The 106,021-nt window shown below is 45.0% G+C and overlaps 1 protein-coding gene across 3 annotated transcripts; it reads right to left on the bottom strand.

Moving 5' to 3' along the window:
- Positions 1-46,973: 46,973 nt before the first annotated feature.
- On the bottom strand, positions 46,974-101,441 carry MUSK (muscle associated receptor tyrosine kinase). 3 transcript variants are annotated; one of them, XM_074166349.1, is made up of 17 exons: positions 101,345-101,441; positions 96,328-96,454; positions 92,867-93,018; positions 91,333-91,460; positions 90,669-90,810; positions 74,713-74,837; positions 70,633-70,792; positions 69,117-69,123; positions 66,025-66,291; positions 61,365-61,540; positions 60,925-60,948; positions 57,729-57,817; positions 57,230-57,389; positions 55,879-56,068; positions 55,344-55,535; positions 49,720-49,868; positions 46,974-47,650 (listed from the first exon to the last, which is right to left on the bottom strand). In XM_074166349.1, exons 1-17 carry the CDS (start codon positions 101,439-101,441, stop codon positions 46,974-46,976), a joined length of 2,862 nt encoding a protein of 953 aa, XP_074022450.1. The 3 variants fall into 3 exon arrangements, with proteins under 3 accessions (XP_074022450.1, XP_074022451.1, XP_074022452.1); XM_074166350.1 differs by lacking the exons at positions 57,230-57,389; positions 57,729-57,817; positions 60,925-60,948; positions 66,025-66,291 and adding an exon at positions 89,225-89,254 and having other exon boundaries at positions 101,345-101,423; XM_074166351.1 differs by lacking the exons at positions 57,230-57,389; positions 57,729-57,817; positions 60,925-60,948; positions 66,025-66,291.
- Between the last annotated feature and the right edge of the window lie 4,580 nt (positions 101,442-106,021).

The following is a 106,021-nucleotide window of genomic DNA, read 5'->3' on the forward strand; positions in this document are numbered from 1 at the left end:
TTTTAATGTGAAAAAAAGTATGGTTTTATGAAAACTTCCCTGCAATTAAAAACAAAACACCCTCTGCATTTTTGCACTAAGAAATATTTGTAGGGTATCCTTTACATGAGGTACCCTTCATTTCAAAAGCCGTGGGCTACTAAAAGCCAAGGTACAATTTTACTTTGTAAAGTCAAGACAACAGATGTAGTAGTCTATTGCAAATTACTGGATTGTGCCACACATGTACATTGTTATGAATAGCTAAGCTAACGGATGGATTTTTTCATATATGGCTGTTCAGAAGAGAAATGCCACTCATGTGAATCTCGGTCACCAAGAATCAGTGACATTAATCAAAACTCCGTGACAGGAGTAAATGGGAGCAAAGATGGGATCTTGCTGATAAAAAACTTGGGACCTTTCTTTGAGAAACTGTGTGTTCTCCTAGTAATGTAAAGTGTATCAACAGTAAATTACTAGGGCCATTTTCCTCATTGTAATTTCCCTCTATAATGAAAAAAAAAAAAAAAAATCAGAGGTGTATCCGTCTATGTAACATACTGGAATATAACATAAGGGACAATATTCTCCCATTTGGGAAGGGAAAAATTGGAGGGGAGAGGGTTATCCCAGCAAAAAGCAGAGTTTTTAGCATCTCTTGCTTGGAAGAGATGCTTGGATTATATGCTTCCAAGCATAAAATTGCTTGGAAAAGGCAGTTCCTTGCTGAGGGAGGGAAGAGCAGCAAGTGAGCAAAAAGTGTCTCCTCTGAAGGAAGTGAGAGTTTTGCCGGTGCTTTCAATAAAACTGAATTTGCCTCTACCGTCAAGCAAAATTTGTGTGGACACTGTGGAAGATGGAGTGGGCAGAGGGATTAAATGCAGCATTATGTGCCAGTTGACTAAGGTACTGAATGTTACACTTGCTTTGGAGAAAACAGCTCTTTTTTCTGTGTTCGAGAGCAAGTGAATATAAAGGTTGATTGGGGTTTTATCCACATATCTGCACTGAGAAGGAGAAGAACAAGCTATATGAACTTTTTCATTTAAAAGCATCTCCTTGCTAAGAAACTTCCTAAGTTTGCTTAGCGCCTGCATGATGTTTGAGCTAGTGCAGGTAAGCAGAAGAATGGAGAGGGTAAGAGTGCCTCCAAAAACAGGGGACATCTGACTGAGAAACAATTTCCTTTTCTCAAGAGTGCTCAGAGTTGCTTTCTTCCCTGGATCCAGGGAGGACACTTTTTCCCTTCCCTGACTTGCCCACAAAAGAAGGACATCATAGACACTTTATTTCTGGGGGGAGTTGCCTTTTCCAAGTGTCCTTTTTACTGCTGTTTGCGTGCTCTTTATTGAATCTCCCCTGTGTCGGGTGGGAGGATGATGGTAAGAAATGGCAGCAAATCATTCACCCCAGTTTACCGTGCTAAAAGTGGAGAAGCTCCAGGTGAATAATCTTAAACCAGGGGTGCAATCACTCATGGCATGCGGGGGGGTCCAGAGGCCCCTTGCGAAGGCGGATGCCCGAGGAGGCTTTTCTTTTCTCATTGCAATTGCGACAGGAGGCAGTTGCTGCCCAGGTACGTTGACCAGCCCTTCTCCAAGGAAGCACTCGACAATTCAAGAAGCTGGACCTTTAGAACTTGTAACAGCAGTTAAATTTCAGTCCTGGGGTAGGTCAATCTGGGAGCACTTCTGGCAGCACGTGGCTTTTTCTTCTAAAAGTTAAAATGCAGGGCTTTAGATCAAAGACAACAGGATGCAAGCACTGCTTGTACGATTCCACTAGAGGAACTCACTGAGCATGTGGCTGCTGTTTAAAACCTTAATTAGTGTTTTGTTGTGTTGACATGATCTCCCTATATCCTTGAGAAATCTGATCTGTGGATTGAGTGTTTCTTTGCAAGCTAATGAAATTAAAGCTGCTGTGAGCAAAGAGAATAAAAACAAGAGCTTGGAATAGAAGGAATCATTTTCTCTCTTCTTTAGAGTGGTTCCCTTGCCACTTGGTTTCGTCTCAGACTTCTTTTAACTTTTGCTTCTCTGTTCAGATTTTCCAGCTTCATTGTGCAGTTGTAGAACTCACGTCTGCTATGTGAAAACATGGTGCAAAGTACTTAGGGGAAAAAAATTGCTCCACTTATTTTTACTTATCTCAAATCCTTCAAAAGGTTTTAGAAGACTTCTTAAAATACCAGCAGTCCTCCCACAGTCATTAAAATTCTTCTGTTGCTGTCTGCCTCTGGTCCAAGGAAATCCTCTTGAAGTTAAAATGTGATGGTGTTTGTTTCAGCAACCGTAGCGGTGAGGAGTTGTGTATTAAAAGTAATATGGCTGATGAAATCATTTGCAGGTCAAAACATGTTTTTCCTACTTAGTATTTTCAGTGGCAGCAAAAGTCTGAAAACTAATTGAAAATATTGCTTTTGAGTGAAGAATTATTATGTAAAGTTTTACTCCCTGTTGCTGTCATATTTAGAGAAGCTGGGTGACCCATTGGTCTACAGAGCTGTTAATCACAGCATTTACATGAAGATACATTCTGGGTTTGACACACGCTGCGTTTCTTGTCAACCTCTTTTGCTCCATGTTCTCTGAGACTCTTGGTAGCTTCAGGCTGGCTGTTAACTGGAATGCTCTAAGCTGGGCAGATAGCTGGCACAAGGAGAAAGGGCAGACCAATTAAGAGCTTTTTCGGTGATTCCTAAAACCATGGACATCTGTTTGTCCATAGTGCACCAGTAAATGTGTTTTTTAAAGAGTTGCCCCAAGATGACCGTTGGTTTTTTAACTCTGTCTTTCCCACTAGTCACAGTTCTGACTTAAACAAGCTGGCAGCAAAGACTTGGTGTAGGTTACTGGGTGAAGAAGAAAGGACATGCCATGTTCATGGTACAAACTAAGCCTGGGTAACTTGGGTGTCAAAGGGGAGAGGACATATTTTCATTTTAAGTATCTTGGTTCTGCTTCCCTTCCAAAGTAACTTCAATTCCAGCATAAATTTCTCTCAGTATGGCATTGCACTGAGATGAAACTTTCCAGGTCACTCTGAGGAGTAAGTCTTTTAGTCTCTACCTCTGTGGTGGTCAGGGGTGTTGGCCATGGTCTGTCTGGGTCCCAGGAGCAATCTGTCATGGGAAACTCAAGTGGGCTCTGCTTCTGAAACAAGTTTTGTATCTTCTTCTGACTTCTGCGTTGCCCCGAAAGTATGCTACCACATACCAGGTTTATCTACTGTAAGGCCAGCTGGGGTTCCTCTCTGTGACACTGCCATCACCAGCTCTGTTCTCACTGCAGTAGGTGTCCACAGACCAAAACCATGCAGCACTTTCTGTACAAGAAATAAAAGCCCACCCAGCAGGTTGTTCTCCGCAGGTGGGATTAAAGAGGACACCGCCAGCTGGAGAGGCTTTGATGCAAACATCCATGGTCTGTCTTTCAATCACTGTGAATCAGGGTGATGCAAAGCAGAGCTGGCAAAGCCATTTCTTCAGGGCATCATCCCCACAACATACCAAAGTGTGACACCATCCTGGTTGTACCTGTCGTTCTTTTGAGTCCCTCCTGACCGTGAGACAGGATGGAGCTGGCAGAGGTCAGCCTTAGCGGACTCACTCTTTTCCACCTGCTGCAGAAGTAATGTAACCAAAATACAGGCTTTTCCTTTCTGGGCCTCTTAAGGGCTTTCCTCTTGAGCAATTTGCAATTGTGAGTCTACCTGTCATGTCCTTTCTGATCAGTTCTCACCATTAGCAATCAGTCTGTGCTACATGCTGGTGTCTGCATGGAGGGGCTTTGTAACTGCAGTCTCATTTGTTCAGCCAAATTGCCCAGGCTTTACTGTTTGATTGGAAAGGCCGTTTCCAATAGGTAGATAGGTTAAAGAGTATTAACTCTCACACCTGTACCTCTCAAGAAAAGATGCCCTTGTCTTTCCTCCCATTTTTTTCTTGTAGAAGATTTTCCAGTAAGTTAGTCACCCAACTCCAGTTTTCTAGGTCTATCAACGAGAAAAACAGAGGTTGATATGAAAAAAAAAAACAAAACAAAACAAAACAAACAAACAAAAAAAAAGATATTAAACTATGCCACTGTCTTCTGTGGTATATAGAAATCCAACCCACTGATAAGCTGCCAGCACCTTAACAAGAGCTTCTATGAAATGTTCCCATTTGCCTGTGATAAACTTGTGTTAACCAGAAGCGTATGTTGGAGACTCAGGAATCTGTCCATTTGTTTTCCTGTTTAAACAAAGCCATGTTTATAACTCACAAGAATGGAGAGAGCCAATGAAGTTTGGAAAACAATTTTGCTATTAAGTGCACTTACTGTAAATGTTTAGAGGTTGTATCTAGTACAATAAAGTATTTAGCATGTGTGATATGGAGTGTGCAAGAAATAGCCTTTGTCGGGAGAGCTGGTATTTTGGGTGTGGAGAGGAATTACTTAAAAAGTGTGTCTGGAGGTACAGGCTGGTCTGTTCCAGGATGTAGTGTAGGGCTGAAACACAGGGACAAGAAAGGGGCAGGTTATCTCAAGAAATCTCTTAATAATTAGTCCTGTTCCTGACTCCTACCTGCCCACCTTCTTTCCTTTCAAGTCCACATTTGCACCGTTTAACCCTAGGCCTTTTCTTGTTGCTACATAGAAAAATTTTCCTGCACAGAGAAAACAAACCTGCTGCTTCTTTTCCCTCTCCCTCTTTTTTCTCTCTCTTCCCTCTCACTTTTCCTTTCTCCCTCCCTTTCCACTTCCTTTCCTTTTTTGCTGTAGATGGACGTGTTTGTCCTAAAATGTGTTCCTGGTTTTCATACAACTGTAGAAGGTCATACATTGACTAAAGCAAAGCTGGTTGGCTTATATATAGAAATGAATGTGTCCACACACAAATTTGCAAAGCCATGGGGAGGAGGAAGAACTGGGGGGGAAAAAAAAGAAAAGTATTATTTCAATGCTGTTTGAGCATAGCTGCTTTAAGACGCTGATTTTATGCTAATTCCTATTTCGCATTTTGAAGAAAAGAGATCTTAGGTAAAGGGTTGATTAACCCCCTGCCTTTTGTTAGAGAAGCTAATTGCTTACTTACAGAAGAAACCAAGTGTCTGCTTCAGCAAAATAACAGAAAATAAAGTTGGCATTCCTAAGGTAAAATTGCACTTCTAATCACTCAGGGCATTATTAAGTACAGAAATATAAAAAGGGAAGGGTTCAATTTTTTACTTTTCTGAAACCCTGGTGATTCATGACTAATGCCCTGGTGCTGGGCTTTCCATGACATGGCATGTGTAATGTAAAGCAGCCCCGTGGAGCTTGATTGCTGGACATAATGAGCAGAAAGCCAAAATACACAGTTGCTAAATAAATCACACCTCGTGAAAACACACTGCAATGCCTCTGGGATTTTTTGTTTTAAGCCCTGGATCGCCATTTGCTGGCAAAGTCAGCAGTGTTTATATGGCAATCTGTTAATATTAAATATACAACACGTGCAGGGATGCAGGACGCAGCCTCAGCGCGCAGCAGGCAGGACACAGAGCAGGAGCTCGGTGAGCCAGCACGTTTGGCATGATGATGCCCAAAGCCCCCGGCACACTCCCCCGGCATGGCATGGGCCAACCCCACCGTCGTGCTTTGTGCCTTTTGAGATCTGCCCCGCCAGGCCAGGTGTGGCTGGAAGGACAGGACTGCTGCAGATCAGCTGGTCCCAGGAGGAGCGGATGTGCATCAGCCTCTTCCACTTTTGTCTAAAGCCTTTCTCTTCTTAACCATCTAGCCTTCACATGATTATGGATCTGCTGCTCCCTCCTGCCATCTCTCCCTCCTGCACACTCAACCTCTTGCCGGAATTTCTTGTCACCCCTCCAAAGAGCCCTTACAGCTCCTCACTTGTGCTGCTTTTCTGTGCATCTCCTTCAGGTAGCCTAAATGGTCTCTGAATCAAGCTGCAAGGTGAACATCCGGGGCTTTCCACCACGTATATGGTTTCCTTGTAATTCCCTGGGGCATGAGGTGGGAGATAAATACAATACGTAGAGAACAGAGAAGGGAAAAGTTGTGGGGAGGGAGAGAGAGACAACATAGGAAAGAACCCCCTATCTTCTGTGCGGGATTTGGTTTATGATCCTTTGAAAGGCTTTCTGGCAAGTTCAGGAAAGGATTTTGGGTTGTGGGGTACTTTTTCTCTTGGAAATAATAATGCCCTTTACATGGCTTTTTTATTTTTTTGTCTGATGGAAGACTTTGTTGTTTTAGGTGTATTTCATTTATTAAGAGCTCAAAAGGCCAACTGAACAAGGAGAAGCCTTACCATTTCCCACCCACACTCAACACAATATTAAACTGTTTTTATATAAATGGTGTTTTACCACTAAAAGGTTGAAGGATGCTTCAAGGACTGACATAGGTTATTTTTTTTCACTTCTCTGTTTTTCCAAGGCTCATGATATCTGGATATTTTAATGCTTGTTCTACCACAGATTTTGAAGTTTGTACATTCTTCTTGTCCTCAAGTGTCTCTTTGCAATCCCACTTTTTCAAAATATGTAAACACTCCTTAGTTCAAGGGAGTTACTCAAAAATGTGCCTGGTTTGAGCTAGTCCAGCTGCTCTTGTCTTCCAGACCCCTCTCCTGTTTGCTCACAGTGAGGTCTGATTTTAAGCCACAACTAGATGCTAGCAAGTGACAATTATTTTGTTTAGAAATTCTTGTGTCAAGGGAGATGCCAGTATCATGTATATGTCCTTACAGCTAATGCAACATGCTGCAGGCAAGCTGGCTGCCCCTATGGTGTTTCTTAAAGAGGCACATCAGGAAAACAGACTTTCCTGAGCTGGACTGGGTTAAGGGTTTGAAAAAGATGACTGACCTTCCTTTTATTTTTGAAACATCATTCCTACATCTTTGCATGAACACACTTAGGAGTGAGCTGTTGTTTAGTCTTCAGATCATCTGTCCTTCTCTTGCAGTTCAGAGATATGCACACTGTCTGTGGCCTTGGTCCCCCCAGCAGTGTCAGTGGAAACAGTGGTGGGACAAGGAGTGCTCAACCTGGGACAGGCACAGGGGCAGAATGAGGAGAGGGTTCATCAAAGGGCTCAGGAAAAGTCCAGCTCTGGCCAGCACTGGCTTGCACTGACCAATTGGTACCAACAGTGCCCTGTGGGCTCCTGGACCCCAGCTTGGCAGTGCTGACCACTCATTTTGGAGGTCACCAGCACACGGGAGGAGGAGGAGCAAGAAGAAGAGGAGAAGCAGGGTTCTGAGCCCATGTCTGAGGAAGAGAAGGGTGAAATCATGCTCCTGTAGACATCTTCAGAAGTCTGGTTCTTTGCATTACTTGTCACTTAGTTTATATATCTCGGATGTACAGGTGGGGACTTCCCTCTGGGAGCATAAAGTATCCAGCACATGGGGGCCCTAGAGCAAACTTAGACTTTTTGGGTTGCTGGCCAAAGGGTCATGCACTCACAAGCAAGGACAGTGATGGCGCCAGTGCCCTCATCCCTCCTCAGCCAGTAGAGAGACAACTTCCATGCTTTGGGGGACGAATGGCAGGTCCTGCTTGACTAACCTAATCTCCTTCTGTGACAAGGTGGCCAGCTTAGTGGATGAGGGAAAGGCTGGCAATGTTGTCTACCTGGACTTTAGTAAAGCTTTTGACACCATTTCGCACAGCATTCTCCTGGAGAAACTGGCTGCTTATGGCTTGGATGGGTGTATTCTTCACTGGGTGAAAAACTGGATGGAACCCAAAAAGTGGTAGTGAATGGAGTTAAATCCAGTTGGTGGCTGGTCATAAGTGGTGTTCCCCAAGGCTCAGTGCTGGGGCCGGTTCTGTTCAATATCTTCATCAATGATCTGGACGAGGGCATCAAGTGCACCCTCAGTAAGTTTGCAGATGACACCAAGCTGAGTGGGAGTGTTGATCTGCTGGAGGGTAGGAAGGCTCTACAGTGGGATCTGGACGGGCTGGATCAATGGGCCGAGGCCAATGGTATATGAGGCTCAACAAGGCCAAGTGCTGGGTCCTGCACTTGGGTCACAACATCCCCATGCAGTGATACAAGCTTGGGCAAAAGTGGCTGGAGAGCTGCCCAGCAGAAAAGGACCTGGGGGTGTTGCTTGACAGCTGGCTGAACATGAGCCAGCAGTGTGCCCAGGTGGCCAAGAGAGCCAGTAGCATCCTGTATCAGAGACAGTGTGGCCAACAGGACTAGGGAAGTGATCGTCCCTCTGCCTCACCTGTACTGGGCACTGATGAGGCTGCGCCTCAGACACTGGGTTCAGTTTTGGGCCCTTCACTGCAAGAAGACTTTAAGGTGCTGGAGCGTGCCCAGAGAAGTGCAGCAAAGCTGGTGAAGGGCACAAGTCTTATGAGGAACGGCTGAGGGAGCTGGGGTTGTTCAGCCTGGAGGAAAGGCAGCTGAGGGGAGACCTTATCGCTCTCTACACCTACCTGAAAGGAGGTTGTAGCGAAGTGGGGGTCAGTCTCTTCTCCCAAGTAACAGGCAATAGGACAAGATTGTGCCAGGGGAGGTTTAGGATGGGTATTTGGAAAAATTTCTTCACTGAAAGGTTTATCAAGCATTGGAACAGGTTGCCCAGGGAAGTGGTGGAGTCACCAACCCTGGAAATATTTAAAAGACATGTAGATGTGGTACTGAGGGACATGGTTTAGTGGTGGTTTTGGCAGTGTTAGGTTAATGGTTGGACTTGATGATCTTTTCCAACCTAAATAGTTCTATGATTCTACAAAAGGTCATTCTGGGACCCCAGGTGCAGGAGCTTTTGGGGGCCAATGCAGGTGGGCTGGTGGCGATTAAGCACACGCCTGTGAGGGAGGGAAGCCTTGCACCAGGAAAGGAGCGGTCAAGGCTGGGGCATCTGGGCACAAGCACATCAAGCTTGTGCAGACCCACAGCAGCAGGGAAGCACGCTGGAAATGGCAGGTGCCAGCAGTTCAGAAGCACTGGTCGTCCTTGCGGATTATCATTCCTCAAAAACATAGCTCAGGGGTAAAAAAAAAAAAAAAAAGAAAAAAGAAAAAATCAGCAGCTTTTCTATAAAGTGGAAATGCTGCTGTTCAGTCCACATGGCTAAAAGCACAAGCCATGCACACCTGATCTACAAGAGGGAGCACACAAGAAAGTAAAGTGGGAACTGGGGCCCTAGACTGTCAGACCTTTTTCTCATCAGCTGGACACATGCTTTGTGTCTGTGCTGTGATGTCTATTTTGGTCCAGGAACACCAGGCATGTTTAATGACTTATTCTAAGTGCACAAATAAAACACAATTGTGACACAGGCAATGGTTTTGCTTAGACGATCTCCATGAAAACTAGCAGGATTAGAAGACTTTCTCTTAAAAGGGTGTATTTTTTTATTGTTCTTTTATATTTCTGTGCAGAAAACTGACAGATACTGGGCAGCATTACTTTATTTTTTTCTATGCAGAACACACCCTGAGTCTGAGGAAGTGCTCCAAAATCCTGGAAAGCCCAAAGAGCAAATGTAAAGGGAGAAATGATGATTTTTTTTTTTTTTTTTTTATCACCATCCACAGATGACAGCTTCCTTTTTAAATAAACCATGTAAAACTAGCTGCTATAGAAGGATTGCAGTCCTGGAAAACTGAAAGCTTCGGCATCTGCCCTGTGCCCAGTGAGCTGAGGGAAGGGGATGTTCTACCCCAGGTTCTACCTGGTCATGGCTGCAGTGGTGCAGAGGGAGGCAGGGACCGAAGGGGCTGTGGAGGGGAGGGGGGGCCCCCATATCTCTCTGGGAGGAGAAGTCAGCCCAGGCAGGCAGCTGTGCCAGGGAAGCCGTGCCAGGAAGAGCAGCCACAGGTGAGCCAGGTGGCCATGCTGGAAAGGGAACGTGGTGAAAAGTGTTTGCAAGCAGTGATATGAAATGGAGCCAGGCTGGACTACCCTCTTCCCTGCCTTCAGCATTTTGTAAAGAGGCGATATCCTTGTTGGGCTACATCAGAACCTCACTAGATTGGGATGGAAGGAATGATGCAGTTATAATGGACCCATAAAGTGGATTATAATGATTGCAGACCTGGCCCAGAGAGCAAGGATATAAATTTTTGTCTGGGTTGAGGATTTAAGGGTTGTTGTCAGGAGATCTCAATTGCAGTGCTCCAGAATGAATTTGGGATGGGCTCCTTTGCACTGGCTTTAACTCATGCTCCATGGTTATAACTCAGTCAAGAAAGACGTGTCAAAGAACATATGTGGTCTTGTTGATATGAGGGAGTCCTGCCAGGAGTGTGGAAAAAATGACAGGCTGATGGCCCCTCTGCCTCTCCAGTGGCTCCTGGCCAGTGGGCATTTCTGGCTTGCATTGCCTGGCCGGGAGGTTGAGCTGTGGCAGCAGAATGCATCCTGCAGCAGATACTACCAGCAGGATGTGTTCATCCCGCCTGTTACAGCAGGGCTTGGGGTTTTCTTTCTCTCCAGCATTTGAATAGCATTTTGGAAGTTTCCTGCAGCACAGCTCTAGCCAAGCTAGCTGTTTTATGAGTGAGCAGACACCAGGCAGCGGTGTAAGAAAAAACATCCAAGTCATCTATGCAAAATTCAAGTTCCTGCTTTTTCTACCCATTTTCCAGTGCACAGTGGCATAAAAGAAAGCCTTTGTAGCACAGATTTTATTTTTTTTTTTATGTTAGTGCTCTGTCTCTTCACTTGCAAGACTAGCATTTCCCCAAACCATTTGCATAGCTGAAGAAGCTAATGTTTTGGTAGAATATTCTGGCTGAATGACAAAAGGACTTTTCTTCCCAAGTGGCCTAAGTCACTCACAAATGTGGCTGCATTCATTTTGCTGGGTACAGTGGAAGAGACACAACTCCACTTGAGTTAACGAATCTGTATTAGTCTACCATTGCTTGTGCCAGTCCAGGTTATTCTGGTTCAGGAATCAAAAGAAACTGCACTAGTAAAAGGCACCTTTGTTCCCATGCCTTGTATTACTGTCTGAAGGTGCAACCATTGAAGGAAAAACATCACATCCAGTCCAGCATGCACCAGTGAAATTTTTCTGGTGTAGGCCGTGGGCTCCTAAGCAGCTCAGACACTTTTGAAAATATTGCTCTTCATCCAAACAAAGTAAAAGAGCAGCCAATATTCAGAGTAAGTGGCTTTGCTACTAATGTTGGTTAAAGCAACCTCCCACATGCTTCCACCTTCAATGAGTAACTCCATAACTAAAAAGTCTGGAGGTGATCCAAACAAAACAGTGTGTTTTTCATTAAGAGTGGAAAAAAATTACACAGTGTATAAATTTACTATGAAGCCATGTTGTTTGCTATGAACTAACAGTGACATACGTGTGATTTTAATAAAGAAAACCATGATTTCATTAGTTGACACTGTGTACAAGTCAAGCATGCAATGAAAAACAAAGCAGACCCAGTCATTCATCAAATAATTGCTCATCAATAAAGCCACATGAGCCTTTGCAATCACACCACCAGGCTGGGTGGGCTTCAGCCTCCTCCCTCTTCCCCAACCATCCCCAGCCCATCTGCAGCTGGATGTGCCCCCGCAGCTGGCAGTGGAACGCTGTGGCTGTGGTCCTGGTGCGTGCCCATGTCCCCAGGCTCAGTGCCCATGCATGAGGCCACCGCACCATACCATGCAGTAGTCCGGTCACTGTAACATCCCATGCCTTCCCTTATGGTCCTGCCTCTAGCCAAGAGACCCAGGACACTCTCAACAAATGCAAGGAATAATCAAAAGAGAGAGGAAATACAGCCAGCTGAGTAAAATACTGTGCCAAGACTCCAGAGACAGAAGCGATGCCTGGCTGTGCCACAGGCTGTATATGACTAGGCAATTTCCCCTCAGTATCTAAGTTTTCAGTTCAGTAAGGGGTAATAGGTTTATTCCCTCTGCTCCCTTTCCACCCTGAACTCCACAGTATGGGGAATGCCTCTTTGTAATGTGTTTTTGCAGAACCCAGAGCAATAAATGAACATCATTATGGGAGAGCATTTCCACTAGGAAATGAGGCCATTTCTGGTGCAGGACTCAAGAGTCCCTCAGTTGAGTAACTCAGTCACCCAGCTGACTCACTCACTGTCAACTCAGGCGTGAGCTCGTTAGTAATGTACTTACCTCATTTTTTGGAGAAGAGTTTGGACAGGAAAGCAGAAAGAGGGAATTACATCAGAATGCAGTTGGACACCAGAAAGTAGTAATGAAGGAAGAAGGCAAAATATATGTTCAGTGATGATAAACTAAGAGGACAACTGTAGAAAAAGTTAAATTTGAAAGATTAAATGTAAAGTTGAAAAACTCCTTGTGGTTAAGCTTTGCTGGACCACAGCCAAAAAACTAATGGGACTGCAAGGCTTGATTTTCTGCAGGACTGGAGATGAGGAAGCCATCAAAGGATCTGCTGAAAAGTAGGATGCTGAAGTAGTGTCCAGCAGGAAATGGCTGTATTTCCTGAAAACCTGGAAGGTTTGAGTTAGTCAGCAGGTTTATCATTTAAGCAAACCCAGACCCTTACAGCTGCTGAGGAGGGTTATGGAAAATCCATGGGACCATGTGGACCTGTGGAGTGCTGTTAAAGCTGAGGCTGTGGTGCTTGCAAGGAGAGAGGAGGGAATCGGCTTTGCCTGAAAAACAAGCTCTAAAATATGACTACAGCACAGAGCAACATTTGTTAGAGCAGACTGACTTGACAACAAGAGATCCATTATGGAGGATCTTGGCTGGAACCAACGGCACCAAACTCACTAGCAGGTGAGACGGCTGTTTTATGGGGGCATGAATCCACAACACCCTATAGAAAAAACATGACCTGGCTTTTCCCTGGCCATTTTCCCTGGCTTTCCCTCCTGGGTCTATGATCCTTTCATGCGTGGTAATTCCCCAGGGGCAACTAAGAGATTTCATTCATAAATATTGAGATGAAATGTCTAATCCAGGGAGGAGAAGGGCTCTGGTGACCGTGTAGAACTGACCCTTTGTGGGCCAGCTGCCAGCTTCCTGGGGCTGGTTTCCATCGGACTTTGTGCAGGATGGAGACCAAGCCATCAGCTTCCAGTCCCTCTGTTTCCTGTTGTGTTGAGTTTAGCTGGGCTTATTTCTTTCCTCCCCTCTATGACAGCTGGAAATGTGCTCCTGGTTTCCCTCACTGGAGCCAAGGCCACGGCCATAGCCGTGTTTTGCTGAAACAACCAGGCTGACACTCTCTTGCTGAATTTGGTTGTAACATTCAAGTTCAGCCAAGCTGAAGGAAGATAGTACAGTGGATTGAAATCGCCTTACAGCAGAGTGCTCATGTCTCTGGGTAGAGACAGCAAGAAAGGCAGCATGGATTTTCCCCTGCAAGTGCAAGCATAACTGAGTGGGAATACGGCATCTGAGAGTGACAAGGTTGGTGCTGTTGGAGGGGATTTGCTTTTAGAATATTTGAAGTTACAGTGTGCTAACAGTCTCAGGGCACGTGCAAGCATTCTCAATTAAGTTATTTTAAAAATTGTTGAGTTCAGGGGTCTGCTGCCTTCTCTCATGCCTCTAATGATGATGGAAAGGATGTCCTGCTGACTTTAAGGGGTTTGGGTGGGAATGGAGGGAAGCGTGAGTCTCACCGATGGTCCCAGGGACAGAAGCCAGCACAGAGCTCCCCACACTGCCCAGCAGCATGGCTCAAGATGGGATGTTCAGGATGCCCAAGATGCCAATACCTGCTCAGTCCTTGGACACTTCCTTGGAAGCAGAAAAGAAGGTGCCACACCAGTGGTTTAATGCACAATGCCAACAATGTGTGTCCATTTCATAAGAGCATTTGTCCATTAGAGCAAACAAATGCTCTTCAGACAGGCAACAGCATTCCTCTTTCATGAAGTCTCCATCAGGTTTTCTGCAGTGTTCAATACACTGGTGGGAACTCCTTCTGCAATAAGACTGTTAGCTTTTTTGCAGATTTGCAGGTGGCATACTCTGGAAAAAACAGTTGTTCCATGTTAATGGCTTTAAATTTTTACTAAAGTAGATCATTTAAGCTGTTTTCTGAATCACATGAGATGCAATACCAAAAGTGGTGCTACTGTTATCTACACAATCAACGACCTCTGTATCTATACAATAATTTCTCTGTAAATGCCAGGTGATCCTATTGCAATCAGAAAAGTAACTCCAGATGCAAGTCTAGAAAACCAGGATCAAAACATGGACACTGCTTCTACTCCCTTTGAAGTGGGAGCTAAGCCTGCTTTTGACAATATGTAATCCCTTAAAACTCATGAAAATAAAAACAAGAGCTACAGTCCATATTGATAGCCTGGTCAGAGGCAAAGCTTCCATATGACAAGGACTGGTATTAATTCCCTGGGCTGTTTCTGTGACAGCAAGTGACCAAGGCATGGAAGGCTGCGAGTGTGACTGTGGGACACTGATAATGCTTGGGTGAGCATTGGCTTTGAACCTGGGTTTCCTGCTGTCCTTATTGTTATCCTTGTAACACTTCTGCTTTCGCTTTCTTTGACATAAAGTGCTACCAGCGGGGTAAATGCCTATTCCCAGGCACATTATCCTACCTGTAGAAGCAAGTGTCAGTGCTTGGAGACCCAGCAATATGATGGCAACCTTGGCAAGAGACAGGGGGCTTGTTCATAACATCAAAGATAGGTTTGAGAGTAAGCAGAGCAACCTGGTTTTCCTGCAGCTCTTTTTAAACCCTGTGGACATTTAAAAACTCATGTTCCTGGAAGTTAACTAGTGAAAAGTATTTACCTTTCAATTTTTCAAAGGTGTTTCACCATCCATTGTTCTTCTCAGAATCAAAAAAAATAGCTGAGGATAAAACTATGTACCTGCTGGTTTTACCTGCTACCTAGCTGGGTATCCAGCTACTATAAATTTTACACTGGCAGAAAAAGTGATTTCCTTTAGGATATTTCTTTTTCAGCTAATAAGTTGACATCCGAAAGAAAAGTGAAAATGAGGACAACCAGAAATATAGGGGCAGTGTTTGGCCTATAAGTCCGTTCTTCACCTGTTAAAATAAAATAAGCCTCAAATTTGGCTCTGTGGTAGGTTGTTCTCAGGAGGTGTTCGCAAAGTTTGTATATCTGCCGAGGGGTAACTCACTCCCTCATGCAAAAATCCTCACTGTGTTGTGATGTTTATAATAAACAGAGGTCATGGGGTGGTGTGGAGAGTGGAAATATTAGGGAATGTATAGGACAGCAGCTGAAGGATGCTTTTGGCATATGCTTTATTGGCCAAAAGGGATGATCTTAAACAGCTGGGGAATGCTCACAGCTCCAGGCACGAAGACAGGACCGCCTTTAGAAAATACCTAGCATTTTTGACCTCCGAGGATTGTTCCTAGGAGTTGCAAGGCAGGACCCAGTATATCACCAGCCCTTATGAATCCCAGAAAGTGCCTCTCCCATCTCCAGCTGCAGCAGTAGGGCTGAGGAGCCAGAGCTGCTCCTGACTACTTGCCATCAGCAAACTCTGAAGCAACAAACAGCAAACTCTGGGAGTGACGAGAAATAGCGTAGTTGAATGAGGATGGGCTGCTGGAGGTCTTTCCAGAAATGATCCATCATACATTAGTACACACACATTAGGAGCGCTGACTGCATTTCTTATTATTTTGTGAATGAGCACTAGTAGCTGATGTGGGAAGACTAGAAATGAGCTGAATGATGACTCTAGGAAAGGGACGGCATGACGACATTCACAGTATGGATAGGTGTTAACAGCAAGAAGGGAGAAATTGTTAGAAAAAGGAAATGTGGAGGCCGTGAAGAGGACATGGAAAATGAAAGCAGAGCCCACACAGACAGAGAGCTTTCTGCGTGCCTGATCCGGGGAGTGGTGTCACTACAAAGTGTTTTGAGAACTGTTGCATTGGATACTTTCACTCAGTGCAACACACTGTTTGCACCCAGGTAAATATCTTTCTCATGCAGTTGTTTAAAACATCTTCCTCGTGGTTCCAGAGGTGTATTTTTCCACAGCACTGTCTCTTAAATTGGTGCTAAAATTCACGATAGCTTCAGAAAGAGAAGAATTAGCCCAACTCTGGACAGTAATCAAACTCCCGTGCTCCATGCTCTGATTAGCTATAGCCAGTGATATGCTATGACTCTGTAGGCTGTAGGTAGTCGCAAGAGCCAGGATTTCACTAATGTAAACCCAAACAGCAGCAAAAATACTGTCACTATTCCACTGCCTCTTGGTTTGCCAAAAAGGAGCTGACATCCCCTCAAAATCCTACTCAGAGCCAGTCTTTCAGTGGAATGTAAGCAGATAGGTACAAGCAGCTTCAGCATGAGGGGACCAATCAGTGTCAAAGATTATTAGCTCCACAGTTTGCTGAAAACCATCATTCATCTTCCTGCTTCATGCACACCTCTCTCGGGCTACTCTACTTTGTATGCATCACTCCTAAATCTTGGTGATCTTCGAGGAAATCCTGTCCTGCTGGTTGTGTGCCAGCGCTGATCCTCTGGCAATGTGCAAATATTTGACAAGAGCTCCTTGACCTCAAACAATATGTGAGATAAAAACCCTGTTGGTAACCTCAGATAATATGATAACTCACTTTAAAGTGATGTTATGTATTAGCATATAATACCATTAATAAACCTCTATACCTAGCCAATTTGAAAAATATTATGTGGTCATTGCCTAGAGAAGATCATCCAATCAGCGCATTGTTTTGCAAAGGCTAAAGAGGAGAAAAAAGCTGACAAATGGAAGAAAAACGCAGCAGCCAATACTGATTGTGCCATCAGTTAGTCTTTTCATGAATAATTGGGTGGATATGTCCCATTCATTGTATTTTCTAATGATTTATGATACAGCAGTACTTTTCACAATGCCACTTCTCAAGGTTTGGCTGGAAGAAGAGCTTTTGGTGGCTAAAAGGTAGTTAAAGCCAGTAGCACTTGGAGAGCTGGAAGATTCCTATGTTGGTGTGGGTGACCCAGAGGCAGCATTTCTAGGAGCTGTTTGAGCTACTGGTCACAGGTGTCCTGATGCCCCCGTGGGTGGAAGTGCTGGAGATGTGGTACAGTTGGTTGGACATCGTGTCCCCAGAGGCTGATCTCCCTGCTCGAGGAGGAGGCCCCAGGAACACACCGGCCGGATCCCCCTTGCTCCAGCTCTGCCGTGCCAGGGTCTGTGGCAAGGCTATGCCAGAAGGCTGTGGCCACACTGGTCTGTGCTGTGCAGGAGAAACAAGAGGGTTCAAGGGCATAAGGCCAAAGATCCAACCCTTTCTGCAAGCCATAAACACAAAGATTAACATACAAAAGCATGGAAACAGCATGTCAGCTGTGTTTCCCTAGAAGCAATGCCAATTTCCACTACAGGAGAGGAAAAGAGCAAAACCAGTACAAAGACTTTTTTTTTTAAAAAGTATCATTCATTGGCTACTATGGGATGGAAATAGCTTTTAACTGCTATGCTGACACAACCCAAACACCAGTCGTCGGGAAATGCTTGTAATCCCAACTGAAACCTGAGCTACCGGCAGAATGAAGAGGGGGGGAAAGGCAGGCAGGCATCTGTCCTGAGGCACCTGAGAGGAAAAAAGAAACATCAATGCAGCAAGGAGCAAAGATCACCCTCTTCCACTGAGAAGTCCTTGCACCCTAGAGGGACCCGAGGTACTTTACAGACCGTGTGCCTGGATGCCAGCCCCCCCCAGGATGGTAATGCCTGTGGACCTTGGGAGGAACAGCCCAAACCTTGTGTGTTTGTGCAGGAGGATCTCTTCATCCACAGCTGTCACGTCTCTGTGGTGAAATGGGAATCTGGAAATCCATTAACATTGCATATCTTAGCTCTGTGTCCAGAACAGGCAGATTAATCATTTAGTCTATCTTCTAAATTATCTTGAAGTGAATCAAAACATGTGCTTCTGAGGAAACCGTGCAAAGCACCATAGGCATGTGAGCTGTGCTGTAAAAAGCTGTCCCGGGATTTGGGGCTGCTCGCCTTAACAAGTCTCTTCCCGCAGCTGGAAAATCCATATTTCAGCAATGTGATGGCCAAGGGATTATTGGAAATTCTTGTGGGATGGATTCTTGCAAGAAAGGGTGTTATTAAGTGACCTTTTCTCTCATAAAAGTCTAGAGGTGATCTGGAAAAATCTAACTGCCTGGAAAAAACCTCAAGACAGCTAAAAGGTAGCTTGACCATTGCAGATGCAAAGCGTCCTCCATAAAAACATAGGAGAATTCCTCATTTTCCACCAGCTGGAGATGATGATTGCTTCAGGTCTGTTGCCATGTAACAGGGCCTTTCCCTCTCCACCTGACCTTCTCTTCATCTCTCTTTGACCATGCTTCTCATGTCCCTGGCACTTTCTGACTCAGTGATGCTCTGCCAGTCAGTACTGCTCCCTGTTCCATTGCCTGCTTTGACCAACGGTCTTCCAGTTTTCTTCCATTTCTGGGTCACATCACCTGCGAGAAAAGGACCTGAAGATGAAGCAATACCCAATATTCCTGTCTTTGGGAACTTCTGCTTAAGGTACACCTCTCTCCATTTTGAGCTCACCTCTCAGGCTTGTGAGAGAAGCTCTCAACTGTCACTCTGGATGTCCCAAGCATAATTCCTTGGGAACATCTAGCCTCAGCATCTTTTTATGTCCAGGTGCTGGGAGGAGAGCAGAAGCAGTTTGAACAATCTAGGAAGAAACACATCGGCAGAAAGTTGACTTCTGATGGCAGATCTCCACAAGTTAGCTGCACTTGTCTACATGCAAACATGCTTATATCGCTCTCTTGCTCTGTCCTCTCTCTCTCTGCCCTCTTTGTTTCCCCCACCTGTCACATATTGTCACAGATATGGGGCAAAAATTTCCTCTTTCCTGCATGCTTCTGCAGCACCTAGCACCATAAAGTCCTAACTTTACAGAAAGCCCCTGTGCATCACTAAGAATTTCACAGCAAAATTAGATCTGTATGATTAAGGTCAGGAGGTATGTTTTGAAAATTTCCTTCAGCAGGAAGAAATAAAAGTTTGGAGTTTTGCACGTGTGTAATGATCATAGCAAAATTACAATTTTTTTTTTTTCTAAATTAGCCCACCCTACAGAAAGAAATATCTGTAAGGCTCCCGGTCTGCCTATCCTTGCGTGTTAAAGTGAGGGAAGAAGTTTGCTGTCAGAGAAATGGCATGCTAAACTCATGAGCTGCATACTTGGTGGCGTGGAGTGTCGCGTATGAAGTTCTGTCTCAATCTGTTGCTAAGCCCTTTAAACTGCTTTTGGACAAATATACAGTTACTCCTCCAAGGACACTGATTCAATTATAAAACTGTCTATTGGATCAGTGAATACATGAATCAGGCAAGATGTTTTCTGGTGTTCTCTGGATTCCACAACTTGAAATAATCTTGCTGGAAAAAACAAAGTCAGGACTGTGGGGAGCAGTTAACATCAGTTTGAGAAGATACATGATAGATGTGTATTTCCTGGCCATTTGTTTTTCCCTTTTTTTTCATACTGCTCTGTTCATTTTGTTCATGCACATCAGAATTTCTCCCTTTTCTATTTCATAAACTTTCCTTTTCTATTGTTGTATGCTATTAACATAGAAGAAGGAGCAACAGCAGAAGAAATGTCTGTGTAAATGCTAACATACATATCTTCCTGTTTATCAGACTCATTTGGCCTGGTTGTCTGTGGCAGCTGGTTATACTGGTTTTAGTGGGACTGAATGAGCAGGTAAATGTGACATGGGTGAGGAGTCCTGTCTTGTCCTGGTTGCATTTATGGAGTCACTCCTGCAGTCCTGGGCAGAAGAGGTGTGGCTGTGTGCACACAGGGACTGCTCAGACAATATGGAAATTTTGGGGGTTACTTCATACAATTCATTCAAGACTATTCCCAGCCCACTTCCTATCAACAGTCTGGTTAATGAATCAAAGCTCTTTGAGCTGGCAACTGTTTTCCACAAAACTGTTCTGGGAGGAACTTTTGGCTAGTCACAGAGGCCCTTTAGTCAGAAATAAATTTTCTGAGCTAAGAACTGGTATGGGAATTTTATCACGTTGCAGTGGTACAACCATATGCAAAGATGAAAAATTGTTCCCACAGTGACTCTAAAGAAGGGAAAAAACCAGAATAACCCCATACCAAGTTGCTCCTTACAGCCACATGCCTTGAAATTAAAACTTTAGGAAATCATTAGCAGGTTTAATAATAACCCTCATTACTTTTAATGAAAAACTTCTACAGGGCTACAACCACAATTCCTGTAAATCAGCACAGCCCCATCAAAGTCACTTTTCAGTCCCCCAAACCTGAGGTAGGTTTGGTAGAAGATTACAGGAAAGACAGGTCACCGTGTGGCAGGTCACTATGTCATCCTAGTGGCCTAGGTTCATTCTGCTGGACACTTCAAATATCTGTCCAGACAGGAAGGGCACCACGCACTGCAGAACAGCTTCAGCCATAACTTGCATGAAAGTTCTGCTGGAAAAGGTTTATTATAGGTTAATGCAATATTTCAAATGTTTCATGCCTAATGCACGTGATGGTGGATTTCAGGTAACTGTGAAACAACAAGAGGCAACTCATACCCCTTTGGACTCCTTAAAAATTGGTTGCCAGTCACTAAGGCAATCTATTAAGCACACATTAATAACCTTTTGTAAGTTATTTGTATATGATCCTTAATGAAAACTATGACCTACCTTTAATTTCTAAACCTTTTTCATCTGCAGTACTCCCTATTTTGCAGCAAGTGGTTGCTGCCTCTACTTACTTGGAACTCACAGCACGATTCACTGATTTCAAAGGAGCTTTCTCCAAGGAAAGTACAACTTACAATGGTAAAGGAAGGCAAAATCTATCTCATAAGCCCTGTTATTCTAAAAGAGGATTTTTTTTTTTCCATAAAGAGAAAATTGGTGACATATTCATGAGAAGATAACAAGTAGGAGATGTTTTCAGCCAGTTGCAATGCAGAAGGCAGAGCCAGGATGGGTGAGGCACTGCGCCAGCCAGGCACTGAGGCAGGAGCTGATACACGCTCCTCCAGATGACAAAACCACCTGCCCTGCCCCTGGAAAATGCATCTGCACTCTGACTAACTCATTAAACCTACCCTGCCTTGCCGCTACTCCTCTGCAGTAAAGTAAAAGCAGACTGACCATCTTCACAGAAGGAAAGAGCATAAAAGAAGGCAACAAGGTTGTTTCAATAGCTTGGCTCATGAAGCTAGGAAAAACCCCAGCACGCGATTGGGAAATCAGATTTTCTGCATATCAGATTATTAGAAAACTCTCTGTGGAAAGCTCATAAAGAGGTGTTTGGGGGTAAACTATTTTCCATCTTTTTCTATGCATGGATGGGCGCACTACAACTTTTTAAGGACTAGCCATCTTGAATTAGCACAGCAGAGCATCAAGGATGCAGCTGGCCAGGGAGGGCCTTCAGAGACCCATTGTGGCAAGGGAAGAGTTAATAGCAAATTTTGGGAGGAGAGGTGTGCTTGGGGCTCTTTGGGGAGCAGGAAAGAGATGATTTTTTTCTCCAACTGGTCTTTTCAACTGCAGGCTGGAGAGAGGAGCTCCTGTTTTGTTATGTTGCTTTTTCTCAGCTAAAATTCCTCTTGAGAAAGAGATTGGGTTTTTTTCCCCCTCTGTTTCCTACTCCTTTGTTTGTTCACAGTCCTTTGCCTGAAAGGCCAGGAGCAGTGAGTGGGGGCATTGCTGAGGACTGGTCCCGCAGTTGCAACGAGTGGTTTTTCTCAAGTGCAGCATGTGGCATGGTGCATTTATTTTTCAGCTGCACCGTGCCTTTCATCCCCTCTCTGCTCACGGACCCCTCCACTGCGTGTCACTCGTTGTCCACAGCTGGGCATTCTGTGTATCCAGACCTTGAAAAATGAGCCTGTGGCACGCAGCCTGCACACTGTCCCTGCCAGGTCCCCCCAGCCCAAAGCGGGCACACGTCACCCGTCTGTCTTCACAGGTTTCTGATGCACTTGCATCTGGAAATCACAGGGATACAGGAGACCATCAACTTCCATGTTGCGTTTTGATGGCCTGTTTTGTTTGTGGTTGGATTTTCCTCAGCAAAGCTTTTCAGGGCTTGAAGAACTTGGAAATGGTAGTGCCTTGTCTCCTCTCACCTCTTTCTCCATATACACAGCCTCATCCAAATGCACCCAAATCAGCAGGCAAGTGAAGCACCCTGACATGTCATTTATCTTGTGAAATCTGGGATTTGGCCAACAAGCCACTTTCTAAATCTTTTGGGTGGAGATCTAGCTGGCACCATGCTTAAGTGCCATGCTCTAGCGTGGTTCCTCTTACTGTCAGAAGTTGAACTACACCAGCAATAGCAACAGGAAACCTGAAGAGGAGAAAAAAAAAAAAAAAGCTTTGTATACACGAGGCCAAGGAGTATGAAGCACTGGGCTGCCCAGGATGGACGATCCAGCCTTTGCATGTGCTCTGCTTGTAATAAAATAATAGCGATCCTGAACCATTTGCCATGTTACAGAGCCTGGTGGAACAGCACAGCCCTGCCGTTTGGCCTCTCAATGTCTTTCTGCTCCATTAATTTCCCAAATCTTGCCTCTCCTTGCTTTTATCTCCAGATTTCGCTTCCCCCCTGTTTCACTTTCGTACTGCACATGAGAAAGCACTGTGCAAAGTGAAGCAAGAAGCAGAACGATGGCTGTGGCTCATTCCCATGCAAGCTTGGTGCAACGCAGCCAGGCAGCAATAAAGCTGCTGGCTTTCGTGGGGGGAGATATGTGTATTTTTTTTTAATTTTTTTTTTCTTGGAAAACATGTGGTCAGTTCCCGTGTGGAATCTGCCAATTGTGAAGTTTCCCAAGCTGCTTAATACATTCATCTTATTATTTTGTAACACAGTCTTCAAAAACTGTCCCTGGCTGGCTTTGCTGACTGCCCTATCGTTTAAGTCAGACCTTCTGGATAGTGGATGTCTCTGTTTTTTGCCATTGAAAGACAGAGCAGGGATCCATTTGCTAGTTGGATCTTTGTGTTATTTTGGCCTTAGGCAAGAGACGGAGAAGGGAAAAAGGAAGATATTAGTTTGCATGTGTGCACAGACTTTCAATTATTTTCCATATCCACCAGGAACATATCCTGCTATTTTTCACCCATCTCGGTGCTTCTGCCATGGGTTTGCCTGTTCGCACTTGGCGAAGACAAGACACTTTCTTTTTAGGTGGCAACAGGATTGGGCCCAGTGCCCTTAAAGTCAGGTCTGGACCAGTTCCTTTTGCTGCAATAAGGACCCTTCTGGCACTGCACCAATATTTTCAGCTTCTCCAGACCTGCACTATGTTTAGAATCAGAAGTATTCAATTTCTTCTTCTTTTTTTTTTTTTTCTCCTAAATGTTCAAGGCTTGCTTATGGCTAAGACTAGAAATTGATGGAATGAAATAATCTGAGAGTAGCTTTCTGTGATATTCCTAGCTTGCCTGAAGTCAGAAAGAACACACACACCAGGCATCAAGCACAGTCATTTCTGTACATTTCTGGAAGGAACAAAGTTTCAACTCTTCAAGGTTTTCTGCAGCAGCCCTGACAATTTCTTTCGTACCTGCGGCTTTTTACATTTTGCTTCATTTTAACACAATTGTCAATATAAACCCAGCAATTTAAGTTGGCTTTGAGCATGTGAACTTGTTACATCTTTTTAAACCATTCAGCGTATTAAAGCTTGACGTGAATTTAATTTTATTTCTGATTCACTTAATCCTCTGACAAAGAAATAAATGTGCACTCCTTTGCTTTTCCTGTTCTGTCCCAAAGTAATTATGTCAGATCTTGGAAGGATCTTTGCAACCTCTTTCTCCAGCATTTTGTGATTTCATATTGATGGCTCCTCTGACATGGCTTTTTGTGTGTAATGGGTCATCGTGTAACAGTACCATGAGATATTCAAGAACTGAGTGAGGGAATACATTGAGACATTAAAAACCTGTGGTGTGAAACTCAGCATTAAAACCCTGCAGTGTGCAGCTGTATCTGTGGTTAAATGTCCGAGATTTGACGTGAGAGCACATCCTCTGAGCCATAAAGAACATGCTTTGTTGCACACCATATTTTTGGAAGACCTGGGATCAAATGCATTGCTTTGCTATCAAAGCTTAGCAGTAATTCTAGACTCAAATATGCACAAGTCATGACATTGCATTAAAAGCCATGACTAGTTAAAAACAAAACCTTTAGGGCAACTTTGCCTGCTGGTTGACCCTTCTCCAGGTATGCTAGTATTTTTCCAGCATTTTTCTATCGGTTATGGGAAGGTTCAGAGCTCATGTCTCGACTCAGACGAATGCTGGGATCTATCCCAGGGATATCTGGGATGCAGACTTTAAGACTTAAACACCAGCATTTGATGAATTTTTAACCTGAAATTGAATGATCCAGGACCCTTGTGCTTGAAACCAGGTGGGGAGGTTACTCAAGGGTTACATTTTCACCTGCTGTGTGCTCTAGCCCAAGTAATCCCTGCTCACTCGGATCTCCTGTCGTCTGCAGAGAGCTAGGTGGTAAAATTTTGCAAGCTGCCTTGAAAACTCCAATCTGCACTTTTAAACCGAGCTCATTGCACTATCCTGCACCAATGGCATCTCTGTGGTAGCCTGCAGAGTCAGACAGAAGAATCTCCCTGACCCGTAGCTTCATAGACTTGTTTATGGACAGGCTATCTTTGCCCTTGCATTGCTGGGGTTTGTTATGCTGTAGCAAGGAGGGTTCTCCTACAGCACTGGCTTGGGGCAACCTCACTCTGCAGCTTGTAGATCGGGCATTCATTACTGTTTTCTTAAGGTAATAGCTGTAAAGCTTTTAAATTTGCAGTTCACAGCATCACCGGAGCTTTTCTCTCTTCTCTTTGGAGCTGTTCCAATAGTTTGCAGTAGTGTGTGGTCCTGAAGACTGTGAGAGGTGAAGAGGTGTCTATTACTTTTGAAGAATATTTTTGAACTATGGTCTCTGAGAAAATGCTTCCTTCAGGATCTGGACACCAAAGGAGTAACACCACAGAGGTGGATAAACTGAAGGGAACTCTTGTTTAGCGTGGAGGTTGTTGAATTATTGTCGCTCCTTGGGATTTATTTTGGCTCAACCCAGGCTCTGTCCTCCAACATCCTGAGCATCTCCTGCCAGGGATCGGGCCTTGTTTTGTTTTCAGCTGACCACAATGTTTTACAGAACTCCTGGAAAATTTCCCCCCGACAATATTGTTTAATTGTTTATTCACAAGCCTCCCTTGGCCAGCGGCTAGGGAGCTGAGGAACGGAGGGCGTCCAGGGCTGCAAACACGAGCAACTCAGCAGCCAAAGCTTTGTAACAGCTTCCATCTTCTGTGGCATGAACACAATAAGTGTTGCCCTCCGGGAGATGTACTTCCTCTGCACAAAAGACTTTGTCCCCATTGTTTGAGGCATGTCATGTCTCAAAGGCTGTGACCCTCCTCTTACATCACAGCCACCACTTGGCCACATGTGGGACCTGCTGAGCAAGGACAGCAGCAAGGCCTTGTGCTTCTCGGAGTGGTGCCTGCAGGAACTCCAGTGTTTCGTGTGTTGGGCAGGGAGAGACATTTCTTTTTTGCACTGAATAATGCAGGAGGATTTTGTCTGTGGTTTTAGGTGAGAGTTTCTGTCCCACCTGTAGCAGGAGCTGAGCTGGAAATTTCTATGGCATTTTCAATGAAAAAAAAGGATTTGGGAAGAACTTGGCCATGTGCACGTGAGTGAAAAGGTAGGCTAGGGGCATATATCTTCTCTGCTGAAAAAAAGTAGGACGCTGTATAATTTACACACACACAGATGACCTGTAATGGAAACGTGTTTCAGAAACACAGAACAGACCTTAGGAGATCATATTTCTTAAACAAATCCTACAGTGCCTCTTTACTCTGCAGATATGATTTAATTACAGGAAAAGCACTGGCTGAAGACCAGTTGTTTTCTGGTTTTTATTCTGTTTTGGGAAGTCAGTGCAAGTTACTGATGCAGAAAGAAGGCGTAAGGCTTGTGTGACACCAGGTTGTCCTCTAGGGACTCTTACCTCTACCCTGTCTTTCTTAAGTCCTTTAAACTAACCTGGTACAAATACAGCCTTAAACAGAATATATATTGCAGTTCCTGACACTGTGTCCTGTGAAAGTCTTAGGTTCACCCTACAGTAGGCATTCCACCTCTAAAGAGCAGGCAGGGAAGCTTTGGCAAAGTCTAAGGACATAATGTCACCAACAGTTTCATGATCGTACTGTTTCGCTGCAGGGAAAGTGGAGGAGATCTGGCCAAAGGCTGCACAAATGCGTCCTGGGAGTGTTCAAGAACCAAATGGGCAGAGCACCATATTTCAGCTCCTGTTTTCTATCAAAAAGAAGAGCTTGGTCCCTCACATGCTGAGCCATTCCTATGGGCACTGGAGAGAATTCCCAGCTCTGCAAAAGCCTGTGGAGAAAGCCCTGCCGGTTCCCCAGCGCCGGGGTGTCGCAGCGGTCCCTGCGCAGGTCAGCTTCACCCAAGGCTCTGTACTGCTCCAGCAAACCATCTCAACACGTGTTTGAAATTAAACGTGCGTTTCTGTGTTTTGCTGAGTCGGGAAGGGCAGTAGAATTGAGGCCAGTGGTAAGGAAATGGTGATATTTTGAAGTATAATGTAAAGGTCAGGTTAAATCATTGAGTTCTACAGCTTTGTCTTCATTTCAGAAAAGCACTTTTATTTTCATGTGATTGAGACAAACATGAGCCTGCATTTGAAAAGCCTCTAGTCCCAGAGCCATTTGATAAATTCAGTTTTTCCCTGCTTATTTTGGTGTAGGTCCTGGCACGGTAATGAAATTAGGCTGTGTCTCTTCAAGAAAGTGCATATCTTGCTTACAAATATTTCTTATTTTTGCAAAATATCTGTTGCATTCACCATGGCTTTTCAGAACTTTTCTCAGAGCTCTAGTTTTACCCTTCATACATATAGTTTTATCTTTCTCTGCATCTGCAAGAACACTGCAAATGCAGATGACACTGGAAAAAGACCTGCTGTTCTACACTTCAAAAGACTGAGTCCCTACCAAAAATGGTAGCCTTTTTTTCTCTGTCCCTCAGCAAAGAAAAAGTAACTCTCTAGTGAGTCCTTGCATAGTGAATCCTTGCATACTGTGGCATTGGTTTTTGTAAAACATTTTCAGCTTTTTTATCATAACTTAAGTATTTTCCATTCTTTTCCATTTTTAAATTTATCTCCAAAACTAGTTATTAAATTTGTAGTTTATTAGTCCCCCACCATTCATATTTTATGGTGTGAAGCAAATCAAGAGCTGTGAAAAGCATGTGCCAGAGTCTGCCTCATCATTCAGCATCCTCCGTTTTCCTCCTGGAGACTCCTGACCTCCAACGGAACAGTCCTTAGCAGTCCCTGTAATTGACTACCAGATCACAGCAAGCAGCGTGTGCACACAGCTTTTGAAAGGAAGAATTCAGTGGAGAAGCGAGGGGCTGACATGCCCTCAGGACTCATGTCCAGGTTGGAGGGACTGATGCCATGGGAGGTAGAGAAATGCATGCCGTCACTCCAGCTGTGCTAGGGCTCAGCCCTGCAGATGTTCACCTCTGCAGCACCTGGTAGGACAGCGGAGCTGCTGGTGGCAGGCTTTATGTGAGTTGCCACAAGGGTGGTCAGCATGGGCCGGATTAGGCACATTATTGACATCTTTGGCAGAAATCTCACGTACTGGCTGCCTCCATTCTTATTGCATCTCTCATCTCACAGGACATCAGAGTCTCTCATGTGCAACGAGTGTACATGTCACTCTTCACTCACAGCAGGCTGGGGTGAGGAAGCCTGGTAAAGCTTCACAAGTTCCCCAGGGCAGTTGCGGCAGAATAAATTAAGCAGGACTCGGGATTTTCAGCCTCCTCTGCAAGGGTCCCTTTGTTCCCAGCATACCTTAAAAGGTCTCCAACACTGAGTTTCTGTGCCTTGCAAGAGCCACAAGGAAACTTAACAAACCTGCTTCTATTCCCACTTTTTAATATAGCTGACAGCTGAGAGCCAAAAGAGCAGGACTTGAGATTCTTTCTACATAGACCCAAAAATCTGCAGAAGTACAGACCAAAACACTTCTTGAACATGAGCCATGGCTTAAGAGACGTAGTTACTCTACAAAGTGAGTGCCCAGTGGGTATTACACACCCAGAGGCTGCTGCTCTCATGCCACTGTTGCATGATTCCCATGCCCAGACTTGACCAGGATCACAGCCCTACTAAGCTGAGTGCTGGAAAAACACAGAGTAAGAGGCAGGCTCTCTCCAAGAAATCTTGCCTTCATGACCTGATCCCACAATTAAAGCTATGTGGATAGAGCCTTGTGTGCTCCGGGGTTATAACTGGAGCATTGCAAAAGAGAAGGTGCTCCAAAACAGATCAGTCAGAAGAAGGCCCAAGCCAATGCCACACGCTTGGCCAAAAGGCATGTGAAGGAGGAAGCAGGAGAAAAGAAACAACTGGAAATGGAGTAATAGACCTTAGCACCATTCATTAGCCACAGGCCTCAGCCTTTTCCACATCTGGCAAAGCTGTGAACTTCTGACCAAAACACATCCCTCTCAACTAATGCCGCTGAGCTTCCTGCAGACCAGTCCAGCCCATAATCCCAGACCTTTGGATTCTGCTGGTGTCTCATGTGGATTGGATCAGTGAAAATGAGATGATCCATATCAACCCCCTAATTTCCTCATACATTGGAGTCTCTGTCTTAACCACAGTGGCTCATACTTTCTTTTCCTTTCTATCCCTTGGATTACTGATGTGGAGTACTCTTGTCCAAAACACTTATGCCAAACCTTGAGGTCTTTTACCATATTGTCATTAAAAAAAAAAAAAAAACCACCAAAAAAACCCACCTTTCCTAATTTTTAAAACTAAGCTTCTACTAAAAAATCCGTGACCTCTTTAAAAAAAAAAAAAAAACATTTACATTTTGAGGCAGGCATTACTTTTTCCAAGGGCCTGTCCTCCAAGTGTGCAAGTTGGCTCTATCAGACAAGGACAGCATCCAGCTTGCAGCAGCAAATTTCTGGTTCTGTGAAGGCCAGTGTAGCCTTCAGAGGCTTGATTTAGTGTCTGCAGATGTGACCCAGCCACGGAGAGCTCCAAGAGAGATTAGGAACAAGCCCTCACCCACAGACATAAGTGCCTTGCAGTTGAGTCCCTGGACTGTCCTACTAAGAGGAGGGCGAGAGCAGCTTTTGCCCCTACAGGAGATGCTCAGCACGGCCACATCTCCTTGTTAGGAAGCAGGGTAGCAAGTCAGGACACTGGGGTGACCTTCAGGTCTCTCCTGTTGGCACTGGCCTGAGTGGGGCCAGGTCTGTGTAACCTGGGACTCTGGGTGATGATTAAGCTGATGTGGTCAGGTTTGATTTCCTGCAACACATGAGGGTGTGGGGTGAAGTTATTTAGCCCCTCTAAAAACGAGGCGTGCATAAATATGGATTGAAAAATGCAGTCTCAAGGGTCACGTTTTGAGCAGAGCTGGATTTTTCAGCCCTCCCCCAATGTAAGCTGTTGCTTTATTTGTGAAGCAGAGGGAGGGAAACTGCTTTCCTTGTGCTCATAAATGATTTTGCCGAGCAATTACGAGACTAGATTAGTCAGGCATGTTGGACCCCCATCTCCCACATTTTGATCAGAACCGTCTCGCTAACAGCTCTGCGTCCCAGTAACTGACAGTCTTGTAAATATTTATGAGCTAATTCCCTGTCCCAAAAAGCAATGGCTGTGATTTCTGAGAGCCCACAGAATGTGGCCTGAGTCTTCTCGAGTTGGCAGGCACTGCTTCAAGCTTGCGAGCACACACACACAGACACACAAAATGTGCTGGCAAAGAAAACTGTGGTCCATAAACAAAGCATGGAATGAAAGCTGTAAACCTTTATGGTTCCCGTCCTGGAAGCGGTATCGGCTAGTCGACAGTCAGCTTTGTCTCCCCCGCAGGGTGTGCAAGGAGAACTGGGCTGAAGGAACTGGTAAATGACCTTCAGCCAGCTCCTACTTCATGGCTTTTGCTTTTCTGGCTCTTCTGATTCCATTCTCCTCCCAGAAAAATATGCTGTGCTGTCTTCTCCCTTGTGGCAGCATAGTCTGCGGCTGTGATCTGAGCATGCATCATACTTTGGAACACCAGCATCCCCTAAAGAGTAGATACATGCCCCTGCCAAAACATCCGACCTCCACAAACCTGTTGTCACTTTCCCATCACTTTACTCTTTACACCTGTATAGCTCTCTCTCATCTGATCCCCTGCTCACTCCACTGCATAAGCCATGGAGCTCAGCAGTTATAGCCCCTCTTGTTTGTATTTTTGTCTTTTTTTTTTTTTTTTCTGTGGGGAGAAACTAATTTCTTCCTGGCATTTCTTAATTCCATGTGGAGGGCCACAGGTGATTTCTGGTTGGATTTCTTTTTCCCTCCATGAGTTTCTAAGTTTCTGTGCTTCCAGCTGATAAAGATGCAACCTGTAGCTTTACCTGCAGCCAAGAGCTAGTGACTGCTTGAGTCTCAGCCTCCACAAAGCTTAGTGCTAGTGCCTGCAATGCTTATCCTTCTCTTGTCCTCAATTTGCCATTGCAATGAGAAGAGGGAGGAGAGCGAAGCAGCCTGACTCGAAGAAGCATTGAGTCATGAGAGTTATTGCCTTGTTTTTTCAGGATCTGAAGGGAGGAGAGGGGAGAAGGTCTCCGTTAGTCAGGACTGTGAAAATTCTGGGCAATCAGTGTGAGGGTTGATGAGTTGATCCCCCCCACACACACCTCTCCTCTTCCTTCAGACAAATAACGCTGAATCGGAGATAGCACAGAGGTGCCCAGCCAGGAGCTCGCTCTCTTGGTGATGTTGCAACCTGTGTGGCCCAAACTGCTTCCAAGTCTGCAGCGGTATTAATTTTGTCCACTATTCATCAAACAGCGATGCTTTGTGCCCCAGGACACCTGCAGAAATTTGTCAATGCTTTGTCAGAAAAAAACAGGGAACAGCCAGTGCTAAGAGCCAGTAAAGTGATATATGTAGGAATGAAAGAAGGCAACAGAGATCCTCACCCTCTGCCTCCAAGACAGTTTCACAAATACTGTTTTAGCACACATTCAGTCTAACTGATTTAGTACAATAACTCTGTGGAACAAGTCGGTTCATTCCTGGAAGAAAGAGCCCTTGAAAGGGCCTGGTTTTCTTGTGAAATAACTTCTCCCAGAAAGGTTCAGGCACATTTATTGTCTTGCATCCCCACAGATGCCAACACCAGGGAAAAATAGCCACTGTGGCACCCCTCATTGTTTTATGAATGGTTGGTTTTGTGTTTAACTTAACTGCAGTTTGCTGTGGATTGTAGCTCTCCCAAGTGAGGTCAATGGGAATTGTTCAACTGACTTGAATGGAAGCTGGATCAGATCCCATTATGCTACATATAATAGATAATTTTAATGACACGTACCCTATTTTTGTTTGTATTTTACCCAAGATTGGGGGGTGAAAGGGGAGAAGCAGGATCAGAGTGGGGAACATGGCAGAGCTTGTTTCAGAGAGCTATCCTGTTTGTTTGGTAATGGGTTTTTGGTTCCCAGTCAGATGTTTATGGGCAAGTCTCTGTGTCAAGCACTGAACTTTTGTGCTCAGAAAGGGATAAACTGCACACACCCCTATGGCAAGCTCTGTTAAGTATTCTCACCTTTTGGCTCCACAGGAGTAGCTCTCATCAGCTCATACAAAACACACAACAGGGATTAATTACTAGCTGATCCCGACCCATTCACAATAGCAGTAGAGAGTTTCTCTTTGCTCACCAGCAGACAGACTATCCCATTTTGTATAAGCCTCAAATAATGAGCTGGCTGCGGTGGGTCTTGCAAAATTTCCATTATGCTACTGTGGGTGTACGTTTGATGCCTGTGCTTGGACAGAATTAGGAAAATGTTTTTTAGACAAATCCATGCTTCACTGAACATTGCTGGGCAACTCACCATGGCCCTAAGGCCACCCATTTGCTTGTACATTCAGGCTAGAATTGTGCTAGGTAAAAATAAGGGAAAAGTGTCTCAATGGCCCCAGCACCCTTTGTCTGCCAGGTCTCCAATGGGGCCGGCACTATACCGCTAGTTGTCCTAGAGATGGCCATCAATTAAGTCCTGGGGCTGATGGTTTGCCTGATTAGAGCCACGGGTTACAGATTCCCTTTCCCGCCACTGCAGGTTTAGGTGACAACTACCTGACCTCGCAAGGTGCTTTATGTCTCCTTGGTTTTCCCACTTGTTCTCCTTCTGCCTCAGAGATGAACACTGTGTAACAAGCATTAGGGAGGCAGGGGATATCCAACCCCTCCTGACATTTTGACTTGGGAGCCTCACAGCGTGAACTTGCTGTGGTGTAGGTGGCAGATGGCAGTGTTTTGACCACATCAAAACATACATTTGATTCTATAGAAGACAAACTTCATAGCAAGGGCTCTTCCCCAGAGCTCACTGTAACCTGTTAATTCAGCCAGGCAGTGGATGCCAGGAGGCTATTCCTTATGACAGGACCTCTGAGGAAAGGGGAAAGGGGAAAGAGGGAGAGGGGAAATTTCCCTTGCCTGTCAGCCACCAAAAGTGTGTGTCCTCCAGGATGACATTCCAGGGGCAGCATCAGGCTATTTGGATTCCCAGCTTGCCAGAAATTACTGTATCTGGAAATTGCCAAATTGTTTGGATCTGAGCATAAATTTGTCACCAGGAGATCTCTAATTACAGTTGGGAAACTACCAGGGGAGGTCAGGTACAGGTCACTCTTGTATAACTCCAGCACGAATATGGAGCAACTCAAAAAGCTGGGTTACATGACCAAAACTGTGCGGATTCACATCAGCATAGATGTTATAAATCTTTGCCTTGCATAACGACTGACATTACGAAAACCTCGCTGTCAACAGTGAGGGTGGCATTTTCAAGCATGCTCTCTGAGAGAGCCAAATTCTCCTGCTGGCACCAAAATCAAGGGAAGTTTGGCCTCAAGGGCCAGCAAGCAGCACTGGCTGTGCAGGGGAAGGGTGAAGGACGAGTCTCACACTTCTGCCCCACTTTTTCTTCCCCAGGAAATGGAGCAGATCAGGAAGTGATCCCTGCTGTATCCCACCATGCCTGTTACTCGCTAGCAGCATCAACACACGTGCTGCTGCTCAGCCAGGACAAATTGCATTCCCTCGGGAGGAGAGAAAAGCCAACCCAAGAGTAGTCACACCCGCCCTGGGGTGCCTCGCAGATGTTTTCCTGCATCAGTATCACGGTGTCTCTGTAAGGCGCATTTGCAGCAGAGTGGCTTCACCACAAAAATGGTGTGCCCACAAGCCATTCTCCTTCTTATAGCTCAGCCAAGCGTTGAGCCCAAAACGAATGGGACGAAGCTTCTGGAAATGTGGGGACATCGGTGCTGGCGCTGGGGTTCACATCCTCACTGGGGCAGTGAGCGCTGGGATCGCCCGGTGTTCTTGGCTGTGGGTGGAGCTGCCTGCCGATCCAGGGAGACATCTGCATATGAATCATGGATTTCCTTGGAAAAAGACCTGCCCAGGGGATGCGAGGCAGCCAGCTGCTTAGGTCGACGGTTTCGGGGTTTGGAACCAAAAGAATCGCAGTTGGCCACAATCAGGGAGTGATAGCTGGTTGTGAGTGAATGGAAAGAGCACTTGCTGGGAAATGCCACAGCTGATGCCGTGTTGGTGTTTTACAAGCAGTGGCATTGCCAAATCTGTGGGAAGAAAATTACTTGATCCTGAAATGTCAGTGCACCAAATCAGTTCATCACAAGGGTAACCTTGGGCACAGGACCAGACTCCAGAAGCCGGTGGGGTGTGCATTCAGCTTTCAGCACACATTTCCCTAAGGCTGGCTCAGAGGCGACGGCTCCAAATGTGTGTTTTAACTTGGAAAATGCTTGTGTGCAAGCCCAGCCAGCACAGTGGGATCGCAGGGCCGGAGTCCCCCGTTGCAGTACAGGAACCGCATGGGCAGCTGTAGGGCTTCAGCCCTGGCCTCTAGCAGTTGCCTCTGCAGATGAGCTTGGTTCCTTGCTCTGTATCTTCTAGTCCATTTTTCATTATACCTCCCAGTTATTTCCCTTCAGTTTTTAGTACTGTTGCACCTTTGTCAGCTGGAAACATGGTGAAGGCTTCAGTAGTCACTGACACAAGTCGGTGGCCGTGAACACTTCAAGTTACACCAGAAAGAATTTTTCTTATCCTCTTGGCCCTGCAGATCCACACAAAGCATTCGCCTACTGAAGGGTGTTCAGATATTGATTTGGTAGTGTTATCCAAGAGACACTAAAACACTGCACAGGAAAACAGAAAATTAACTTCTTTTTTTTTCCAGTTATATGCCTTATGTCAATTATGAACCAATAAAATATCCTTTAGGTAGGAGAAATCTGTGATTTGAGCCCAAATTTTACAACCCAGCACCTTTTGCAAATGAATCTCACAATAGAAGTTGTAAATCAGGCATTGGAAGGCCAGACATTTGATATCCTGACTCCAGCTGTTACCAGCAGATATTTTAAGAAAAGCACAAGGCCAGGTCACACCTACATCCATAAAGTAAGTTTTTTGATCTGTGTTCCTCTAAAAGCTCCTAGAAAACAGCACTGTAAGGCTTGAAACCATCAAATTTAATGAAAATTGGTGGGCCATCTCTGTGTGAATTTGTGAATTCTCTTTTTTTTTTTCTTTAAATTTTTTCATATTTTTGGCATCTGCAGCCTCCTGTGTGTGTAATTGTGCCCTGTGTAAGATTTTTTCTTCCTTGCTGTTAAGTTCATTGGATGCCCCTTCATTCCTGTGGTGGGAGGAGCAGTGAATAATTATTAGCCCCACTAAATTCTGAGTAAAGTTAGAAGGATTGCCAGTGAAGCCAGAGAGGACCTCGGAGTCCCAAAAGGATGAACTCTGCATTTTTTTTTATTGTAGACAGAGATACTTTTATCTCATGTGTAAGATTTTAATCTAACATTTTATCTCAAGTTGTTTTGAAAATCTTCTTCCTAACAGATAATCCTTTGTCTGGAGTGGCATAAAAGGGCAAATGTGTAGTAGCAGCTACTTGACTGCATGGTGACTGTCCAAGAAAAATATTTGTGCAAGTCTTGCTGAGTCAGGGTATGCTTCCAAATGGGCAGTGTGTCCCTTTCATTGACAGGATTTATCTCAGGCAAAGCAAAATGCAATACTCCGTTGCCCTGCATGCTCAAGGGAAAGAGTGAACCTCCTCTGCGAAAGAGACAGCAACCCTCCTCAGCACAGTGTGCGAGTATCACAGTGTCATCTCCGCATGTGGTGTGTCACACAGGAAAAAGGGTTGGCCAAAAACTTTATTGTTTTGTCTAGACAGGTGCCACCTGGTGCCAGACAGCATTTCTCAATTTTTCACATCCTAGATTAAGGAGAGGACAGATCATTAGCATGCTTTGCTAGTGACTTGAAGATCTCACATGCAAGACATACCGATACCAAGTCGTCTTGTCCGTTCCCCTGCCAGTCAACGACGGCTGGACTGCGATGTGCTAATAACGCCAAGCTATAAATCAGGCCAGTTTCTCTTGAAATGGAGCCGAGCAGCAGCCTAGCGGCTCGCGGATCCTCTTAACAAACCTCATCACAGCGAGTCACAACACCCAAACGCAAGTGGCTCTGCGTTGCTGGAAGTTTTGTTCTGAACATTTTGTACAGTCCTCACCAGGAGCTCTTTCTAAGCCCCAAGGAGACTTGCAGCCATACCACATGTCAGGTACCCGCCTGGGGCAGGGGGAGCACCCATCTGAGCAGGGGCCATGCAGCCAACTTCCCTTCATCGCCACAGGCATCATGGAAACATGCACCTTGTTTGCTGGTGCTGCACCAGACCCTGCGGTCAGATGAAAGCATTGGGAGGAGGAGAGGGGAGCGGGGAGCAGTGGTCTCCTCCTGTTTTCCTTGAGGAGAGCTCTAACTGTGGGGAGTTCAGCGTCTTGGATCACCGGGGCAGCTTACTGTGCTCCAGAGCAGGAGGAATGGTAGCAAAGGTGCTGGGAGTAAATTCCAGCCAAGACCGAGTAAAGGCAGCCCAGGAGCGAGCACGCCTGGTATTGCACCCCTTGGGAAAACGGCACACTCCTCCGGTGAAGAACGCCCCGTTCCCTGCTGCCCTTTCCAGGCAGAGATCCTGTGTCATCCCGCCTGCTCCCAGCCAGCCACGGGAAGCTCCTTGCCTTCACCGTAACCAAAGCCCGCCTGTTCTCCAGTGTCACTACTATGAAGTTAGCACTGCTTTAAATAAGAAGTTAAATTTAGCGCAGCATGAGCTCACCGTCCGGGCGAGTGAATAACCCCCATTCATTCATCCGGCTCTCCTCGTTTCTGCACAGATCCCCTCTTCCATTAAGTTGTTTGTTTACATTAAAGTTTGCTAGCCTATATAAACTCCTGAGCTGTAACTTCTCTTTTACATAAGAGCCGTAGGGGAGGGCAGATGATAAACATGCAAATACCTCAACGTGTTCACTCATGCCCAGTAGAAATGTATAGTGTGGTTATCTCACAGTCAAAGTAAACACATCAGCCTATAAATGGCATGAAATTTAAAGCATCCCAGCTGACAGAATGAAATACTTATTTAATAAAGATAATCAATTAATTAATTGATTGCATGTTAGTCCAAATCCGTCATAAAACATCCTATCAGTTGGTGATGAACCTCTTATTTACTTACTTGTGGCAACCCCAGGCACAAATACAAGTTGGGTGGAGAATGGCTGGAGAGCAGCCCCGAGGAGAAGGACTTGGGAGTGCTTATGGATGAGAAGCTCAACATGAGCAGGCAGTGTGCACTGGCAGCCCAGAGAGCCAACCGTGTCCTGGGCTGCATCAGGAGAAGTGCGGCCAGCAGGTCTCGCGAGGTGATTCTGCCCCTCTACTCTGCGCTTGTGAGACCCCTCCTGGAGTACTGTGTCCAGCTTTGGAGTCCTCAACACAGAAAGGACATGGACCTGTTGGAACGAGTCCAGCGGAGGGCCACGAAAATGATCAGAGGGATGGAGCACCTCTCCTATGAGGACAGACTGAGAGAGCTGGGGTTGTTCAGCCTGGAGAAGAGAAGGCTCCGGGGAGACCTTATAACAGCCTATCAACACCTGAAGGGAGCCTACAGAAGAGCTGAAGAGGGACTCTTTGTCAGGAAGAGTGGTGACAGGACAAGGGGCAATGGTTTTAAATTGGAAGAGAAGAGATATAGATTAGATATAAGGAAGAAATTCTTTACAGTGAGGGTGGTGAGGCACTGGAACAGGTTGCCCAGGGAAGTTGTGGATGCCCCATCCCTGGAAGTGTTCAAGGCCAGGCTGGATGGGGCTTTGAGCAACCTGCTCTAGTGAGAGGTGTCCCTGCCCATGGCAGGGGGGTTGGAACTAGATGATCTTTAAGGTCCTTTCCAACTCTAGCCATTCTACGATTCTATGATTCTATGATTCTATGATTAATCCTAAATTTGCAGGACGCTACAAGATGCTGTGTAAGCGCAGAAATATGTCAGTGGCATAAAGTTCAACCTTCACCTCAGACAACTACCTCCTGGGTTGAGGAAAGTTGTAGGTACTGGCGTTAAGGGCAGCTTTGAGCTCCTCAGATATTATCCTTTATACAGTTAGAGCTGGCTGCTGCACTGGCAGCACAGACAGCTGCCTCTAGGGAATGCTTTTGGCTACATACAGTAAGACTGTATTTAAAAAAAAGTGAGTTGCTAAAGATTTTCTAGTGAATGAGTCCATACTTTCTCTCCCAAGGTTGAGATCCATTACGGCAGGTTTCAATGTCTTTGGTGGAGTCGGTAAATTGGCAAGATTTTTCTTTTTTTTCTTATGCTGATAAGAAAAATATCCTAGTCCTGCATTTGAGAACCACTGGCAGCCTCTGATTTCTTTATGAAATATGAAAAGCAGTTTCACATTTACTTCAGAGCTCCACGCCGGCAGCAGAGAGCGGCAGCAACTCCCACGTCACCACGATGTCAGAGACTTTTAGCCCAGGCTAAAAAAACCACATCTCCAATGATTCAAAAACCACTTGGTTTTGTGATGGGAAATAAGGGTTCCACTCCTTGCGCCTTGAGAAAACTTGGCATGTAAGAGCCACCCCTTTTAATATGATTCACCTTGATTGAAAGAACAAAAAAGTAACTCTTTTCCTAGTTCATTATTAACTTTCCCAGCAAAGATAATATTTACAAAACACTTATTTTTTCTAAGATTTCAAGCAAGACTGCTTGCAGAAAACATTTTGCATTGTATTTGGACAAAAGGGGAAAAAAAGAAAGAATGTACTTCTGGCTACTGCCTGGTTAATTGTAGTCAGGAAGTTTGGTTTTGCTCCCCAGTTCTGATTTTCAAATATTTGCCATGAATTTTAAAATAGCTAAAATTCCCATAGACTTATTGAATGGGTTCACGTTCAAGAATCACGTGCAGAAAAAGGAGTTATGACTTTTCAGATAAACCCACCAGTGACAAACTGTTCTCCACTGTGTTGTACAGACAGCAAACTCAATTCTCTTTGGGTTTTGTACCGCACTTTTATTACTAGCACATCAAGGTGTGAGATCAGAATCCAGGCACAAATCCCAGCAGATATCAGAAGGGAGATGGACATCATTCCTGTCTACAAGAGACAACTTTCACATTGGAAAAGTGGTCGCGGGACTCCAACCCACGCTGCTGTAAAAACAACCTTCTTTCTCTCCTCCTCACATCATTAGTGTCAGGACAGGGACCCGTCACGCTGAGAGCCCAGCGCTCTCCTGCTCTGACCTGGAGGCTGTCCTGAAAAACAGCCTCCTCCAGAGTAATCCAACTGGTTTCCTCACTTGAAGCTTCTCTGTCAGTCTATAGTCTCTTAATGTATCCCTACAGCACCCAGTATGACCCATCGGAACAACATGCCTTTAAGCACACATAATAGGCTAAGATATAACTGCAATTGCTTGCCGTATTACCATCGTGATATTAAAGCTGCAATAAAGCTTGTTTCAGAAACAAATCTACTGCTGGAGGAGGAAGAGAACAGAGAGATCAGAATTAGTAATAATAATAGAAATAATAGTATAATAATAGTAATAATAATAATAGTAATAAGAAATAATAGTAATAATAATAGAAAGGGGGGAATGGAAGCTGGTCCTTCCTTGGAGGGGCCGGCGGAACCCCCAACAGCCTCCCTCACCTTCCCAGCAGCATTTGTATAATAGGTTCGGAGTTCTGGATTTTGGGGACGAGGTAAATGAGAACAGAGAGGACGATCTACCCAGTGAGGCACCCAGGAATAGTCACCCACCCCCTTGCCTCAGGACTTCACCAACCAAGAAAAAAAGAAAGGTGATTGTAATAGGTGACTCCCTTCTGAGTGGAACAGAGGGCCCAATCTGTAGACCAGACCCGTCCCACAGGGAAGTCACCTGCCTCCCTGGGGCCAGGATTAAGGATATACAGAGGAAAATTCACTCCCTGGTTCAGCCCTCAGATTATTACCCACTACTGATATTTCAAGTAGGCAACGATGAGGTAGCTACCAGAAGCCAAAAGGCAATGAAAAAGGACTTCAGAGCGCTGGGACAATTGGTCAAAGGATCAGGAACACAAGTGGTGTTCTCTTCTATCCCACCAGTCACAGGGATGGATGAAGGGATAAAAAGCAAGATTCAACAGATCAATTCGTGGCTAAAAGACAGGTGTAAATGGCAGAACTTTGGATTCTTTCATCACAGGCTGATCTACAGGTCACCAGGCATGCTGGCAGCAGGTGGGGGAAGCCTAACCCAAAGGGGAAAAAGGATACTGGGACAAGAATTAGCAGGGCTCATTGAGAGAGCTTTAAACTAGATTTGAAGGGGGATGGGGTTGGAACCAGGGTTACTAAAGTGGTGCCAGGAGTAGAGTGCTAGTGGGTAAAGGTGCCAGCGCGGCCTTGCAGCCTGTTGCAGCAGTCGATGTGGGAGAGAAAGATACATGCAGCTGTGAAGACATAAGGAGTAGTGATAAGATGGTAACTGCAGAAATGTCTGCACATGGACAGGTGGGAATTAGTGCCTGCCCTCCCAGAAAAATAGTGGGACAATTAGCCCAGCTGAAGTGCATCTACATGAATGCACGCAGCATGGGCAACAAACAGGAGGAGCTGGAGGCCATCGTACAGCAAGAAAACTATGATCTAGTCGCCATCACAGAAACGTGGTGGGAGGACTTGCATAACTGGAGTGCTGTGATTGACGGCTATCAACTCTTCAGAAGGGACAGGAAAGGAAAGAGAGGTGGTGGGGTGGCCCTTTATGTTAAGAGTAGTATTGTATGCCTAGAACTTGGCAATACACATGATGACAGTGTTGAGTGCCTATGGATAAGAATCAAGGGGAAGACCAATAAGGCAGACCTTGTGGTGGGAGTTTGTTATAGACCCCCAAACCAGGATATAAAGACTGATGAAATATTCTATAAGCAGCTGGCAGAGACCTCACGATCACTCTCCCTTGTACTCATGGGGGACTTCAACTTCCCAGATATCTGCTGGAAATACAACACAGCAGAGAGGCAACAGTCCTGGAGATTCTTGGAGTGCATGGAAGACAACTTCCTAACACAGCTGGTGAGGGAACCGACTAGGGAAAGTGCCATACTGGACCTGCTGATAGTTAATTCAGAAGGTCTTGTGGGGGATGTAAACGTTGGAGGTCGTCTTGGACAGAGTGATCATGAAATGATAAAATTTTCAATTCTTGCTGAAGCAAGGCGAGGGGCCAGCAAAACTGCCACATTGGACTTCCGAAGGGCAGACTCTGGCCTCTTCAGGAGCATGGTTGAAAGTGTCCCTTGGGAGACAGTCCTGAAGGGCAAAGGTGCCCAGGAAGGCTGGTCGCACTTCAAGGAGGCACTCTTAAAAGCGCAGGAAAGAGCCATACCCAAGTCCCAAAAATCAAGCAGGAAGGGAAGAAGACCAGCCTGGCTAAATAGAGAGCTTTGGCTGGAGCTCAGGAACAAAAAGAAGGTTTATGATCTTCGGGAAAAGGGCCTGGTAGGCAAGGAGAAATACCAGGAAGCAGTGAAGATATGCAGGGGGAAAATTAGAAGGGCCAAGGCTCAAGCTGAACTCATCTTGGCCACTACAGTTAAGAACAACAAAAAGGGTTTTTTCCAGTATGTAAACAGAAAAAGGAAGATTAGGGATAATGTGGGCCCACTGAGGAATGAGATGGGCACCCTAGTGGTGGAAGACACGGAGAAGGCAGAGTTGCTGAATGCCTTCTTTTCTTCAGTCTTCACTGCTAAGGCTGCCCCTCATGAACCTCTGGCCTTGGAGGCCAGGGGGAGGGTATAGAGAGAGGAAGTTTTTTCTTCAGTAGAAGAGGACCAGGTTTGGGACCACTTGGCCAAACTGGACATTCATAAGTCCATGGGCCTAGATGGGATACACCCGTGAGTGCTGAGAGAGCTAGCAGAAGTTATCGCTGGGCCACTCTCTATCATATTTGAAAAGTCAGGGAGAACAGGAGAGGTGCCAGAAGACTGGAGGAAGGCCAACATCACACCAGTCTTCAAAAAGGGCAAGAAGGAGGACCCTGGGAACTACAGACCAGTTAGTCTCACCTCCGTCCCTGGGAAGGTAATGGAGAGACTCATTCTAGATGTCATCTCCAAACAAGTTGAAGAGCAGAGGGTTATTGGAAGTGGGCAACATGGGTTTACCAAGGGTAAATCATGCTTGACCAATCTGATAGCTTTCTATGATGCCCTAACTGGTTGGTTGGATGAGGGGAGGGCAGCAGATGTCATCTACCTTGACTTCAGCAAGGCTTTTGACACAGTCTCCCATAGCATCCTGATTGGGAAACTAAGGAAGTGTGGGCTGGATGAAGGGACAGTGAGGTGGATTGAGAACTCGCTGTGTGACAGGACCCAAAGGGTAATGGTTAATAGAACAGGTTCAAGCTGGAGGCCTGTAACCAGTGGTGTCCCCCAGGGGTCAATACTTGGTCCAGTCCTGTTCAACATATTCATCAGTGACCTGGACGAGGGGACAGAGTGTATCCTCAGCAAGTTTGTTGATGATACCAAGTTGGGTGGGGTGGCTGACACCCCGGAGGGCCGTGCTGCCATCCAGAGAGACCTGGACAGGCTGGAGAGCTGGGCAAGGAAGAACCTCATGAGGTTCAACAGGGAAAAGTGTAAGGTGCTACACCTGGGCAAGAAGAATGTCAGGCACCAATACAGGTTAGGCGCGGACCTGCTGGAGCCAAGCTCCGAAGAGAAAGATCTGGGAGTCCTGGTAGACAGCAAAATGACAATGAGCAAGCAGTGTGCTCTTGTGGCCAGGAAGGCCAACGGAATCCTGGGCTGCATAGGGAAGAGTGTGGCTTGTAGGTCGAGGGAAGTCATTCTCCCCCTCTACTCTGCACTGGTGAGGCCACAACTGGAGTATTGCATCCAGTTCTGGACTCCCCAATTCAAGAGGGATAGGGAACTACTGGAAAGAGTCCAGCGAAGGGCAACAAAGATGATTAAGGGATTGGAGCATCTCCCTTATGAAGAAAGGCTAAGAGAGCTGGGACTCTTTAGCCTGGAGAAGAGAAGGCTGAGGGGAGACCTTATCAATGCCTATAAGTATCTCAAGGGTGGGTTGAAGGAGGAGGGAGCCAGACTCTTTTCAGTGGTTCCCAGTGACAGGACGAGGGGCAACGGGCACAAGTTGGAACATAGGAGGTTCCACTCGAATGTGAGAAAGAATTTCTTCACGGTGAGGGTGACAGAGCCCTGGAACAGGCTGCCCAGGGAGGTTGTGGAGTCCCCTTCTCTGGGGATTTTCAAGACCCGCCTGGATGCAGTCCTGAGTACATTCTCTAAGCAATCCTGCTTCAGCAGGGGAGTTGGACCAGATGATCTATATGGTCCCTTCCAACTCTAAAAAATTCAGTGAAATTCTGTGAAATTCAGTACTATCCTTTTCTGATACCTCTTTATTTTATAAAATATTGCACACATGAGTTACACAGGTTGGGATAATGAGAAATATACATCTCTGCTTGGGATGTCTTTAAAACCATCATTTCTGAAATGTATAACAAACAATCACAGAATAATTATTATTATATACCCTTGCAGAAATGAGACCAGACAGCTGAGTTTAGTCCACAAAGTGTTTGAGAAGTAATTCCTCTAAACCAAATTTAACCATGTTGCAGGCAGTGTCTAAGCAAGTATGGAATTTATGCTTTTAACATGCATTTTAAATGCAAGTGTTAAATAGAGTCACAGGAACATGAGAGGATTTCTGTGGTGTTTGGTTGATCAGACTGTCGCAGTATGTCATTGAGGATAAAGCTGGATACGTGCTGCAAATGCTCTAGGCAAGGCACTTGCAGCAGGAATGGGTACATCAAACGTGCTGCAAATCCCCTTCTTCTCCTCAGGGTTCTCATCCAGTGCCACTGACTGCCATCAGTGGGAATGGGAACCGAAGCATCAAAAATGTTCATTTTTGGTTCATCCTCTTTCTCTGCATGAATTACAAATCCAAACTTGAGACTGAAAAATATTTTTGTTTCCAAAGGAATTTTTGAGTAAAAATACCTTCCTTTCTCTTCTACTCTCTCACAATCCCTCTGTATACTCCTATTCAAAATAATTTGAGTTATGTGATAGTTTTACAGAAAAGTCTAGAAGTCTCTGGAGTAGCACACCATATAACATACACTGAAGAAAGCAGAAGTCTCAAACAAAAGGAGGAGAAAAGAAAGCTGTGAAAGAAGGCAAATCGTGAAAGAAATTCAAGCTCCACCTTTCAGCAAGCTGAAAAGTGTGCAACAGGAGGAAATTCTCAGGGTACAATCCAGCTACACACCAAGGCAGCAGGCCTGTCTACCATCTAATCCTCAAAGGACATCACCATTTAGGTGCTAAGCCTTCCTGCTGGATTGCGACGCAGAAGCGATTATCGTCCTTGGAGAGCACGCTGCAGAGCCTCTCTGTGAGTCGATCTTGAAATGATCTTTCCTCTTACAATGCAGGAGGTGTTTTCCATCCTGACCTGCAGTCACTCACTACCACATATTTCAATGCATGGTTGTAATGCAAAGGCTGGAATGCTGGACAAAAGAAAACCAAATTTTCCACTCTCTTATAACTGCAGGCCCACATTGACCTGGACATGGGGTCACTGAGAGAAGGATTTGGGCTACAAAAGTGCAATGAAAAGGGCTACTCTTCTGAGTCTGTGGGAGTCTCTCTTTCACAAAGAAAGGGAGAGAACCTCCTTCATAGCACGCGACATTACAGGCATCTAACTTCATCCCACATGAAAACAAGAAGAAAATCACGATCATGGTTTCAAAGCAGCCTGGCTGGGGGAAATGGAAAGCGAGCGACTGAAGCCAGCACTGGGATCCTAGAAGGCAGAAAGGCAGACTGTCCTTTGGACTGTAAATGGATGTGTTCATCACATTAGCATGTGAGGCAAATTTTACAACCCGTCCTTGCATCCTTTGCCTGTTGTAAGACAGTTTCCAGATTAGGAGGAGGTGCTGGGTGCCCGGACCCACACTGCTACCCACATACAAGGTCTGACCCTGCCCTCTCTAAAGAGAGTGACAAGTCTCCTGCTGCCACGAGCACTGCAAGGCTTTTAACTCGTACCCTCCATTACGGAGATGGAGCCACTGCTGGGCTGTGTGCTGGAGCTCAGCTCGGCAGAGGCCTCGGGCACCTCCAAGAAGCTGGGGGTGCAGCTCACCCCCCATCCCTCCAGACTCTCCTCCTCACCCCTCCCACCGCAGAGCAGGGCAGACAGCCAGGTAGCTGACAAAACCTAACAGAATGTAGTGCTGAGAACTGTAAGGTGGACATAATGTGGTAACAAGAGCTATGTAAGTCTGTCCAGCAATTATTTTATTTAAAGTGAGGGGCTTGGGGTTCTCGGAGGGTAGGAGAGGTTAGCATCCAGACCTCAGTAAACTATTGTGTCATAGTAGCATGATGGCAGGACTGCTAAATGAGCGAGACAGCACGGGTCATTGTGTGCTCACTGTGCTCACCCAAAGCATTTTTAACATTTCCGTGTTTTGCAGCCCAAGCAGAGCTTCCTTTTTCTTCCCACTGTTTTGAGTAGTTGCAAGCTCTTTGCTTCAAGTGAAATTGACACCAGTGGTCTGAAAACACTAAGCTACGCTCTTGTGGCCACAACTAGAATGAGCTATGGTTATTTTAAAAAAAAAAAGATAAAAAAGAAAAAACAGTTACAAAGTAGCAGAGATTAGATCACATTACAGGAAAATAGCAGAGGAAGGCACATGCTTTCCAGTTTTGATCTTCATAACAGTTGGCACAGCTTTTCAAGCTTACCTTTCAGAAACCAAAGCTGGTTTCTGAACCAACCTACAGATGGCTGCTCTCCACTGCTGCTTCTTGGATAGACTCAACCATTGTGTCCCAGTTACAGAAGCCACACCAACCACTCGCTCACTGCCACTCCTGCTCTGCAAGGATAATGCACCTCCCTACCTACAGCTATTTTTCATATCAGCCCTGAAGCTCTGGGACAACTGCTCTTCACTGCCCAAGGAACTAAAAGCTAAAACCTGTCCTCAGAGGAAAACAATTTTCTCTGGCACTGAAGTATCCATGACAATTTCGACAACTTTTAATAGAGAAATGGCATTTGGCGTTTGGAGGGAGGCTGTGGATCACATGTAATTGAGGCAGTCTCATCTTTACCCTGCAGATGGAAAGCCTGCAGCAGTTCATGTGGAGTGCCCACTCTCCCTTTTGACACCTCTCCGAACTCACAGGTTATCTCTGAAGGCCACTCTGAAGGCCAGGCATCCACCTTCCTTACATCTGTGCCTGTAAACTGCAGCACAAGGGCAGGTGGCCAGCAGAAGTTGCTCTGCGGCTTACAGGGGTTAAGAGCTCCTGTAAGGAAAGGAAAACCAGAAATAGGAGGCAAAGACAGGAAGGGAAATGAAGAGAAGTAACTTACATAACCTGCCACATTTCTGCAAGAGGGGCTGCGTTTCTCCCTGCTGTCGGCGCAGTGAGGACCGTACTGCAAGCAGAGTCAAACAAATGTGCCTTGGAGACCTATCAGGTGAATGACAAGGCTTTTGGGCTGAATTTCTCCCTTAGCACCAGATGGTTTTGTTGCAGGGAAAGGCAAGCAAGATAGGATGCAATGCTTGAGGCAAGCTTTTGGGTGAGATCTTAACGAACGTCAAATGAACTTCACTGTGGACTGCCTACTTTTGAAAACGTAAGGCTCTCTACTCAACAGGATTTTGCTCATCCATGTACCATGAGATACGGGTGACTGCCAGCAGTCCTGCAGGCTCCTGTTTTGACTCCGTCAGTGTTATGTTCATGAGTGTCAAAGAGGAGGTGGAAGTTAAAAGGAAAAAGAAAGTGGCTTATGGTATGCAAAAATAAAAGAGTAAAAATATCCCCAAAAAGACTGAATTCTGCAATCTTTTTTGTTTTGTTTTGTTTTAAATAATACTTGAAAATATATAAGGAAGGGAAGAAAAAGGTGAAAAAGGTAAAAGCCAAGAGCCTAAATACAGAAGGACATGGAGGGACCTGTTAGGAAGGGAAATGCCACCAGAGAGACATTGGTTTTCTTTCCCTGGGGAACTCCGTGCTCCTGGAAATGCCTAATGTAGGTACTGAGTTAGCATGGCCAGTACCCTCACCAACCCAAGGAGTCCAGGCTTGGTGGCCAGAGGTCAGCCCTGTGATTTGGGAGGTATAGTCCCTTCACGGAGGTATAGCCCACCATAGGGGGTTGCAGTCCACACTTCTTGCTTGGCAGAGGAACACGCTATTTCTCCTCTCTCTAAAGCAGGGCTTTATTTGAGCCACTGCTTGTGCCACTCCAAGTCAGTCTGGACAGGTGGACACAGGGGACCCCCCGGGTATACCCCTTAGACCGATGGGGTGGCCACAGCCCTCTCATACATGCGTTCCAAGATGCGGTGGATGCTGGCAAAGCCTGGCCGGTCAGCAGGCAGCTTGCTCCAGCAGAGACGCATCAGGTTGTAGAGCTCCAGGGGACAATTGTCCGGGCAGGAGAGGACGTTCCCATCCCTCACGTAGTAGATGACCTCCTCATGAGCCATCCCATAGTAGGGCTGCATGCCATAGGAGAAGATCTCCCACAGCACCACCCCGTAGGCCCACACGTCAGACTCTGTGGTGTAGCGGTTGTAGAAAATGGACTCAGGGGGCATCCAGCGGATGGGGATGGCATCATTCTCATTTGCTTTGTAATAGTCTGCCGAATACATGTTCCTCGAGAGACCAAAATCGGCAATCTTGACCACCATGTTCTCCCCCACCAGGCAGTTCCTGGTAGCCAAATCCCGGTGGACAAACTTGCGCTCAGAGAGGTATGCCATGCCGGCAGCCACCTGCTTGGCAATGCAGAGCTGGCTCGTGCAGCATAGCGCCAAGGGGTTGGGGAGGCGGGTCCGTGCATCCAGGCTGCCATGCACCAGGCTGCAGAGGTTGCGGGGCGAGCGGTCACGCAGGTACTCATTGAGATCCCCGTAGGCCATGTACTCGAACAGCAGGCACATTGGTTTCCCAACAGCACACACACCTGGAAGAAGATAGATGCACCAGGCAGGTCATTCAGGGAGCAAAGCGGGTTCTGTTGTGCAAAACAAAAAAAACCCAAAAATACTTACACAAAGGGGAGGCTTTCAAGAATGCATGAAGGGACAGAGAGAAAGGTGAAGCATGCAAATACCATCAAGTTTACACGCATTCCTTTCTCTCTTTGAAGCTCCTCCACCAGAGATCTCATGCTGAGCTCTGTGGGATTTGCTAACAAGTCATGCAGTTGTCTGATTTGTCTGGACGTCCCAGGAAAAAGTTATACTTTCGGAGCTATGTTTAATTAAGAGCCCAGTCCTGGCAGTTGAGTTGGCATTAACAGAAGTATTGCCTCTTCTCAAGTGCAACTGGAAGGACATACTTCCAGGAAGTAACGTTTATAGTTCCAATTGCAGTATTTTTTAATTCTTTTGTTTGTTGTAATTATTGTACTTACACTGATATGTGTCTAGGGGCTACACATATACAGGAAGACTTCAGGAGTAATCACAAGGGGTATGTTCAAAGGTTCAGTGGGATATTTGAAATGCAAAGACTCTCCCACTACAACTTCTGGGTTTTTCACAGCTCATTTTAAACAGCTCATGCAAAAAATGTACTCTGCAGAAATTACTTTTGGCATGACTGATACTCAAAAATGAAAAAAAGACAAAGAAAAAACAGACATCAGAAAGGAGAGATTTTCCACATCTGGCAGATGCAGAAGCTAGTCCCACTGAAGGGCACATGCTTGGCCCTGCATCAGCTTTACTGGGGGCCAGCACCAGTACAGGACCCCACTCCCACGAGTTTCACTGAGCATACTGTGATATGGCAAAAATATTTGCATGCCTGTTATTAAATTGCCAGCCAGCAAAGTTCAGCATTTAAAATGTATGTGTTTTGCTTCCTTAGGGCCATTATTTAGCAATTGGTGATCCAACTTATTGTGAAATCTGAAATTCTTGATGATGACCTAACACTCGTATCTTTGAGGAAAAACAGATAGCTGTTCCCAGAGTGATAAAATCAGGATCTGACAAGGATGAGGAGTGTATGTGAGAGCTTTATCGTCTAAGCTGTCTTCAACAACATGGCTGTTTTCCCCACACCCCCACAATGTGAAACTAGTTTGTTCTTGTACCTTTGCCCTTTCCTGACCTAAAATGTGTTGACAATAAACACAATGTTTATTTGAGTTTGGGGTATTTCCTGCTTTTCTTTTCTGTGGCCAAAGTATCAACTCAGCTTTCCCAAAACTGGGATTTATCTATTTCCAAATTTTGTGGAGCTTCCTATTGGAATAAATTAAGAACTCAGCTGCATGTTAACAGGGATCAGATCTGCATACAACAGCTCAGAGCAGGATTGCCAGGTGATGGCTAACAACATCTACTTCAGTCAAAATCTAAAAATTTACTGAAATAAAATCTGGTTGGCAGCTTTCACAGAAGAATGCCCTATTGGCCAAGATGTGCCACCGAGACTTTCAAAAAAACCCAATAAACTAGGATTTCCTTTCAGCTAGGAAGGGAAGGAAGAGACCATTTTTGTGGTTGGCTTTTTTTGTTTACTTGTTTCATTTTGTTTTTTTAATGCTGGTGAGTGTTCAGACATCACAATAGTGAGTGGGACCCATAAAACTAACAAGACTTGTGCCTGGTTTTTTTAAGTACCCACAAAATAAATCACAGCTCCAGGAAGCTCATTCCTTCTCTGTAAAGACATCTGTGCCAATGTCATTACACTGGAAGCAGATCTAGGCAGCAAGATGGTCAACGGTATACTTAGTGCAGGATGAGGAGGGTTTATTACGATGCAGCATCCTGTTAAGACAACAGCATCAGACTTATATTTTGAGACTTGTTCTGGTGGACAATTTAGCCGAGCATGCAATGGCAGTTAGAAAATCTCACCTCTTTTGCAAGAGGCATTTTCTCTTGCAAAAGAGACCAGCATTTCCATTTGCATTAAGCTCTGATCATGCATGTATGTTTGCCCCTGTGCCTCCAACAACCCCACAGCAGATTTGCAGAAGGTTGTGCCCTGTATATGGGCACCACATTCAGATACCTAAAAGCTTGACGATATTCGGATTGTCAAACTCTGCCATGAGGGCTGCCTCTCTCTGAAAGTCGGCCTGCATGTCGGCGGACGCTTCCTCCTTCAGCATTTTCACTGCCACCATTGTGAAAGGCTCATACGGCAGCAGCCCTGGAGCCCTGCAGGGAGAGGGAAGAAAGCATGAGGCGTGGATGCACGCACACCAAATGTAGGCTCTGTTTATGGTGCAAAAGAAGAGGCTGACAGACAAAAAGAAAAGAAAAAAAAAGAAAAAAAAGGTGGAACTGAAAGACCATCCTCACCTCTCATGCTTGTCTGCATAGCAGAGACACATAATTTAGTTCAGGGGGGCACTAAATCCAGTATAGCTTTTTTTGACCCCTGCTCTTTCTTCTTACAGACTCTTTACCATGACTGGTAAAGAGAAAGAGAAATAACAGGTTAGTATGCAATAACCTCTCCCTGAGTTGGAGGTCGCATCAGAAACTTCGTGGAGAGCAGAATGGACTCTTCAGTCCAACCAATTCACTTTTGGGGTGTAATGACTGAGCTTACCAGAGTTAAAAATAAACCTATTTTATATGAAAATGTTGAAAGAGCCTCTTTTCACTGTGCCTTGTCCCATACCTTGCTCAATGGTGGCATTGGTACGTCTGGCTACTAATAGAGTGAAAATAGCAATTACACTAAGTATGTTCACCTGGTTTTGTAAGGAAAATAGCTTTTTGCCACTGTTGTCTGTGTGGGTGTGGCATGTATGTGTGCCTGTAATTCAACAAGTTATAAACCCATTAGCTAATTTCAGCTGAATATAATGTGGTGGATCTGAGGTCTAGGAAATTGTGATGCTCCTGCAAGTTTTGCGAAAACAGGTGACAGGACAGAAAGGAAAGGGCGTACATGTGCCCTGTCTGAAGAACGAGGTAATTCATGAATACACGTGCGAATACACTGGTGAATCTTTAGCTAGATCTTAGAGATACAAATCCATAGGAAATTGAGCTTCCTGACTTGGAGCAATCACAGACTCATTTTGTTTTCTTATCCACAGGTCACTGCACCCTCAAAATGATTAATTAGATCAGCTTGCCAGGTATTTAGCGGTAGCTGTTGCCAAAGAAGAGTAAGTTTCCACTCTTCAAACACACACCAAACCTTAAATATGCAATTTTTTTGCCCACACCAACTCTTCCCAGGGGTCCTGCAGTTAAAACATGCTCCTAACAGGTAGCCAGTCAGAGCCCATGGAGAGCAGCGCCCATTTACGTGTCGTGTTACTACACCAGCCCAACTGCCCTCCTGTTGCTCAAATGCCAGGTTATTTTACTGCTCAGTAGCCCCAAGAGGAGCTTCTGATTTCCAAAGCAAACTTCCAGTTTCCTTGTCATCTACTCCAGACACATGACAGTTGTAACAGATGCACTTGGATGCTGTAAATGTCAAATGTCAGAAGATGGCAGGGTGCCCACTGAGAAAGGAATCTCACAGGTGGCCAGATCACAGCTGAGACACTTGGGTGAGGAGGTCTGGCACGCCGGAGCAGAGGAGCAGACTCCACACTTGTCTGTTACTGCCTCCATTACAGCAAAATATCTTCCTTTTTTTCTGTGCTGGCAGGGAGTTTTCAGTCTAGTAGGAGGGGAGAAGTACCAGCACCTACCAGCTGCTGTCTAATCTCAGCACTCAAGAAAGTCAGCAGCAACAACCTGAAGAAACCAGTAGAGCATTTAGAAGTAAAAAGAGGAGGGCCTTTATCTCTTCCAAACAGCCTCATTGTAGATTACCACTCATCACTAGCTAGCAGACCTACTGCAGTGCCAAAGCAGGGGCAGGCACAGCTCTGTCTTGCATGCTTCAGAAAGAGAAGCTCACCCCAGGCTAAAGCCTGAAGTACACCGATCCATCTATTCTTTAGTGAAGTCCTGTAATGTAAACTAAACTAAATGTAACTTAAATGAGATTAAGCTGCATGAAGCCTTTTAACGGGCCTTCAGGCAACAGCTAATAATTTCACTCTTGGTAACTTATTTGCTACTTCAGCCCAGATCTTAGCAGACCTGGGAAAATCACACTGATTTGGAACAGTCATACTGTTTTCAGTCTTGCCAGAGAGCTGTTGAAGTTGACCACTTTGGTGCCCAGAAGACAGTCTTTGCACAAAGGGATAATGGCACATCTGCAGGGGAACAATGGGAAGCTTCTGAAATTAACCAGGAGAATTCAGGCAGTGGGCCAGAAAGTGGAATATTTTCTAGAAAATACTTCCCAGTCTTCTAGAACTGGGAAGCATCAACAGAAATTACATTGCATTTCCTCTCTTGTGATTATTTAAATGCTTATAAGAAATGTCCACTGTTTGTACACAGGATGGACAACAGCTGTCCTCATCACCTTCACCACTGATGGCTTTGTGCAACACTAGCAGCAGTGGCTTTTAGGTGCCTGCCATTCAAAGAACTAACTAGCAGTGCAATTGGGGATTTTGCCCTGAGCCTACCTACAGAGAGTGCCTGGCTTTTAAGTTTCCCATCAGGTTTGTTTTCCAGAGCAGTAACTGTGAGAAAACTGAGGAGCAGCTTGAACCTGTATTTGAGATTGTTTCCTGTTCCCATCTTCCTCAGCATCACAGCTGGGTAGCTTCTGTTAGATCATTAAATGATGCAACTAACTTCTACTAAGGCTGATGGAGAGAAACCTTTACCCTACCCTTTACGGAAATATTTATGTGGGCAGAAGAGTGCTCTGAACTGGCAGGGGCTTGTTTTGTTGTGGTTTTTTTTAATTAACATCCACACTGCTTTTCAGCTACATTTGAGACAGCAGGTCAAAGAAACAACCTTTGCACTTGGAAAGAACATGAGGAGGCTTCTGTCAGAGAGACTCCCACCTTAGGAACAGCCTTGTATCTTACAGAGACAATGACACTGCCTTTGCAGTGGGGGTCTACTGGCCTACAAAGATCCCACATCCAGGCTTTTAGGCAACCCTGGGCTTCAGGCTTAGCCTGGACCATGCAGTTCCAGCTCTGGGAGAAAACTTGTATGCTGGTCTGCACTGAACCACACAGGGTGGCATGTGGGGCCAGCGTGGTCCTCCCAGGGGCAGAGGATCCTGAGTCAGTCATCACGACCCCGTTGGGAGAGACCTGAGCCAGGTCCTGAATCTTGTGTTAAGGACATGTATTAGGGTAACTGCTTACTTCCTCATCCTTTCCAGTGTGAAGCTGCCCCCAGTGAATACAGCAGCCTTTCAGGAGAAGCTGGTAAATGATAGCCAGACGTTTCCTGTCCTAACATGTTGCTTGACCCAGGAGTTAGTAAACACTGAATCAGGACTCACAGCAAGCCAACTGGCAAAGACATCATTGGCACTGGGAGCAGAGCTGTGTTTACAGGAGAGGGAGAAACATGAGACCCAAAGAAGTAAGATGGTTGCTAAACTTAGCTCAAGATGTCCATTTAAGACACGCAGACAAGTACATTTTATCCATCTGAGACAGGAAGGCAATAATTTGAGTTTTGATAGCTTTAGTAACCTGGAGGGATGCACAGCTGGCGCTACTGGATCAGCAGTCTGTGCTGATCTGCCAGTGGTGCACAGAAACGCCAGTGGCTTAAATGTTCCCTGGAAATATAAGGCCTTGGAGGAACTTTTGATAGATATTAATAAAAATAAGGAAGCCCCTCAGAAGCAATATTTCTGTGGCTCCTTCCCTGAGCCAATGAGAGCAGGAGTTTCTCAGTGTATAGTACTCTCCACTTTGCAAAAGCTGGCTGAGAGGATGTATTGCTTTTTTTCGTGTGTGTGCATGTGTGTGTGCCTCTTTTTCTCACGGTTTCCACTGACACTAGCAAAAAGGTTTAATTAAAAGAAATTGCAGCACTGGTGTGGATGAAATCCACAGAAAAGGTCTCTATGATACCTTAGCACTTGCTTAACCCAGCGCTTCAGTGGCATTTGAATGCTCTTTGAGAGGTCCTGCTCAGTGTGGATGAGAGTCATTTCCAGCTCAGAAAGGTCTGTGCAGCACTTAAATTATACTGAAGCTCCCAGAGCAAGGCTGAAGAGGCACTTGGAGGAAGACCACCTTCCCTGTTTGCTCACCCACAGTGTGGTGAAGACCCCCACCACACAAGCAGGAAGGTGATGCTCCGCAGGGCATCCCAAGTGCTGTGCTGAGGCTGGGACAAGGGCTGCCCTCTGCCCCTGCACCAGCTGGTGTCCAAGGCCCCGAGCACAGCTGTGCCAGAGCTTCTACAGTTTTGTCCTTGTTTCAGGCTCAGATGTGTTCAGCTTTGCCATCCAGGCTAACAATCAATCACAGGCTAAGCATGTGTGATTTTCCCACTGCACACCCTTCAAACTGTGTTATTTTTAGCTCTCTCTGTATTAAAGAAAAGTATGCCTGCATTGCTTCCATTAGAAAAAATGCATCCCTTCATTAGAAAAAAAAATCCATCACCGCTATTGAAACTGTTTCCCACCTCTAACACATTTAACCTGCAAGTAACTCATTTCCCAGGAGATAAATCAACAGCATAATTATAAACATAAAAAGTATCTCAAATTATGACTGCTTTTTGCAAGGAGAGTTCTTTGTCTTTGGAGACAATGGGAGCAGTTCCACCAGCCACGTCTTGGCCCATAGTGACACTGTGATACTCCCCTGGATTTTTTTAAGGTCATCATACACTACTCCAGACACAGCTACAAAATCAGCCACATCCCAGGCTTCTTAACTGTAAAGGACAAAGAAAACCATCCTAAGTAAACATGAAACTGGACAATCTGTCCACTTCCCTTCAGGAATTTGGGGATGGAATTTTCCAAAGAGCCCAGTACTAGACAAAGATGGTCCTGCAGAAATTATGGAATCTGTCAAGGCAAACAAGATACCATCCATCCACCTCAGTCTAGGCAGGACTGGGTTTACCTCTGGGTTTTTCAATGAAACATTTTTCACATTTGAAGAAGTGCATGATCTCACCTCCCGTGAGACTGGGATCTCAAGTAATACCTTAAATTTAAAACAAGCAACAAGAATAAATAATAAGTAACTAAAGAGGACACAAAAAAATTTAAAATTTTTGGCCTAAGTGGGTTGGGTTTTTAGGGGATTTTTGGTTTGGGTTGGGTTTGCCACTGAATCAAATGGAAACTGGATCAGGACCTAACTGTAGCATGACACATTGCCCTCTGTGGTAATTATTGGCCAGTGTTGGCGTTGTAATGGAGGACACCACACAATTCATAAATACTGGGAAATGCAAGAATTTCACAATAGGTCACATGTCACAGGCAATACTCTGGGTAAAAACAGTGATGATAAATTTAGCTAAGCTTTTACACCAGATTTTGGTATATGAGTAAGACATTACAACTACTGGAGAGGAGAGTCATTTGTGACAGAAGTTTGACAAATATAAACAGAAAGCAGTGGACAACAGAAAAAATTATTCAAGACTGAGTGTACCATTTGGTACATATGCATACGACTTTGGCTTGGGTGAGTGAATGAATGAATGAATGAATGAACGAATGAATGATTTCCAGTGCCCAGATAAGCAGTTCCCTGACTGCCAGGTTTTCCCAAGTATCTCCAGATAAAGAGGACTCGCACACAGGCCACTTACCTTGCTTGGAAGACTCTCCCAAATGCTCCTTCCCCAATATCTCTCACATATTCAATATTGTTCCTGGGATACTCCAGGCTGAGCAATTTTGGATTGAGGAGAAGGGGCATCCGCTGGTACATCGGGTTGGGGTGCAGGCGGTCCAGGAGAAGTTCAGAGGGCAGAGTGGTGAGCGTTGGTGTCTCTGACTCTCTGAAATGATGGAGCAGTTTTTGGTCAGTGTGTGCACAGCCCTTAAACATGACATAACTGTCTGCATCTCCTCCAGGGGTTGTTTCTTCCAGGATGGAAAAGGAAGGTGCAGCAGGGCTATTGAAAAAGCCTTGCTGCAAGGTGTCACACCATGTGCCCAAAACAATCACCAGGCCACCATCTGCCCTGGCACAGGGACTCGACAGAGCTTGCACTGGGCTGCCATGGGCAAAGGGAGGGTTGCTCCCTCCCTACCAGGATTTTGCAGGACTATGCTCTCAGAAACAGGAAAACCCTCTTTCAAAGCAGCATTTGTTGCCTTGAATTACGTCCCAAGGTTTACCTTTTTTTGTTTTTCCACTGCTTTCGCTGACGGCAGCAAACCAGGGTGACAATGCCAAAGATGATGACCAGGGCAAAGCTGGAGATGATGGAGATGATAACAGTCATGGAGTATGTAGGGGAAAAGGGAGGAGGAGGGGGGAGATTTGGAGTCTCTCTATTTGGTTTTCTTGTTCCTAGTGATAATGATGCTGTAATGCAAACAAAATCAGAAGGTTATGACTCTGCTAGTTTATAGTGCTTTCTCTAAGTTATTTACAGAGTCGGTCTGCTGTCCTGGGAATTACTGACATTACAGATACAACCGTATGACTGCATAAGTGGACCAGACTAGGGAAGCCTGGTTTGCAGGAAGCAAAACCCATTTTTGCTTGCTAAATGTGAGAACGCAGGATTTGGTAAAGACTAAGACACAGCTTCCCTTGAGCTGGGAACATAATTTTCATAAGGAATATTTGCAAGAGTTACAGATGGGACATCACATCTGACGGTCTCAACAGTATTCAAATATAGTAATGTCTGCAGTAGGAAAGACCAATGGTCTAGAATGTGGACCACAATGTATCATGTGTCCTAAAAGGAATCTGCAGGGAGGAGTGTAAGACCAAGTAAGTACACAGTGATAGTTTCCTGAAATATCCCCGTGCTTCCAACAGTTTGCATGTCAGTGTCTTTACGGAGCAATATGGTAAAGTAGTGTAAAATACATTTGGCTGTATTTTTAGGAAAAAAAAATATTATTCAGGTAGCCAGCTGAGACATTCTGAGACATTCTAGAAAATGCTAATCGGTACATGCAATGCTTGAGAACAGAAAGAAATTTAAACCATTCTTTTTAAGGCCACCTAACTTTCAAACACTGAGATCCAGAAACTGTGCATCTTGGATGAAACATGTTTCAAAAATGGTTCTGTTCTTTGAACAAGGAATAACATAAAGACTGTTTCCATCTTTTTCAGATTTGGTTGTAGTTAGAACTGGTTTTTATTATTAGAAAAAAAATCACCAGAAGCAAAACAACTTTGTAAAACAGCCCCAAACCCTACCTTTTCCTCAAAACACAGTGTGGCAAATCCATTTTTCCCAATATCACAGGAAATTTTATTTCATCCTTTGGCCATAGTATAATCTAGGGCAAGGTGCTTTATCTGCCTGTCTTCATTTTCCTATCTTTAAAGTGCATGTTACATCTTCTGGTTAAAGCTGCTGAGTGAATCTACGAGAAGAACCAGGACTGGCCAAATCCAGAAGACAGAAAAGACCATGTGTGGCCATGAGCACTCGGGATGCAAACACCTTCCATGGCCCCAAAATAACCACAGTGGCAGAAATCATACATTGCCGTTGCCTACCATCTTCACAGGGAGACACGCTGCAGTATTCCCAGGTCACGGATGGGTCCTTTGTGTAGCACCAGGGACGTTCATTCTCACCTCCTGGATTGCGGCAATAATTCTCGGCATCAGACAGCTCAGGGAAAACCTGAGGAGTCCTCCTATGCAAGTGGGGAACCTTGGGGGAGGAAACAAATTGGATTAGCGTTGCGATATAATTTTTCCTGCTGGTATTAGCAAAACAAAATCAAACAAAACAAAGGAGTAATGAAAGGTAGAGGTAAAACGGCCTTTCAGTAGCCTTCCAGAATGACAGAGAATGCATCTTGCCATGAGAAGGGGAGCTTGCAGATTGAAATATGAAGAGGATGTGAAACACCAGTGAACTCAAGAATGAAGGCAACATATCCCCTGCTCAGACCTGCCACTGGGAGTGGGCTGCCCAGCTCTAGAAAACTCTGGAAAAGCAGATCTCGAGCATGGATTTCCATTTGGTGGGTCTCACATTGATGCGCACCTGGTCACTCCACCTCTGGCAGGGAATGCCGGAGGCTGTGATGTTGGCCCAACCCTGGTAAAACTGGCCATTGCCACTGTAGCATGTCCCTGCGGAGGGAAAAACAAACACACGGGGTCAAAGCATCTCAGACCAAGTCCTGCAGAGGAGATGCACAAAAGTAAACTTCATGTCATTACATGAGACCATGTGGCAATTAGCAACATATCTGAAGCACATAAAAGGACCAGACAACTACAGGCAGGGAACTGCTTAGCCTCCTGTTCAGACTTAAGTGGATTTTGAGCTCAACACATACAATCAAATCTGGTAAAATTCCACAGAGGGAACTGGCAGTCTTTCAGATCGAGCAAATGAGCCATGCGCCTGCAATGCTTGCACTGCATCTACCCAGTTCACAGCACTTCCACGCAGAAAGTGCAGAGCAGAACCACAGTGAAGCCACCCATGCCAAACCATGGTGGAAAGCAGATTGCAGCACTGGTTGCATGATCCCCAGCCTCCTCTCTTACAGGGGCACTAACAGGAAGACATCCATGTTCCTGGGGTAGGTGAGTAAGGGCTGGGACTCATGAAGTCCCACTGTGGTATCCCTCTTCCCTGCCTCTGTTCAGTACTTGTCCTCTTAGACTGAATGTTTGGAAACAGCCTATGGTTTCCAGCATGTGTGGAAACCATGCACTGAAGGAAACTACAGATCTGAGGGAATAGCATCAGTATAAAATAATGTTCTTTATAATGAAGAATGTGTAGTTCACTTTCCATAGACAAGGCTTACTCCAGCTGCAGAAAAATTAAGCACAAAATATTGAGGTGATTTTTACTGCAGAAATATGTTCCCAAAATATAAATGTAGGCACCGCCTCTCCTCATAGGAGATTTTAATGCATGCTGGCATAATCTATGAAGCAGGAAGACAAGAGAGGAGATGCAGCCTTGCACACTTTAACATATGCTAGCTAATCTTATGTAAACTTTGCTGACCAGGGACTAGCATTCTGGCTGATGACATGCATTAGGGTCCATTGTATTATTAACCTTGTTAGATAAATTAACAAGCCAGCAAACACCGTTGTCATTTTATTTTCTATTGTGTTCTTAAACTTGCAGCTCAGAAAAAGAAAACCAGGAAGAAACCTATCTGTTGTAAAATAATGATTTTTTTTTTAAGCAAATCTTTTTCAGCTTCATGAAAGCTTTGTATAAGTTTTGATCCAAGTTTGGGACAAAGGTGAAGTGTTTTAATTTAAGGTTGTCCTGATTCTCCCGCAGGAGGAACATAGTAAATGCATCACGATGACTGCTCTTTTCTTTTTGCATAACCTACTGCACTCAGGATTGAGTTATGGGTCTTTCATAGAACCTTAGCTTTCTGAACTTTCACATGGGTAAGCAGAAACACTACCATGACATTGTTCCAGGTGAGTGAGCTCAAACACAGGATGAAGTTCCTGTAGCCCAAGGCATGCACACACCTCAGTATAGGAATGGCCATGGACTTCAGAAGTGCACTTAACCCATGACGAATGCAAAGTAAAGTGCTCTGACTTGGACTTCTTTGACTGATACATAAGCTACCAAGTTATGCCTCACATCTGCAACAAGCTAACAGCCCCTACATGACCGGCACCTGTAGCTCTGCAAAAGTGTGCAATCTTAAACTGCCCAAGAACATAGCTGTGTGTTTGAGGTCAGCGTTTTAAATGTCTCACATTCAAAGGCAAGGAAAGCAATGCCTGAAACCTGCCTCATGACTGAGCTAGTAACCAACATGAAAAAAAAACTTTTGCACAGATCTGAAATAAACATCAGTGTGCACCTTGAAGGAGCAATGTGGAGAGCTTTAGGAGCAACAGCAACACTAAGGAAACACCTCTGAGTCCTTGGTGGCCTGGAAAATACAGATGCTCTCATACATGGTCTTGCTACAATGAATACATAAAGGTGGTCCAACTGGGCTTTAATGAATACCTTCAAAGCTATTCTGGGCAAGCCAGAAAACGGTTCAGTTCATGCTCCCCAGACCTTTGTGCACATAACGTTGGCTCTAAAGTAAAAAAGGGGGAAATATCACTAAAACGTTACTGTTATGTCTCCCTCATTCATGACCAAATAGTGCAAATTTGTGCAATGTCACCCTTGGAAAATGCTGTGAAAGCTGAACAAAAAGGTCAGACATTTACACAGGAGACAGAGACCATGTCCTGAACTTGCAAATATTCAAGGGGAGGCGAAACCATCCCATGAATGTGCCACTCATCTGCTGGCATCCCACATTTGTGCTCCTTTCCCCAGGGAGGGTATGGCTGCAGCTGCGGGCTGTAAGTGTTGGGCAGCAACACTGGAGAACCCACGGGGTGCTAAAGCATTTGTCTCCCAGGTGCACAGCCCTGGGTGCCTGGGCCTTGGCCGGCACAAGTGGAGCCAGGGCCTTCCCATGAAAGAAAATGCCCCAAAATTCTCAATTTTACCTTTTTCACTTTCTCTCTCAATGCAGAAGCTGCCTGCCAAATCTGCAGACCTTGCCTGCTCAGAAGCATGGCAGAAGGGAGGCACTGTTCTTCCTTTTCCTACGAGACAAGTTCCATGGCTGAGTTTTAAACTGCAGTTGCATCTCAGTTGGAAGAACTGGACGTGCACATTTCAGCTGTGACCATCAGCAGAGCAAGAGGCCAACAGAAGTCACAGCAGCGCTGTGGGGGATGGCCGTGTCTCACCATTGGTTGTGTGGGGTTCACACGAGAAATGGTCAGACTTCAGAGATGTTTGGAGGACAGTACTGGGGATTTGGGGGTAATAAAGTCTTGCAAGGCTAGCCTGACATAAGTCAGTAACAGCATATAAGGCTAGGATGATCTCAGTAGTAGTATCAGAAATACTAAATATGGGTAAGGCAAAACTAGAAGCAACGGGTAGAAAGAAGAGGGAAGAGCTGGAGGGAAGGGTACCACCTAAAAGCCACATGCCTCTGTAAACACCTTCAACAGTTGCCAGCCCATGTTCTCCCCAAGCCATGAAGAGCTGAAAATGTGTTTTCCCATGCCTTGGATGAGGAAGTTCAGGCATTCCCTGGTAATAACCTGAATCAGGCCAGCCAGGACAAGAGCAAAACACAAAAATGCTGTGCAAGCTGCATCTTCAAGAAAGAATATCATGCCCACCTCTAGAAGCATAGAGCCTGGAGCAGTCTACTTACTGGTTATATTCTCCTTCTTAAAATCTGTAAAAAGACAAGACGTAAGCAGAGGTTATCCAGGATGTGATATAAGTGGGTGCTGCTTAGGAGCATGCTAGGGGAAAAAGTTCCCTCCCAGCAGTGTGCTTAAGTGGCTTGTTTCTCTGCAATGGCACCCGAATGGCAATTTTGCCATCATTAAGAGTGATTTTGGTAATGCGGTTGTTATGGCCTTCTCAGTAAAGAGCCAGGCTTTGGTTTTCTGAGGGACTTTTCCTGTGCCCCAGTTGGAGGAGACAGGCAAACAGCTGATGCAGCAGTCACAGTTCTGTGCGCAGGTGCTGGCAGGACAGTACCCACCGTCAGCCTTTACTTTAGTTGTAAATTATGGGTCATATCATTCCCCTCTCCCTCACTGAGGACACAGTTCTCCAGACGCTGGGCAGCATGTGCCACCTTACCAAAGAAAGGGATGCGGGTGCAGGCGCTGGGGTCCTGGTGCAGGCTGGGCAGCCTGTTGCATTCAGGAAGAGTGAGCAGCATCAGCCCAGGCTTGTAAATCCCCTTCTGAGAGTTTTCCTCCATTGAGAGCCATTCCTTAAAGCAGTAGAGATCCTTTACAGCAAGGCAATTCTCTCTACATTATTTTGCAAAAAACAGTGAAATACAGCAGTCAATGGCTTGATAACAACGGCTGCACTTAGCAGTGGCGTGCAGGGGTTATGCGGGCTGACAGAAATCCATTAATGGGGCTACGCTTCTTCAGGCCGGTCTGTCTGGCTCATAAACCATAAAGGAAACTCTGTTCAAAATGTAACAGCTTCCTTTAGGGAACCCACAAAGCTACATTTTTAATGAAGCAGGGTTATGCTCAAAGCACAACACACATCACAGTCTGTGAGGAGTTCCTTCCCATCTTTTCCTACAGATTTATTGCCATCTTTTACTAATAAACATCACGTCTGAGAGTTACGTTAGAATTTTTCAGTACATTCTAAAAATCTCACCTGTCTGTAGATTGTACGTTAAAGTGTCACCTATTAAAGACAGGAGGTGAGCTGCAATTCTTAATATTCTTAAACTAAATATTTGCCTGTCTTTTTAATCTCACAGAATCACCCATCCAATTTTCTTCTTTTCTCCACAGTTCCTTTTCATCCCCTTTTCCATCTATCAGCTGTCCGCATCAAAATCCTTACAGTGTCTGGTACAACAAGAGACCTAACTGGGTCCTTCCTAATGTATTACTTCCATCAGTGTGAAACATTCACTGACAAGAATGGATATTTAAATGTTGTTTAGATCAGAAACTGTTTGTGAAGGAAGGCCAAGGCAGAAATATCTGCTCTAGCAAAAAAAAAAAATAAAAAAAATTGCAAAACCAGCTTTAAGGTCATGTGCAGAGATTACTTTTGCTGAGCTCAGTGAATGTCCTTGGTGGGTTCACAGCCTTCTTGACCACCACACCTGCTGGTAGGTGTGGGAGAGGACACAGTGATGCAAAAACGTACAGCTGGTGTCCACAGTGAATGTTTTAGCCAAATTCATTACCTGGTGGGCTGATGCAGTTTCTTGACTTATATTCTCCTAGCAGTTTTGGCAAGAGCAGATAGCCATGAGTTACAGTGATGACTATGGTGCTCACTCTCTAAAGCACCTGAAGGATAGAGGCCATTGGGAATTCTACCAGGGCAGCAGCTTTTCTGCTGTTGCATCCTATGGCTGAAGCCATCGAAGCCCAGCTGCCCTGTGCTTGGTTTCAGCCAGGGCTAGTTTATTCTTTCCTCACTTCCATGAAAGCCAGAATGCAGCCAGGTGGCGTAATTTATCTTTTTTATGTTAAAGATGTGGAACAGGAATGACCTTCTGAAGTAAAGAAATGTTTAGCTAGGGAAATGAGAAAATCTTGTATTTGAAGTGCTGTCCGACACTTGAGAGATCTGGATTGCATTAGCTGCCTTCACTCCTGAAGCCTAAGCATCCTTAAACAAGGCTCTTATTTGGTATGCAACTGCAAAATGCAAAAGACCAATTCTCTGCAATCCTGTCTGCTCCAGCATTAAAAGCACATAAATCCACCCCAGGAGTGTAGTGAGGCTGCCAGAGGGAGGAATGGTCAGGTTCCTCAAGCTGGGTTCATACCATTGTTATAGCACTTAATCCTGAGCAGCAAGGGCTTGATGAGATCATATGCAAAGATTACTTCAGATTATTATTAGAAATTTTATGTCATGTAAGTGACAGATGGACAAAGAACAGTAGCAGCAGCAGAGGAGAAGTGGGCCAGCAACATTTTAGGGACCACAAAGGACTGTTTGAAAGGAGGTGGGGACACAGAAACCCAACAAAATGAGTCGTTTCCCAACATGAGACTGTTCCCTGCAGCCTGGTCACTTCATATCAGCAGTGGTTGAAAGAGAAATTGAGGAGTTTTTTGTTGCTGTCACAGAAGCAGCTAGTGGTAAAAGGCAGATGTAATCAAGAATTGTGAGATGACACATTACTTTCCCTTAAAAACAGGAAAACTCTAATTTTAATCAAAAATTTGCATGAAGTGAATTTTTTCCATGTTGTTTCCTTCTGACTCACTTTATCTTATTTTACCCCCTGATTATTTTTATAAAAATTTTATTCAGTTTGTTTGTCAGTTTTTATTCTTGCTAGCTAGCTTCCAAACCAAAATGAATATAAAGAATTATACAGGGAGAGAAAAAAAATGGTGCAGAGAATAACTAACAAGAAAAAAAATATGGAAATATGTTAGGGGAAATAATATCCCTCAAAAACTAGGGATAGCTCTGAGATAGCTAAAATCTTACTCGTGAAGTATTTCAGCTGAAAACTGGTATAGTCTAGCCAGTTTCTGCAGAGAGGTATAAAGTTGCCAGTAAAAAGCAGATAAGATAATTGGAAAGTAACCAAGACCATGTGAAATGCGTTCAAGAGCCCCCAGAGGACTCAGCTGTTCAGAACTATGTATTAGATACTGGAGTTATCAAAAGGAGTATTGGGCTAGGGCTTTGGAAGAGCTGTTGTCCAGCTGATGTGGTCTGGGAACAGGAAACAGGAAGGATGCTGTTCCAGGACTCTTGTCGTAAAGAAAGCTGCATTTAAATCTGCATTAAAATCATGGGGAAAAATATTTAAAGAGAAAAAAACCATAACATTGTCTCGTGGATTTGAAGAAAGATGATGCCAGGAAAGTTCATTAGGATATTGACATATGTGCAAATGCTGTGCCTGTTAGATCAAGATCAAGTGTTATGCTGATTACAATACTTTGACTTCAGAAGTGCCACAGAAGTGCAGGTCTGCAGTCGAATTACCATGACTTCTGGTCCTGCAGGGTTACTCAAGAGCAGGGGTAAATGAAGTGAGACCTAGATCTCACTGAAATGCCTCATGCAGCACTGTGCAAAATCCTTAGCTGCCAAATGTGCCGTGCATATGTGGCTCAGATATAAATACTGTCACACATCTTGAAAAAAGGCAGAGAGATCATGTACTAAAGGGCACAGTGACAAAGACCAGAACAACAAGGTGGCAGGGAGGAGCATGCCAGCAAAAAGGGAGTTTCAGTACTTGGCTGCATGATTATCTGTGGATATTTGCACATACACTTCATAGGATATGTGCCACTACTGTGCTGGCAGAGGAATACTGAAGAGCATAGGCACCAGAGAGCACAACATACTGGGATTTTCTTCTGCGCCTTTGTTTTACAGATACTAAAGGAGGAGCAATCAGAAAGGTCCAGATTATAAAAACAACATGCTGCTGATTATCCTAAAAAGCCCCTATATAACTGGAAGAATAATTGCCAGTAGACTACATCTGGCCGAGGTCCAGCTGGCAGCATGCATGCCATGTCTGCAGAGAAGCCCTGTATTTTACTTGAGACACTAGAGTTGGGGCTGCTCTCCCAATAAACACAAATCTGAATAACCTGTTTTAAGGTGTGGTTCAAGGAGAACCAGAGCAAAGTACTGCACTTAGGCAGGGGTGTCAGCTGCCCAGACATGAAACTGGTAATGGCCAGATAACAGTGCTCCAAGGCCTGAAAATGGACAGGAATCAGTTGTGGCCAAAAGTTGTATTGGGGAAAAAAAAAGCTTGACCCTGAGACATCTATGTGGGGCTGTTCTCTGCAAAGCACACCAAGCAACCGTTGTTCTGTTATAGTTAACATTAACAGAACCTGGAGCCTATATATATATTTAGTGCTTCAGGAAAGATGAGGAGCAGAAGCTGCAGAGGCTGGAAAAGCAAAAGCTATGAGCAGAGCTTGAAAAAAACCTCATTTACTCTAGTCTGAGAAGCTGGGAAAGACGTAAAATCGTGCTGCAAAGAGGAAGGGAAGAAACTTGTCTCTGTGGCAATGGTGGGAGGACAAGGAGCCATAAGAGAAAGGCTGCTTAGGAGGTTGCACAGGGAGGGAGCAGGGTCTCTGTCGCTGGGACGTGTTGCACAAACACCTGTCAGCAGTGGATTAGCTGTAGTGAGAGATGCTTTGGACTCCACGGGGTCTCTGCCAGCCCTGTTTCAATCCACATTTCTCTGCACATGGGAGGATACAAAAGCTAGATGGGAGGTTTGGTTTAGCAGGTACAATTACACTGGCAGTGTCTCTGGTGTCATCTTTTTTTGTTTCATCTTCATTGTGGCAATAACTGTTGAATGATTAGTGTATTGCCTTGGCCAGATTTGTTGCATGCACTGTGACCATATTTAGTCAAAATCCCAAACAAGCAATTACTTTTGATAGTAATAATGAGTACATACTGACCTAGTAAGATTTAACCGATAGCAATATGTTAATTATTTAAATCAATTATGTCATTCAAATGAATATTTCTTTTCAACACTGTCTGCTAAAAGCCTGATATAACACAGATGCCTGGGCCTGAAAGTCAGTCCATACTCTAGCAATAAGCACAGAGCGAGCTGGATCAGGTCATCTTTGTGCGTACAGAGGAGAGAGCAAAGGGAAAACCCATGCAAACCTAGACAGCCCATTTTCACTGGGAGCTACTGCAGGTCTAGACAGACCCTCACGACTCCCCTGCTGCCTACACATCCCCACAAAATGAAAGTGAAAGATGAGCATTTCTTTTAATTTACCTGCACACGGGTTTTGGAGCCGGCCCAGCTCCTGAGGGATTGCACTCCTGGAAGATGTAGTTACACAGCAGAGACTCAGCGGCTGGTTGGCAGAATGAACTCACCATTTTCAGTTCAGTCCAGGCAGTGTGCACAAGCAGCTCTTGGGTCTCCTCTGGGTCAGCATAGGAGGAGTTGAAGAAAACAAGAGCATTCTTCTCCAAGATAGCACTACACACCTCACCTCTGTATGTGCTGCAGTAGCCTGCATCACCCTTGTACAACTTGCTGTAGAGGACAAGAGCATATACACACAGTAAGCTCACAGCCCTAAACACCTGCAGGAACAGGATGCCTAGGCTCTGTTTCTGCATAAAGTGTCATGTGTAAGGTAACAGAGGGTGGAGGGGAGGCCAGGTGGTTATAAACACTAAAAACAGCTAATACCATCCAAAAATGAAACTTCTGCAAGGAAGCCTGGTGAGAGCGCAGGGCCTTCCTGGTGATCTCCATGGCTGAGGCTCTGGCCAAGGGTTGCTAGCATTCTAAGTGGGGGAAAAGAGGGATTGCGCACATCTATGACCTAGCACGGGCCCTCACCCTGCTCCCAGGGCCTAATTGGAAACATTTTATTTTCCTGCTTCCCTGCAGTAGAGATCAGCCATGCTGTTTGCTGCACACCTGTGGTAACTCGGGACTTTTTGCTCCCCTAACTAGTAACAGTTTAATTCTGGATGGACTCCATTAGCAGGAGCCAGGTGAGTCCCACCCAGCACATGCCAGGACATTCTTCACAAGATCAGACCAGCCAAGATCCTGCCTGCCCCTCCTCAGCTCCTGCACCCCCTCAGCTCCTGCACCCCTCCTGGCCCTGCCTCTCTTCCCCACATGTTTAGGTGGGAGACGCAAGGAAGAGAAAGGCACAAGCCTCTGCAGTTTTTCTTCTGGTGCTTCCCTGCAAGGTCCATCTTTTCCTCTCTCAGCACGTCCCACTTTGCAAACTCCTGCCGCAAAGCATGGGGCCAGAGCTATGCTGGAGCAATAAAAGCACAGCAGGACCAGCTCCTTCTCAGGCTGTTTATTTTTCTTTCCCTCGTTTTTCACATGTAGCAGGAGACGGCTGTCATCCCTCCTTCCCTTCTCCCCCACAGCCATCAAAAGGGAGCAGCAGGGCGAGGGCACCCAGAGGTCAGTGGTGCTCCCAGCAGCTCCCATGGCCACCCCACTGCAGCAAGGTCTGTGGCAAGGACGTGCCCTCCGCTCAGACATATGGGTGCAGTGCTCCCAGTGAGGAAGGAAACCTGAAAAAAGCCATCCCTGGGTGTGGGGGATGGCCGATTCGGGACGGGAGGAGGGCTGGGTACAGCTGTCCCCACTGCTCATTCGGCCAGTTTAACTGGGGTCACGGAGTTCAATTCACAACACGCCAACCATTTGGAGTAGCCAGTGGAGCTATTTGTGTCTTTGCCTTTTATTTCTTTCCCCTGTCCAAATAATTGCTCATTGTCAGGCCTGGGGGTTCTTGCTGTTTTTCTTTGGAAAGCTGGAGGTACAGGGACAAGGGATTATACAAGATGCCCAATTTCAGCTTTACAGATTCTGCTTTCTGCAGATGACACTCTCTGGCTCTGGTTTAGCTGCACTACTTCGAGCTCCATGTCAATCTTCTTTTAATTCGTACTTTTTCCTGTATGTCACATTGGCTAAAAAATACAGGAAGGCATTGATTCCTTGGGGTAGTACCAAAAATGGCAGGGAAGGTGTGACACCCTGCATCACCCCAGGCTCCATGGACAGCCCTGCATGTGACACAGGCTCTGCCTGGCATCCTGCACCGATCCCACAGCCCGTGACTTCTCCCTGGCACAAAGCACATTTCCCCACAGCACCATGCTGCCCACAGCACCCTGCTAGAGCATGTCCTTGGCAATCACATTATTCACATTTTCCTGATGATGCCCGTTGTGCTTAATCTGAAAAGTGCGTCCTCCCAGTGCCCCAAAAGGCAAAAGAGGGCACAGGCCTGCATGGGGAAGCTGTGCTACTGACTTCAGTGGGCTGCAGAAGAAGCCTGACAAGGGCCACCAGCACTAATATTGTTTTCCTTGCTTTTTTAAAACCTGCAGGGAGACACGGACCAGGCTGCGATGGAGAAGCAGCCACAACACGTTTCTCACAACGCCTTGTCACAGAAAGGGAATTTCGTGTGGCAAATGCTGAGAACAACTGCGGGACAGAAGGGCTGAGTATTTCATCGCTGTTCCCATGCCTGTCACACCTACACAGGTGCAGGTGTAAGGCGTAAGTCTGCCATCATCATCGGGTGGTCACTAAATCACTTACAAACTTCCTTAATCAATCTTGCAAGCCCCTGTGAAGGAGGCAAGGGCCTTGGCAGGGAGCCTGTGTCAGCAGAGTGGCAAAGCCATTTGCTCAGCCTTTGTCAGGCTCTGTTCATTACTCTGAGGGCCAGTAGCGACCAGCCCTCCTCCCAGGCTAACCCTCTCATTTTCCTTCCAGACCGATCTGCCAGTGCAGCCTGCAGAAATATGTTAGGATTCTAAAAAGAAAAATACAGCCAAAGTGTTCAGTACTCAAAAAAATACAAAGAAAAAGTGCATGATCACAACACCAGTGGCTTTACCTGTGCATGACTCTGCTTGGAACAAATGACTAAACTTCTCTTGCCCTAATCTGGTGATCATCAAACCAAAATACATTTATTGGCTGTGTGCAGATAGGAGTTGAACTTGCAGCTAAGCTTTTACCTGTAAATTTATAAGGTCAGTGAAGTTGTGGATGCGCAACTGTGAACAGAATTTACTTCAGAATATTCTGCCCACTACCATATTTTAAACACCCTTACTGATTTGTGATCCACTGCTTGCTTGATACAGAAGCATCCATATCTGCCTGGTCCCACTTTCCAGCTATGCCTGTGTAAAGTTCAGTGTTCCCTTCAGGTGAACCTCATCTGCATGCTTAGCATCCAGAAACCCACTCCCTTCATTTAAGCAAAATTAATCAAATTCCCTTGGCTTATCTTTTTTTTTTTTTTTTTTCCTCCCTGACCCACAGAAAGCCCACAGGCAGCCACAGAAAGTTGTTCTTACCTCCACTCTGCCGGAAGGCACCGGATCCAGCAATTGTGATGAGCCAGGAGAAAGAAGAAATGGAAAAGACATCAGTGACACTTCATTGCCCCCTCTGAGATGTGGGAGTTAAGATTTCCATGATAGGAAATCTGGCTGAGACGTGTAAGCTGTCTGAAAAGGATGCAGCTCAATTTTGTCATAATTTTGCACCTTCTTGTGGGGAAAAAGAGTTCGGCAGCACTGGACACCATACAGGGAGAGGGAATGAGGAGACAAAAGTGCATTTTTGACTGCAATTCTTGCTGAGGTAGACTGTTGCACCCTAAACCCACATCTTTGCCCTTATCCTTTGTGTCCTACATGACCAGCAAATAGCATCCTCTGTTTAAGCCACCCATGTACCTATTCCTGCAGGCAGCAGCTGTAACAGGTAGGAGAAACCAGGGAGCAACACCGGCACAATGCCATGCCTCCCACTTGCAGTGCTGCAGGGAGCTGGGCTGCACTGGCACAGGGAGGAGGTACTGAGCATCGGCCAAGGACTGGGACACCTTTGCCGTGGGACCCCTGGGAGCTGGGACAAGGTCAAGGCACGCGCCTCCTCAGGTCTGGGAGGCTCTCCGCTCTTGCTGAGCACAGTAGCCTGGAGCAGGGTTCTCCTACCAGCCTAAAGCACTGGTTCTCCCTACTGCATTTACCACTCTGCTTTGTAGGGCAGAGCCTTGCCTGGGCTAGAAGCAGAAGTGGGGATGTGAAATACTGGTACCAAGTGCTGAGTTTCTTATGGGGCAGAGCTTGCTGCTAGGTCTCAATGCCCAGTGTAAGAAAGGACATGGTAATTTTCTCAACGGAGCAGAAGTTGAGGCACAGAAGAGAGGAGCAGATGCATGCCTGGTTAACAGCCAGATCAGGGCTACCACCCTGTATCTGGAGTACTGGATGCTTCCTCTTTCCTCTAACTAAACCTCCCTGCCTGTCCCAAGAGGGAAGGCACAAGCTGCCACCTTTCTCTTGGTGTGATAAATGCGGTCAACTAACTCAGACCATTGGTATTTCTCCTCTTTGGATCTTCCTTTCCCCATTTGGGAGATGTCCCTGGGAGCAGAGGTTATCCCAGGCAGGGTACTGCTCCGGCAGCAACCTGCTTGCTTTCTGGATGCAACCCTCTGAGAACCCAAAGTGCTTACGAAAGCTATTTTCACCTTGCTGTTAGGTGATACCAATGCTGGGTTGTGGCCACAACTTCCTTCGCATGGATGAACTTACCAAGTGTGCTTCTGGGACACAAAGTACAAGACAGCATCAAACATTCAGGAAATGACAGCTGTGCCAGTCTCCAAAGTGGAATATATGAGGAAATAGCCTGGCGGGGGATGCACTTGTACTCAAATTTAACCCCTTGCTCACTATCAGCTCTACAAGGCTTCCCCTCCTCCTCCAGAGTACTTCACGCCCCTTTCTTCTCCCCCAGCAGGGCAGTTAGAGCTGCAATCACAAGGGTAAAAAATTAACAACATCTTCTTTCCCAGCATACCTGAAACACTGATGGTTGCTGCAGCTTTTGCAGCTCCAAAAGCTTTGCTGTGTTTGTTGGTGGCGAGGCAAGTGAACAAGCCAGGTCGGGTGACATACACCTGCAGTCTGGAGTCAATCACTCTGTCCTTCACACTTTCCACTATAGACCCTGCAGAAACCTAAAAAAGTGAAAAGCCCAGTGCAGTGGTGTTTCCAACAAAGGCAAACAAACAAAACAAGGAAAAATCTAAGTGACCTAGTCCCAAACATTTAAATTGGCAGAGAAAGATGTAGCAAGAAGATAGAAGTGGCAGAGAGCTAAAGCTGCTAGCATTATTTTGGTGCTTCCATAGCAGCTGACTTCCAGACAAAAGCAAATATTAAAGGCCTCTCCTGTTTCATACTTCAGCAATACTTTTGCAATTAATTTTCAGTTCCAGAGTGCTGTAATCTGTTTTGCTCATGTAATTGAGTTGGCTAATTGCTCCAGGACTTCTTCATGCCTTAGCAAGGGAGGGCACAAGGTGACTTTGTGCACACTGGCTATACAGAGTGGTAAAAGGAAATAGTTTGGAAGTTACTGTTTCTGTTTTCTTAACTACTGCCACACTTCCAAAGCACTTGTGAGCAAAGCAAGTGCTCTGACTCCAACGCTTTGGCAGATACCTGATAGTTTTTCTTATCTCACACATCGAAATATGGAATGGTGGAGGATGTGGTGATTTTGGCCAGCTCTTTTCCCAGGTCAGAAATTCCCAGGTAGATAAGCCTACAGCATGCTGATTTTGGCCAGCTGGGCTTGATTTTATCCTCAAGTCTCTCCTGCACATACATTCATTAAAGTAGGAGGACATGGTACACCTAGACTCTACCTTGAAAAGGCAGTAGGAAGAAGCAGCATCGCCTGCTCTGCCTTTCATACTGATAGGAAGCATCAAGTGTACTTCAAGCATGATGGATCCCCATGGATCCTACTGGTGCAACCTGGCCCTAAGGATAGTGAGAACTGTCTCCCTGGAACCATCCCAGCAAAGCACTCTACCTACACATCTAACTGAGAGGTTAGAGAGATCAACCTGAACTCCTTGGAAGTTAATATTTTAATGGCACCTGTCCTTGCTCCCATAGGTATTACCAGTGATAACTGAAAAAGCAAAAAGGGATGCATCAGCATTTTATCATGTCTTCAGTAAGTGGATTGGTTTCTCTCTGAAAAGAAAATGCTGAAAATAATATATTTGTTTTGCTTCACTCAAGCTCAACTTGGAGTTGCGGTGAGGGAATGTGTATGGGAAGAAAACACTAAATAACAAGACCAACACAGTTATTGTGAGTATTGCATCAGGCATGGGTCACTGTGCAAATGCAGAGACCAGGGATATTTTTTGGCCTTATGCATGAAGATGGATGGGAGCTCAGGATGGGAGCTCAGGATGGGAGCTCAGGATAGGAGCTCAGGATGGATCAGATTGATGGGAGCTCCGGGAATATTTTTTCACAAGTTTCTCTTTTGTTACAGTGCTGGTCAGACTTTTTTTTTTAGTTTTTTTTTCTCCCCAGAAACCACTCAGCGCTAAGACATTGCTGAGACCTTCCTGGTGGAAAGAAGGAATTTCTTTACAGGCTGTCCCTGCATCCCAGCATCCACCTGGGAGAGATGGCTGCTTGCCCTGGGACCTTTGTGCTGCCCCACAGGCCTCGGGCATACCCTGTCCTGTTAGCTCCGTCCCAGCAACACTGGAGTGTGCCTGGTGAGCGTAGAAAGCCAGGAGTGCTCTTCCTGGCTTGGGCCATGGGAGGAAAAGGGCACTCAGGTAACTGCAAGCAGTATGAGCAGTATGAGTGGTGCGTTCACATGCACCATGGAAAATCACAGGTGAAAGTGTCAGGTAGTTACGCCTAGGTCTTCGACACCAACCATCTGTTTCCTCTGCTGGGGACCTCAAGCCATTCCCTTGTGTTAATTGATTCCCTTCCTTTTTCAGATACTTTCCCTGACATTTTGTTTCCAGCAGGTATTTTTTAGCCTTTAAAATGCCACATCGGCTGCCACTGAAGTAGAGACCTCTTCACATCTTCACACCTGGCTCACTTATTCTTTCAGTGAGGAAAACTACAGTGTAAGGTCCATGATTCCCCACAGTGAATAGCATGAGGAAAAGGAGTTGTCTTTCTGTTTAGGCAGGCAAAGCTGCTAAACAGAGGAGTTTCCATCCTTCTCTTCAAAGGCAGCTCAATAACCTCTGTAGATTCCCATTCTTTAAACCTCAGGACAATTACAGGTTGGCATTCAGAGACTCTAATACTGCAGGCACATTGCGTCTTCAAATGACTCACTGTTGCTTGCTCGTGAGCCAGCCCTCAAACACAAGCACTCTAGTCCACCCGCTTCCTTGTTTGACTCTCCCAGAGACTCAGCTCTCATTAACGTGTCCTTGCCATACTTAAAATGAGGCAGTCTGAAGCACCACCCTCCTGGGACTGGGCTTTGCCTTGGAGACAGGAATGGGGGAATGGGGCAGAGCAGATCTGACCAGCCAGGCAGTGACCCGGGCAGGGGTTGGGCATCATCTCACACACAGCTCTCTGCAGGACCAACGCATCAGTGTGAATTTAGCAGAGCATGGGTCTGTGCTACGGAAATGCTCTGCCCTTCCCAGGGACCCCATACGACTACAAAAGGTTTCTTTCCCAATGGGGAAGAAAGCTCGAATGAACACCCGCAGTTGTCTGAAAATAATTATGACCAGAAACTGATGTGGACACATGGGGCTCTGCAGAGGCTGATCTGCTCCCTTTGCTGTTCTCCCTAGAAACTTTGAGGGAATATAGAAAACAAGCCCTAATCATACTGGAGGACACAATAAGGTTTAGAGGAAATAAGGAAGGCAAGACAGCCTGCAGAGTAGCCCAGGCTCCTTAATAATGTATTTTAACACATGGAAAGAGGGGATACAGACCGGGATGGGGACAGCCTCCTGAAGTAAGGAATTTGAGCAAGAGGATTTATTGGTCCTGTTGGACAAGCAATTCCATAGAAATGGGCATTGCCAGCCCATTCCTGTCCCTTCTGTAGACAGGACTTGGGGTTGACAGGGGATCAGTGAGAAAGAGCAGAGGCAAATTGCCAGACTGCACGTAGTGGCTGCTCCACCTGCCTCCACAGCATCACGCATGGGGGCCACATCCTTAAAAAAACTGTTGAAAGACCACAGATTGTATAAAACATGTCCATCACAACCATGTGAAGACTGGTGGAAACTCATGGCAGGCTCAGGCTGTGACTGTGCTCACTCCTGGGGAGGCAATCAATATCGGGTGTCAGGCGTCTCTTCAGTTCAGCTGAAGGGAAGGCATTGCAATAGCCTACACATGGACATGAAAGCCAGACGAATTCAAAGCAGGCACCTATTTTAAATGGTCAGGATAATCAGACCATGGAACAATTTCCTGTGAGACACGGTGGATTTGCATCTCTTGGTGCCTGCTGCTAAAGATGGTGTGCCTTTCTTGAGGATGTGCTTCTAGCCAGGAATAAATTGGTGACATACTTCAATATGTCACGTAGGTCAGTCTAGAAAATTTCAGATCTGTTCATCTGCAAATATGCTCTGTATATTTGCTGTCCCACAGGTATTTTGCCTCAAGACAGTTTGCTTTACCTAACTACTTCATTTTCTCTTATTTTGTCAAATAAGCAATTTTACCAAATAAGGGATTTTGCAATATTATTGTTATCACATTAGGAAAAAGGAGAGGAAAGGTGGCTGCAGAAATACTTAAGCCCATGATGAAGTCGTAGAAAACTTGGCTCAGAGGAAGGTTGCGAGCATCCAAAGCATCCTTCCTCTCGGGCTTTGCAGACCCTAACATATTAACCAATTCAACATCCTGGAGAAGCAGGAGAATGTTTTGCAGAGGAGAAAATTGCAGCAGGGAGGCAAGAAGGGCTCAACTTTATTGCAAAGTGAGGTAATAAGTAAGGCAGGAATACAAACCTCAGGTGCTGCCTCCCAGCCCTGCATTTTAATCCCTGGGCTGTGCTTCTGGATGCTAACAACCCCCCAGGGCCAAAATCTTGAAAAAAAGAGCAACTTACAGCTTTCCCATTTTCCAGCCAGGTAATGGTGGGGACTGGAAGGCCGGTCGCCGTGCACCGCAATGTCACCACAGACCCAAAGGTGATATTTTGGGATTCAGGAGCCTTCAGGATTCTGGCAAAAACTGCAGAAGACAAAGATTCTGGTTGAACAGCAATGTAAAGCTGAGGCGGTGCTGGTGTGGGGACGCTTCTTCCCTGACAGCCACACAATAATAAAATAAGCCACAGCCACTCAAACAAAAGCTGAGCATAGCACGGGATTCCCAGTGAGTGACAGTATTGGGAGAGGGACAAGAAGGAGAAAGTGATGGGAGTGGTTATGTTCTGCACCTTACAGACCAAAATTTTACCTCTGGAAATTTCTACATTGTCCAAGTTCATCACCTCAGAGGAGGTAACATACAAAAAACCAAGGGCAAACTCATTGGTAGCATGCAGATGGGACAGTTTACAGCAAATAGGCAGCAAGTTACCATGCTGTCCTGCCAAGGGTGATCTCGTGAGAAACTTGTTCAAAACCATCAAGGGAGACCACCAGCACAGTCACATACCATGAAAGTTAAGGGTCAGATAAGATCCTCAGTGTGATCACAGTGATTAGGACTTACCAGGGAGAGCCACAAACCCCGGCATTTTCCATGCCACCTGCCCTAAGGGTAAAGAATCTAACATCAAGTTATGGGGGAATGGCTAGCAAAGACTTTGGGAAGCTGAGATTGCAGTGTGAAATTAGGTTTTTAAAGTGACTTCTCATCTCTACTGCTCTTGCTTCCTTTGTGGCAATGTGGTTACTGCACAGTTTGAGATAAACAAGATAAGTACCTCCCTACCCTGAGAAATTATTTCCTTTTTTTTGGTGAAAAGAAGCTTCACAAGCTGCATGTCAGCTGCTGTACTTGGACTACATAAAGGAAAGCAGAGAAGAGAGACATTTCCCATGTGGAACATTTGAGTTTTCACCCAAAATTTTTAATGGAGATGCCTGAATGTCTGTGTAGAAGCAGGCTGAATAGTTCTGTGCCATTTCTTACTGCAATTTCTCACTGCAATTTCTCATGCTTAGTGAGTAATGCTCTCTCTATATTTTCTGGGCTGCACAGCAATGACTAAAAGTCTCCATTAGAATTTTAATAAGCAGAGGAGTTTCTCTTGGAGTTCTCAGACAAGCCTGATATGTTGTTTGCCACTTTTTCTGTCTGTGTGGTTCCCCTTACCCTTATCTGATCATGTCACAATATTCTGAGTCTCTGCTGATGCACCAGTGGGCACTGGGTACCAGTTACTCCCAGTTAGAGACCTCCAATGCAGAGCAAGTAGGAGACCAATGAGAGTCCCTTCAGAAACTGAAGATCTGTCCCCGCCATATGGGATGGGAAGGCTTCATCTGAAAATTTCAGTTGGAACAAGAAAGGTATATGCTTTCCACATACTCCTTCCACCCAGTCTTGGCCAGGGAAGGGGCTGAGATTTGTATTAGCAAAGAGCCTAAAACTAGCTTTTGCTTATGGACAGGCAATGCTAGGAGTACATTTCAGCCTAGAAACTTTTAGTTTTGGGAGCACAGCCACTCAATAGGCTTCTGGGCACAGATTTTTAGTAAGATTAAATTTAACGTCAGTGAAGTGAAAAGGGTGGAAAGATATGTGTTACATTCAGCTTCTGAATTCCTCTACAGTATCAGAGCAGTCCCTCACTGTCAATGCTCTATGCCACTTGCTTAATATCAATGCAGAGCAGCACTGGGGCTGCTGCATCCCCTCTGCGCCTCAGCAAAGCAGCAGGTATGGAGCCCCACCGCTAACAAGGAAAGCTGCAGTCACTGGCCAGGGACTTTCCTGATGAATAATAAGTGAAATGAAACCTTTGCCTGAAGTTTCACTCCAGGCCATTAACACCAGATGGTTATGAATTCAGCCTTGAGCGCCCCGGGCCAAGCTCATAATTACTTTTATACTTCGTTCAGAGAAATACTAAACTTTTGGGCCTGTCCCCTGGCAGCAGTTATGTGCACATGGCTCCTGCTGAAGCCAGCACGTTAGCTCCCACAGCCAGAATACAGCCCTTAGTGCTTTTCTCATGCTGCTCTTGGTTTCTCAGTGTGCTGCTGGGACCCTGCCCACTTGACGACTCTGCTGCTCGCATCCTGCCCAGCTTAATTAATATCAAAGTGACGAATTAACAGCACCCCATTAGCCAGTGCCAGCCACAGGCGCTTATGCCCTCCTCTGTACCAGCTGCTCTCCCCAAATGTGCGAGGATCTTTCAGCCAGGAGAAAAAAAAACACGCTTTGAAAATGAGGGAGCAGGGCAGGGAGCAAAGCCACAGTGAGCGTGGTGGCTCATCCGGCCCATGGGCAGTGTTTGTGGGGAGGCCAGAAAGCTGCACCCCACTCCCTGGGGTCCCTCTGCCAGCACTGATCGCAGCACTTGCTCTAGTAGCCCAGCACACTGCTGGCGTGAGTGCTTATCCACCAGCACAGGGAAGGCAAAGGCTGAGGCCGTTCAAGCCTAGAACACCAAATACAGGGGTAAAATAACCAGCCACAGCTGCTAAGCATTCACATGTTTCTTGTGGGAAGTCCTGCAGGTGTATTATCAAGCACAGGGAGGGATGGCTCAATGAAAGTGGGCCTATAAGGAAATAAGCTGATTTCTAAAGTGTGGAAGAATGGAAGTTCCTGCTGCCCCCAGTGCCGCTGTGTGCATTTCCAGGACTTTCAAAATTGAAACTACCAATTTAATATTTTAACATTTCAAGTACTCATATTTGCATGCTCTAGATGCTGTGAATGGGATGACGCAGGGGGATTTATGTTATTTTATTTCTAAGTGAGAAAGTCCCTGGGACAAGGGCTGGACTCCCTTGGTCCCAACAGGCTTTGGAGCACTGCTAACTGGCACACCCAAGGACACATTTTCCAAAGGGCTCTCCATCGCTTTGGGAAACAGCATTAGAAAAAATAGCAACAACTATTTCTCAGCCCCATCATCTATGGGTGGATGACACACTTGCCACTGTCAGCAGACTCGGGTGCTGTGGGAGAGCCAGGACGGGTTGTGTGAGAGCAGTGTCACCTTCCACCCGTGCGAAGTGGGGCAAGACCACCAGGATGAGCTCAAAGTCCATTTTGGCAACCTCGTCAGCAAGGAAATCTGTCCTGTAACTAAATGGAGAAACACAGCCCCCAAAACTATGACTTTTTTTTCCCCCACCATATTACACAAAGAAAGGAAAGAAGCAAAGGCAAGGAAGAAATGTTGACCCTGATGATGCCAACCTAAGCAACTGGTGGGGAGAGGAGGGTGAAAGTCAGGAAGAGGAAGGAACAGGAAATGGCAATAAATGTCTGTAAAATTCACGTTATTTGGTGGGCTCAGGACATGGTTTTGTTTTCATTTTGCCTCAGAGAGAAAATTCCCAACAATCAGGCGACTTTTAACACCTCCGTTACTTGCTCTCCTTTTCCAGATCCTCCCGAGAGTGGATTTTGACAAGACTTTGCCTGTTTAGCTACATCACCACAAGGTTAACAACATTCATGTCAAGACCCCCCAGGCTCTCAGCACAGGACTTACCCAAAGGCAAGCCAAAAAAACATTTTGGAAGGCTGGCAAAAAGAGCTTCATTTATTTCTTTATTTAAGTGGAAAATAAAACAGAGGAGCTGGAAATGAAATCCAGCCAGCTAAAAGCCAAGCCAGCACGTTACGTTTCACTCCCAAGCCCCCTAATAAATGTCCTTTCTTTTACAGCCCTCCTAAATGATGTGCTGTGCACTGCAGGGCTTGCTAGGAGGTATCTGCATCGTGGCCAGCTGCTCTCGTTTCTGAGAATTAGGTAACATCATCCTGTCCAAACAGTAGGGCTTTAATTCAGTCACGAAATTTTTATACTATAAAAAGATTAAAGCAGGGTCCCCCCCCAGGTCCCCCCGGTTTTAATAGCTAACTCTTTCCAGGTGACTTTGTTTTCCCGTCACCTTCGACTGAGCTGTGTTTCATTTCCAGGGTCTGGGGCCCAATCCTGCACTCCTGGCAGATGCCTGCCCCCTGACAGGGTAAGATTTGTTTTTTGGTTAAAGCAGGCTGGATTGGGCCATTCACATCCAGTCTGGGTGGCCTGGGTTGATGCTGCTGCTTTCAGGAGAGGACAAAGCTACGTCCAGAGCTCACAGGAAACCCTCATGTGCACAGCCCCACTGCAGGAGGACGCCCCTTTTAGCCAGGATTTCATAAGTCTTCATGCTGACCTTGATGCACCAGGCCCAGTCATGCACTGGGTTTGGGGTGGGTTTTTTTTTCCAAAGCTTCCACTGGCTTTGCTGAACCTCGGCTTCAGAGAACACGAGCGACACTTGCCAATGTATGTGAATTAACCCAGCCCGTCAACATCCACACGTATTCACATCCACGAGCTGGTTCCTAGTCCTGGCATACGGTAACGAATACCTGATAGTCCAAACCAAGATAAGGCCACCAAGCTAAACCTGTGTTAGCAACCACCTGGTGACAGCGGGTGCACGCTCCCTTCCCACCTCAGTCTGAGCCTGGTCTAACACGTGAGCCGGACCTGGTGTGTCCATGCTGCCAGATCTGGTATCTCAACCTGCTCCACTTTCCCTAATTAATTTGCTTTTTATCATGAAAAATGGCCTTTTGGGTGATTAGGGCCACGTCTTGCACTGAAAATGTTTTCCAGCTAAGCTGTAAAACACAGTGGGTAAAGGCAGCTCCTATATGCAAGGGGCATTGTCCTCTTGTACAGCTGATGCTGTGTTGAGAACCAATGTGTCTACATTGCTGGGGGAACTGGTTTGATATACATCACCTCAGAAACTTTCCTGATGTAAATACCCTGGCAAAGCCTTTGTGCCCCACGCTATTCATGTGTAAGCATTTAGGAGCTAAACTGCAAACATTTTTCTGTTTGCATTTACCAATGTTTCCGTAGCTCTTTCGTACCTGAAGCGTGACAGATTGAAATGACTTCTTCTCTACAGAGGAGTTCTCTGGGCTTGGACTTTGCTTACTAATCCGTAAAAAATCATTTATGCTTGCCACCTATATGCTCTGAAGAACCATAAACTTGTGCCAATGCATTTGCAGTCTTTAGCCAGTGAGAAGTCCGGTCGTCTAAATCCCCGTTCAGATTCATTAATCTCACATCCATTCACTCTTCCTGACAAATCTAAATCAGACAGTCAAGTAGAGGCAATGGTGAGAGATGAGGGGAGGTCTGACAAACACATTCATAAACACGTGGAAAGCTACAGCGTTTGCGTTTTCTGACATTTCAAATTAATCAGTGTAAAATCCCAACAATTCCTGAAATACCAGGGCTGAGAACAGGCCGCACATCACGCTGGTGGATCAGCGGTCGCAGAGACAGCCGCGCCGAGCTGCGCACAGCAGCTAATCACATGCCGAGAGCCAGGGCTGAACAAGAAAGGCACAGTCTCTTCAGCTGACATGACAGGACCGAATCCCAGCTCGGAGAACAAACAAATTCTTCGGTAAGCATGGTCAGCAACTCCTCCAGCAGCGGCAGTGGGCTCACCACACACCTCCCTGTGGGAACGGCTCACGTACCTCTGCCACTGCTGAAGGTGTGCTACTACCCTCCCATCCCTTTCCAAAACTGCTGGGTTAATAATTAAATCCTGGGATAACTGCAAGGTCAATTTCACTTTGATCTCTGAGTATTTCTTATCAAAACTGCAATATTTATCTTTTTGCAAGCCTACCAAGTAATCACAAAGAGGAGTAAAATGCCACAGGCAAAGCTGATCTGAGACACTTCCATTTATCTCTATCAAATTGCTTACCAATTTTTATTTAATCCCTGTCCAAACATGCTTATTGCCAGAGAACCACATGTATGCAGATTATCAAAAGAAAAAAAAATTTACAAACGCAGTACAAAACGCACACAATCACTGTATTATTTCTCAAGGAACAGCACTATTAGGCGTGGGCCCCAGAGGAGCATGCTGCACAGGCACTATAAGCAAGCAGCACTTCTTCATCTGCCTGCCCCTCACCTGGTTATCATGGTAATCTGGGAGGAGAACCCCCACAATGCATTTGAAATATCAGTGTTTTGTACAAAATCTCAAAATCTCTAAGCTCTTCTGGCTCCTGATACATGATTTGGGAAGTTTGGGGCTTGCACTAGTTCTAACACCTCATGCAGCACAGGCCAGACAGCACAGCAGTACATAGGCACTCAACCCAGGGCCTGAGGCTGGGAGGCAGACAGCAGGGACAATTCATTGTCTCTGTGGCAGGGAGATGGAGAAAACCACAACATCTCCATCCTGAAGCATATGCCTTCAGTTTCTAAGCTCTGGTGTCTAATATCAAAGCAAGTTTTTCTTAGCAAAGCAATAGCTTTTCAAGGTACCCTTATTCTAGGGTGAGCTCCAAGATTTATGGACAGGGTCCATAAGATCCAAGACTTATGGTAGGACAATTTGCATCAGCAGAAGGACTCATATAATGATAAATGCACCAGCCAGCACAGGAACTTCTAAGCTGTGAAAGTCTTTGCATCGCGTGTAGATGTCTCTGGAATCCTAAAAGCAGACACTGCAAATATGCAAAGCTATAATAACCAGGAGTAAAATGTAAATAGATAGCTTATATCCTGTGTAACTATATAAAACCTGTTCTGTACAAGTGTTCATTTCTATACACAGGGCAAACACCAGATTCAAGGACAAGTGAGGATAACATGTTCAAATTACTTCCCAAGGAAATGAATAAGGAAATTCTTTTCATGTCAATACTGGTCTTATATATGTGTTTGGTTTCTTTGAAGGAAAGACCCTTCTAAACCTCCCCACACTCTGGCTTTTCTACAATATGGAGGCACACCATGTGCCGTTTAACCCATTGGTGCATGTGAAACTGGAAAAGAAGTTCCTAGTCTCCTGAGTCAAAGAGCAACTCTTTTGTTCATTCCAGTCATGACCACCACACATCAAGACTTCTGCCCAGGCCACCAGTCTGCTCGTGCATGCTGTGCATGCTGAAGTCTCCACAGCTGCACACAAGTCTCCCTCTCTCCCACTCTCAGGAATGGAGCAGGCAATTATAGGAATCACTGGGTTATCCAAAACTGAGATAAGCCTTACAGCATCCTGACATCTGGTCTCCACCAATGGGTAACAGTAGTGCCATAAATTTAATTACACGCCATGTGAAAAGTACTTCCTTTCATCTATGTTAAAGTCCTGCTAGCAGTAGCTGCTAGGGTGTTTCTTGTTTTGGGTTGACAGCAAGTAGCCTGTTCCCTGCTCACTTTATCCACCATGTGTGCTTGGTTTTCAACACTGAAAACTCTACTGAGTCCCTCCTAATATAGAGATTCATCTTCATTCCCTATTCTCAACTCGTACTTGGAGATGCCCTTTTTGGGAGGGGCTGCCTGAGGGCTGCATTCAATTTCAGAGATGTGACAGGACCATTTCTACACAGAGCAGCACAACAATAGACACTTTCTGTTCCATGGTATAGGCAGACATAGTCTAGAAATATCATGTGATGCTAGAACTGGCGTTAGTGCCAGAAGCAAAATCTAGAGTTGTATAGTTTGGACAAGTCGGTTACAGTGGAAATTAAAAATGGGGCTTTTCTGCCCAACAAGGCTACCTGAATGAGAAAGATGGAAGAGTTCCTTGGAAGACAGAAGGCATCAGCCTCAGAAAAATAGTATTGGTCCACAGACAACTTGCCAAAACTGGAATTTTAAATAGATTCTATAAAGTTTCCAGGTTGCCTTTAAAACCCTTCTTTCTGTGTCTTCAGCCCCAGCTCTGTCTCGGTTTCTCCACGTGAAAAGATAATCACTTCAGGATAGTTGTCTCAGTTTGCTCTGTCTCCCTTTATCTGATAGCTATGGATATTCTCTGTCCTCAATTCTCTTCGCTGTGCAGGAAGCACATGCTTCCTAGCTACAGTTTACAAGCCAGATGGATTTTGTAGGCAATATCTTTCTTTTTTTTTCCTTAAAACCACAATTCATGCAATGATATGAGAAATTAATGTATTTTTAAGTGCCTTTCCAAAGTCTTTATTAGGGGAAAGAAGTTGTTGGGGTGTTTTTTTGCAAAAGAAATAGCAGGCTGAAATGCCCCTTAAAGAAGAATTGCTTGTATATGCGTTGTCAGAAACCTCATGCTCCCAGGAGGCCTGCTTTGTAGGTCCTCAGTGCAGGAGGCCACCCCATGGCAATTACTCAAAGGCAGCATGCACCTTGTGCCTCTGTCACAGCAGAGCAAGCCTCAGGAATAAATTGAATAGCTCACGTATATTTGTTCATTTGCTGAAGATCTGGGGCTGTTTTCTTTCTCCTGCAGCTTGCCCTGTTACCCTATAATTAGGGCTATGGTCATATCTGCAGCATCTGAGAATCTCAGGATGACTATGCTAAATGCAGTAGGTAGGAGGAGATTTAATGAGATATTCTGGGCTTTCAGTTACGCCCATGCCACCCCACTGAGGCCAGTCAATTACTTTGGTGTAATTACAGGCATGCTCAGTACTATTTTCTCTCCCTATAATGCTCCCTCCCCCCAAACCTTTTGGAATTTTTAACAGCAAACTGCAGTGTTCACCATTTACTGCCATAGGACACTGCCTGCAGGTACATACACCAGCATCATTGCAGACAGGGAAGGCAATCCTTTCCCAGGCTTTCTGCCTCTGCTCATGGCAGGGCTGAACACTCTTCCTCAGTGTTGGTATCAGAATTTTCCTGAGGAAATTTTGCCCAGCACTTAAATGCAAAACTGCAAACTTCCTTGTCAGTCTGCTATTTGGCAATCCATCTCACTCAAAACATCCTGCCTCAGAAGATGGTATTCAGATATTCAGATTTCACATCGATAGCTGATCTATGGGCAAGGCAGCAAGAGTCAGGGTAATAGCCCTGACTGGCTGCTTTGGTGGTCTCTTGGTATCTCCTTTTCCTGTTCCGTCTATGCCAAGTACAGACGTGTTGACACAAAACTGTAGAAAACTTTCTGGATGGCACATCTGGAGTCAGTTTTCATTTGAAATAGGGCCCATCTCTGGAATGTCGTCCATCCAAATTGATAGATTAGCCGGACTAAACACATGCTTTCATTCTTGTTACTTGAATTATGGTGTGACTTTCTTGTCTTTTGATTTATTTGTGGTGCAGATTTGTCCCAAGACTACATAGGAGGTCCACAAAACAGCTGAAGGAAGCTAATGTTTTAAACTTCGTAGGCATAGTCTTAACCAAATAGCCAAGGCACTGCTTTCTATCATCATCTAACCTACTGTCCCCTCACTGCCTCCAAGAGTTAGACAAAATTATTAAAAAAAATCAAAAGCAAAAATATAGACCGAATCTACCCATGTCCTGGCAGATCCTTCCCTCTGAAGGGATGATTCTCCAAGGAAAACCTTCCTATTTTTAAGGCTAAGGCGGTTCTCATAAGTGGCTTATAGGGGAACATTTTTGTGGCCTGTGGCAGGGTATTATTTTAGTAGCTAGTAATAAGCAATAAACTGTGGGCAGGAAAAGACTTCTATCTACCAGGGCTGGAACGCAAAAACAAACAACATCTAAGTCAGGGGAGTGTGAGGAGCACTGCTGCTACCATCGTTTTGATTTGTTTGCTTCGTGTGCTGTCACAGAGTAGCACAGGAGGAAGCAGCAACACTTGGACAGAGGAATGAATGAAACTGCCTGGGTAAAGAAAGCCCCAGTAGCCCTCAACCAATGCCCCGTTCAGCCAACTGGAAACTGCCGAGAAGATTTGATCCAAAAATGTTATTAAATCCACAGAGAATGCAGTTAGTTTCTTGATGAGCACACTGCATCTTCCAGCACTTGTCCTAGATAATTTGTTTGTTTCCTGACAGATTTATGATTGCTAATTTCTAGATGTGCCTTTTTACAGTGATGACTTCAAAACTGAAGCTTATCGCACAGTATACTCCCAAATTCCTGAATTCCACAACTCTCTGGTGCCACAGGCTGGAGATCAGGCTTAACTTCATGTAAATCACAAGATGGAGGTGCATCTAAATCAGCACACACCCAACAGGACCTTCTGTGTATTCTTTCCTGTCACATTACATCTCATGTATTTAAGGCCTTTTTCTTTCTTGTTCAACATTAAAAAAATGCATCACTGGGCAAACTGGGAATGTCAGAGGTTTCACTGGCTGGGTGCAACACTGAAAAAGGCACAACAGGAAGATTGTTCTTCATCCTCAGGGGAAGAAAAACCATTTTTTCAGGATTTCTGCATACAAAGTCCCAGTATGCAAAGCTAAAAAGTACAGCAGACAATTCAGACTGTCTTCCTACAGCAGAGGACTTCAACACATGTGCTTCTGTTGGAATGGAAGAATACCTCTCAGGAGAACATCCTACCTTCATTTGTGTTAGTGCCTAATTCACCACAACACTTCATACATTTTAATGGCAATACCTCCATTCATTTCCAGAAAATGCTCTTTCCATAGTTGAAGCTAAAAATTAGGCAGATAAAGAAACATATTTTTTATAGTGTTATGCCTTATCTATAAACAGCTGTTGCTTCTAAACAATGCAGTTCATGGTCAACTTTTCAATTTCTTTTTTGACTTTTTTGTTTCGAAGAATGAAGAACATATCAGACAGGAGCCCATTTTACCAGTTCATAAAGTGGCACACTCCTTTCCCCAAGGGGAGAAGGAAACACTCTCCGAAACAGTAAAAAACTCTGACAGAGCACAGAGTCCAGGTCAGGTGATGAAGCCTGTAAGTCATCGCGAAACGTATTGTTTTACTGGTGTTTTGCAATAAACACTTCTTAATGGATGCAGGAATTGTATATACTTCGAATATTGGCTATGAGCACCACATCTGAAAAGACAGTGAGAGATTAAAGCAAAACCATCTAGTGGAATTTATTTTGCACTTTAAAAAAAAAAAAAACCACACCTGCCTGGCAGCTTCTTTTGTGTCTGAGTGACAAGCACGCTCATAACAGGAACATTCCCATGCCTCTTACCAGGCAAGAGCTCGTGGCTTTAAATTTATTCTTTCAATGTCATACAATTTATGCATAATGGGTATGGAGACTAACATCGTTACACATGTCAAGCCATGAAGACCGCAGAGGGTGTACAGTTTTAGGCAGCAGGCCCAGAATCTGAACCTGATGAGCTCTTGCGTAGCTTTTGCTGAACTAGTCCTCTTAATGGATTGGATCAATGTCACTGCAAATAGCAATGGAAACCAAAATTCCTCCTGTTCTACAGCCTATGTTACATAAACAGCTGTCCAATGCATGAAGGAAAAACCAGATGAATGTCTCACTAATGCTGCCTATCATGCAAATCCTACGGATTGCAAATGCTCAGACAAGGGCCAAGAAGAATGTTCTTGGCACAGCCCAGAAGTCTATACCCTGCCCCCAATTTTCACTGACATCAATGGGAATTTCTGCACTTGAGGACAATGCTCAACATTACTGAAGGCAATAGCTGCTCTCATATTTATTTCCAAAGGAGCGATCTTCAGTTAAAACTGGATGGAACATCTTACCCATCTCAGCCAACATCTTGTCAATAAACTTCAGCCTTCAGAAATCTGTATGGACTATAGATCAGGTAAACAATCAAATGCTTCTATTCTACCAGAGTCCTGGTTTTATTGGGGAACATTTCAGCCACAGATTCACTTTGGGCATCAGTACAGCAATCAACAAGAAATTTGTATAAATCCTTTGCCATGGTACTGCTTCACTGAGTATAAATGCTCTGCTCTTCTAGGGTTAGCATAAGTGTTCATTATCATAATGTAGCAATTAAACAGCTAGTTAGCAAAATGCTTAAATTGATAGAAAATGAATATGAAGCTGCAGGTCAGAAGTGTTGCCTCCAGGAAATTAAAACTGCATTTTTTTGGCAACAAGCCAAGAGTATAATATTGTTCCTTTAAGTCAATACACGTTACCCCCTGTAGCCATGTCTGAACATATATGAGCAACAAGAAGTCATCCTCACATGCTAATTTTAACAGAACCAGTGAACTGATCATTGCTCATTTGTTTTGCTTGTAAATCAGTGTGGAGAAGACTTTTTTCTGCCTACTGGACTTCTGCTTCATGCCAGCACTTCTCTTAGTCCTTTTTTCCGTAAGTTGCGTGGGCTGTAGCTAATTTGACAAAGGGATTGAATGGGGAAAAGTCGACTCGATACACCTATGCAGCTTCAGCACAGCTGGAAACCAGTGCACTGGTAGAGGACCACTGAGTAGTGACCTCCAGTACATGTCAGAAAGAATCTCCTCCAAGGTATCCCCTCAGAGCTAAACCAGAGGCATGTGTCATTGTATTGCTACAGGACACAGCAATATCATAAAAGTACTGTGCAGTCCTCCTGCAGCGGGAGGGCTGCCTACCCGCATGGTCGCTTGGCTCTTGGCCAACACTCACCTCTTGTGTCCTTTCCCCATCCCTCACCTCCTGTGCCCACTCCCTTGTGTCAAATCAAGGGGCTGCCCCATCCTCTGCTTTTCTTCCTAACAGCCTCCAGGCACACTGGGCAGCCTTTCGGTGAGGGCAGTGCTGCCTGTGGGCTCCGCACTGTTCCTGATGAGGATCATGGCTCTTCCCACAGACCAGCAGTCAGATCCATTGTGATCATGTTTCCACCCCTGACAGATTATGCCTTATAAGGATAGAATCTGTTTTACCATCACATGTCCAAATTCATGTGGGTTTGTCCTGAACTTGGGGAAAAACACAGTCCAAAAGGACAGGCTTTTTTCAATCCTTTTAATTAAAATCCTGATCCAGTTCTGGACACTAGAGCTCATTAACTGATTAGACTTCACTAGTTCATCACCTGAACTCTGGTGCCTGAAACATGCCCTGGGAGAGCAAGCAGGCTGTGCTGGCTTGGGACCAGTCCATGCAGGGGGAAGGACCCAGAGGGTGCTTATCTCCTTCCTCCCATTCACTGATGAAAATTAGGAACAAATGAAAAATCAGATTCACTAAGAAAGACCTCCACTGCTTTCTTTTTCCTGACAAGAACTGCACCTGAATATTCATCTAAAATCATTCTCAAATTATTTTGACTTTGGTCTAAAAATAATAAAGTTTTAAAAATATTAAAGCTGCACTTTAAAGGTAATAAATAGAGGCAAGTATTATAAACGGTGAGAAAAGCCGACAAGAAGAAATATTTGGAAAATCAAAATAGCAACATTTGTCAAACTGTTTTACCCTGGACCGCTGAAACCAGACACGAAGTAGGACTGTAAGGCACCTCAGTGGTGTAAATGCTTGGGCTAAGATTATCATCCATTTGAATGATTGGATCCAGCATAGATAATTTTACGTATTTAAGACTTGCTCTATTTTCTAGGCCCAGCTTCAGCAAGTCATTTAAGCATGTGCCTGATCTTAGATGTGTTAAGGAGTCTGACCACATGCAGGAGGCAGAGGGCCAATCTTTCAAGACGTTAGACAAGTCTGCACTTTAAACAATACCTGAAACTAATTTCAGGACTAATGCTGAACTTGTTAAAGTGGAAGCTCTCAACAGAAAATTAGAAGCTTCTTTCTGAAATCAGGACCTACCTAATCTAGATTTAGCTAGGCATAAATATTTGCACTGGTCTTTGAATGGGCATTTGCCTCAGGATTAAATATTCATAGTTAATCAGCCATGCTTAGTCATTTTATTCTAGTATTAAGCCACACTATGCAGTGAATGGTAGCACCAAGATTTAAGGACAGATTTTGTAATGTTATTACAGAGAAGCAACAAACAGCATATTTTCATAAGTTTTCTGAACATAGAAAATGCTCAAATAAGACTGACTGAAGCGTGATTTACCTGCATTAAGTAATTTTAGATTATTATTTACTTGGAGTTATTTTAAAAGGCTGATACTAAGGGAGTAGGAAAGGTAGAAGGGGAGGGATACTAAAATAATGCTAAAAGAGGTTCGTGAGGGGGCTTCATGTGTGTGTGCATACCTGCGTGCATACACAAGTATGTGCATATATATGTATGCTAAATATCCATGAGAATTAATTTAAAATACTGGGAGGGGAAGGGATCTGTATACACAGTAAGCTGCAGTCAGGATTATTACCTTTGGATTTTGGAAGCCAAAAAAGTAAAACAAACATGTGTTAGTCTAGTTTGGGTGGCAGCCTGAAACGAGGTATATTATATGGGTGCCCTACCAGAGAAACCAAGGCCAGCCTGGAGAACAGCATTGCTTTGTTCACCCAACACATGAATGGAACATGAGGGGGATAGTTTGTGTGGGAGCACTGAGCTCCCATTGATTAATTAAGAACCGATCTTCCTCGTTTTAAAAAGAGCACACACAGGCTCTTCTTTGCTAGTAGGATATTTGTGGACTATTTTGCTACTTAACAGGCAGCTGCATAATTCTGGAGACAGGGACAAAACAAGATATCAACCTTAGCAGCCCAGATTTTGGTGCAGTTCCAGCCCACTTTTAGATTCCCTGACGGGCTCAGGTAGGTCTGTAGCAATAAAATCCCAGTGCCTTAGGCCCTTCATCATGGAGGGCTGGTGAGGGTTGTACGCATGGCACCGAGTGTTTGCCATTCACATTTAATGCTTGACAAGCCTTTGGCCACTGTCTCAATGATGAGGCCAAACCAAAACCCAGGACCGAAGCTGTTTACAGCCAGATCCAAGTGTCTTCAGTTTGCCTCATGGCTTTTACCTTAGGAAAAGTGCAGCTCTGAATCTAGATTAGGAACAGCTTTCTCCCTTTTTTAAAGTTATTTAAGGAATTTCTAACATACTTGAAATGTGTACGTGTAAATATTTAAAAAAAAAAAAAAAAAAAAAGAAATAATCTGGGAAATGAATGCATTTTTTTGAGAAACAACAGACCTAGTAATTTTCAGTTGGATCTAATACTCCTGATCCTGCTCCCAGAAGAAAGTCAATGGTCCTCTTAGAAATGGGATTGCACCCTAAGTAACCTCTGGTAGTGCCAGGCCAAATGTAACCTACAACAATCTTTTGAAGCTTAATAGGCAAGCGGAGACCCTTCTCCACTTTCTACAGTACAGTCATTCTCAATAAGATATAAAAATTAGTTCATCTACTGAGTCAGTCATCCCTCCTCCCACTCCACAAAACCTTGCTTAACCCAACTTCTCTTACAGGATTCAAGAACATTGAACATTTCATTGCCTACGTTTGGGTTTCCCTGCCATCCACTGGTCTCAGTACTCTGAAACTGGTGATGATTTATACCACAAAGCAAACACCTTCTGTAAATAAGAGGCAGACACTGAGCACATAAAGACCAGAAACCGAAAAATCAATCCGGTGTTTGGTTTAGCGGGCAGAAAATGTTCAAGTCCTCAAAGAGAAAAGCTCTGTTTACCTGAAGAATCAGCCAATTCAGATGGAAAATCAGAGGAAAGGGAGAAGGACGTACACATAATGCTGCAAAATGCTTCACTGTTTGCAGCTGCAGCTCTGTCTGACCAGGCTCTTTGCAGTGAGTTTCCAGGGCCATCAGCTTTCTACTTGTCCATCTCCATAAGCCATGGTGTATAACCCATGGGTCTAGCGGGACTTTTCAAACAAGAAACAAGCTGGTATCTTGGAAACCATTGGTCAGAAGGAAAAACATATTTGGGAATTCTTCCTCAGACAAGTATCCTACCAGAGCCACAGCAGCCATGGACAAGTACCCTCCACAGATCACCCTCCACCGTCAGCCATCAATGGCAGCAAGCGTGGACAAACTTTCTCAGTTTCTCACTCTGCTTTCCTTTCCCTTCTTCTGCCTTTTGGGCACCCCCTAGGATGTTTTTGTCGACATTAATATAATACTTCAGGTAAATTCAAGTTAACCAGGTATGCACGAGGAGCTGGTACGTGGAGCTGGAGCCCAGTGCAAGGGTTACTCACCTTCCACTACCACCGTTGCAGGTTTTGAATAGGCTGTACCCAGGCTGTTCTTGGCTACACATCGATATTGTCCTGCGTCTTCTCTCTGAACATTGTGGATCCTTAAATTCCCCGAATCCAGCACAGCAATGCGAGCGTTCTCCTGCCAGAGGAAGGAGGGATTGAGGTGAGGGCTCTACATGCAGGCTGCACACAAGCAGCAGCAAATACCCATTTGCAAAGATTGAGCTTACATGCATGAAAATTATCTGTGGTGTTCTACAGCTGAAGGATTTGGGGCCAGCTCTTTCTGCTCAGCATTGTCATGACATGCTCACCCATCCCTCCTTTTTCAGATCAGTGAATTATAGCTGCAAAAGAGCCCTGAATCTTAGCTGAGCAGCTCAGTAGCTCTTATTTATGAGAACACTCACTGTGCATTCAGCAGCATCTGGTCATGCTTAGTAGTAATAAATATATATAATATAAAATATAGATACACAGAGAATGTTTGGTTTATAAGCAGAGTTATTGCAGATGTAGACATTTATGAGATGACCCCTGGATTTTCCAAATGTTTACTTCCTAGAAACTGGAATTTGCAAATGTTGTAATTGATGCCAATATTTTAAGACAGTACCTTTAATGAATACTTAGCATTATTTAAATTTCATTCTCTACTCACCTTTACAACTGTTTCTCCTTTGATCCATGAAACAGAAGGTTTTGGATTCCCCATTGTAGTGCATGGAAGAACAGCCTTTAACCCTTCTATTATTTCCACATTTATAGGCGGTCGGGTTATTTTGGGTCCTAAAATGTTAAGAGTCAAAAATTGAAGTTGGACTGAGGCTAAGAGTACCAGAACAGGACAAGTTCAGAAATTACAACAAAACCTCTGCTGCTTTTTCTGTACATTGCTGAAAGACAGAGTGGTCTTAGCAGGTTGTGAGCTGCCTTGGAAAGAAAAAACATTCTTGTGTACAGCATTCGGAGTTTCAGTTTATGGATACAAAAGCAGCTAACTTGCATGGTTGTTTATTTTCAGGAGTGGAGTTTGACAGTCATTCGAATTAGGGCCTGGGCTAAAATCCAAACCCAGATAAGAGTATTTCCAATATTGAAGAACGTTTGCATTCCAGGTTTTGACATTCTTCACTGAATAAACAGTTTCTTGTGTGAAAGCTCGATCTGGAGTGAGTGAGTTTTGAAATAGTTTTAACCCAGACTTGTCTCTAGCTCAACAAGAAGGGCATGTAAACTCTGTTAATGTCCCTAATTGAAGGATTTATAACTGTGTTAGTAAAAAGGGGAAAAGATCCTTTAAGAAAAAAACAGTCAAACTCCCTTAAAGTTAATATGGGACAAATTTTAATTCATTTTACTGAAGGAAAAACATGGCTTAGCTTACTCTGAGCTGTAAGTAAAAAAGGTCTTCATCCCAGTGTTTTGGGAGATCTGAAGTTTTGCCTCCCTTGCATGATACGGAACCAGCAGAAAAACAACCTTCAGAGAGCATCACCTTCTGGTCCCCACCTGCAGGCAAATGGGGTGCTGGAGAGCCCCAGAATTACCAGACCTGGAGGGTCATGCTCATTAGCACAAACAAATCCTTTCCTACAAACAGATGCTTTAGCCAGGATGTATCTCAGCTGCCCTTTGAAGTGTTTGTGTAAATAACTGCAGCCATCTGAGTTCAGCTTCACCGAGCTCAGCACATATATAGCCCTTTGCAAGAACCTGCCTTCCACGTGGAATGATGAGATTTACACTGCAGTGCTCCAGACCTTTCAAGATTGCTATTAAGAACATCTGAACAGCATTTACTGGCTTTTGCCATCCTCAAGCATAAATCAGATTAGTGGAATCTTATGTTTAAAATTCACAAGGGATTTATGCAGTATTGCTATGGAGGTCTAATCTATCAAATTGTACTGCTTTTATGAAGTTTTGTACAAAGTGTGTTCTTCAAAGCATCATTTTTTATCCTCTGTTGTGAAAACACACAAGTGTGTGTTATTCAAAGTGAATAATCACAGCTGCTTTTAGGTAAGATATGATCCAAAGTGCCATGTCTCTGCCTCAAGAGACTGCACCCAGCGCCACAGGAACCAGGGTCTGCCCTGAACACAGACCCCCGGGGGGCATACCTGGGGCTCTGCTCAGGCTCTCAATTACACACTCATTTGGTGTCAGGAAGAAATTATGTTCCCACTTACGCATTTTCACTTGGAGAGCCCCACAGCTCTGCGCAGCCGCTCCAACCCCGTTATCTGCCGTGCAGCAGTACACCCCGTCATCACTGTCCTCCACACTCAAAATAGTCAGGAGCTGCCCATTCCTCTGAATGCTGTAGCGGGTGTCAAACAGCCTGTAGGGCACAGTGCAGATTGTCAGGGGTGGGGGAACAGCCAGGGACAGAGAGGGGGAATTGCATTTGTATCTGCAGAACAGTTGCCGGCACTACAAATAGCAGTATGTTTTACTATTTATTTTCAACGTGCAAAGAGAAGGGAAGGCACTGAAAATGTTGAGTTGGGCCTTAAGATTCAGTTTGGTCCTCTCTAGACCATGCAATTCCTAACTGACACCAGCATGGTGGCAATTCTTCCTTCAGTCAGGTATTGGTAAACTAAGTAGGTATCACATGTTTCTGCCTGGCCAAGGACAGGCATGAGTACAAGTCATCTTATCCAGCTGGGTCCTGTTTTAGGTATAGACACTCAGTGCAAGGGAAGGACTACCTATATAGGAACTGGAACTGGCTGAAGTTTTTTAAAGAAAACTTCTTCAATTTAACAAAAAAATATCGTTTTTTACTAAACAGATAATTTTATGGAAAGTTTTTTACTGTTGTAGAAAAGACGCAAACCAAAAAACAAGTATTTTTGTGTCCACAGCCAGGAGCATTTTTTTCTGTTTTTCTGGAACTACAGAAGTGCTATTTTGGGGGTGGGGGTGGAGATGGAACAACCCAACAAACAAGCAAAGAAATGTGCTGAAGAAAAAAAGCTATCTAAAGGATAAAGGATGCAAGGATAGCTGTAGTTTAATGACAGCAGGTTTTAACCTGGAGACTTTAGGGAAGTCAAGAAAAGCCCTAAAGTTGGAGCAACAAGCGCATGGGATATTGTAACAAAGTCTGCGGAGCAAAGACTAGTTCTATATGTGAGCATGGGGTGTGCATGCATGTGGGTATGTGTACGTGTGTGAGAGCAAGGGAGGGACAGAAAGAAAGGTGGTGAGAAAGCAGAGGGCTGATCTCTGATTTTCATTGCAAAACTGCAATGGAAACCTAGGAAACATACCTATGGAAAGGTATAGTAAAACTTCAGTGGAACAAGATTTGCATAACATTTCATAAATTCCTCCGTGTTTGATTTTCAAACCTTTGTTCACAGTTTTTGGAATCACTTTAATGCAATTGGCCTCTGATTCTGATGAACAATGGCGAAAGGGGTCTGACCTGAGGATTGTTTCCCAAGCTATTACAAACGTCTGATGCCTAAATATGTCCTGGTTTTTCTTTTACTGTTAAAAACCATACAACAGTCACTGCGTAACCTGAATGCGTTACATGGTGTTATACGGTGTTACAGGCACATATTTCCTTTCAACAGCCTTTCGCCTTTTGGTCTTGTATCTCCCTCCTCTTTTTCACTCCGGGGAGAAAAAGTATAATGTACTCATCTGTGGTGTAAAAGATGTGCAGGCTCTGTTCCCCTCTTTCCCTGAGGAAGGCTCAGCCTGAGCAGCCCTGTCCTGGGAGAGGGGGCAAGTAATCATTTCACACGGCACAGGGAACCTGCCAACCTACTTGCACAAGTTTTGACGCCAAAAGGAAAGGCACTTCCAGAAGACTTGTGCTGACAAGAGCATCTGTCCTGGCACTATTCCTGTTGAAGCTGAATGTTTACATACTGTTTTGTTTTGAAGGTTAGCTTAGTCTTCTGTTCAGGATGCTGAGACCTTGGCAAGGGAAGAAAATTTTGTAAATAAAATAATTGATATTTATTGCTTGCAATAACTAGCCCCTTTGAAGTTTATGCACACACAGAGGAACATAAATATATTTGTCTGTTTTTTTCAGAAAAAAAAAGTCCACTGATCTGATCCTTTTCCTTTGTGGAAATACTTGCATCCATGTTTTTGGAAAGTAACAGAAATATTTTCAGTTTATCTATTTCCCTGTCTTTGGTCTGAGCTTTTGTATCTAGCAGCACTGACTATCAATGCCAACACAGCTTTGGGAAAGTGAAATAGATGCTGCTGTTCGCATTGCTTCAGAAGCCCCAGTAAAGGAACAAAGCACCTGAGCTCTCCGGCCTCACCAGCAGAGCTTTTTTGATCAATATTTTCCTTTTTGGTCAATGTTATGAAAAAGGCATTGTGTCTCAGAGAGAGTGGGATGGCTTTTAGAAAGGTGTGTTGGGCTTCAGGAAGTGGGAAACGGGATGAGAAACAATCTGTTTTTCATACAGTCTTAGAACACAGAGTGAAATTTTAAAGACCATGGGGAGAGAAAGGCGTGTGGTCTCCATGGTCCTGCATGAATGGCTTCCTCTCCCAGCTTTGATTTTCAGGCATGGTGTCACTGATGGGAAAGGAATTAGAAGAAAGGTGACCTGATTTGGAAATAACATCCATAGATATTCATACCTCCATCCTGCAACAAGGCCAGGGTTGGAGGGTTAGGACTGGGGTTTTGCTGAGGTTCTCTTACAGGCAACAAAGAAAAGATTTCTGAAAGTCAGGATGCATACATGTAGCATTCTGCTGTTCTCCTGTTCTAAAATGGTCTTCCTATCAGTAAGACCTCTTGCTGCTGATGATTTATTTGGAGTCTCCCGAGCCAATGGTTCAAGAGCTCTTTGGATGCCTGATCCCAATAGCAGGAACAGTGCTTCAGGTGAACATCTGCCTAACATGGATATCTCTTGTGGAGAATGGGCCTTAACGGTGTTACACAGAGACTGTTCTGTAATTTTCCCTTACAGAGGGCCTCACTAACAGTTATCTAGAATGAGAAAAAGATGTGAAGCCGTGTGGCAGACATAATGTGATTTCAGAGTTGGAAGAACAGGCACGGTTTTCTTTGCAAGAGCCTGTCTACAGCAACAGAGCTAAAGCAGTGGTAGCAATTTCCATAACATGTTTCCAAGGCTGCTTTCTTCAGCAGTGCCCTGATATCTGGTGATTAACGTTTGACAGTGCATGACAACGAGAAGCCAGTTTCCTATGGCCAGATCCCGAACTAGAAGCAAACAAGAATAGCATGATACGACCCCTTCCATGCAAAGTTTCCATCTACATTGCAGACACTCAGGCAAAAAGTCTGGCAATGCTCTTTTTAAATATTATATAGCATTGTATATGTGTAAACTGAGAAACAGAGCAGATTGCGTTGTTTCTCTGGAAATCTGAAGCTGGAGAGAAAACTCCTTGTGTTGCTTGCAGCAGAAACCTACTGTCTCCAAGCTCAAGTGCGTGAAGCTGCAAGAGCACCCCCCAGGTGCTTCCATCAGTCCCTGAGGATCACAGATTCCTATATAATTACAGCCACCCACCTTCTTCCCTGCCACAGACCCATTTTGATGTTTCCAGATATTGCCTTTATCATGAAGGAAAGCACTGAGGGTTTTGGCAGGAGATGCTGGAGAGGGCTGGGGCTGCTCCCTACCTGATGGGAATGCTGTTGCGCGTCCATGTAATCTCCGGCTCAGGATACGACTCCACTACACAGACGAACTTGGCCTCGTCCTCTACCAGCGCATCCACAGTTTCCAGAGGAGTGCTGATCAAGGGAGCTGCACGAAGGAAAGGAAAATAAGAAAATCTCCCGGTGCCTCCTGGAGAGAGGTGCAAAGCCTGGCAGACCCCTGTGGCAGAGGCAACCATGTCCCTGCAGGGTGACTCCACGGCTTTTTCCTCAGCACAGAGGAAGTGCAAGGAACAGCACACAAATTGAAGCCAAGCTGACCTGCTCCTGGGGTGGGCACAGTGCTTCCTTATTAACATACAATGCATGAGATTTGGGATTCTTTCTCATTAATATGGGGTTTGTTCCACTCAACTATTTATCTTTTTTTAAAAAATCACTGTTATATACCACTATATTTTTCAAAGCCAGGCTTGTAAAGGCCCTTCAGGTCTTCCAGATTTCATAGAATCATAGAATCATCCAGGTTGGAAGAGACCCTTGGGATCATTGAGTCCAACCACCTACCCTACACTACAAAGTTCTTCCCTATATCATATCCCCCAACACCACATCTAAACGTCTCTTAAACACATCCAGGGATGGTGACTCAACCACCTCCCTGGGCAGCCTATTCCAATGCCCGACCACTCTTTCTGTGAAAAATTCTTTCCTAATGTTCAGTCTAAACCTACCCTGCTGGAGCTTGAAGCCATTCCCTCTTGTTCTGTCATTAATTACCTGTGCGAAGAGACCAGCACCAACCTCTCTACAGTGTCCTTTCAAGTAGTTGTAGAGAGTGATGAGGTCTCCCCTCAGCCTCCTCTTCCTAATACTAAACAGTCCCAGCTCCTTCAACTGCTCTTCATATGATTTGTCTTCCAGGCCCTTCACCATCTTCGTTGCCCTCCTCTGCACTCGCTCCAGCACCTCGATATCTCTCTTGTATTGAGGTGCCCAAAACTGGACACAATACTCGAGGTGTGGCCTCACCAGTGCTGAGTACAGGGGCACAATCACCTCCCTACTTCTGCTGGTCACGCTATTTCTAATACAAGCCAGGATGCCGTTGGCTTTCTTGGCCACCTGGGCACACTGCCGGCTCATATTCAGCCGCTTGTCAATTAGAACCCCCAGGTCTCTTTCTTCCAGGCAGCTTTCCAGCCACACTTCCCCAAGCCTGTAGCGCTGCTTGGGGTTATTGTGGCCCAAGTGCAGAACCTGGCACTTGCCCTTGTTGAAACTCATGCCATTGATGTTGGCCCAATGATCCAATCTATCTAGGTCTCTCTGTAGAGCTTGCCTATCCTCCAGGGAATCAACACTCCTGCTTAGCTTGGTGTCATCTGCGAACTTGCTGATGATACACCCTATGTTCTTGTCAAGATCATCAATAAAGACATTAAACAGAAATTTGTGGCATGACTAGCAAACACACTCTTTTTCTCACCTTTTCTAACCAAGTACTGCCAGGATTGGAAGTCTAATAGCTGTGTCTGATGCTTATTATCACAGACTTGTCTTCACACATTATTTGAATGTATGTTTAGAAACATTTCCCGTCGCCCTGGTAAAAGACTTGAAGCATGTCTGGGAGGGATCAAAGGATATGCCTAGTGAATCGTTTTCCCCGTGCATGGTATGCATTGCAGCCATTGCCTCCAAAGGCACTTGGATGACTTTTAATCTATGGCTGTGAGGAACACACATGCAATATTGGTTGGACTGGGTATCATTGACAGCTGTGCTGAGATGAACTAGTTTCATACCATGTTCCTGAAACACCACCAAACATACAGCGGATGCAGTAATCTTCCTGTTCCTCGCTGACTGCAGCAGTATCTGGCAGGCCGTGAGTCTTTTCACTGGAAAATCCTGTCCACACTGTACCTGCTGGCCCACCTCAGTACAGTAAGGTTTAAATTCAAGCAAAAAATAAACTACAGCAATTTTACCTCTCCCTCCGAAAAATATAGGAAGCAGGGGGGGGAATACCAGACACTCCGGTGTCAGTGACTGAGAATAATAGAAAGCCTTTACCTTAATGCTTTTTCAATTTACATAGGAGTAAAAATTAGAATGTCATTGGAGTTCAGCTGGAATGAGGCTGGAGGATGAAAGGATCGGCTTCCACTATCAGGTTTATGTAAAAGTCCTAGCGCTTTTGAAATGTCATTACAACAAAGCTGCCTCAATAATATTTCTGGATTATATTGCTTTAAATTGCATAATTGGTAGTGACTATACTTACATTAAAAGATCTTAAAACTACTGCTAAGGTAGCACTAAAGATTATATTAACTAAACTAGTTAGAACACATCTGTGTCAGATTCATTGTTTAAGATCACTGCTTCAAATTGTACCAGGCTTCAACATATTGGGTCGGTTTGGGTCACCCTAGATAGAAGTAATCATCCATATTACACCCCAGATGAATCCCACACCAGTGAAATTGAATGGAAGATTTTCATAAAGCCTAAATTTCCCTGCTACTGAAGGTTGTCTGAGGAGAATAACCTCCACCGATGGCTATCCTGTCTACTTCAAAGGGGATGTTGCTATTTCGTGACAGAGTTTATTGGGTTTTGATGGCATTAAGCCTGGCTGAAAAGGAGTTTTACAATCTAATTTTATATAGTATGTTTTTATTGCTGTTGTCCGCATGCCTTGATGTCTGGAAGGATGCTTTTTTAACCCTGAGAAATGTAAATTTTTATAGTAACCAAAATTCAAAGCAATCAGTTTTATAACTGTGTGGTCACAGTAAGCACCGCCATTCTCACAAAGAATAAAGTTAGATTTGTATCAAGAGCCACTATGCGTAACAACAGTATTTTATTCTTTGGGCTAACAAGGGTTGTTAGTTTTATATATTAATTAAATTCACTAACAACAGTCAGGGTATCTCTTTAGTTCAATGTATGACAGAATTATTCTTAGGAATATTGCCTACAGGGGGTCTGATCTGGCGTCTCCTGAAAGCCATCTCTTCGGGCAGAATCAAGTACCATACTCACAGAAAATACTGTCCAAACCAACAACACTGTACCTATAGTAAAAGATGAAAGGGAAGTTTTGTTTTTTACAGCTGCCTCCCCAAAGCATCTTCAAAGAGCAACCATGACAACAACAGCAATGTGTTATTTTCTCATATGCTCTTTTTTACCTTTCTGATACTAGAACTGAGTGCTGGGCCAGCGGGGAGGTGAAGGTCGTGCTCCTGCAGCGGGGCAAGAGGGCTGAGGGCAGGAGGCCAGAGGACGCGCCGTGTGTCCTCTGACAGGGGACAGCGAGGGCACCGCCATTTTCTTGTGAGGCGGCAAGAGAGCCCCAAAATGGCTGAGGTGGTGCCTGCTTCTAAAAGCTGCCCGAAAAGCTCAGGTGTCGGTGTCGGTCCGTGTTTTCTCAGGAGAGCAATCAAAACTTGTGATGCCTTCATTACTAGGTTTTAACACGTACGTTAAAACGTACGGACGTGTACAACATACAGACATATCTATCAGCATATAGAAATGGCCCCAGACCTTCCCATGCGCATCCATTGGGGCTCACTGACATTTTTTAGGTAACCCTGTGGCTTTAAATAACACTGAAAATCAATTAACTTACATATCTGTAAAGCTACACAGGTGCCATTTTTCTGGGTGTCAGCTGTAGTTTCCTGAGATAGCAAAATGACCCAAGGCTGGTCAGGGGGCCCCTGAGAAAGCCAAATCCCCTTCTATCCCCAGACCACCAGAAGCTCCCAGACTGCTTGGCTTTGGTTTTGGATTCGGTCTTTCAAAACAAGAAAAGCCAGGCAAACAAAACCAAGCAGCAAAAAGAGCCCGTCTCCCCTGCAGCATTGCAGACACTTGGAGATACTGCAGGTCCTGTGGTCAAAAAAAGCTAAATTGTGTTTCCAGATGATGCTGCAAAACCTCTACAGGGCATTGCTGGGATATAGTTGTGTTTCAGCCTCTTTCGGCAAACAAGGTAATTCAGCCACCCGCGAGGTTTTAGGAAGGGATGTGTATCTCTTCATTGCACCGCACCACCAGGAAAAAGAGATCAAGTCCGTTTGTTTTTGTTGTCTTTCCAATCTCATCTTACCACAGCTTTCAAAAAGACTGGGTTTTACCAACTTACTTTAGTGCCTTAGGAAAAGAATTAACATTTTTATTTCAAAAGTTTTTTATAAAGAAGAGACCTTTTTTTTCCTTTCCATTTTGAGGGCAACCTGGCTAACAATTGTAAGAGCACAGCCCTGTGAGAGCAGCAGTGTTGGCCTAACAGGTGAATACTTTCATCCTCCTTGAGTCTTTTTCTTTTTGTTTTCCTGAAGCTGCAAAGTTTCTGGTATGCTCTGAATGGCTCCTGACAATCACCATGCAGCAAAATCTTCTGTTCACAGAGTTACCAGATGGTACGTCCAGAAGAACCGCTGTTGCACTTCGTACCTCAAACACTTTTCTAAACAGACTTTTTTCAGTTCTTGTGTTGGCTAAATGTATGTGTGCGTGTGTGCACACAAGAGAGGAAGAACGCATAATAACTTTTATATTATATGCTGTGCAAACCATTCATATTTGTATTTATGTACATACACCCTGTAACAACATTAAAGCTATTTACTACTTCTTTGAACTTTATATATTTAAAAGGGGTACATAGGCATGCAGAACACCACAAATCTTGGGCTTTGCGGCAACGGGTGCTACCAACCATTAAAATCTGCATGCTGCCTTTGACATGAGAAATGTCCATCCCACCCAGGCTGAACCTAAAGGTCCTATTACAACAGGACTACATGTTCTTCCTAGACAAAGAATCTTCAATCCCAGGCACAAATATGAGATTATTTTCACTGTTAAAAGCAGTGAAGTGACCACGGAAAGCAGCACATTTTTGTCCTTTCCGGAAACACTACCGCACCACCCACCCCGCTGTTACCAGAGATGCCTTCTCCATTGCAAAACCCCCTTCAGCAGAGCAGGGCAAAAGCCCCTCCGAGCAAACCTTTGGGGAGCGTCTCGGCCAAGCTGAGGGCTGCCAGGGTGAGGACGTGCACCAGGGGGACCTTCAGCCGGTCATTCATGTTTGATCCAGGAGGCATCCAGCTCCTTCAGGCGAGGCGTGCTGAGCTCCCGGCCGGCTGCATTTCGGACGGCGGTTGCACGAGCAGAGCTTCTCCGCTAATGAGGGAGCAGGGTCTGCAGGATCTAAGTATAATCAGGAATTCTCCCACCCGGCGGCGGTGATGGACGTGGCCAGCTGGTGCGTATCCACTTCGGTCAGTGTGAAAGCGTGGGGCTCGTGAAACAAGAGAAAGCAAATCCCTTCTGAATTCCTTCTAAGCAAACAGAGGGGAGTACAATGGGCGAACGCATTTCCAAGGCAGTACCCTACACCAGCGCCGCAAAGTCACCAGGCCTTTATTTCACCACTGCGTAAGCACAGTAGTGGGAAAAATGCTTGCTGCTGGATTTTCCTTCAGGTTAGTCCGTCTCTTTTTCATTTTTTCTCCTCTCTCTCTCACACACGCTCTCTCTGTCTTATTATAACCTTTTGCGATTGGCTGCAATATACCACCTGTTGCCCTGCTGATAGCATTTCTTTTCTTAACAGATGTATTTGCTGGAGCAGGAGAGGTTGGCATCGGGGGCTGAAAGTGCCCTTCTTTGCCGAGGAGGTTGTCAGTGTTTGAGAACGGCTGCAGCACACTGAAAAGGCAGAGCCTTGTCCTGTAAAGAGACCCCCAGAAAAGTCAATATCCACAGTGGGAGCAACATTTATACCTTGGGAGACAGGGAGCATTTCATTTCAACAGCAGCAGCGCCAGCCCAGGGGATTCGGGCAAAGGTAGAGGCATTGCTGCAGGGAAATACGACTGGTGGGTACTGGCATTATTAATCCCTCAGAAATACTTTATTATCCACAAGGTCTCTACCTAAAATGAAAGGCTGAAAATCAGAGCTCATTTTCAAGGAAGCTTTAAAGGAGCATCAGACTTGAGGCGATCTCCTGACTGCCTCCATTTTGCCCCATTCTGGCACAGCAGTCTATGTGACATCATCTTTTTTCAAAAATGTCAAGTCATTTGTACTGCCTGTTTTTCCAGCACAAATATTTATGTAAGGAGCATTTGCAATCAGTCTTACCACTGTGGAAAGGCTGATGTGGGGGTAACATCTGCATGAGCAGGAGAGAAAAGGATGAATAATCAGGCTGGGGGGAATCTAATTGACGATGATGCCCTGGGAACATGACTCCAGATACTTTTCATCATGTTATCAGCAGAGCGGATGTGAGCTTTGCAGCAAAAAGCATGGTTTGAGGAGAGAGAATGTGCAGTCACAACATATCACAGCAAAAGGTACTTAGAGATCTCTGGAATTTCCTTTATTTGCTGAACCTCTCTGTTTCAACCACTTCTTAACAGGCATTTCTGCAATGAACGTAAATAGTTCAGTGGTGCTTTCTCTGAGGAACAAGTGGAGTAAAGTTGGCCAGAGCTATGCCTGCGTGTGAATCCCAATGGTGTGGCATGGCGTGACAATGGCAATGTCACTTCAGGGACATGCAGTGGCTGATTGGGAGTGAAGATCCCTAGACAAGTGCTCCTCTGAATAGGAATAAAAGCAGAAGCACTCACTGAACAAGTGTTAAAGATCTTCCAGGAATTCTGGAGCTAGCAACAACAACAAAGCAAAGCAACAAGACAACAATGAAACAACAATAATCCTATCAGGGAACAGAGAAATCCTGACTTATGGCTGAACTCGCAAATACTTCTTTTGTTTTGTTTAAGTCCAATCACATCCAATTAATCTCCTCCATAGACATGCAACTTGGTCTTTTAGGGTAAAATTCTCTTCATGGACGGACTTGACCAAAGATCTCTACATCACTGGAATCCAGTCTGGGCTGGGTGAGGAGTTTGAAACTGCACCATCCCATGCAAATCCAAAAATTAATCTTTGCCCTTTACTTGCCAATCACAGCATTTAGAAATGACACTGACAGGGATAACTGTTAAATGCTAATAATGCCTTTGCATTTTTAGGATTACCAAAGTACTCTTAAACCCCCATTTCCTCTGCTTCATAAATTTTTATGAAGGACCACAGTGAGCTATGCTGCTTTAAACTGAAAGGATGTAAATTAACATTATAAATGGGAGTAGAGAGTATATACATGCACAAGGTGGAGTTATTTTGTTCTCCAGCTACACATGCCATACAGCTAACAAACAATATATATGCCAAGCTGGCAATCATTTACGTTCATCATGGAACGATGTTTCTGTATAGAGTGAAACCAGTGGAAATGAAATACTGGTGACACGAAATTTTGTTTGACTGCAAGCATTTTCCAGGCTTACCTTGCAAAAGTGAAATGCTCCTTTAATTTTTACTCCCAGCAGTAACGAGCTTGCTGCTTGTTGGTTGCGAGGGGTTTTATCTAACAAAGCTGAGATGCATACAGTTTACAGCTAATTGTCATTTTGTCATTTACAGCTGTTGTTATTTGCGGCCATGCCCCAAGGCCTCTGCCGAGATGAGGTCCCAGCAGCCTACACAATTAATAACGAGAAGCAGTACCTGGCTTTCACGGGTTGCAGGCAAAGCTTCTTTCCCACAAAGCTTTGTGCAGCAACTTAGCTCTCTGCACTGCAAACACCTCCACAAAAGCCAGTTCGTGCAGTTCAGTGAACAAAGATAAGGTGTGCTGAAGCATTTATTCGTCTAGCTACCACTTCTTCCCTTTGTGAATTGTTTGCAGAGTGACTTTTAATAAATACAGTGTTTTTTATAAATACATAAATACAAAGAAATTCAGAATTTTTGAGAGTTTGCTGAATAGTTCAGATATCTGTCTTCCAGTTAATGAATTGCTTGGCCTCTCCCCACCATGATGAGGGGAAACTTGCTTTTCACTGCTTGCAGTGAAGGACTATGCTGCACCTTTTCTCTGTATGCCTCTTCTCTCTCTCTCTTTCTTCCAAGTGCTCTGCTGGAGGCTGACAGTTTTACACGTTAATGCAACATGATTTGATCACTGGATACTTTGAAAACTGCCTTTTGCCCCACATCACCGTCTGGGATGTCTCCTCCCTAGATAGTCACAGATGTTCATCCAAATCTCCAGCCAGGGAACAAACTCCTTCTGCAGAGGGACCCAATGAAGTTGCTTTGAAAATGGTCCCAGTCACCCAGCATCTGCTGATTTGCACAGAAATACCCAAGTCAGCACTAACCCAGCCTGACCTGTGTCCATTTTAATGCAATGTCACGCATGTCGGTGCTGGCAACCTATCTGATTTAAAACAGGGGGCACCGGTTTTCAGCCTTGGTGCTGCCGGTCCTGCAGTCACCCTTTTGAACGCAACACAGATGTAGTCTCTGAGGCCTGAGACCAGATCTGAGGCCTCATACAACAGGCCAGGCTATCTTTATTTGCTTTTCAGTGACAATGAGAATCCCTAAAAATGACTGGGTCACTAGTACTCAGCTCAATTCATATATGTAACAATCAAGCCAGAAAAAGAGCAAGTCCTAACCTGATGAGTAACAGATAATTACAGACACAGAAGACAAGTGGTCTTCAAACCCTAGGCTCCCATGTCACGTGCCCAAGCCTCTTCCAGTCCGCGCAGAGCCCAGAAGAACATACATTGTGCGGTGTCTCCCTGAGATGTCTGCATGCACATGTCACTGCCTGCTCTAACCCTGTGCCCGGTGCACTCTTGCTGCTTCCCTCCTCAAAGCTCTTGGCCTCTCGGACACCGGTGTCCTGGCGTCCTGATGTCCTGATCTGACAGTGAAACCCATCCGACTGTGGGATGTGCCTTCCTACACAGAAAGGAATTGAGGTCGCGTGGCCATGGGGCTATGGGCACACCAGTCCTCCCAGTCCACCCTGCCCACAGTGCCAGCAGTGCCTAAAGGCAGCACACGCTTCTGGGTGTATGGCATGGAAAGGGCACCTCCGACAGTGCACGCCAGCATTTGGGGAGGAGGTAATCATTGGTTTGGTTCTTTTATTACACATCGCAACTCGCTTCTTTGCAGTGACCCTGAGTGGAAGCAGCTGTTACAGCCACCAGCTCCAAGGGATTTAACCCAACCTGCAATACACACATGGCCGGTAAGGTGCTGTTGCTATTGTCAGTAATAACAAATGCAGTATTCAGTGTAACGTGCGAGGGAATAAGCTACATTGCTGCTTTTCTTTACCCTGCACTTGTGGGGTTTTTTTGTTTGGATTTTGGTTTTTCTTAATTGCCAAAATGAAGGAAAGACTTTTCTCTAAAATCCTTTGAGAAACACAGGCCCATCCCAAAGACCCACTTACTGTGTTTAAGTTGCAGGGTTTCAGGCGCAGTTGGCTGACCTCTGCCCTCAGCCATCTGGACCAACTTCTGATCCCCTACCAATGTTTCAACACTTACTGAACTCTGATGTCCGAATCTAAAATGGTCCCCTTTTCTTCTCTTGAGATTTTGTGGGTATTGGGAAACCTAAAATTTGCATTAACTTCTTGCTATCGTCTTGCTATAAACTTTCCTGTAATTTTTCAGCTCGCAAGATCTGCCAGTACAGAACAAGGCTGATCTAATCTGCTGTCCTATATTTTGTGGTGGGGAAAAATTATGTACTGTTATGACGTGTAATTACTGTAGGGGAATAGTGT

This window comes from Numenius arquata, chromosome Z, assembly GCF_964106895.1.
Source record: "Numenius arquata chromosome Z, bNumArq3.hap1.1, whole genome shotgun sequence".
Classification (NCBI taxonomy): Eukaryota; Metazoa; Chordata; class Aves; order Charadriiformes; family Scolopacidae; genus Numenius; species Numenius arquata.

Bases quoted from the DNA above. Each gene is read 5' to 3' on its own strand.
- MUSK (XM_074166349.1), bottom strand. From the start codon at position 101,441: ATGCCTCCTGGATCAAACATGAATGACCGGCTGAAGGTCCCCCTGGTG. The intron at 91,461-92,866 runs GTAAGTGGGAAC...TTAACATTTTAG, and splicing joins GGCTCTCCAAGTGAAAATGC to GACCCAAAATAACCCGACCG. The intron at 56,069-57,229 runs GTAGGCAACGGC...TTTGCATTACAG, and splicing joins CGTGTCTCCCTGTGAAGATG to CATCATTATCACTAGGAACA.